The sequence below is a fragment of the Lampetra fluviatilis genome, chromosome 30 (genome assembly GCF_964198595.1).
Source record: "Lampetra fluviatilis chromosome 30, kcLamFluv1.1, whole genome shotgun sequence".
In the NCBI taxonomy this organism is placed as follows: domain Eukaryota; kingdom Metazoa; phylum Chordata; class Hyperoartia; order Petromyzontiformes; family Petromyzontidae; genus Lampetra; species Lampetra fluviatilis.
Genome location: NC_136304.1, coordinates 2,193,929 through 2,338,107, shown reverse-complemented (window position 1 = coordinate 2,338,107; position 144,179 = coordinate 2,193,929). Strand labels below are relative to the sequence as shown.

Genomic DNA, 144,179 nt, shown 5'->3' with positions numbered 1-144,179 from the left:
AATCGAACTCAGGTGGCCGGGTTCACTGTGTAGTGCATAAACCGCTGTGGCAACACTCTACGCACAGGCCTAGACACCCACAAACATTTAATACTTTGTTTGGGAAAGTCCCAAACATATATTCATTTGCCACAAAAAAAGCACGCGCATTTTATTTCCCCTTCAAACATATTCGAATGTTTGCGCAACAGTTGCTGTCAGTCATTTATTTTGCCCACAGCTGCCAGCACAACTGTATCTGTTACACACAGCTACTTATTATATACTTGCATGTAAGCTTCGTCTCTCTTCCTGCAAGCGTGCAGGGGGGGGGGGCAAAACTAGGCTGTACACGTGCCAGAGACTAGTCACTGATGGCGACGATATTTATTTTAATACAAGGCATTATTCATCTCAACGGTAGAATCGTCCGTTTCCAAGCCAAGAGCTCCCCCCCTCCTCCACTTCCATGGCTCTCGGAAGCCCAATTCCTCTCGGGAAGACTGTCTCGAGCAGTCTCTCTCACTCATCGCACACGCTAGGGGTGGCGGAATTGTGGCCCAGCCGTCGCGTCCCCATAACCAACGTCAGCCGCGTCCTTCGTAGCCATGCCAGGTGTAGTTTATCGACTTGTCGCTGTCATTTCTGTTTTGTTTTTCCCACAGTCGTTTCCAAGTTCCCACCGCGTCGTCAGCTCAGCTGTCCGTACACACGCAGCCACGTCTCTCGGCTATTTATCGCGTATGAGCAACTCTTTACTGGATACGTTCAGGTCACTGAACCTCGCCGGCGTTGAGCCTGGCCAGTGCAGTACTTGGATAGAAGACTAACCAAATAGGCCCGAGTTTGAAAGGCCATTTCTTTAAGAGCTGTTTTTTTGTTGTTGAAGATTTGCTGGTTTATCCAGGATGTTTCTGTTGTGCGTCGTCGCTTTAAGATGTTCTCTGTTCATATTTTGTTTGTTGAGGTTGCACCCGACTTAAGAGCCGCATGGCTCACAGGACCATACCAAATAAATTAAACTTGAAAATGAAAACTTGAAACCTTTCTTCCCTGATTGTTTTTTATGCTTATATTTGCACAACTGCTTTTTGTGTTTAGTTTGGTGTCTTTCCCCCGCACCTCCGATTCGCACGGTTAAATACGTACGGTGCGAAAGAATCTCAACATACATACGTACACAGGTGTGAGCTGTGAGGTTGCCTGGAAAATGACAATACAACAATGGGTTATTTCACATTTGTGCAAATGTTTAGTGTTTTCTCTGAGTGCTATAGTTTCCTTCATCACGAAGCCAAACACCCATGAATGGAATTGGCCAACCATACCAATGCCGACATGAAGGAGATGCACTGAGAGGCGTGAAGTTGGCCTGTTGGTGGGTCCTAAAATCCAAACCCAGGTCGTAAAAAAAGTTTTCCGAAAGTTACAATGAAAAGCCATTGCCAATGTGTTCGGTGCATTGATTATTTATTACTATGAAACCTGCATTTTCAACTACTTTGACAGTTAACTTACGGTTGATATTCACCAAAGGTCGTTGCACAGGCAAAAGCCTAATTAAAATAAAATTATAAAATCTGACATTTAAATTGCAACACAGAATACGCTACTTTAGCTATCTACCATAATGTCGCCTCTCTCATTCGAGATGTTAACTTATTCTGCGTGACGGCATCTTCAGGGGCATAATCAGCTGGCTGACAATCTTTCCTTCCTCGTCGCAGCCAAGTATTGTTCCCATTGTGTTATATATATAAACCTCATTATTCATTGTATTGTAATATTCTGGATAATCATCGTCATCATGAGTCACTATCTATCCACAGATGGAGGAAAACCTACCCATGCCGATTGCCATTCCTTGCGGTCCTGCAATGCAAACGATCCATCTCCTTCCTCTGCATTACCTGACCTCATCGCTCCATCTCTGCTTTGGACGTGCTCTTGGGCACGCTCTTGGGCACGTCCCCTTCTTTGGCTGACCACTTCATCATTAGTCGAGGCCATCAGCCATCATGGTTCCTCCTCGGGACATGTCCTGCTCAAGTCCATTTCCTTTATTCGAGTCGATATGATGTCTCCGAATTTTGTTCCCTAAATCCACGTGTCAATCTTCCTGTCTCAGAGTTTAATTATAAGAACGCACTTCTCCACAACTTTTATACTTTTACGCTTTTGTAAAACATTATTGGTTCATAAAAGGAAATAAGTACTGTACGTAATGAAGGATTTTTTTTAAAATATAAAATATATAAATGTATTTCCCAGAACACTCCATGACAGGGTTTGTTGAGTTTCTACGCAATCGTTGTTTTAAATACTGGAATCCAACATGGCTTAGAGGCACGCTCTTACCAAAAATATATATTTACAACCATTTGTCAAGCCACTGCTTGATGAAGAGTCCCCGAAGCTGTGTCAGTCAGAGGCATCGTTTGGCCATACTTCACCACGCTGGTCATTGTGGGTTGGGGAATGAGGTGACGGGAGAGAAAGACAATGATCGGCTCGGATATCACTCGCAACGTATGTTATCCGTAGCACAGAATGAGAGTCGGGTAGCTGGATTCACAGTGTAGTGCCATAACCGCTGCACATCGCTCTACCTCGGGTCTTTTCAACGACATCCGGGATAACCGGCGGTATTTGTGGCAGACACGTAACTCTGTTGGTGATCCCCATGAGGTTGAATCCGGTCCAGATTTGTGCGCTTAAACGAATGCAGCTGGCGAATATAGGCCTGGAATGCGAGTAGGCAGATGAACTGATGCAAAATACGTGGAGATATACAACACATGTCAAAGTATGTACAGTATTCATATTTTAAAAATGACCGTCCAGATTACACGAGGAAGCCCCATCCACGCACTACCTGGGACAACACGGCTACGTGTATATCACATGTGGATTATAAACGCTGTTTACAAACTGGATGGTACGTTTGTCCAGTTTAAGTGACGTTGCACCAGCAAATCGCATTACTATTTCACGCTGGAGTCTGTGCATTTTAAGGAGTTATTTCGGCGCGTCCCACTGTAAGTACGTTCGGCATGTGGTTTAAAAATGTGCAGACACGCGCTGCGTGAGCACAACATGCCCGGCACACATCGCTACGACACGAGCATCACAACAACGGCAACTAATGGTCACGTGTTTTTTTGCTGTTGTTCTATGTTATTTCGTGTATGTTTTGTGTACGAATACAATTATAATACGGTGATAGGAAGCGTCAATCCTTTTTCAAGCCCGTCCTGGATGAAGGCCTCGCCCATACAGTTGAGGTCGTATTTGTTTGACCATACTTCACTATTCTGGTCAATGCAGGTTGGTGAAGCGGAGCCCAGGACCGGTTTAGAAATGACTGGTCACTGCTGTGGTCGAGAAGCGATCTCGGATCACTGTGTCCATAGCACGGTGAGATAACCACTTGCTCCCTGCGTATTCGTCTCATGAAATAAGTACAATAAAAGAGGATTTTAATTAAGCAATGTCAATTCTAATGGTCTTTTGGATTATCTAGAAGGAGAACAAAAAACGTCCATGCGTAAGTAGGAAAATCCAACAGGGTAAATATTACACTTAGGCTCACAAAATTTCAGGGCAAAATTTGAGTGGTATTACTCAAAGGTTAGGGCTATACCAAACGTTACAATGTGTGCACGTCTCTTGCTAAACACTAAAAAAATATATATATATACTTTCCCTATTATGAATGAAGCAAACAATTCACTTTCCGTGGAGGTAATTCTGCAGCCGATAGGGAGCAGGAAAAGTCCTCCAGTGGTCATGAGCATGTGAACAATGTATATGAGATTTTGATATATGTTCCACTTTTACAAGTTGACAATTTTGTAAAGTCTCCGTATCACACTCCAGGTAAAACAACAACATGTGCACCTATTGTTCTCTTTGAGCCCCGCCCACCCCCCCCAACACGTTCCATTCATTGGCTGCCACATTCAGATAACCCCCTCCCCCCTCCTCCCCCCTTAACTTGTATTTAAGGGCTTGTCTCTTGGAATTTTTCCTCACTTGAGACAGTAAATCTGGCTGTGACGGTCCCACCTGGTGACGGAGACTTGTGTTGCCTCCGAAACGTCGTGATTTATAATTTTATTTCTATTATTATTTCTATTATTTTATTTTTAATATTTATTTTTACCTACGTGACTTTACCGAAAAACACCTAAGAGTATGAATCCTTGCAGTCACGAAAGCTTCAAATCTAGAATCTCCGTATCACAAATTCACGATCACAGTTTATATTTTAAAACATTATTTACAGCCCATTGTCGATTCCATTGTAGACTGAAAAGACATTTCACTCAGCGGAAATTGACGCAGTCATCGAAGCTCATAAACAAAGGCATTGAAAAATATATATTTAGAAACAAAAGCTATTCACAAAAATACGGAACAACAGAGAACGCAAGAAGAAAGCAGAAAAATACAAAGTGGGGAGACGAACAAGGAGACATTCATTTAAGCAAATTTATTCACAGCAACATTTCGATTTAAAGCTTTCGTGACTGCAGGGATTCATCTTCTTGGTTTTTTCGGTAAAGTCACGTAGAAAAATAAAACATAATAAAATAATTCTCAGGTGAGGACGGCTGCTCACGTTGTAGCCGACACGTCGTGAGAATTATTTTATTATCTTTATTTTAATTATTTTATTATTTCCCTTCTACGTGACTTTACCGAAAGAACCAAGAAGACACAGCAACATTGCAAGACGTTCTCCGAAAATTGGATTGTGGATGTCGTCGCTGAAATCATTGGCGAATAATATCTGAACCGGTGCCTCCCCCCAGCCCCCTCTGCCCACTCCACCAACTTTTCCCGAACAGGGATGGTGAAGTATGGTTAAACAAACACCATGCCCACCGACATGGTATTGGGAGGTCTTGATCCAGCAGTGGACTGACAAAAGGGTTGTGATATCTTTCAGTGATTAAGCATTCATTGAATTTGACTAGAGAAAGTAGCCCTAACGTGTATTCGATATACAAATTGCCCTGTATTCTACAATATATAGCGTGTCGTAAATAATGCACATTCCCTGTTAAAATACAAATGATGGCATGTAGTGATTTACAACACCATGTATATTAGATGAGCAGCTTCGAAGCATCGCAAGGTGTGCTGCAGGCAGATGAAACCCCAACATAGGACACTTTATTTTGGCTAATGTGACGCGATTTGTAATTTAAGAGCCTGATTTAGTAATCTTACTCAAAATTTGAAATATTTTATGATATGTTATAAACAAAAAAAGCCTTCAAAGTAAGCTTTCTATTAATTTAACAACAATGTGGATTATTATGTTTTGGACGCAATTTAATTATGCACTCTCCGGCACAACTCCAGGATTAAAAATGTATGATGAATAATACCGTGCAGTCCTTTGTCAATCCACTGTTGAATGAACGCCTCCGCACTCCACGTCGGTCATGGGGGCGGAGGGCAGGGCAGGAGGGGTGGAGCATTCTTTCTCATCCTGTGGTCAGTCTCGATGGGGCGCAGGACGGAGGGAGGGGGGCCAGGATAAGCCACTGATGGTTGCCGTGTGCAGGAATCGATCTCGGGTGGCCTCAGTTGCGGTGTGCAAACCAAAAAGCAGTCCTCGTGTCGTTGTCAATCCGCTGCCTGCGTCTCACGATACAAAGGCATCGCCACATTGCCTGCGTTAAAAATCAACATTATTGTGTGTCTGATTCAAGCCAGCGATGTAAACACGCGTATGTTGTTACAGCTAGACTCATGGGGTGGACTAAACAATAATGTATTCGTGTACAAGCATACGGGGGAAACGAAACAAGCACAGAAACAAAAACAAAAGTAGATGTATTTTTTTAATTAATCCTGTCCCTCAGTCACAACAATTTACCGAATCGCCACAGGCTGGACTTGTGACACCCTCTGTGAGACAACTTGTACGTGTTAAAATGTATAAAATTGTTTATCTTACATTTCGTAGTGTAAAGCCACTTTCACCCCCAATACTTGCGGTAGTTTGCACGGGCGCTAAATGCCAAAACATGCTATGGTTAACCCTTTCCTGTCATGCTCCATTCTGCGTACACCACACAGATTATTCACACGGGAAACGGGCCAAGCCACCAGTGGCCGCTTACCCACATGCCAACCAGCGATATGATTCACTCCAGCCGAGGCTGAAAGACCCGGCGTGACCTCTTTGAACACAGTTCGACTCCTGCTACTGACACATGTACGACTTGGTGATAGAACCCGTTTCAAAAGTCGACTGTGCGCGGTGGGTCACCCCCTCTCAAATGTATACGTTTTACGATTCATGCTTCCTTTGGTTAAGTTTAACACGTTGGCTTTTCGACCAATATGTTCCATAATGCAGGTTGGTTTTGTTAGGGATAGATTGCTTAAATATATAAATTTGTCGTTAAACCTGCCACCAATCAACACAGCCAATTCCTTGATGTAACTCTGCCAATGGTGCCCATTTTTGACAAGAATTGGAAGCTCAGCAGGTTGGAGCCTGAGCCGTCCTTGTGTGGAGTTATTGTCTGGGAACTACAGTATAGTACAGTCAAGGATATATATGTATGTTGAACTTCTTTTGCACCGTACGTAATCAAGCGTGCTAATCGAAGGCTGCAAGGTAGCCAGAAAGTTTACAGTTAATTAATCACGTAGGCTTTCGCGACAAACGTTCATCATACAAGTTTTTTTAGTTTTTGCACAATGACATCTTCTTGCTATCTTTAATACCGGAAGCAGGAAGACTTTTTCACAATTCTGACAAATCGCCTGATGTAGCTGGTTGTACTCACCAGCGAAAAGTCATCCTCAACTGTAAATCTTGTGGGTTTACTCGCCATCACACCGATGTGCTGAATAGCTAATTGACACGTTTTGTTCACGTAACAAACCTTACGAATTGGCCGTGTCGGGTGGTGGTGGGTGAATGACACATTAATATTTGCGCGATCTAACCCAAAAACCTTTATTATGAATGAGTTTACAGTAATAGCAGTGGGATTCAATCTGTGTGGAACTTTGAGTGCGATCTCCTCCTTTGCCTGAGTTCTTCCCACATGAAAGCAAACTTATTGGATGAAATTGACCAAACATCCAAAGGCACAACCAGGGCTGTACTACCCTGGGCAATATCCAGGAATGTAAGACGTTTGGCTGCGTGGTGGGTGGCCAGGAGATGTCAGAAATATATTCTCTGTACTGTACAGTAGTTCCCAAAACGTTACCCATTATTTCCAATTTATATTTGTGGCAGTGTTATTGATGAGTTTGTTGACCGTTTTTGTGATTTGGGCTTGAGTACCACTGCCTTTCCAGTATGACCATATAATTTGTTTTATTGCTACAGACATCTGAGTGTTTGTACACAAAACTTTTTTTTATTTTACCACTGAGCTATATAGCTCTTTTTTGCAGAAGCAACCTGGTCACAACTAAAAGCAAAAAAAACTGGCTTTCCATGTGGAAATTTATAGCAGCCAAATACTCTAACCGCATGTTTCTAAATGTGGAAGCAAAAACCGGAGGCGTCAGAGTCGGGATCAAACCCACGAATTATTGCACACTAGGCAAGCGAGTTAACATCTTGCCACCGCGGCTCGTGTTATTGTCTTGGGTAATCTGGTGTCATTTAACATTAAAAGCCAAAAACACAAACATGGAATTGGCCCTGAGCGTGCCTGGGCCAGCCTCATCAAGAGTATTGCGTTCATTGACTAACACATTCCTGCGGAGGGAGCTGGTAGGAACGTTGGGTTGCTCGGTCAATGGGCAGGGTCAACGGCGGCGTGGTGTATTCCGCAAATATGGCCGAATGTGAGGGCGGGCACAAGCCGGCGTGAGTAGGTTAAACGTTGAGTTTTATAAGGGCACCACGGGGTGACCAGACCCTCCCCACCCAGCCCCACCCTCCCCACCCAGCCCCTCCCAGCCCCTCCCCACCCTCCCCACCCAGCCCCTCCCAGCCCCTCCCCACCCTCTCCACCCACCCAGCCCCTCCCTGCACGACGGACGGACACAATAATCCCCTGTGGGCTGGTGTAACCAGGAGGTTCCTACCAGTAATAGGAAGTACTATTATTATCCTAACCGACAGTGTTGCAAATTTTTTGTTCATTTTTGTCCATAGTTTTGTAACACACAGACAAAGCAAATATCTCCCGTGTAGCCTTAACAGGCGTTTGGGGCAAACACTTTTAACGAGCACCCATGAAGGCCGGCACAGCACACGAGAGAGTGAGTGGCCAGCACTACCCCCGGCCGCCTTTATCTCCCTCCGCACCAGGTATTCATGTGAGGCTCAGTCGACCTAGGGGAAGCCCAGGATAGATTCAAATAATCGTCACTTGGTGTTGGCCGTGAGCCGTGAGAGTGAATCAAATTCGGGTCGCTGGGTTTCGCGTTGAAGCGCGCTAACCACTGCGCCACCGCCTCTCCACGCAGACACGGGCACGCGCGCACGCACGCGCCGTGAAGTTACTGCAGACGCGCAAGGCTGAGGGGGGGGCATCCAGTCGCAGCAGTGAGGCAATGGGGAGTTCGCTGTACGTGAATTGGGTCGTAACGCTGGAGGAAGTGGAGTGAGTCATCCATGCGTGTTAAAAAGCCACGAGGGCGTTCACTGTGCAAGGGGGGGGGGTTCAGTGAGGGGGAAGGGTCCTCTGAGGAGTTCTCTTAGCAGAGACCATCAGTCCAGGAAATGCATAACCACGAAAAAAACACACACACACACACAAAACATCCACACACCGACGACGACGAGAATCATGTACGTTTCCCGGAATTTGGAATCGAAAAAACAAGCCCCCCACATGAATATGCACGGCAAATCGTATAGAAAAGAGGCTGCCATAATTTGTTTAAAGGGACAGTGCAGTAATTTCCGTCTGCTCTTACCTATACATTTATAACACGTTTTGTAAATGCACCATATCATATACTGGGTTACCCGCGTGTGTATATATACCCCACTGTAATAAGTGGGAGACGTCACAAAGAAAGCTACATTTTATATCAAAGCCTCTGCGCGTTTTTCCCACAAATCTCAATACAGATTGTCAATCCCTTAACTCTCTCCTCTGTATGAAATGAAGCCAACGATACGCGCGTCGCAACGCCGTGTATTGGGCCAGCACATTGCCTCAATACACAAAAAAAGAGAAATGAAGCCAACGCTTTCACAACATGCAAATCAGCTGTTGACAAGGACATGAAGGTGATGACAGATCAGAGGCGAGTCCATAAAAGGATCACCCTGTACATAAAATTTGTCTATATTTTATCTACGGATATATGTGCGTGTATTTCTATGATGGCCTGCAAGGGGACCTTATCCTTAAACCAAGCTCATAAATGCGTTCATCAAACCACCCTGGGTGGTGCCGGCCTCTGCAGCTAGGCCTCAGCCTGGTTGCTGCTTGGCTAGGCAACTGTCAGTGCATATCAGGTTAATTTAGGAGCTTTCGTGACTGCAGGAATTGTTAATTGTGTGTTAACCGACTCTCTGTGTTGTATTACATCACATTTCGATAATTTGCTAGGTTATTTAATTTTCGTGTGCCTCCTAGTTTTCAATCTTGCGTGCCCGTTCCACAGCAGTACGTTGCCGTACACTACGTTGCCGTACACTCATTGATGTGCTAATTCTCTCTGCCCCCTCCCTCTCTCCGTCCCCGCCCCCCCTCTCTATATTTAAGGACCGTCACAGAAACGACCCCTCTCTTTGTGCCGATTTGTGTCCTCTCTCTGTGTGCCGTCGTGATGTCTGTCTGCTTGTATGTCTGTCTATAGTTTTCCGATTTGTGTCCTCTCTCTGTGTGCCGTCGTGATGTCTGTCTGCTTGTATGTCTGTCTAGAGTTTTCTAGTTAGATTTTTTGTTGCTGTTTCTTTTATGCCTGATGATTGCTTGTGTTGCAATCGAAACGTCGTAATATGTTATTTATTATTTTATTTTACTTTTAGACGTGACTTAACCGAAAAGAACCAAAGAATGCATATCAGGTGTTTGCTTCTATTTACAGTATTTTCTATTTTATTTACCAGGTAAAGCCCACCGAGTTATTGGCTGTTTTTTGTTGTTGTTCAGAGGCGACCTGGCCTCGCGCGACAGCTCATCAAAGTGTCTCGAACATCTTCTGTGGGGGGTTTATAGGATTAACCAAATAATCTCAACGCGTGTTTCTAAATATGGAGGGTACAACCGGAGCAACCTGAACAAAATAAATTCACACGACCACCACGGGGCGAGGGAGAGAGAACAAGCATACTCCAAACATGCAGGCATCGTCAGGGTTGCTATGCAAACCATGACCTCGTGCGTTCCAGGCAAGAGAAATTGAGATAAGATCTCTCCACTGTGGGGTGTGTAGAGGCATGAGGTTGCGTGCTTGAGATGTGGCAAGGATTGGCAAGGGTGTGAGAAGTACAGCAATGGGTTCAGTCCTCGTTGACATTTTGTATACGTTTCTGTACAACACATTCATGAAAGCATTTTATGTTTAAATAGAAATATACCGATAATATTAATTTACAACCCATTGTCAATTCATTGTAAACTATGACATGGCATTTGCCTCGGTGGAAATTGATGCAATCAACCAAGTTCTCGCGAAGGATTTAATGAAAGTCTATTGTAGAAATCTTGGCTAACTCCAGCGGTGAGTGATACCTGAACCGGTGTTGTGCCTTCCACCGCAACCCTTCCTCCCGTTGTGGGTTGAATCTATGTGTTGAGGTTTAAGCACTGTTACCTTATACGAGGAGAGGGGTTTTCTCTGGCTACTCTACTTGTTGACTCATGCAAAACTCACCCATTATTGTAGATGGCCAAACACCCCATTTCAGCAGCATGCTGACAAACAAATCGCATCGCTGTCAACGCCGTATCAGTGCCCTACCCTATTACAGACCAATTCAGACCTTGTTGGTCACCCCGTGCCCTTATAAATCTCAACGTTCATCCTACAAAGTCCCATCACAAGAGAGAAACACAACGAGTCTAAAAAACATTGAAACGGCTGGACGCCCTATTGACCTGAAAACTCAATTTCCCTGCACGAGAATGCGAGTAAACCGTATGGGTTGACAGGTCTGAAATCATGAGATTCGGGAGGGCTTTTGCAGGTAAATATTTGACGTTGTTATTTATAGTAGTAAATCGATGCGTATTTTTATAAAGCTAAAGCACCCAAGTGGATGACTATCCCAGAGATGGAGCGATTACATTGGCTCGTTTGCAGGAGTGGGTTGGACTGCGGAATAATTAGACCACGTTATGATCGCGACGTCGTGGGTGGGTAGGCCGTCATCCAGCAAGGGATAAATAATGGATGATGATATTCCATTTCATGAGGAAAACGTATTTTAATGCCCGCGACGCTGTGGTTATATTTGCAGCCGGCGCTGTATGTTACTCTTGCAACGGTTGTGAACTCGCTGCCTGTACTCTGATGAAGCAGCATCCATCCGCCAGAGGCAGCAACTAAAAACATCCACGTCGTTACATAATGTCTTATGTAACGGTGACAATGCCAGGTGCATCCAGTCGAGTCTTCCTGTTTCCACCAGCCCCGGGATTGTTTCACCAATGTATGGGCACTGCCACAGTGTTAGAAGTGCACAATTTGCCACGTTGATGACCTACATATTGGACATCGGTGACTCCTGAGCATCTGTGAAAAAAGAGCGTCATATCTAATCGGAGTCCTCCAGTCTAATTATTATTAGTATTCTGACATTCTTTAGTGCTAGGGTTGCCACCTCTTAGGTACAAAAAAAACGGGACGTTCCATCACGAGAAAAGTATCTCACAACGCCGGCAAGATGGGAAAGCTATATGCGGCGCTTAATATCAGCCGGAGTAGTCCGTAACGCCGTTCCAAGATTTATTTTGACATGCTACATCCATATAATGCTACAGAATAACATAAGAAAATGTAGTGCCCAATGCCTATAATTAATCCCTACTTCAGGCGAAAATACCGAGTGCATAATTTAGCCCCGACTATCATGCAACTGCGTTGTCATAAGTGGAGCCATATGACATGAAGTGACAAAAAATATAGGGAAATTTTTATGTCCCGGAGGATTTCAGATTTCGCAGGAAAGCCACAGCAGCAGCCTCCACAAACAACACGATCCTGGCAAAATCCTGGGAATCCAAGGCAGGTAGAAATAATATTTAGTGCATAGGTTTGTGGAATTTATGAACGTACAATATGTATGTTGAACTTCTTTCGCACCGTACGTAGCCAACTATGCTAATCGGAGGTGCGTGGGGGAAGGACAGCAGACTAAACACAAAAGCAGTTGTGCAAATATAACCATAAAATAAAATCAGGGAAGAAAGGTTTTAAGTTTTCATTTTCAAGTTTCATTTATTGAACACAGAACATCTTAAAGCGACAACGCACAACAGAAACATCCTGGATAAACCAGCAAATATTCCAGAAAAAAAAAACCGCTGTGTGCAAAAATCCCAGTGTGATGCAAGTCAAACAATAACAACCATAATACAATTTAGATTACCCATATGTTTTCGAAATCACCAAAATAACGCTATAAAATCAATGTAACAACAGTAATCATGAGAACTGTGATTTAAAATAGAGACAGGTTGTTGTTACATATAGCTAATGCGGACATCGGAACAAATGCTTTCGCGCAAAGTTGTCTGTGAACAGAAATGACCGTATATCGAGTTGCTGTATAACGAGGAATTAGTCAAAACTGTCCATCGGAAGTCCAGAAAATATTGTGAGGGTGGGTCACAAGACATCTGGACCACCACCATATCTCAGGATTTCAGGATTGAGCATTGCGTACTGAAGGCTCCCGGGTCTTTCTCTCACAAGCAACAGCATCGCTGGGGATTGGTGCCAGCATTGCATCGGTACTAGGGCTGAACGATTAATCGATTTCAAATTGAAATCGCAATTTGAAACAATGCGATCAACAAATCGCAAAGGCTTCGATTTTTTGCGATTTGAAAAGTCCTATTTCTTTTTTATTAGAATTGTTTATTTTATTATTATAACTTTTTTCATTTTACTTAACAATTGTTCTATGTTTGATTATTCTATTTCAATTGAAACATTTTAATAAATACATGTTGGAAGCAATTAATATATTTTAAGTTCTCATCCTTGCATTAGAATATATAGAGCAGTTAATATTTTGATGGCATCATGTGGTAATGCTCCATCACATGTTTTAAATCTATTACACAGTGAATATTGAACTGTCAGAAAAATCGCAATTAGATATTTTCCCCAAATCGTTCAGCCCAAATCGGTACGTAGGTTAGCAACGACGTTGTATGACAATCAATAAAGGAGAAATGTGGAGTGACGCACCTGGCAGGTAGAGTGATTTCAGAATAGAAAGGAACACTTTGTGTAGTTAAATCCCTCCCCTCTCCACCACCAGACAACACTTTTTGTCAGTGCCCCGAGGTGGTTGTGTCATTTGTAGTAAATACTGCACAGGATACACATTTACCATGCGCTGTCCTCGATGATTATCGGTTACATTTTAAATACTGTACAGCGTGTGTGTGTGTATATACTGGATACAGATCTTGATCCATCCATAGAGAGATACAGTACGTTTTTATTCCATCAACTCTTTGGCCTTCCAGACTTTTGTTATAACCAGAAGCATTTACTTGGGCATATTTTTGCCCGGGTTTAAGCCGTTATCGCCAACATCAGACCTTTCAAAATGGAATGTTGATGTTCTTGGCTCTCGATTGACTGCCGATGAAAATCAGACGACCGCCAGCAGGCCCCTGATAATAGAATCCGCTCATGAGCAAGCCAGCTCGCTCTAGTTTGCCTTGGCCTTCTCACATGTGGAACCTGACACTGCTGATGAGACACAGAAGATCAAAGCCAATCCAGAGTTTGCCTGCTTAGACAAATCTGTCCTGTGGACGCACTTTAAAAAATACTTTCTCGAAGCCCGCATAGTCTGACAGAATAAATATATACATTAAATGTGTTTGGCTGCTATACATTTCCACGCGATGAGCCACTTCGTTGAGCTATCATTTGTGGCTTCTCAATAAAATATCTATATAGCTCGGTGGGTCTTGCCTGATGAAAGAGTGTATATATGCATTTCGATTTAAAGCTTTCGTGACTGCAGGGATTCATCTTCTTGGTTCTTTCGGTAAGGTCAAGGCGCCCTTCCTCCCCTAACCCAGCTTAAATATACGCTGCCAAGCCTGGTGGTGTTCATTCAGACGCTGTCTTTCCGACAGACCTGTTCTTCACCCGAGGACGGCTGCTTGCGTTGTGGCCGAAACGTCGTGAGAATTGTATTTTATTATGTTAAATTTTTATTATTTTATTATTTCCCTTCTACGTGACTTTACCGAAAGAACCAAGAAGAAAAAGTGTATATATATACAGTACTGTATGTATACACGTGTGGTTAGACAGACGGAAGTCTTCAATTATGTATGGAAATTCGATCGTCCTGCATGAGTTGTGAACAAATGCCGTTCTTTTCGTACGTACACAAATGTGAAGAGAAGTGACAGGCAGCTGAAACCGGCAAGCGCCACGTGGACTGGAGCACCCCAGCATGTGACACGGGTCGCCACGGTGGCTATGGGATGTTAATTCCCTCGCCTGGTTTACAGGAGGTTCGTGGGTTCGATCCCGACGCCTGACACCTGCTGTACGTTTGGATTTCGCGTTTATCTCACTCTCTCCTCGTGGCCGCGTGGATTTTGTTTGGCCTCCGGGTTTTTCACCGCACATTTATTGGCACGCGTTTAGAGTACCTTGGCTGCAATCAGTGAATTTTAAAACATTCCACATTGTAGGCCAATCCGTTGAGCTATCATTTTGGGTTTGGTCGCTTTTGGAAGAAAAAAAAAGCTAAGTATCTCAGTGGGCCTTACCTGATGAAATAAAAAAATGGTTATCAGTTTAATAACTGTTAATAATAGTAATAATCTTTGTACGCTCATGGGTTGAGGAAATAAGTTCACATCCCCGTGTACGGAGGTGGGGGGCGGGGGGGATGAAGTAAAACATCGCAAAGTAGCCCCAAAAGCACCGTGGCCGGTTTTGAAATCTCGGTTTACTTGTTCGTGTGCATTCGCCTCCACACGACACGAGGAGCGGTGGCGCAGCGGTTAGCGCCACGCTGCGCTACGAACACGGCGACCCGACTTCGATTTCCGCTCACGGCCAACACCGGTGACGATTATCTGAGGCGCCTCCCCCCCCCCAGGTCGACTCAGCCTCAAACGAGTACCTGCTGCGGTATTGTAAACATCGCCACTGGGGAGACAAAGGCGGTCGGGCGTGGTGTCTGGCCACCCACCCCCTCGCGTCCCGTGCCGGCCTTTATAGGCGCGACTCGCTAACAGCACTTGCCCCAACATTCTGTAAAGGCTATCCGGGTCGGCGGGGGGTCTTTGTCTTTGTTACACAATGACGCGCACTTGCTCCACGCTGTTGGTTTGTGATGCCGGGTCCCCCCGTGGCTTCACGTCGGATGACAGTCCACGTGTTTGTCGTCGTCGTCGTTATCCTTTGCTAGCGAGATGCCCGCCCACACACACACACGTTACCGAACGCGCTATCTATGGGACCCTTTTTACGTGCCAGCCTCGACGCTTTTGTACGAGGTGTCTATTTGGTGTTTGAACATCTTCACACCTCCTGTATTATTGCCGGAAAAGAGTTGAAGCCTACCGAACGGGCTATCCCACCCACACGCTTTGAAAAAATAAGATAATCACCACCCCCACCATTCGGCCGAGCTTATACAGGGCGGCAAATGAACCTTATGGCAGTAACCCCGGGTCGCGATAGCACCCCGGCTCTCGCATCATGTCCGTGATGCAGTCACTTTTAGTCTTTCGATGGTCGGCGATGCGGCAATCGACTCATCTCGACGAGCTGTGCACTAAGATGCACCACTACGGTGCGTACCGCGAGCGTTCAGGGTTTCAGCGCAATCGTCCTCGCTGCGTTTCGACTTCACGGAGTGGCATTGATGTCGGATTGATTGGTACCCCAGTTACGAAGTTGAGTACACCCCTGGAAAAAATTGTGTCCCAGAAATAAACGATTTAATTGCCTCGGCTATTTTGTATTATTTGGTACCCCGTGTGTTATGTGAGAGCCAATGGCTACGTTCACCTGATTTGCATCAGCGATTGGTACACTCAGCAAGGTGGAACCAGCAGGAGATCGTGCACACATTCCATTGTTGTGCTCCCAAGTCTTCCATGCCTCCCGGCCTGAAAGCAACCGGCGATGACCGGCGTGGTGAAGTATGGTCAAATAACCTCCACGACTTGCGCACTGTACAGAGGCCCTCGTCATTCACATGTGGTGGATCGACAAAGAGCAGTGTACAATGTTTGTGTTCATGCTGAAGGGCAACATGACCCACAAGCGGGTGGTGGCGGGAGTGGTGGTGTCACCATGCCCATCAGCCCGCATGCGCAGCCACCGCATGCCTAAACAGCTTTTGTTCGGCCGGATCGAGGGGGCTAAACGGGCGCGGCACGGGCTGGAGAAGAGATGGAGTGATGTGGTACAAGAGGATGTGGAGCTGAGTGGACTTGCCGATGACTGGTACCAGCGGTGTCAAGATCGGCCTCTGTGGAGGAGGCTCGTGAAGGCCGCTACTGGGCAGTTGGAGGCAGTCGCCCACCAACAACAACGGAGGGTGGAGGAGCGACGCTCACAACAATGAGTGGAGCACCGGGTGGCTAAAGCACAGCAAGTTGGCACAGTAGGGGGCACAGGTGGTGCATCAGCCAGTCGTCTCAGTCAGTCGACCCGTGGCACCTGCGTCTGACCCCGTGACCTTTTGCCAGCGGGCGTTCGACACTTCACGTGGTCTCAAGGTGCACCTAGCCTGGCACAACCGTCGTGAGTACGTCACCGCTGATTAGTGGCGAAAAGCGGTTGTTGTTATCAGTCTCAATTTGCTAATGACATGCAGTACTGCATTCGGTGCTACTGAGCCGGGGGAAGGCCAAGAGCATGCACGGTTGCCTCGGGTGCTGTGTATCAAGGCCAATTATAATTGAACAACTCTAAATGAAATTTGAACAAAGTAAGAATCCTAATGTAAGTCCTCCGGACTCAAGACCCCTAAAGAAGCGTTGAGACTCACGCTTTCTTTAAGACGGAATAATAATGTCCTTTACATACCCAGGAAAGTCTCACGGAGTCTCAGGGCTCTTTTTAAGGGGGGTTCTGCTTTGTGATGTTCACCGATTAAAATTCATATTGTTTGGCGAGTGTACGTGAAGAAAACACACCGTACATACGAGGGGGTTACACTCAACGCTGTGTGAAGATGGGTCCAATAATCTATTGCTGTATGTACTACCTTCTCCTGGCCACCTCCCAATCCAACTAAACTGCGTTATTTTGTATTTACCTTTTACGTTGCTTACCACTTCTGTTGCAATTGTAGTATCGGCGCCATGTCACGTGGCGAAGTCCATTCGGATCGCTTGCAGAGCAGAGCAACCCTTCGTGTGTCAGAGCGGCCGAAGAAAGTGGACACCACGGAGTTGATCCCGACAAACGAACCTTGATATTCTTGGTTTTTCCATCCACTCCGCCACTGAGAGTGATTTTCACAGCAAGATGGTAAAAATGAAACAAATGTATTGGGATGTATGTTTTGTTCGTGTGTGCGTGCGTGCGTGTGTGCGCATTCATCGGTGGCTGGGCTGAGATGATGACATCGCCACGCGTTGAGAGTTGAAAACGCGGTTTAAGCCCAAACATCTGCCTCGATGCGTTCCACGGGAATCTTCCCAGCAGCCCACCGACTTGCTCTGACGTCTGTGCCACCTTGGAAATGATTACGAGTGAATCCAGGAAACTGAGTCATGTGTTTAATGCTAAGCCACCTCTGGGCCACTTTACCACCCACTACCAATCACGGCAACCTGTGGGCAAGAGCCCTATAAAGGGGAGAGGGCTACAGGGACATTGAGCACATCAATGTCACCTTCTTGGTAAAACTACGCACGAGAGATTCCCGCCAGCACCGTCAACACCGTATAAGTGCACTGCTGTGGGAAGCGTGGACCCTCGGTGACGTGTCCGCTGTTTACATTCTGGGGTGAAGAAGGCGATGATGTACAGATTCCCTTCGTTTCAAGTAATTGGCCGTGTAAGTTACATCGTTTCCTGACTTAATGATATGATTCATTTCAAACTGTTTAGGTTACGTGTCTTTGAACATGATTTACACGTTTGCGTGTGTCTAGGTATTGCAGTATTTCTTCAGAAAGTAAAACGATTGCTATTTTAGCAAGAAGCCGATGTTCATCTTCGTGAAATGAGAATGATTCAATGGGAGCAGATGAGTCAGAGCCTCAAGACTATTTTGCAAGAGGGTCCTGCTTGTGATATTTGACCACTTCCTCTTGAAGCACTTTCGCTTGTGGAGAAAGAAGAAAACAAATACACACAAAGCGTGCCTGGAGAAGACACGAAAACGAGGGGCTATCAAAGTCGACATCAACATAGGCAATAGGTCCGGAACCTACCTGCTGTACTGCATATCAGAAACGGTATCTCGGCGTGAATCACGAACCCCACCTCCACATTGCTGGATTCAACATTTGTGCGTGTGCCACCACTGCACTGCGAAGCTTATGAACATGTCATGACGCAAGCCACCTTTCGTTGTGACCCGTGAACGGGCGCGAGCATCAATGGAGACGATGTTTTGTGCTCTCTGCATTATTCATCACGATGACCACACACGCACCAACTGGGGGTGATGGATGGAAGGTGCACTCAAGATGAATGCACAAGTTGCCAGGTGGCTCAGAGGTCAGATATACTTAACCAGCACCGCTGATATCTTGGAGTCGAATCTTGGTAGCCACCCGTCATCTCAAAACTGGGCCCTCTTGTGTGGCAAGTTAATGGTCGCGGCCTGGTTACTGACTGCACACAACAAAAACCCATCATATTAAATATGGTTCGTCGTTTTGGTGGGTGGCGGGGATATTCATGTACAAAGAATGAAAAACATTGGTTTTACTCCCGTTCTATGATAATGAATGTATCTTTGCAGGATGCATTTGTACGTTGCAGCGTCTCTAGTGTGGCTAAGAAGATCTTGGAAGTAGGTCATTGCCACATTTATCCCCCCCCCGCCCCCCACAAGACGGACTTGCGTTCCTTACGTTATCGGACAATTAAGCAGGCATTAATTGTCCAACGAACACACAGCTTGGGCGATTGTTGGCGGTGTCTCACCGAGCTGATGTCTTCCCCGTTCGTCTGCGACTCCCCGTCGTTCTCTCCCCACGAGATCGAGCGAACGCTGTGCGCGCGTTATCAGTTGAAACGTGTTATTCTTCAGGGCACATACAGCACGCACGCACACACCCCGTGTAATGTGATATCCCGCAATTTGGTTAAACAATGCAGTGCATCCGAAAACTGTATCCCGTTGCCTAGATCATTTCTTGCAGTATCTTTGTGGGTCCCGTGCGTTGTAAGCTGCCTTACGTAGACTCACGTTTCAGCATTCAGAGACAAATTTAGTAATTATCTCCAGTGGAAAGTAAATAAAGCAATCGTAGGCGTGGATCATGAGAACAAGGACAGCTGCTTTTCAGTTCAGATAACACGCGTGTGATGTCGTAGGTTCACGAGTGCACAGTATTTGCATTTAAGAATGATACCTTTGAACACAACATTTCACGTGCCCTCATGTGAAACATGAAAGCATGCTCTTTTATTGCATTCATTGCAAAACATAGTTCCACAGGTGTCAAGCATGAAGGTACAATATCAGGAAACGTATAAGCGTGAACATGCGTAATAAATAATTGTCTTTCAAGTCATAAATATTTAACATTCATAAAACACACACTGGTTCAAACGTTGACGCACTCATACGCGACACGTGCTGCCGGTGAAACTCGACTAACACTTTTTTTTAGCAGATGGTGAGGTCCTGTTAAAGTTTGTTTTAAACACACACAAGGAAAGCGTTTCGAAACACGTATTTGTTCAGTGGTAGTTTGAAATGGCGAAGTCGTGCTCGTCTGGGATGCGGCAATGTCGCGTAGTCCCAAACTGAAGGCAAGCGTTGGTTGTACTGTCGCCCCTTTTAAAAAAAAAAAACGGGATTATACATTTTGTAATGAGCATTACAAGGGATACGTCACTTTTTGATACGGTGAAATGTGTCAAAGCCGGACTTGAGTCGGCCCAATAATTTTGGGCACGTCGGAAGGCTACCCAAAATAAATAATAATTGTAGAATAACAAAAAAAAAGCTTTGTAGGAGATGGCGTTCGTATGCTGACTCGCAATTCAAACGCTGCGTACTTATCTATTGTAGGGGATGTGGTGAGCCTGTTCCCGTGGATGCCACGTGTTCTTCTCGGCTCTTTCATGAATGTAAGTTTTTATTTTTTTATTTCACCAATAATACAATGTTCAAGCCCATCAGAAAACCTCTTCAACCAAACATATCTAGCGAACCTCAGCCTTCCAGCATACAATCTGGAGTTTTGTTTGTTCTTAAATTGCAAATATTTAATAGCAAATATTTCAGTAAGTTTTAATTAAGATTCATGAAATATTTTAGTTGTCAATTCCACGTAAAGTAATTAAAATGTAGTAAATAAATGCATTCCTTAATTATTCGTAGCACAGTACAACTGTTAATGGAAAGGCTCACCCCCAATTTATCCAGCTTCAGTGGGGAGAATTGTCACGATGTCAGGTGTGGCCCAGAGTCATGAATGTCACAGTAAATTTCACAATGTTTACACACAAGTTTAGCACCCGTGAGCTACTGCTTTTGAAACAAAGAGTAGGCACTCTTTCATATATTGCGTACATCGGGTAGATTCTCGAGTAAGATTGTCACGCACACTGCTCAGTGGATATTCGACCCCAGCGTCTGACTAATATAATAACACGTTGTACAATTGTCACGGCTGATATCATCATCATCACCATGGTCACAGTCACGAAATACTACATTCTCCAGGGACACATTTCAGAAGTGCTGCAGTGTGCTAAAAATTGATGAAGTTCACCGATCTTATACTTGCCCAACCATCGGGAGTAGACGGTTGAGCAAATATAAAACCGGTGAATCAGTTTAGCACTGGTTAGCGCACTGTGCTATGAGTCCAGCAAACTAAGTTCGATTACCGGCCACGGATAACATCAGTGGCGAATTGACATCTGAACCAGTTCTGAGCCACCCCATTCACCTGCTCGCATTGACCAGCATGGTGAAGTATGGTCAAATAACCCCCGTGGCCACCGCGGCGTGTGCAAAATGCTCATCCGGCAGGGAGTTGACAAAGGGCCACAAATTATTATTTCTTATTTCACCTTTCTAGATGTAATTCTTACTACAGCTCTCACTGCAGTAGACATCGCTCGTTTTAAGAGGTGGTGCCATTGCTTACTCATTACCCTGCAACTCACACATCTTATTTCATGGATGGGCAACCCTGGGCTCCGAGGATCACGTGTGGTGAACATTCGCATGTTTTATCCAAGTGGTAGACGCGTGCAATGAATATTATCCCAATTGAAGAATCGCGTGAACGGTTGAGGAAAGTAATCGGGCTTTCGCACGGTGCATCGCCCGAGGGGACAATGTGCCGTGGACGATGCTGGCGATTAAAGTTAAAGCGCACACACACCGAGCGGGCAACCGTCACAGAGTGGATGCAATAAGATACATTTTCGGGAGTGACATTGATTTTGACATCGTAGGATGGACAGAGATGGAGACGGCGTGAGGTCATCATCCAGCAGTGAATAGACAGTGGCTGATGATGTTGATGATGATAAACTAAACTTAATCTCTTTTTTCATTTTACCAGGTGAGGCCCACTGAGCTCTGTAGCTCTTTTTCTAGAAGCGGCCTGGCCACAAATGATAGCTCAACGAAGTGGCTTATCACGGGGCAATTTATAGCAGCCTAAATCTCTAAAACGCACGTTTCTAAATGTGGAGGGGAAAACCGACGGATCCAGAGAAAAATCCACGCGACCACGGGGAGAGAGAGAGACATCCAAATTCCAAATATACAGCAGGCGTCAGGGTCAGGATCGAACCCACGATCCTCCTGCATACCAGGCGAGGTAGTTCCCATCTTGCCACCCTGGCAACCCCTGAGGATGGTGATAATGAAGCTAGTACAGAATATCAATTGATGGGGAGAAATCATATTTCCTTCATTGGTTATGTATGGGGAAACAAATTAGAATATTAATGTGTCACTCCACGGAGAGAGAAATGTTTACCTTATCTGGTGGCATTTGAATGGCATATCAACTCCGTGCAGAAATCTGCGGTGATGGCCACGGCTGCACGCAAGAAGTACTGACAACACTTTTATCAGTTTCTGTAAGTCATCGCATCTGGCACGTTATCTTGACAAACACAATAGAGGGCGCGGTGCAACGACGCCAATCAATTCACTCGCATGCATTTTGCGCTGTCGCCAACGTCCTCAAGGCATTTATTCTGGTGACGTCGCAGAAGGTTGAGCAATTTACGCGGACTGTAGGTAGGCCTCGGAGGAACGAGTTCACTGTGGAAGTTTCGAACTTGTAATTTTACAGGCCACCTCCGCGGATGCGCAATTACATACATTCGAGTTTATCAGGGTCACACAGTGTGTGGGTCTGTCTTTTGAAAATGAGCAAAACAATTTACTTGCCAGGAAATGGATACCGCTGCTGCACGCGGCAGTAAGAATAAATTGGATGCATTTGAACATGCGACAGACCATTTACACACCCGCCTGCAGCCCCATGGGTGACAAACCGTCGCTTTCCTCAAATAACTGTTGCTTTGGAGGCAACCGGCTGCTGCAAGTGAAATGTTTGACCATCCCCGGGTATCTCTTCTTCAATAGACCACCGAGAGAACACAGCCCCCTGGCCCGACCGCCGCACGAAACGTGTAAACATTCTGCAGGCCTCCGCTGCTGCAAGAGGGATGGGGGGGGGTGGCGGCAGGGGCGTTCGGAGTTTCGCTCGAAAAGTGATCGGCCACTCGCTTACCCCGACCGCCCGGCCGTGGCCAGCCAAGTGCGAATCTTCGCGATGTTCCACATCGCCTAACGACAAATCCGGTCCGGCAAGATTACGCAAGCGGCATCCTAGCTCGGGGCACCGTGACTACTGATCTGTGTGTGCAGGTTTAAGGGCGAGGGCGGGAGGGGCATAAGTTGTAATGACACAAAATCCAAACTTTGTTAGTCTTCCTTTTGGAGAAGATAAAATAAAGTAACTCAATAAAAGTGGCTGCACGTTCATCATAACAGGCTCGGGAACACCTTAGGGATTAGTGGTGGCTTCAAAGTGTAAACTACAGGATTGACCACACACGTGGAGCAGTATACCACAGCGTCGGTGACACGACAGCGTCTGGTCTCCTGGAAAGGCACACGCATGCCACAAACGTAACGCCTGTCTCTCGTTGGAGTGTCTGCAGTTGCTTTGGCACCAGACGTGGAAGGATAGCGATGCGCTCTGGAAACCCTTATCGCCACATGTGTACACAAGCCAGCCGAACAGCAGTCACTATGGAGCCAAGAACCCATCAATATTGCAGGCATTGTCTCCGAATCCATATGGGCGACGAGCAATTCATATCGTGTGCGCAATTTAGCGCAGAACACGGGCGCCAATGTGAGCGCAATAACGCGTGTCGATGCACACGCCAAACATCTGCGGGCACTGATGGCATCGTCTGTCACTGCGCGTTCATTGATGTGCACGCAACAAACTCCGCCCGCTAAGTCGCGAGACTAACTGCAGGCTCCATATTCACGTTCATTTTCTACGAGCCAGCTCGAACGATGATTGATGACAACGCCGTCAAGTGGTGACAAAGTCCGTGACAGTGGTAATGGCGGTAATGGTGTGGGGATTGTCCTGACGCAAAGTCCGTGTGGAATAATCACGCTCGCTGCGAAGGACACTCGTAGCGCTGCATGTACGTGCGTGTGTAGGTACGTGCATGCAAGCATTAAAGTGCATTTTTTTTGGTAAATGTTTTCTTAGTTCAAATCAGTTTACATATTTACATATTTCAGTGTTCACCACTCCAAACAGATTAAACACGTCCTGCTCGTGCCGAATACCTTCTCTTGATTGCAAAAGTGTCACACGGTGAAATATATCTATAAATAAGGGCAGTGCACTGTATCAGGTAGCATAACCCAGGGCCTAATTTCAGCTGGATCTGTCCGGGTCAGCGACGCCACACGAGTCACCAGTGTATCTCTCACTGTGGCCGAGGCTGCCAGGGAGAGGCCTACTCCTGTCTTCGGTGAGACTTCAAGCACTGGCATTACTTGGGCCTGTATTTCAGAGGTCACCAGTCGAGTTCGATCTGTGGCTCCACCTCTGTCCGTCTAAACGAGTTCACCACAGTCGACCAGCAATGCCGCGTTTGGTGGAATACAGTGCGAGTGATCTCACGTCTTGCAAAGGCCAAAATACCCTCCAGAGGGGCTCTCTTCAGCTCCCTCCAGTGGAGACACTTCCTCCGGCAGTGGCGGGAGCAAGTGCTTACACTTGTTGTTGCTATACATCTTTTGCCGTCCTTACCCGTCACGTCTCTGCCTCTCGTCGACTCCGAGACAACGACAACAGTTCGCTAAACTTCCCGTCCGGCAACTCCAGGTCCAGGGAACTGCGCACAGAGTCCAGAGCACTGGGCTCGACGCCACGGCCGAGGATCTCGGCCAGCCGTCCCGCCATCATGGGCGACGCGTCGGCGGAGCGGATGAGCTGCGCGAGCTGGAAGGAGGAGAGCGAGGCGGACTCGGAAGATCCACCACCGCCCTTGCCCTTGCCCTTGCCCAGGTGGCGCAGCAAACCGGAGCCGCGCGAGTCGCCGCCGGCACGTTGGGGGAGAAGCGCGGCGCGGAGACGCGCGGGCACCGAGAGGAGTCGCTCGAGCACGGAGCGACGCACAATGATGAAGATCCACGGGTCGAGGATGGGGTTGAAGGAGGCGAAGCGTAGGCCGGCCAGGTCGCGCTTGAATTCAGTGTTCGTGGGCCAGATGGCATTGATTAGAGTAGAGACCTTCGTGCGGAGGAGGCAAGGGAGGGTGGGGGGAAGAGAGAGAACAGCATCTCGATGGGGTTCACGAATCACCTGCTGCTGCTTGCGACATGGTCGCTTCTGGTAACGTTTGAGAACAAGCCTGCCGCAGGGTCTTCTTAGTAAGCCAGACATACCGCATCGCTTGACATTACTCTGCACGTGTGTGTAGCCCTTTGTTGTCCCACTGCTGTGTGATGGCCTCCCCACGCCGCGTGGGTCGTGGTTGTTCTTTGGCCGAACTTCACACGCTGGCTGATGCTGGCTGTTGAAGGCGGGGAGCATAGACGTGGAAGCGTAGAGGTACCACTCAGGTGCTGCCCACCTAAGTAGCTTCATATTTATACGAATGGGGTGTAGCGCTGGCTTCCTGAGTAAGCATCTGAATTTGTTCTGGCCAGTCCCTTTACAAACCTTATTTGACCAACGTAGCAAGTATGACCCAAAACCCTGATGATAAACAGAGTGTAGGAGGGCCTTCATCCATTGACAAAAGGCGCTGTGCATTTATTAGTGTTTTATTCATCCACTGCATTTTGGATTCTCTCACATCTCACTATAATTGTTTTGTATATAGCGTGTAATGGTTTGGTTCTATGAGTTTATGCTACGGTCGTTAAATCCTAGATTATCACGAGAACACGAATAAAATAAAACGAGATCTGCATTTCATTAAATACATCGCTTTGGGAACTGTGAAATCTAAATATGTGTACTTTTTTTAAATAAGCGAAAACACATTTCACACAAACGGCCAGCAAATCCGTAGGACCCATCATACAAATGATGAGATATGCACAATTAAATGGCCTATTAAATCCCATTACACTCATGCCAACGCACGCGAAAATAGGTCCTGTGGCTGGACATAAAAATTGTGTGAATTTACACAATCTGCCAAATTGTTGTAGAAGCAAAACAAACATACAAAGGCACGGTTATAAACACGTGTTAGAGGGGGACTCATGAAACTGCGACCATATGTTAAGCATTATTCATCCTACCTGAGAGTGGGAATCCATGAGAAAAAATATCGTTAGAGCCACGCCAACCACAACAGCCTCATAGTCTCAAAGCTCGTGTTAAGGTCCTAAGTTAAAACATAATAATAGCGTCAATCCCTTGCTGAAACAAAACTTTCCCACGCTCGTTTGGTCATGGAGGTTGTTTAACCATACTTTAAACTAAAACTAAACTAAACTATTTTTCCTATTTTACCAGCTAATGCCCACTGGCCACAAATGATAGCTCAACGAAGTCGGCTCATCGTGTGGAACTCTAGAGCAGCCACGTCATCTAAGTAGCGGAGGGAAACACCGGAGGACCCGGAGAAAAATCCACACCACCGCGGGAAAACATCGTGCCACCACGGCGTCAACGACTGCCAAGTGCAAGTTGGTGAAGGGGAGAGAAGATGGCGACGCCACTAATGTTAGCCACGGTTGGGAATCGAACTCAGGTTTACCGGGCTCATAAGCGCAGGGCGCTACTCCCCCCGAAATTGCAATTGCCTTTAGAGACAAAAGTTACCGGTAGCTCTTAACAAAGTGTCAACAGTAATGGAGCTTGTGTTGGCCAAGGTGGAAATCTATTGAATTCAAAGAACAAACAAATCAATTGAACTCGACGTGAGCCGCGACAAACTCGTATAAAAGTTTGGTTTATTTTGGAGAAAACAAAAAGCTACGCAACACTTTTTGCCTATTATTCTTTAGCCAAAGAGCGCCGGTATCTGAACAAAAGGCTGTCATTATAATTGCTAATACTAATAACAATCTTGATGTTGATCATGCATGGCCCCTAATGGGGTATAATTGCCGGCATCACCCTTCCGGGCGTGATGTAGTCCAAGTCCAAGATCAAGTGATGATTATAGCCAGTGCAATGAATATGATAGCATTATCCAGAGACGTCTGCAATAAATTTCGATTTAAAGCTATCGTGACTGCAGGGATTCATCTTCTTGGTTCATTCGGTAAAGTCACGTAGAAGGGAAATAATAAAATAATACAAATAAAACATAATAAAATAATTCTCACGACGTTTCGGCTGCTTGCGTTGTGGCCGAAACGTCGTGATAATTATTTGATTATGTTTAAATTTTATTATTTTATTATTTTCCTTCTACGTGACTTTACCTAAAGAACCAAGAAGACGTCTGCAATACTCTGCTGGGTAAATAAATGACACGAAAGACACACCAAAAGCATTATCCGTCCCGTATCTTTTTGGAAAAGGCCCAGTTTCATATCTTCTAAGGCAAACTTACACAGAGTTTGTGATGGTCAAAAAGTATTATCTGTAATGATATTTGCACGCACAGCTGGTACGGGGCGGGGGGGGGGGTCTAACGGCCGTCTGCATTGCACAATGGAGGGAGGCCCCGTTTAAAAAGTTTAAATACAAGAGGAAAAGAATAACACAACGGGCAAAATAAGTTAACCGCATCATTAACAAATTCCGATAATAGAAAACCAAACACAACATAAGCAAATAACCTTTATAACAGATATCACATACAGTAGTACACGATTAATTGCACAGAGCAATTATCAAAAACATTCTCAGTTAACATTTCCAAGAAATGAATCTATTTGAACACAAGCTGACTGCACGAAACACCCAACTCTTCCGAATCTGCAAAGTGTTCATTTAATAATTTTCCTCCAACTCCTTATCCCGTTTCTCCATCTTCTAAACATCGTTCCTCCAGTTCCAAAACCTCATTCCTTCGCCGGTCGGTACATAAGACCCGCGGTTAGACTCCAGCAACAGGCGGCAAAAAGCCACAAGGGCGGTCCGGTGGAGTTCGCTGGAATTCGGCCACCGCTGTCGTTGACGTCTCGAAATCTGAAATGTGTCCCAGACACAAGGGCAGAGGAGCGGTAGCCAGGGCTACGCTCGTGTTTGCGGCCAAAACTAAAAGGAGGCACAGCCGCAGGTGCTGATAAACTCAAGTATGCACTTGCCAGAAAGCCGGCGGAAAGTTCAACGCCGCATGCCTGCAGTCTGTACCGTGCAGTGGCATACATGAATGTCGCTGACACATGACAGATGCCGTGCAGACACACGGCGAGTGCGGGAACTGTAAACAGTGTGCAAATGCGTCAACGCGCTTTAAACAGAATTTGCTTTACTGCCACTCGCCACGGAATGATAATTGCTCGGTTAGATTTCCTCGGATCAACCAAATATTTGGATTGTGTGTTAAGACTTCGGATAGTTGAGGACATCGGGCTGCCCCTGGACTATGAGTGAAATCGGTAAAGCTCCACGTGATTATTTTTCGGGCATGCATGTTCAGAAACTCGTGTTTTCCCAGGAAGGAATCACCGTACTGTGAGACCCGCCACCCGAGTTTGAATCCAGGCCACCGTAATTAACACCGTAATTAACACCGTAATTAACACCGTAATTAACACCGTAATTAACACAGACGAAGGAGGAGGATCTCCGAACCATGTGCAGTCACCCACGCCCCCACCCACTGACCAGCGTGGTGAAGTATGGTCAGAAAACGCTGTGCCATGCGGAGGTCTTCATCCAGTAGTGGATGTATAAAAGGATGTAAATTATTCATATTAAATAAGCATGGGCGTCACTGTATGCCACCTTTGAGCTTTCTAGCCCTACTAAAACATTAGAATGTTTTTACATCGGTGGCAATCATCTTTGTATATCATAATGGTTGGTCAACAGGTTATGGAATTATATTATAATTGCCTAAACCCAATTGATATTCACGCGATTGCTTTAATACCCTGACACCTACGTACTCACATGTCAGTCATCCAGCTCGCTATTATAATTAAAAAATAATACTAAGACTTCATTAAGTGAATCGTTTCATCGCATGTATCTATTGGTATCTGTGCGTTGTTATATAATCGACAACTATCGTACTATTATTATGAACTACGCAAAAATGTTGTAGACCGAAAAAATAAAAAAGCGCGTGTTTTTTTTTTTAAAACCTTGCAATCAACAAGTTCAAATAGCGAGGCACGTTTTTTTCTCTTCCGATGTGACCATAATTTTTCTGGACTCTAACCCAGACTGTGCAATGTAATAGCAATAGTATATTTGCAGCCCTTCGTCGATCCACTGCTGTTGTCTCACGGGATTTGGTGAACGAGAATGGAGCGGAGCTCAGGACCAGCTCAGAAATCATCAGCCACTCAGTCGGGCATCGTACTCACTGGGCTAGGCCATTAGGCCAGTCCGATAACCACTGCACCACCACTCCACTGGGATATAAGTTGCAACGGTCAAATTACAGTGATCACGCCACTGGAAGGATGTCCTCTAAGGAGTTGTAGAGAGACCTACGAGATGATACTCTTATCATAATATTTGCGCCTATGCTGCCACGCTGCCTAAATATCTTGTAAGAGGTAGGTGTACCCACATTTTACCCCACTACACGTGATTTGCCGATACATTTACACTACTGGGTGGATGGGGGAGGGGTGTGTGCATTGTTTCATCTTGCCATGCCGGGCAATCGAACCGATTACCTGTGGATTTCAGGTCCAGCGTGCTGACCATTCCAGCATCGTGAAATGCAGAACTGTGCCGTTTGTCGCAAATGCCCACTCTTTGCGTAATTGAACTGATGGCAATATTTGCGAGGTAGGCATGTGCACAATACCACTATTTGAGTTACTGTATATTGGTGGCAGAGATGACTTTACGTGATGGGATTATGCATGGTCCCAAAGAAACGATACGTGTGTCAGTCATCGGGCTTATTTGGCCATACTTTACAACGCTGGTCGGTGTTGCTTGCTGAACGAATGGCTCCAATTGACCCGCGTATTAGCGCCAGTTAGCTAACCACTACGCCCCAAATAGAGGTTTTTTTGGGGGTGAGATGACGTAAATATATAAATGTGTCGTTAAAACCCGCCACCACCCGACACAGCCAACTAGTAAGGGTTCATACTCTTAGTTTTTCGGTAAAGTCACGTAGGTAAAAAATGAAATTTTAATTAATAAAAAAAAACACGACGTTTCGGAGGCAATACAAGTCTCCATCATCAGGTGGGACAGTCACAGCCAATTTCATTTTTTTACCTACGTGACTTTACCGAAAAATCTAAGAGTATGAATCCTTGCAGTCACGAAAGCTTCAAATCTAGTAAGGGTTGTCACGTAAACAGAACGTGCCAATTCGTCACTAGCACAGCGGTGCAGTGGATCTCCAGCACCACCGGTGTGTTGGAGAGCCAAGCCACTGCGCCCCTCACTCCACCTCCGCGTGCCCCGGGTGGCAGCATCGTTTTGTCCTCGGGAGAAAGAAAGGGGAAAAAAACCTCCCCCGACCACGTTCAACGAATGCACGGTGAGTTGCACTTTTCGAGCAACTGGAACTTCGTTAGGTGTACAAGATTGATCGGTTTCCGTTGTGAAAAACGTGGCGAAATTCACACCGCAAAAGGCCCCAAGCGAAATGCGGTCAGAAAGTTGAAACATTAATGGTCCCTACTTTTGGAGAAATAATTTGGTGACGCTGCGTTGGCAGTGGAGATAAAAGCACAATTATTCATTTGAAAAAAACTCCAAAAATGTGTCAATAACATCGGCCTATAAAGATACAAATATGATAAACGATGTTTCGGGTAATGCCCCTTCTTCATGCCATTGCCCAATACGTCGCCAATTGTATATCGTATTTTGAGACGAGCTTTCATGTAGCCCTGTATCGTGCATGTAGTGATGGAGTTGTAAATGCGTTAACCACGATCCGATGCCATTGTCCTAACTTCTCAAATACGCCAAACGTCCCCAATGCAGGACTCCCGTGAAAATGGCGTCTTAAGACTCACGAAGACTTTCACGGGTAAACAAAGTGCGTTGCTTACTCGAAACAAAGATGTTACAAAGTATATTTAACACTCTCCGTGAAATTGTCCCCAACATCCAAAATTGGCCAAAGATTCCTTCCGATATTAGGAAGCCACTGGAGCAATGCACTTTTAAATCTCGATTGAAAACTCATTTATTTAAACAGCTTTTGTGTTTAGTCTGTTGTCCTTCCCCCGCACATCGGATGAGCACAGTTGGCTACGTGCGGTGCGAAATTAGTTCAGCACACAAACATAGGACCCTCCTGAAAATGGGCCTTGAGACTCATTGGATACTCTGAATGGTAAACTGAATTGTTCTTTAAAATAACCAACATCGCTACGCAGTACATATGTGTAAACACTTGTCGTGCAATTAGCCCAACATGCCAAACAAAAACTTCTCAATGCGTTAGGGACCAATCCTGCAAAACAGGAATGCGTTAGGGACCAATAATGTTTTTGTTGTTGTTCCTGGCTGAAACAAAAATCGGTCATCTCCAGTGCCATTCGTATACGTACGGTTAGAGGCAGCGAGCACACGAGAAAGATGATGGTCATGAACACCAGCAGCACCAGGTTGTCCACCTCCACTCCGCGCGGCCTGTGGATGCGCTGCAACCTCTGCACGGAGATCTTCCTGCGGAGCGAGGCGAGGGGACTGTCTCGACCCGGCTGGGACGACGACGACGACGGCAGAGGAGGAGCAAGCGGCGGTGGAAGAGCGGCAAGCGGCGCCGAAACTCGCGCCGAGACGCGCCGGGAGTTTGGCACCGCGTCCCGCAGCGTGAGCCTCCTCCTCATGCGAAAGAGCGCGACCCCCGCGCCCACGTTGCACGCCACCACGGCGCCGATGAGTAGCGACGTGGCCGCGGCGTAGACAAAGCCGTAGGCGCGCTCGAGCCTCGCGTCCACGTAGCACCACGTGCACGGCCGGTACATGCGCGCGCGCACCACCCCGGCGGCCAGCGGCAGCGCGGACAGCGCCGCGCTCGCCACGAGCACGATCGCGAGCGCGACTCGCGCCCACGTCTGGCTCACGCGCCTCTGGTAGACGTACGGGTGCGCGATGGACAGCCAGCGCTCCACGGCCATGGTGCACAGGATGCCCATGGTGGCGAAGCCGAAGAAGAGCATGCAAAAGGTGAAGTAGACGCAGAGCGGGTTGCCGCCCAGCTGCTCGATGGTCTTCTGCGCGCCGTACGCGGCCAACACGAGCGGGCTGGAGAGGCAGGTGCTCAGCAGGTCCGTGACCGTGAGCGCGCACACGAGCGCGAAGAAGACGGTCTGCTTGCTGTCGCGGCGCGAGCACGCCAGGATGGTGACCGCCAGCGCGTTGCCCAGCACGCCGACGGCGAACATGAGGGCGGCGGGGAGGGCGGCTGCCACCTCTGGGACCGCGTCGCACGAGCTCGCGTTCGATGTCGCGGCCGCCGTGGTGGTGGTGGTGCTGCTGCCGGTGGTGGTGGTGGTGGTGCTGGTGGCGGTGATGCCGTTCATCTCCGCGGACAGGGCCATGGAGGAGGCACCGCTGCTGCGTGCGCAGCTCAGCCGTGCCGGGCGTGTGCATTGTTGTTGCGCTGTGCGGGCATTCTTCTTGTGGCTCGCTCTGTCTTGTCGCTCTGTCCGTCTATCACAAGCGCCGCGCCGAGAAAAGGCGCGTGTCTCTGAGCGTGCGTTGTGTGTTTGTTTCAAGTGTCTTCTGAGCGTGCGTTGTGTTTGTGTTTCTCGCGCGTGCAATTTAGAAACCCGTGGAAGAAGTTCCAGCGTCCAGGACTCGATGTGCCTCCCCCCACGGTTCCCGGCGTCGTCAGTGTGAGTAAGAGCGACCAAAAAAAGTTACGTGCCTGTCAAATAAAAGTGTCCGTCGTTGTGCAGCTCACTGCCTATACACCCTAAGGCCCCCCCCCCTCCTAGCCACCTACTCCTCCCATTAACACACCCACACACCCACGCGTTGCTCAATGTGACGCGGATACTCGAGAGCAAGGCAGGACCAAAGGAGGGAGTAGGGCACGGCGAGAGAGGAAGACGGGGGGGGGGAAGAGAAGTTGGAAAGAAGCCGCCGCCCAAAGTAAAGAAGAACAACTGGATTTTGAGATGTTGTTCATTGCCTCCGGGCGTCATAAGTAACCTCCGTCAGTGCTTTCGCGGTGTCTGTCTGTGTGTTGTCCGTGTGAGTCGTGTTTCTAAGACAACTTGGCACTTCTCCGCCGAGTTCACCCACACACGCACGCACGTGTGACTGTCATTAAAATAGCATCGTCACCTGTGTGCCTATGGGGCAACTGCGCAATGAACATCGGCAACGGCGCACGGCGCAGAACACGCAATAATTGAAGTCATTATTACACAGTGACGTATCGTTGCCACGCGGGTTTACGATAAATATAGAAGCGAGCGAATATGCGCTGTTGTGTTTGCTGGTGTGAAGGTGTGTAAGCTGATCGTTGCAAGGATTGTGTTTTTGTTTATTTAGACTTGTTTTAGGATGGAAGTCGAACACTTGTGTCAACATGTCCACAGCTGGATGGATGCTTATTCCCCTACACGCCGGGTCGGTAGTTGGTGGGGTTGTTTCGATCATACTTCACCACTCTGGGCGCTGTGCGTTGTTGGTTGGAGGGGACGCCTCGGACCTGTTTAGGTATCACTGGGCCACTGATGGTAGCCGTGGCCGGCAAACAAAATAATGGACTTTATTTTTCTCTTGATATTTGCTCTATATAATGGGTACATGTGGACCCCTGACAGCCGTTAGAGGCGGCTACATTCGCCACGCATATGTAGAATGGACAACAGCTGGGAATTAAACGCGTGTTGTTCGCAAAAATGGAAGGAACTGGAAAGAGAGGAAGACCTCACAGAGAACGATGTGGCCACTACTTGAGCATATTGGCACTACAAGTTAGAGAGAAACTGTAGATGACGAAATGTGCAGTGGTGATGATGATAGTGATGGTGAAATTCGCCACAATGTTAAACATCAATAGCTGATCGAATCGCGCAACAGTGGAATAACCGCCAGGAGTGGGCACGGGGTTCTTGGGTACACAGCGAGGTCTGGTTGAGTCCTCTCTAGCCCAAACAATAACAGATTCTACCCCACTCAGCCACCATCGCCTGTCTACAAGAGTATTTAAAAATAAACTGTCATCGCATCACATACCTATGTATTATGCATCTTGAACTTCTTTCGCACCGTACGTAGCCAACCGTGCTCATCGGAGGTTGCGGAAAGGACAACGAACTAAACACAAAAAGCAGTTCTAAAGGAATTAGTTCGTCGTGGGTGCTTTAAAAGTGCATGGCGTTCAGTGTCTTCCTAATATCGGAAGGAAGAGCGTTCCAGACGGCCGCAGAAGCGCGTGAAAGAAAAACACGCGATGCAGTGGCCGTCTTTGTTGGATGGTCAGTCAAAATCCGCTGCGAGGATGACCGGAGTTCCCCTGATGCCTTATGCTCCCTGGCGAGATCAGAAAGGCAGTCTGGTTCATTCGTGGCAAGCACTTTGCGTGCAATAAGTGCGAACTCGTAATGTAAAACGCACACAATGTGGGTTTCCTCTATATCGATTGCACAACTGATAATCACTTGCATTTGAAGACTGGCATTGAGCAGACGATGATTTATTTATAGATACATAGATACCTATACATTACTTGGTGATACAAATGTGTATTTCAAAGCCTCAACGTGTCTCTGGCCAATCTCAACAGTACGCTCATTAAATATTTTAACAAATCTCCCGTGTGATATAAGTAGCCACCGCCTTCACAATATTCAATCAGCCGTTGAGAATAAATTAAGAGCACAGGGGCATCTATAAATGGAACAGGGGTATCTATAAATGGATCGTCACGTACAATATACAAACGAGTCGGCTCAGATGGAGGCACACGCAATGTGTGGCTTCACTGAACCTCGATATTCCTGCTTTGCAGGAATGATCCCCCTTGCCTTGAGAAGTTTTTTTTGGCATATTGGGCAATTGCACGATACGCGCTTACACATACGTACTGCGTAGCGATGTTGGTTATTAAATATGACGCAGTTTACCCTCGAGAGGATCCAATGAGTCTCAAGGCCCCTTTTCAGGAGGGTCATATGCTGCGCCGTACGTAGCCAACCGTTGTTCATCGGAGGTGCCTTGGTTCTTGCTGTGCCACATTTGCATACACGGACTGTGCCCGGCTTCACAGACGACGCAGCTTGCATTCGAGTCAAACATATTTGGAGTGGCGAGCCACTGCCAATTCGTCATTTGCGTTGATCCACAGCTCCGCATGGCCCCGCATGCAATTCGGTGGCTTGAACTACTCATTAGTTACACGCATTGTTGAATAATGCTCACAGAAAAAAACCCAATACGAGTTGTATGTATATATAGAGAGAGTTTAGGGAGAGTGTAAATGCAATCTTCCCCACGCTGTACAAGCTCTGCTACACGCCTGTGCATTAGCTCTACCCTTTTCCTTCCGATATTAGGAAGTCAATGGAGCTATGCCACTTTAAAATCTAAATTCAGAACTCAATTCTTGAGAACTGCTTTTTGCGTGTTTCGCGTTGTTGTCCTTCCACCGCAGCCTCCAATTAGCTACGTCCAACGTACACAAAGACAAAAATCCCCCGTAAAGCCTTAACAGACTGTAGGGGCAAGTGCTGTTAGCGAGCACCTATGAAGGCCGGAAGGATACACGACGGGGTGGGTGGCCAGCACCACGCCCGACCGCCTTTGTCTCCCCGGTGGCAATGGTTACACACCGCACCAGGTACTCATTTGAGGCTGAGTCGACCTAGGAGAGGTCCGGGACCGGTTTAGATAATCGTCACTGGTGTTGGCCGTGAGCGGGAATCGAACCCGTGTCGCCGGGTTCATAGCGCATCGCGCTAACCGCTGCACTATCGCTCCCCACACGTACACACACTCAGACACACACACGTACACACACACAGACACACACACGTCCACACACACAGACACACACACGTAGACACACACACGTACACAGACACACGTACACACACAGACACACACGTACACACACAGAGACACACACACACACAGAGACACGTAGACACACGTAGACACACATAGACGGTCATCAGCATCCTCATGACGTTTCCACGCAGCATCGTGCTCTACGTACTTGACCACGTGAGTTGGATTCCTGGCCACGGTTCACATCGGTGGCGAGTGACATCTGAATCGGTGCTTTTAGTTCTTTCGGTAAAGTCACGTCGGTAAAAAATGAAATTAAAATTGAGAGTATGAATCCTTGCAGTCACGAAAGCTTCAAATCTAGAATCTGAATCGGTATTGTCCCCACCCCCGCCTGGCCCTCACCTTCCTTCACCTTGACCATTGATCCGCGTGCTCAATACGGTCACCGCCTCCACCTTCCCCCCCCCCACACACACACTTTGCAGGTCGATAACAACCTAATTTTTCGAAAGTTGACTGATCGCGCGTTATTTTTAGATTGCGTAAATAGCACAAGCGCGTGTTGGAGCTGAGTCACACGTGAAGATCGAGGTAGCTAAGGCAGGGTTGAGCCCGGATAAGGGGCCGTCCATAAGTTACGTCATGCGCCTAGGGGGGGGGGGGGGGTCAGACATTTGTGACGATGTGTGACGAGGGGGGGGGGGTTGGGAATGTGACATCACGTAAAAATGCGCAACTTTTAATAAATATAGACAACACGTTCTACTTAATTAAATAGACTTTTTAATGAAAAAAAAAATATTACATCAGAGTGCAGCGCCACATTAAATACGCACTACAATGACAATAGTTTAAAGCGATTTGAAGCATGTTTTTTTTGGGGGGGGGAAGCAGAGCGTTGTGATGTCATATTTGAGGGGGGGTCTGACTTTTTCTGACGCCGTGTGACGAAGCGGGGGGGGGGGGTCAAAAATCGTCCAAAATCGCGTGACGTCATTTATGGACGGCCCCTAACGCTCTGCTTGGATGGGTGCCCGCCAAGTGCACGGATGGTTGTTATGGGCGACTGTGGGGCTCTGTTTCGTGGTGGCCAGCAGAGGGCAGTCGGGAAGATAAAAAATCTCCGTTGTACCGTACTTCTACGCTCCCGTGCCTCGTTCCTCGCCCTTAACTCAATAGCTTCGCACACACTGGTCAAATAAACACCGCGAGCCTCATCCATCAGTGGATCGCGAGCTCGTATTGTTACATGTTCACTTCACTTGCATCCAACTTATGCAAGAGGTGTCACGGCGTGAGACGAAATAAAGATGTGAAACTCTTGTAGAGCAGGGCAAACCCCCTGTGTTGGCGAATGGCCCACGCAAGCAGATGTGACAGAGCTACCTCTAAGGTCACTCAAAGCGAATTCTGATCCACACACAGTAGAGGGCAGTATCTTCCCACCTGCGCTGCCGATTACAATAATGCCCTTCGCATGACGGTCAAGCCCATATTTAATTCTCAGAGCAATTATTGATACGCGCCTTGAGAACATCACACGAACTCCACTTGGAAACCAAGTTTAATCACAAGCCACTGCCTAGATGTGAACCCAGGTACACAACGCTGCGAGCTCATTGCTCTAGCTTCTGAATCAGCCAGCCACCTCATAACGGTAATTGAAATGGCTCTCGAACAGATGTTCCCGTATGAAATTGAATTTTGTGAAATGCCCTCGGAGCCTCTTGTTTTCCACATGTAGCCGGCAGAGTGGCTACAGCGCCAGACAATATACAGACCCCGAGGCTCGCTCCGTTCAACAACACAATACGTGCTCGTACGTTTACATGCAGCATGTGTACAGGTGTAAGAAACGCTGCTCGGCAGCGGAATACAATAACGAAGTCAATTCGTACAATAAACGCGACTGCATCTCAAGATGCTGTGCAGAACGATGTGTGGCATCTGTGTTTTTTTTTTATCGAGAGAAGCAGTCGATCACGGGCAGAGGAGAGCAGGGAAAGATCACGAGGCCGGGGCTTGAAGAGGGTGGCAGGAAGTCGACAGCACGGGCAGCTGCGGGAAGGTAGCTTCAGAAAAGCTGCAGCAGAATATAGCGAGCAAGCTCCCGCTGAGCAAAGGTCGACTGGAGGCTTCGACAGGTAAGCCGAGCTTGCTGCAGCAAAGAACACGTGGAGGGAAGTGGAGGGTGATGACAGGGGAGATGTAGGCAGCTGGGTGGGGGGGGCGGGGGCGGGGAATTGATGGAGATTCTTGAAGACTGTGAGTGCGATATTGAAATTGATCCGGGATTGTATTGGGAGCCGGTGGAGGGATTGGAGTATTGAATTGATGCGGTCTCGTTTATGGATGCAGGTGAGAATTTTGGCTGCGGTGCTTGAAACCATCTGTTAGTTTGGAGGTGCGGAATGTGGGGAGATGAGGGGTTTTGGGGAGTTGCGCTCGGCGAGTCGGGTTGTGACGATGGCATGGTGGAAGATCTTAGTGGTTAGATGGAGAAGAAACAACGTTGGATGCAGGAGATGTTGTGCAGAGGGACGTAGGAGCTCCTCCAGAGTTGAGATGTGTCTGTTGAATTCCGTTCGCACGGTACGTAGCCAGCCGTGCTAATCGGAGGTGCGAGGGAAGGACAGCAAATTGAACACAAAAAAAACTGTTCTCACGAAATGAGTTTTCAATCCAGATGATTTAAAAGCGCGCAGCCCCAGTGGCTTCCTAATATTAGAAGGAAGAGCGTCCCAGATGGCCGCAGAAGCGCATCTTTCATAATCAACGATTTTTGGGTTTAGATCGCGTTATTTATAAATGTGTCGTAACCCTCCACCACCCGACACGGCCAATCAGTAAAAAAAGTGTCACGTTGACAAAAGACAAATAGTTCACTGCTTTAGCCCACCGGTGTGTTGAAGCGTGAAACCACAACATTTACAATTTGAGTACGACGTTTCGCTGGTAATTGCATCCAGCATCATCGGGCAATTCGCCAGAATGGTGAGGCTCTGCTGTGTCTCCCGTTCTTATATAGAGCAGCAGCAGGGTGACGTCATCATTAACTCATTAACTCATCAGGTGCAAAGATTTGAGGGGGGGGGTTATTGTAATTATATACTTGATTAGTAATAAGGCTATTGTTACGATGCGAGTTGTAGATTAGTAATCATTTGGAATGTGTTCTATTGTGATTATGCTACATTAATAATCAGTTAGTGCTTGTTTCCCTTATAAGGAATTGTAATGCATCTTATTTAATAATACGCTTCCAGGCCGCACTAAGCCTGTAGCTGTCTGAGCGATTAAAGTTATTTCTGTTTCTCTCAATCTCAATGGATTCTCTAATTAGTCTTTGCCAGTAGTAACTAGTTTTACACAACACTTCAACGTTGTCAAAATCAATTGAGTGTCCCTGTTGACAAGCATGTTCTGCCACTGCCGACAGTTGTGTTTGCGATAGTTTAATATTTCTCTGGTGTTCTTTTAGTCTTACACTAACGTTACGCCCTGTCTGTCCAATTAATGAGTTAATGATGACGTCACCCTGCTGCTGCTCTATATAAGAACGGGAGACACAGCAGAGCCTCACCATTCTGGCGAATTGCCCGATGATGCTGGATGCAATTACCAGCGAAACGTCGTACTCAAATTGTAAATGTTGTGGTTTCACGCTTCAACACACCGGTGGGCTAAAGCAGTGAACTATTTGTCTTTTGTCAACGTGACACTTTTTTTTACTGATTGGCCGTGTCGGGTGGTGGAGGGTTACGACACATTTATAAATAACGCGATCTAAACCCAAAAATCGTTGATTATGAACAATATTGGTCGCGAAAGCCTACGTGTTAAAAAGAAGCGCATCTGAAAGCGTGTGACGCTGTGACCCTCTTTGTTCGACTGCCAGCCCAAAAGCCTCTGTGGGGATGGCCGGAGTTCCTGTGATGGTTTATGTTCCTTGACGAGATGAGCGAGATATTGTGGTTCATTTGTGGCAAGCACTTTGCGTGCAATTAGTGCGAACTCATAAGTTGAGACATGATGCCTTGAATAAAGGTGTCAGTTTTGTACCAGTTAAAAGGGTAAAAACCTACCATTATAAGTTGAGACATGTGGGAAGAAATTTAGAGCTCCGGATAAATGACAACTCCCAAGGTTTCACACGCCCTTTGTCAACGTAACACATTTGAGAGGTGCACACGCAAATTGCAGGGTTTGCCAAGGGTGGACGTGTTTTGCTGATACGGAGAACTGGCAACATTTATCTGGTGGAAGTTAGAGAACCAATCCAATGTGAGACCACATCGAGGCAGGACATGGGAATAGCCACTGAGGTTGGTTTCATGAAGCCAATGCAGCGGTGGGTGTTATCAGCATCGAAATCATGGTCGACGTCACAACTGGAGATGGCTTTGCCAAGGCGTAGGGGGTATAATGAGAAGAGCAGGAGGCTGAGGATGGAGTTTTGTCTTCCCTCTGCGCTTACCATCACGGGTCACTGTCCAAATCACTCAACCACTTGATTGCCGCGACATCGAGGTCAATCAACCCTTCAATTCCACGTTATCGCTGCCGTGTAGCGCAGCCCTCGACGGCGTGGACAGATGTTTGTTGTGCCGCTTCGCAATCACACGTGCATGTGACGCGCACACCAAATGGTGCCAAACAGCGTGGCAAATGGACCGGAGCGAGACAAAAGGGTCTTGTGGGACACCATCGTGTGGAGGGGGGGGGGGGTTCTCTCTTGGAGGAATACAGTCTGTGAATCGGAAAGTACGAGAGAAATGAAATGTTACGAGAGGTAAGAGCTGAACCAGGAGAGAAGTGCGCCTGAGATGCCAGCGTAGTTCTGGAGACACTCAAGGATTATGGAGTGGTCTGTGATGTCAAGAGCAGCAGAGGGGTCGAAGTGAACTCGGAGTCACTGCGTTCCATAGTTTGGAGAAGATAGTTTACCCGCGTGTAGCAGAGAGCAGTTTCAAACGAATGGCTTTGACAGAAACCAGACAACTGAGTTGTGGAGACCATGGAGGGAGAAGAATTTGGGAAGATGGTTTAAGATAGGCTGTTGTTTGACTTTTCCAAAGAAAGGGAGATTTGGCATAGGATGGGCATTTGCAGGATGTTGGGGTATAGTGTGGATATTTTCAGGATGGGAGTGACCGCTGTGGTCTTGAGAGATAAGGAAGCAGAGCAGCATGAAACGGAGGCATTGATGAGGCTGGTGAAGTACGGGGCTGGGATGGGTAGGCAGTGAGGGAGAGTTTGGTAGAAGGAGGATGCCAAGAAACTCTGGGCTCAATTCCTGATGATGGACATACAAATTCCCAACAATTCACTTTGCCTCCATAGTGAAGCAATGGGACGTGTTTTGTATGTATGTTGAACTTCTTTTTGCACCGTACGTAGCCAACCACGCTTATCGAAGGTGCGGGGAAAGTAAAACAGCAGTTCTATAAAAATTAGTTTTCAATCTATATTTAAAAGCACATAGCTGCAGCGGCTTCCCAATATCAGAAGGAAGAGCGTTCCAGACGGCCGCATCTGAAAGCGCGCGACACGGTGACCTTCTTTTGTAGAGATGGTTAGCCAAAAGCCGCTGCTGCGAGGATGACCGTATTTCGCGTGGTGATTGTTCATGCTCCCCTTTTTGTCGTGGTTCACACCGCATGAAATTACCAGAGCTGTAGCACGGGTGCCTTTGACCACGCGGAGGCCATCGCGTGTCCCAAGTTAATTAGAGCGTAAACAAGTGAGAGGCACTTGCCCTCTCTCCACGGTGCCCAAGCTAGCACCTCTCCAACCCCACAAAGCCTGCCATTACTTGCATTGTCTGATTGTTCATCGCCACTCCAAACAAAAGAGGAGGCGATCAAATAGTGCCCCGCCGAATTCCAATTTCGAACATCAAACAGTTTAATGCGTCCTCGATTGAGACAAAATCACGTTGTGTGCAATTACCCAGTGTTTGGACAAAATAATGGGACGCGGCTCGTGGAGAGATGACCAAACACACACTTTCGGTTCGAGTCCTGTCTTCAAAATTTTTTTATTTCCTGCGAACCATAAAGATGTTGTCAGCGTCGGTGGAGACAAATTGCACCCAACGGTGGGACCACAGTTGCCGATGCAAAAAGTTGGCCGCGATCTTTCTGTTTACATCAACTACTCGCCACGGCAGTCTCGCGCTGTTGAGACTTAATCCTTTTGACCCTCCCCTCTTCTCTGCAACTCCTTGCGCTCAGACAAATAAAATCAATAAACGTAGCCAGAGAAAGAGAGAGAGAGAGCGAGAGACGGATTCTTGGCCGTTGAAGCCTCCCCGTCCATAAATCCGGAGGAAGAAAAGAACTCCTTAAACCTCGCGGTGAGTACGACGCCACGTGACGAAGTCAATCGAGCCTGCGTTTTTATATTTTGTTGGTGGGGTGAGCACGCTCGTACGGCGTTGCTTGCATAAAGTGGCACAGCTGGCCGAATCTCTGCTGGACATTTGTTGGGGGTGGGGGGCGGAGGGGGGGGGGAAAGCTTCACTGCTCATCGGATTCCTCCAGTATGAATACATATTTTGATTCCGTTGGCAGGGTGACTCTCCGTCTTGGAATGGTGCGGTCACTCTTCTCGTCCCGCGCATCTGCTCCCGTACCACACGCAGTCAAAACATTCTAAATAGTAATAAGTATACATTTTCTGAACACGTGTAAGGCAGGACTAGTAAGTAAAATGTATATGTGTCCTGGAGAACCGTAATGGAGTTTTTATTGCGTAAATATTTCAAGTTATCTCATTGCATAAACAGGCTATAAATCGCAAGCACGGCGTTGCCATTTGATACGTTCGAGTGCAAATTCAGCCGCGGAATGCTGTTGGCAGGTATCGAGCGTGCGTGGCAATGCCAATCAGACAACGAGCCAAGGCTAACGTCCCCAAAGCCAGCGGAGAAGACATCTAATGAGGAGGCTACCCACACCATTACGGACATCGCGTTGAGGGTATGCGCCCTGGGCTCTCGGCCAGGACACGATTGTCCACGTGCATCGCAACCATCCGTGTTGCGTGGTTCAATTAAACCCAGCGATGCTCCCTCCCGTCATGTCGATGAGCTTCAGCGCAGTTAAGACTGCTGCGGCTATTTGTTAATGGAGCCTTGGTGAACGGGGCTGTCTCGAGGGGCTTGATCCCAAGCCATGCCTTGCCGTACATTAAGACGTGGGCAGTCTGTGCGCTGAGCTTGGCACCGCTGGGGTTGAATGCAGGCATGTGATTAAAAGCACATTTCAAGCTTGGTGAGTTGATGGTTTCAGCCCGGTCACCAATGACTGCACACACACACAAAGACACCATTAGATTTGGGGGTCTGTGCTTAATTTGGATACATTCCAGTTCTGAAATTAAAACATCGGATTCACTGCCATGCGACAGTCATGCGAGGATGGGTGGGAAAGCGCCGCTCTCTGCTGTGTGGGCCAGAGGTCACTTGAATGGATCTCAGAGGTTGATCTGTAATATCCGCTTCTGTGAGTCGTTCCCCAACAGGAAGAGTTTCATCGCCTCGTGTCACTACGCCCATATAAACCATTCGCATCGGAGTGGGAGGGGGGAGAAATGACAAAAAAATTCAACAATAAATGTAAATCATTCACGATAGGTACCCGTAGACCAAGCGGCGACCAAATTATGCTCGATCTTGTGTGGCCACGAATATTGCCCCCGGCCCAACCCATCGTCTCCCTTGCAGGGTCTGTCGTTTTATGTAAAATTCCATTCTTTTTTGTGAACAAAAATAAACATTCTCCCAATATCACCATATTTAGGCGCTACTGCGGCTCGGCCTGTTTTGTTTGGCTTCTTGTCTCAATGTTTTCATGAGGCCAGTGTAGTCTTAATTGTTTGTATGTTATGGATATTAGGCGATTATAAAACTCGACTTAATTTCAGCCGGGTGTATTCTGATGGGAAACATATTCCTGCACGCTGGGCACCACATCAAGTACGTCTTATTAGCGCGGTTAGCTACGTACGGTGCAGAAGAAGTTCAACATAGCTATGTTCAAGTATAAGACATCTCGTTATGGATACTATTAGTCAAGTGCCTACTCCAGTCTACCAGCGACTCAGAAAATATTAATTGAGAAATGAATCCCTGATTTAAACTACACGCTATTAGTGATGAGAGTGATGATGATTGTCAGTAACCCTTACACGTACACTACTTTGTTGCGTACATACTTAGAGAATACATTTAGTATGGCGCCAAAATGTCTTTATATGTTAAGGGTACTTTAAAAACTAATACTTTCGTATGAACTGCCAGCCTTAGATTGTATCGTATGATTGGTATGGCTTATTGAAAATATAAAAGCCACCTGATCTACAGCTTAACATTGGAGACGCAAATACATCAATAAAGAACTCGCTGCATGGCATCTCTCTCGTAATAGCAATCACTGGAGCATGACCCACGTGTTTGTTTTCGTTTTTCTTTCTTTCTTTTTTCAAATTAATTAAGCTTCAAACTTGCGTTGTACAGACCTGTAAACACGTCAGAGGAAGGTGCTACAGGATAAGACGCAATCACTACCGTGGAGGCGATTGCGGTTGTACAATTCCTCTCCACGTACTGATGATAACTTCTTCGCGAACGGAACTCAAGGAAGTGCAGAAGCTCCCAGGACGTGGAGAGAGACGACGACAAACACCGTGCCAAGGAACAACAGCAGCACGCAGTACACCCAGAACCACATCGGAAGACCTGCGAGAGCTATTTGGTTTTTTTTTAATTGCGCCTTTAAGCACGCACTTAATCCGATGTAACGGGCTGATGATTGGTGTTCCAACTTCCCTAAGGCTCTCAATTTGGCACCTCCAGCCCAGAGACTTGCTCAATCACACTTAGCTGCCCATCGCAATTTCAGACCCCCCCCTCCCTCCTGCCGCGTGCACCGCCTCTCATCCCCCCCCCCTCCACCACAATCTTATTCAAATTGTACTATCGGCATCGCGCCATTGGGAGATGGAGATATACGTTTCGTAACTTTCGCAACCGGCAGTGCACACAACCCTGTATGAGACAAATGGCCAGGGCCGGGACGAGACAAAAGGTATTTGGGGGCTCACTTTTTGGAGAAGACTTTTATTTTGTTTTGCCCTGCACAGTAAGTGTCCGCCGCATACCAATGTACTCTCCTTCTAAAATCAATTATACAGGATACCTCTGTCCACGCTATGAATATATATATTATATACACTCTGCAAATAATGTTTGTCGGGTACGCTTTGTTGAACAGAGCAGGAATAATCTGAACTAAGTCGTGAGCCGCAATTAAAATAACGTTTTTTGGGGGGGTTTGCAGACATTGGTGACCGGCGTGCAACCATTAACTCGCTACACTTGAGAACCGGGTGTATTCTATGAACTGTAAACAGTTTTTATTTTATTAAGCAGCTAAGGCCCATTGCACTGTGTAGCTCTTTTTCAGAAGCGACCTGGCCACAAATGATCGCTCAACAAAGTGGCTTATCACGTGCACATGTTTTACAGCCAAATACTTTAAACGTACGTTTCTAAATGTTGAGGGATACCCCGGAGGAAGTTCCACGCGACCAGCAAACTCAAAATATACAGCAGCAGGCGTCAGGGTCAGGATTCGAACCCACGACCTCCTGCATACCAGGTGAGGGAGTTAACATCTCACCACAGTCGCCGGCTGAAAGGTTGATCCGAATCCAGGATTTCCGCCGTGCCCGCTTAGTCCTGACCCCTGAGTGAACTCAACTCGATATCACATTTGACGTTGTGCAGAGTGAACACACCTCTGACGTCTTGTTCTGCTCTCGTCAATAAAAAAATTCATTTTGTACAGACAAAAAAACAATGTATGAATAACGTCACGTTCTGGTTAAATTTCGATGGAAAAAAAATGTGTGTGTGTGTATCTATATACATTAATTAACAGTGAAAACGTTTCGGGGAATTGCAAATGTCCGACAAGCGAATGGCTCTGAATGTGCCAGGACTTGTCAGATCTCAATAGCTGAGCACAGTTGAACCTGGTTAGTACTTGGATGGGAGACTGACTGCCTGTGAATGGCAGGTGCTGTAGATTTGAGCTTTGAGGTGGCTGCGACGCGCCGTCATTGTACAACAATGGATTCGTGAATGTGTCCGTGCAGATATACGAGCGTTATCTCTTTGTGCGCATGGTAGGGAGTTCTATCGGCAGGCGAGAGATGGATTGCTTACAATTCAGGACGGTGATGGATCTCGACTGCTTGGTAGAACACCCATCCAACAGCGGATTGATCCTGGCTGATGGTGACAATGTCTATATGCATCTCTTCTCTCCCGCATCGACCACACACGCAGCCACTCTTGAATAGAATTGCCAAAATAGTCCCAAATGCATGGACCCTCCTGAAAATGACCCTCGATACTCACTGAGGCTTTCCTAGGTAAATGTCAATGGAAGGGAATCACCTGGAACAGAAGTGTTATCGTGGAACGGTTACTCACATATTGCATGTAGGTCAGTGCCGGATTAAACTAGTGCGAGGCCTGTAGCATATGTTATAAAGGGGCCCTAAATAAAAACATATTAAAACACGATTTTTTTACTTGCATAGTAAAGTTATTGTATTTTTTCATTTGCTATACAGCCAGATAATACGACAAACCGCTAACCTTTAACACCCAGTCGTTCATAAAAGTTGAAGGCGCTATAGTACTATAGCAATAGAGCAAGTGCAGAATCACTGAACCGGAATTGATAGCTTGAAAGCATTTTAGCGCGGGCCCTTTGAAAGCGCAGGGCACGTAGCGTGTGTAGCTACTTGTGCTACGAGGATAATCCGGCACTGATGTCGGTGCCTTGCGGAGGGAGCGCGTCGTCACCCAGCCACGTGGAGCTGCAGCGTCCCCGCGTGGCCGCGATTAAAACCGCGGCGGTGCCACGCGACTCGCGCAGCAGCGGGGGGGGGGGGGCTCCTTTCCTGGGGGGGGGGCGGTGCGTGGGGGGGGGTACCGGCCAGAGACTCCGCCCAGGACCAATAAAAGCAAAATAAATAAATAACTGTCACCTCCAAAATCCTCCCCGCCACCACCACCACCAACCCCCATCACAAGGCACAAACCTCTCCCAGTCAAAGCAAAGCCCCTCCTATCCCATTAGAGCGCCGCCCTGCAACACCGAATTCACTCGCGCTCGCTACAAGTTCCAAGAGCCGGCGTCGGCACCGTTAAACGCACGCGGAACCTCCACCTCCACGCGTGCGTGCGGGTCAGCTACATTTCGAGGGTTCGTGGGGTGGGGGTTGGTGTTGGTGTTTCCACCAATTTTCCAATGGGAATGTCCAGGGCTGGAGCCAGGGCAAGATCCCCTGTGGGATGTGCAGCCCTGCCCGCTGCCCTCCTGTGCCTGGCCGCTGCCCTCCTCGGCTGCGCGCGCGGGCTGAGCCGGGATGAGCTGCTGCAGCACGGAGAGAGGTCGGGGGACCAGGTGCTCCCGAGCGGAGACGACGCAAGCTTCGGACCGCTGCGGTTCGCTCACCCCCTGTTCCTCTACTCGACGCCCTACAGCGAGCTCTACGTGAGTATCACGCGAGGAGGGCGCGCGACCGCGAACAGCGGCAGCGAGCCCGGAGCCCGCTGCTGCTGATGCGCATTACGCAGTCTTCGTGTGGGGAGCGCGCGGCGCGACGCCACAGCACACGCGGCGCACGGGAATCAATGAACGCGTTCGCGAGAAACACTGCCAGCCCTGCGCCGCAGCAACAGATTGCGCTTATCTGGCACAGGTCGATGTTCACATTCTGACGAGTGTCGTCGTGGTTGCTGGTGGTTGTGTTGACTTTTGTTTCGTTATTGTGCTATCGACCTTCTGAGAATATTTTTTTAGATATATATCTATTTTTTAAAAAATATGGATAAGAACGCAGCGCCGGGCTTGACTCTCTGTCGAGTTGGCAATTATGGCGCAAGCCGGTACCACGGTCGAAGCTCTTCGCCGGCACTTCACACAACCCACGGATACCGACCGCGCTATTAGTGACGAGCGAGCAACTTGTTGACGCTTGTTCGCCAACGCACAATACACAGACCAGCAGCAGCAGCAGCACTGCGAGGTCAGGCGAGACGCCTCCTCCTCCACCACCATCGCTCCACGAGCCGCGCTCGTGCGCACGGATGCAGCGGAGCGCAGCGCTCTTCATTGGGCGGCCAAGACCTGTGTGGCGAACTCACTGGCGTGATGCGTGCCCTTCCGCTTGCTCGTACTGGGCACGTTTACCAATTACCACTCTGTATAGCACCGACCTGCTGCGCTGAGTGTGTGCGTGTGTGTAAACCAACCCACAGAGTAGCCTTCGCCATGCCTATCGCTCACTCACGGTGCAAGGCATGGCATGAATATTGGAGGAAGAAAAAAAACCCAATCAAAATTGCGCGCGCACGCTCGCGCAATTATAAGTTTTGGCTGTTGGATTCTAAGAGGTCACACAGCAACACACAAGAAGAGGGGTTATCGTTCCATGTCAGGCTGCAGCTGCCTAAGGAATCGTTAACAACGATACAGTGCTAACTTACAGACATTGGTGATGAACGACTGCCCCAGCATGCCGTGCGTCGAACCTGGGGGGTTGTTTGACCATATTTTAGCATGCTGGTCTGGGAATCGAACCCAGGATCAGGATTCATGGTACAGCGTGCGATTCACTGCCCTACCGCTCCTCCCCCAACCCATCATACGCACTGCGATAACTGTAGAACATCGTTTCTTTATGTAAATTAAAACCAATGTCATTTTCTTGCTTGGCCTTTTTGATTGGTGATTTCATCGCTATTCTTTACGTAACGCGCACGAACGGTAAGCCCGATCGCTTAAGTTGTAATTCCCGGATATACCAACTGGCACCGACCAGCGTGTGAAGGATGGTCGACGCGATCATCCAACAGTCGATTGGCGGGGGGGGAGGAAGGGAGGGAGGGAGGGATGGCTGCAGATTCACGCGCAGCGAACGCTGCGATGATGAATGTGGAGAAGCCTCGCTGCTCCTCCGTGCGGTTTAGCGCGGGCTTGAGAATCGCTCGCTTTGAATGCGCTGCGCACGCACCAGGTCCCGATTCCAGCGGGCACGGCACGTGCCGTGCTTCAAGTCATAACGTGTGCGGATGCAACCGGCAAACTTACAAACTTGGACAACATCTTGGCCCCAACTACAAACTGCGTGGGACTATATACACACACACACGCACACATATCTTTCTTTTAATTGAACGTAAATGCGGGCGGTTGTTAAGAGCCTCAATAAAACGGTCTGTCGACCTATCGCAAAATGCGTTGGTTTCACCGTTTGAAGTTCCCTTGAGAACGTATTGCGTGCGCATTGCTGATCTTATCCGCCTCCTTATTAGGAGGAACAAGCCTCCGCGCAGATGCGGGGGAGCGCGGGCATCTGGCACTCGTTACGCATGCGAGTGTCCAGCGCACAGTCGGGGCAATAGAGGGTATCTGGGACGTTTCACATACAGTCACTACTCTCGAAGCCGCCACCTCCCTTCTGCTCCTGCCTGCTCGACCTTGCTTGTATATGTTCTTTGGCATGTTTTTTTTTGTTGCATCTCTCTCTCTCTGCCACTTTTATCCCCATTGTGCTATCGGTGTCACAGGACGAAATATACATCGGTCCATATCCTTCGCAGAGTGATGAAGCTCTTTGTGCTACAAAATGGCCCACGGAAGTGGTTATTACAGAGCTAGGACATTTACATCCCACACAGCAGCACTTTCGCACCCATCCTGCACATGTGCGAGACTGACAACTGAGCCCAACGTTTACATTGTCAGTGCTGGAAATTGGCGAGATTAGGTGCAGAACCACACCTCGTGTGATGGGGTTTGTTGTTATTGTAGTTTTTACTCCATAGGAATATTCATGGCAATCATCGCCCACACCCCCCCCCCGCTGCCGTTACTGCGAAACATTGGCAGGAAACCTCCTGAAAAAAATAGTCAAGAGATTCAGTGAGAATTCCCTGGATGAAGAAGCGTCAATAATCATCTGAGAACCCGATTGAATCACAGGCAGCTGCCTGGATTTGAATCGCTATCGTGTTTTTGTATTTTGTTTGGTGTAACGTTCTCACCCGCCCCCTACTGGACATCTGTAAAAAAGAGCTTCATAGCTCATCGGATTCCCCCCAGTATCAATACAATATTCTGAACCCAGGATCTCAGCAGCACCGGCTCAACGCTCTGTGACCTCTGAGTCACCCCTGCACCTCTCGCTCCTGTTAACTCTGAGCTTAATCTAGAATCGTGAGTTTAATTCAATTACGCATGCGGATATATGCATAATTTAAAATGGATAAGAATACACGATGACAATGTGAGCAGAAGATATATTTTGTTATTACATCTGGTGTCAATGTTACTAACTTCAAAACGATTCGTCAATCCATTGTTCTATATCGGTCATAGGGGGTTGTTTGACTGCACTTCATCACTTCGCTCGGGGTGGGTTGAACGATGCGGGTGGGCGTTGGGGGTGTGGTGGGTGCGGGTTCAGATATCACTCACCACCCATGTAAGCCATCAGCGGGACACAAACTCAGCCTGGTTCTTTGCATCGTACATGCATGAATCACCACCCCCACCCCCCAACCCCACCTTGCCTCTTCCCCATAGTAATTATTGTACATATCGAGCCCTTTGTCATGGCGGTTATTTGACCATACTTCACCACGCTGGTCAATGCTGGCTGGTGAAGGCGGGGAGCATCGATGTGAGAGCAGGGGAGCATGGGGCAACTGATGATGTTGCTGCTGCTCCATTTCCTGCTGTGTTGCCACAACATAGACCTGTTCTACATTGTGGTCACCCATCTAGTACTGTCCAGGCTCAAACTTGCTTAGCTTCCGAGATCTGACAACGTCGGTTGCATTCAGGGCGATTTGTTCACATGCACAGTAATTCTATATTGTGTCAAATATCGTTGTGCTAGAAACGAAATCAATCTGTTGGTTTAATATTAACCCATTAAAGATTCGCCATTGCTACATTATTTGTATAAGCTCAATGCATAACACGAGGAGGACACAATCCCCAATATACTGAATAACTGGCCGAGGAGGTAAAGCAGCACCCTCGTGAAAAGGGCCTTGACTTTGACATGAGGCGGCGTCCCTGGGTTTATAAAAGAAGCAATCACACAAACAGGAACAATACAATGATCGAATGTAGCCATTGTTGGCTGTCCTCCAACGAATATAACGCAGGGATACCGAGATTATCCTTACACGCTCTTCTACTGTCCAAACGAGACCTCAATTCATCAATAAGACTTGAAGGAAATCAAACTCCCCAGCGCGGATCTAAAGGAATACAGAGGCATTGCGAATTACAAATCTGAATACCAGACTTGACCTGCCATATGCTCCCTCGTACAATGCAACGGCAAAGCAGAATTACTGCGACGCAACACGCGTCGCAGTATTTATATCGCTTTGTAACAATCAAACAGAAAGTGAGCGGTCGTTTGTATGCATAAATAGTGCATGTTTCTGACAGGCAAAACATTCACTGTTGTGCCTGATTGCTGGCTGGGCTGGGCCATCTGCACTGCACGGTTACTCCGGGGTGGTGGTGAGGATTGTGGGGGGGGGAGGGGGGGAATTGTCAGTCAGTTTTTTTTCATTTTCCAAAGGCCACGTGCTGTACGAGTGACACCCTCACAGGCCAACCCCCGAGAAGGAACACAGGCGGACGGACTGTGGTTGTTTTTTTCTCTCACCCCGGGGCTTCAACACAACTCTCGCTCGCCGCGCCTTTCGCGAGATGCGCGCACGGCAACCCGCTCCGCTCCGCGGTTTTTGTTCCTTCCCCCCCACCCCGCGTAAGCGCACGTCACATAGAAAAGAGGGCCTCATTTGAACATCGACGGCGGTTTGTTTTGTCGCGAGCGCAAACTACCACGAACGCGGCCGCTATCAAATGCAAACGTCGTGTGCCAGAGTAACGCGCCTGCAATCAGCCGCAGGCAGTATCGTCCGGGGGTGTGGGGGTGGTCTTGCCGTGCAGTGTCAGGCACAATGGGTGCTGAGGACGACGTGTACGTGTGTGTGTGCGCGTGTGTGTACGTGCGTGAGTGCACGTGTGTGTGTGTGAGGAAGGGTATGAGATGTGGAGTTTGGTGGAGGCTCGGTGGTGTGTGTGGGGGTGAAGTTAAAGGAATAATGTGTCAACATTTCTACGGTTTTGAAGAAATCCATAACCCCGAGTGCTGCAGCAGAGATAAGGCGTCAGGGCAAATGTGCGCGGTGTGGTAATGTGTATGCTTTGGCATGTGACCCCTACACCATCACAAGGACCTCACTGTAACCGGGATGATACATCTCAGTTGTGCATCCAGGAGAAATATGAAAAAAAGCACAACATCTAAGTGTGTGTGCGTACCGCATGTATATGCATTTTTCTTTGCATAATTTTTACATTTTACGTTTTTCTGTCATTGCCTTCCCATCTTTTTCTTTGAACCCTGTTGCACTCAATGGCTCGCAAATGTTTTTTTGAATGCCTCAGAAAATATGGGCGGAGAGTTTTTTTTTCACCCTTTCTCTTCTTTGTTCAAGAAACACTCGTCGTGTGATTTCATTGCTCAAAGTCCATCCTGCTCAACCACAACACATTTTCCCCTGTTCCAGAAGTCCACGCTATTCATATTTGTTTCTTCACAACCGCTGCGCGCGCTTTCAAACTCGAAGAAATAACCCACGGCCGTAAGTTGCCCCCGCATATTCATTCCGGATAATGTGTCCGTCACACCGTGCCCTTGAGAATAACCTCAAATCTGAGCTCAAATGACTAATGCGGCTGGCATCATCATTACCCCATAATTAACAGTTGCGCGCGCGCGCACACACCCTTGCTGATTGGCAATCCACCGCCCACCAAAGGTCCCGCGTCGCTCGCGACTCCGCGGGGGGTGGCGTGGGACTCGAGCGAGTCGCACGTTACGTGGGCTACCCCGCCACTCTTCCGGCCTCGGAGCCCGCCTCTTGCTGCTGCGGTGGTCACTGCTCCACGTGGACTTGGCCCATCGAGCTTCTCGCTGCTGCTGCTGCTGCGCGTTGAGCAACTCGGTCTCTGCCAGACAGACTCGCTCACCTTGTCCATCCCAACGCCTCCGCTGGTGACCTCGTCAAGGAGCGTAAACGATCGCGCAAACTCCAGTAAATCCTGTGTAACACTCTCACGACCAATATTATCCATAATAGAGGTTTGTGGGTTAGATCGCGTAATTATTATGAAGGGGCCATCCATTAAGTACGTACGCATGGAGGGGGAGGTGGGGGGGGGTTAACCCAAATGTGTACCGCTTGCCTATGGTGGGGGGTCTGCTGACATTGTTCGCATAGGAAACGGGGGGGGGGTCAAGCCTCGATAATAATTTGTCTACATTGGCCTTCAACTGAGTTAGATAGTCCGGCGGTGGACTGTCTGTTTGCTTAAACACGTTAACATTATTCATCCTTGATCGTTTCTGTGTGGATTAAATATCGGCCGTTCGATAGGATTCGGGGGGTAGGGGGGGGCGTCAAGCTGTACGTACGCAGGTGGGGGGGGGGTGTAAAAAGTCCGCGTGCGTACAGGGAGGGGTCAAGTTTTGACCGATGTTTGCGTACCTACTCAATGGATGGCCCCTAACGACAGATTAATAATGTCGTTACACCCGCCATTACCCGACGCAGCCAATTAGTAAGGTTTGTCTAACCCAAAAACCTTTATTCCAGTCATCATCACAGCAGCGACCTTTTGTTAACCATCAAACAAAGACAGTCATCGCATCGCGCGCTTTCAGGCGCCCTTCTGCGGCCGTCTGGAACGCTCTTCCTTCCGATGTTAGGAAGCCACCGGAGCTATGAACTTTTAAATCTAGATTGCATATTTTTTCAACTGCGTTTTGTGTTTCGTTTGTTCAACTTCTTTCGCATCTCCGATTAGCACGATTGGCTACGTACGGTGCGAAAGAAGTTCAACATACAAACATATTTCCCACGCTGTCTTCAACCACCACCATCACAACCAAGCAGGCCACAACACTTCCCTTTTTGCTTCTTCCCAAGCACTGCACGACCCGGGGATTTCCTCCCACCGAGCTCTTCCATATCCTTGCTCGACTCAAGAAATGTACGAACTACTCATCCGTTACAACTTTAAGGGTGCTCTTTATTGCTCGATGCTTGCCGTTTTGGGCCTGTGCTGCGCAACTGTGATTTAAAAAAAATAAAAATAACAACGCTTCTGCTCTCACCCGACAGGTGGGTACGAACGGAGTGCTTTCGCCTCTGCCGCTGCCGAGCCAGGCGCAGTACGTGGACGAGGGCTTCCCAACCAACTTTCCAGCCATCGCCCCTTTCCTGGCCGACCTGGCCACGTCGGCGGAGTCCCGGCGCGGCCGGGTGCTCTTCCGGCACGAGAGCGTGTCGGCCGCGTCCACCCAGGCCCTCTGGAGGGCCGGGGAGATGGTCCGCTCCGCCTTCCCGGCGCTCGTAGGGTTCTCGCCCGGTGAGATTGTCGTGGTCACGTGGGACCAGGTGGGATCCTACCAGGAGCCCGATTCGCACAAGGTCAGCCACGCACGCACGCACGCACACCTTGAACGTCTGAAAACGAACGATAATTGGCTTGCCATGGATGTCCGACGTGTCTTCCTTCTCTGGGTCGTACCGTGTGTCGTTCAGCACGACGTCTGACGTTTTGCTTCGCGCGCTGGGAGATTCTTAACCCTTTCTTGTTCCGAAACGTCTGCAAGTTGCTCCACCTCGGAACACACAAGCGGTTCAGCGTTCATTTTATTCAGAGAAACGTAGCGCCAATGTTTTTAAAGACATTGTCCTTGCCGCAGAGAACTGGAGCGACACGACCACGCTCTATGACAGCTGGTGCCAAACTGTGCCACACGCCCTCCTGCATGGCCTTGTGGGAGCCTCGCTTCGTCTTGCGACCTGAAGACGTGTCGATAAAATGATTTGATTTCATTTTAATTCTGATGCCGCATGTGTACATACGTCATCGGAATGCAATCGGAATAAAGACTGAAGACGTACACGTACGTACTCGTGTACGTCATCGGAATGGGAAAGGGTTAAGCGGTCTTTAGAAAGCTGAATAAGCTCCCAGAATTGTGAATCGAAGCGTCTGACATCGTGCGAAACAACAGAACAACAGGCTGTACAACCCAAAAAATACTTCGGAGGGCTGTACAGCATAACTGCGAAAATCCTACACCGTTGCTTGCAACAGTTTTTTTGTATTCAGTAAAAAAAACAACAAGGCTTTGATGCTCATTGCCAAAATTGAGACGTTTTGCAAAGAGCATCTGGCAAAATTAAGAAGGGAGGGAGTTGGGGGACACATTGTTGTGTATTAACAGCAACCATTAGGAACCTTTTATCAGAGAATTACCTAACTTAAGGGCTAAATGTCTTTCACAGCAAGCGTGACACAAGCCTTTGCTCTCGTATAATTAAACCCCACAGGAAAATGTTACGGCAGGCCACAATAAAACGATATTTTAAATTACTTTCGCAAAAAATATACACGCGCGTACAGTGCACGCACTCTCGCAGCGATGCGCACGTAGTATCCCCGTGGAAAAGAGAGAGGAGTGCGCGGCACATTCGGTACGCTCCACCTGCGTTGCTTCACACGTGCCGATGTGACCGCGCAGGTGTAGGAGATTGAATTTGAAGGGTTCCCTTTTTTGTGTGCGTGTCGAGCGTGGCGGCAAGGAGTTGAACCGCTTATGGCCGTGTCTCCTGCACGAGTCATTAGCTCTGCTCCCCGCGGTCTATCATCAGCAGCATTTGGCGTGCGGCTCCGTGCGTGCGCGCGCGCGAGAGATGGCCATGCAAAGAGGTATTTCTTGCCTCGTCGCCGCATTGCGTGCTGTTTGCTAAGCAGCAGCAGCGGCAGCAGCCCAGTGCCCAAGAGGGGAGCGCGTATCTGTTTACACGTGTCAGGGCCGATACACGTCTGCAACAACGGCAGCAAAAAAAAAATTAAGGAATAGAAACAAATAAATATATAAGGGATCGAGTAACGGGGGGGGGGGGGGCTTGCGCGTGGTTAGATCCGAGAGCGATTTTGAAATATCCATTTATGGCTGAGTTTCAGCGCTCGGGACGTCAACGTTTCGTTGTCCAGGCTCGTGCGAGCATTAAATTGCCTCTGACCATGAACAAATGTGTTTAAAAAACAATAGTGGTTTATATTCGGGGATAGATCAAGAATGTTTCCTTTCATAAAAAGGATTTCCTACGGAGTTGGTTGATAATAAAAGTATATGTAGAAAAAGTTGCTGGGGGGGGGGGGGCGAGTAGGGATAGGGGGGGGGGGCAGGCAAAGTAAACGAAATCCTCTTAAATGAATAAAGGGCCACAAGAAGAATTTTAAAGCGGCAATTCCGCAGGACCGCGATCATCGGCGAGCAATTTTCCCCTCGCCAAGCGCGCCCGCCACTATAATCCCCCCCCCCCCACCACAAATCTGCAATTCAACATGCAAAGCGTGGCAGCTTGTTGCTCTCAACGTATCGCCAGACGGACGAGACAAAGACGCTGGCGAGTACGTCGGCAGCATCTCTGTCCACACTTTCGCACCTTTCCGGGCAAGGAGCGTGCACACCCTCGCGTCTGTGTGCGTCGCTCCGGGGCAGTTTCAAGCGGGAGTCACAGACACCGGCCATCCCTTCTCGCCGGGATCGCCGCGCAGAGAAGAGCCTAAGTGCAGGCGGCCCGGCCGTGCACAGCTTTCCGTCGACTTCGGCGTCATTCGCCACGGGAGGAAAAATTGCTCGGTTCGCCGATGATGGGGGGGATCAGCTTTTTATCACGAGGCGTAAAGCGACGTGGAATTTTAGGCTGAGCCCACCCCCACGAGTGAAACAAACCAAAAAAAAGCCTCAAGGATGTGAATTTTGCCTGTTTAATTTTAAGCATGAGATCGGCTGTAGTTGTGCCAAATTTCAGATTGTATAGCTCTTGTGGAGCATTAGGACTGACATCGGTCAGCCACGATTGTCAATATGTATGGCACATGGTAATATGTTTACATGTATGTTGGCGTGTACATGTGCGTGTGTGTGTGTGCGAGACGTTATGAAACCACATATTGCTTTGTTGCTCATCGTCAACAACAACCGTGACCATGATTAAGGCCTCCCTCCACCCTCACCATCGCTCTTGAACCCATGATGCCACTCCTGCACAATGGCTCATCTCATCGCTCCACCTCAGCGGTGGTCATCCTCTCTCGGCGGTCCGTTCTCTCCCCTTCCCCGCCATTCCGTCACCAATCTTTCTCCGTCGGCCATCACCCCGTCCGTGCCGGTGATGTGTCCTCAACAGTCAATACGATGTCTCTCCCATTCGCATCCGTTCGCCGATCCATGCGTTTGCCTTTCTCTCTCGCTCCGTGCAATTCCCAGCACGCATATCTCCCGTGCACTTTTCGGCTTTTGTTTAACGTTCATTGTCAGAGTCCACGTCTTTTTTTACGATCCGCACGTCGCGGGCAGGTAATACGTGCCCACTGCCGGATTAAGGCACGGGGCTTTCGGGGCTGGAGCCCAGGGGCCTCCGCCAGCTGGATGGCTTTTAGAGATTAAGTGAAAAGTTATTTCATACTATTAGGTTTCTTCGGTAAAGTCACGTAGGTAAAAACATTAAATAAAAATTAATTAAAGTAATAATAGAAATAAAATAAAATAATAAAAACATTTCTATTATTACATTTATTAATTTTAATTTAATTTTTTTACCTACGTGATTCTAGATTTGAAGCTTACTTGATACAGCTGTAGGGCTGTGACGGTTCCACCTGAAGACGGAAGCTTGTGTTGCCTCCGAAACGTCGTGATTTTTATTTTATTTTTATTTCATTTTACTTTTATTAATTTTATTTTTAATTTTTTACCTACGTGACTTTACCGAAAAAACCTAAGAGTATGAATCCTTGCAGTCACGAAAGCTTCAAATCTCGAAAAAAGTTATTTCATTTGTGAATGCTGAATTGTATTTGTTGTTAGCCTGGTAAAACAGTACATTAACATTTTCTTTAACTTTGTTTTTCCTTTTGAAAGTATTACCGGGGGCCTAACAGTACCTCTAGCCCAGGGGCCTACACAATCTTAATCCGGCCCTGTACGTGCCGATTGAAATTTGTGAAAACCGTCTACTGCACATGCACCGGCATGTTGCTTTTCACTTTATATATTTAAATCCGTTGCACAGAATTGCTATTCTGGAACGAATACCGACTGCGGATGTTGTTCCGCATGACTTTGATGTTTATCAAGTGTAGCTTTCGAGGAAAGTGATTTTGTGCGATCGTGCATATTTGTCCTGCTTGAAGTAACGCATATCACGCTTCTCTCAACGATGCTTAAAGACACACCAACACGGCAATGGGCTCACATTATTAGATTTAGGTTATTTTGTATCAAGAGTGATCCAAATTGTGTTCACAGTGCATGTGAACACAATTTACTGCGCCGGTGCAGACGGATGGGTGAGTTTAACACTCGCGCACACAGGCTCGTAATTCACACGTGTGCAAGAGCGTTATGGTTTCAGTGGAAAAAAAAATTCCTCCAGTGCCCTGTTAAGCGCCGAACCTGGATTGGCTGTCATGCTTCACACTATATATGTTCCATCCAGCTATTCATCTTCTGGGACCGAATGGCGATTGGAGTAATGCGTGTGTGTGCAAAACCCCCACACACACACACTGCCACACAAACACACACTGCCACACAACCACACAGACACACACTGCCACACAACCACACGCACACATTGCCACACAACCACACACACACACTGCCACACAACCACACACACACACTGCCACACACACACACACACAACCACACACACACACACACAACCACACACACACACAACCACACACACACACTGCCACACAACCACACACACTGCCACACAACCACACACTGCCACACAACCACACACACACATTGCCACACAACCACACACACACAACCACACACACACACTGCCACACAACCACACACACTGCCACACAACCACACACACACATTGCCACACAACCACACACATTGCCACACAACCACACACACACACTGCCACACAACCACACACACACACTGCCGTCCCAGTACTACGGGGCATCTGTTTAAAATGTTCCGTCAGAAGGGTGGCCTCGTGGCCTCAGGGTTAGAGCGTTGAGTCAGCGCAGCTGAGATCCCGGGCATCGAATCCTGGGATTCAGTCGCCCGTTATTGGACTGTAACACAAACAAACAACAAAAACAATCGTAATCGGGAAAGCCGTTGTGGAGAATATAAGTTACGCGATAAATAAGTGGACAGAAATACTTACATTTTGTACGTGCAGAGACATTATTAAATTGGGTAGTCAAGTGTAGCTAATTCATGGTCTCTACCCAGTCTCAAATGACTGTGCCCAAAAAAAACTCATACTAAATGTAGGTTTTCACTCATTTGAGCAAAAATTACAGCTTTAAGAATGAAAAAAAACCCTATTTAGATTTGTATCCAGCACCCTTTCCAGGGCGTATCAAAGGTCTCCTCGCAGTGTGGATCAAGAGGCCCCGCCAAAGGGATTTCAGGAGGAGCTCTGCAACATCATCACTCGGGGCTGTTCTCTCGCACCAGATGGTGCACTGCTCGCTCTCAGAGTTACGAATGGAAATTTGACTTGACACCGATGGTACAATTTTAATAAACTGCGATTGGGAAAACAATAAAAATGGATAACCTTAATCTTAAAGGCTTAAGTGTTTCTCTGTATAACATTCACCCCCCCCCCCCCCCCATAAATGATCAGGATTTAGGCACTCTGGATATTGCAATACTTTACATGTACGTGTTACGTAAAACTACAGCTGCGAACTTCATACAAAAAAGTATATGGTGGAGAATTGTAATTTTCATTTAATTGGTAGGCAAAGAAAATTAATGGGTGCAGTGAATTTCTCAATATTCAGTCCATTTTCCCAGCTGGTGGGCATTAGCCCCTCGTGTCTCCCAGCGTAGTGAACGGCATCTGCACGGAGTTTTTTTACGGCTTTTTTTCTAGGTTTAATATATTAAGTTCAATTTCTGTCGGTTTCTAAAACGCGGCGGTGAAATCCATTCGTTCTGCACGCTGAGGGTGCTCGTCAGCCGCACTGCTTTATTAAATTGGGTCTCATCGCCCGGGTCCCAAATTCCACCGAGTTTGGACCAAAGAACTCGGACTCGTTCTCTGCTGTTTCCCTGTCCCCTGCTGCCTGTCCTGCCCAGCCCCCTGCTCCACTTCTGAAATGACTTCACGTGGTTTCCTCCCTTTCATAATGGCAACCGCATTTTGTGACAATTAGCGAAAAGCCTGAGTAAATAAAGTGATGCATATTACGATCGATTATGGGCGATGACAGTGATGATGGCAATTGGGATGATGACGTTAATAGTGACAGTAATTGTTTTTGATGACAACACCACTGAGGATCTTCTGAACCGGTCTTGGGCCTCTCCTCGATCGACTCAGCCTCAAATCTGTACCTGGTGCGGTGTGTAAACATCGCCACTGGGGAGACAAAGGCGGCCGGGCGTGGTGCTGGCCACCCACCCCCTCGTGTGCCGTGCTGCTCGCCAACATCACTTGCCCCAACAGTCCGTTATGGCTATACGGGGTGGACAGGGGGGGGTCTTATTCATGATTCAATAACCTGCTGCTGTTGTTTACCCTTGCAGGCCAACACGTTCCAGGCAGTCGTTGCGTGGGACCATGCGGACACGTACGCTCTATTCCTCTACCCGGAAGACGGCGTGCGCTTCTTCGGGACGCGGCCACGCGCCTCCTTCTATGCCAACCTGGAGTTGCCGGCTCGCGTCGGCTTCAGCGGCGGAGCGAGCGACGGAGCAGCGGAAGGGCGCGCCTACTCGCTCACCAGCACGGAGCAGTCGGTGAAGAACCTCTACCAGTGAGTGGCACGTGATCACGTCTCTCGCTCTCTCGCTCTCTCTCTCTCGCTCTATCTGTTTAGTTTTAAAGTCCCGAGTTCCGTTTGTTGAACGGGGCGAGAAGTCCCATTGACGCGAACGCGGCGGGTCTCGTTTGCAAGCGTGAACTTCTGTCACCAAATTGACAAAATAGCAGAGAGAAAAAAAGATGACAACACGTCACAGTCAATTGTCAGTTACCGTCGTGATTGTCAATATCAGCACCGTCATCAGTGAGTCAGTCTTTATCAGAATTGTCAAAAATCACTCGTCCCAGTCTCTGCACCGTTATCATCGCCATCGTCATCGTTGTCAGCAATCGTCATCATCAGCAGCATCATCATTAAAGGTTCGTCGTTCTCAACATCATCATCTCAAATCCAGTCGTCGTTGTTATCATAAGCGGCAAGTTAATCATCATTGTTATCATCGTGCAGTCGTGTGAAATGGTTGCGTTATAAATATAACTGTGTTAATCTTTGATCATGCATGCAGGCACAACACTTGTTTTGTACGCAATTAGCAAGTTTAACGTAAAACAATCGCTATCGTTGTAGGTGTTTAAATATCACACTTTTTTTCTTCCTGCCTAATTTGCTTTTCAAACATTATTATTTGTTTCATGCGATCTTCATCACCACCACCACCATCTTTCCAGTTCAGTGTAATTACACTCTCATATGAATCTGTTCATTACTTAGCTATTTTGGCAACATCTGCTGTGAGGAATGTGTAAATAGCATTGCAGATAAATCTGCTGCTGCATCAAATTGAACAGCCCCGTACAGAATGCACCTCCTTATCATCAACTCATTGTCTCGAGATGTAATTGTCTGTACGCATAATTGTCTCTATATGTAATTGTGCATTCATCTTCATCGGGCGCAAGTAGCTCTATATCTATCATCACACAAATAGAATTAGTTATTTTTTTTCTTCTTCAAACTTCTGTATCCATGGCCACTATCACCCTGGTGTATAAAAAAAACCCAAATAATGTGCTTCCTCCTGTCATTCCACGATTTCAGGAGTTGCCTCCCCATGCTTGCGACAGTTGGCGACGCTTTGGAGAGGCCTTCATCCGGCAGTCGATTTACTATGGGGGCAGTGAAGCTGACTGACGCACGCGTTGTGTGAGGTCACGAATAATGATGCTCTTGTGGCTCTGTCACTCCACTGCCGGATAAAGGCCTCCCTACACGCCGTTCCGTGGTGGTTGTTTTAGCTCCACTTTGCAGCGTTGGCCAGCGAAGGTTGATGAACGGGATTGGGCGAGCCCAGGACGGGGACAAAAATCAGTCACCACCCATGCTAGCCGTGGCCTAGAATCGAATTCAAGCCACAGGATTCGTGGAGAAGTGCGCTTACTACTGCGCCGCCGCTGCGACGCCCTCACATTACGAGACATCCCTTCTCATTCTGCCTTCTTAGACGCGCAGTTCACAAAAACACCGCCTGTGTTCCGAGTGCTGAAGCGGGCTAAGGAGGCATAAGCACGTTTCCGCATGAATCCGCCCGAGTAAAACCAAGAGAAAGCCGCCTTTGCCGTGAATACGGTTGTTGAGTCGGCGCTGGCATTATCCTCCCGATGACGGCAGCGCCCTGCCGAGCTGTTGACAAAGCTGCCTGTGCAGGAGGCGTGCATCCAATCGTCGATTAGAATCAATTCGCGACGTGCTGCATGGTAGGCGTGGTGTAATCATGAAAAATAAACGCAAATGATAAAAGTGAATAGCGCAACCTTTAACTTTTATCATTTAACGGCGCAGCTTGGCACGTCGGTCGTAAATTACCCCGAGAGAAATTTTAATTGCTAAAGGTTGAACGGTGAAGGCGCAGCGCTGCAATTTCTTATTCAGACCACCGCTGGTGGCGGGGCCTCCGCTCGAGTGAGCTCTGGAGAGCCCCTCTGGAGGGTATGAGACGCTAACGTTGGTGCCCGTGTCACACGGAGGCTAATGCAGCGCACAAAGCTGAAATGATACAAAAAAAATTGGGGGATCGATACAAATTTAGACTGTAAAAAAAAAAGACCCCCCCCAAATAAAAAAGTAGTCGATCTTTGTATTGAATCACGACCCCCCAAACCAATCGGGACTGGCATCATTGGTGGGGGGTCAGGTGGGACTTCTCGCCCCGTTCAACAAACGAAACTCGGGACTTAAAAACTAAACACGGAGAGAGAGAGAGAGAGCTGGAGAGAGACTTTGACTTTAAACAATTTTTATTGGCGCCAGCAGCAAAAGCACTGGAAGCGATTTCGATATGAAATGCACAAAGTCACCAGCAAACAAATGAAAATAAACGCTACAAATCCACGCGCTGTAGCGCTGAAAGCACCGCACACAACACGAAAGAAAAGTCACGTGGTGGTGGTGGTGGTCATCGCGCACGCCACGGTGACGAGCGAGCGCTTCAGAAGGTGAACACCACGAGGGTGCCGTCCACGCTGGTGCAGAGAGGGGCTTGTCCGGCTCCCTAGCGTTCGAAGAAGACGCGCTGCACATCACCGACATGTGTGTGGTACGCGTGCTCCAGCCGGAGCCGCGCCTTAATCAGGCCTCTGAACACTGGAAGCACAGAGCAGCCGTCAGTGTCACCTTCCAGCATCTTTTTTGAGAGAGAGGGCGACGTGCTCGCGCGCCACTCACTGGTAGAGGTTCTTCACCGACTGCTCCGTGCTGGTGAGCGTGGGGAGGGTGGTCTGTGTGGGACTGCCGGACAGAGTGCCTGCCAGGGCACGCACCGACTCCCGGGGGAGAGAGAGAGCCCTGAGTCTCGCTCGTCATCTGCGCGAGGTTTGTTGGAGCGCGAGGGACAAAGAAAAAGGATTTGAATGGTGCCTCACTTTGCTAATCCTCGCTGGAAGCAAAACACGTGTTTGCTCGCAGGCGAGGGGGACTTGCACTGGTCTGATTCGACGGATGAAAACTTCCATGAGACAGTTTTTGTTGGGTTAGATCGCGTAAATTGACAAAGATCCACTCTTATTTGGGGGTTTCTTTTTGTCCCAAATTTACGCGACCTAACCCAAAACAACCTGCATTATGGATGATATTGGTAGTGGAAGCCCACGACCTGTTAAACGGACGAAAAGGTGCCGTCTCCCCGCCGTAATTGCAATAAACCCGAGCCACAAATACAAAGGAGACGTCACAGCGACGCACTCCGCTGCTGCCAACGCAGTGATCTGGTTTCACCACCTGGATATGAAGTTCTAGTTGTTGTAGTTGTTGCTCTGAAAAAACAACATTGCAATAAAACGAGAGAGAGAGAGAGAATCGAAAATCTACCCAATGAGTCCCCTCGTGGCAACGCGGCTCTCTGCCTAAGCACGACGTCGGGGCCACAATCACCCCATGCGAGAGAGAGAGAGAAGAGCGGGTCACGTCCAAAATTCCAAAAACGTTGAGAAGAAAATGCTTGTTCTCTTGTTCATCTCTGGGGGCTCCTGGCAGAATGTGGCCCATTCATTGCTGGTGGAAGCGGGGGAGGGGGGGCGGTGTCGGGGAGTGTTTTCAATTAGATGGGAGCCGCGAGTTACGCCCGCGCCACGCCGCTTGTCGTTGTCCAGCAGAGACAGTGAGCCATTGAGGAGCGTAACATGAGGCCCGTTTGTGAGCGATCATCCTCCGGTCGGATACCATGGGGGGCCCCCCGTCATGCTGGCCCCCTCCCCCACCATCCCGTACCCCCACCCCCCACCCCCCACAACCAACCACCACCCCCACCACCGCCACCCCGAAGCAGCTGAAGGTGATGAACACAAATGCGTGGGAATCTAAAATGTTGCCGCTGAGGATGGCAACTCCGTGGAGAAGAAATCATAATAATAATGATGATCCCTCTGCCCCCATCCGAGTGACGAGCGCTCGGCTGACGAGCACAGATTGTGCACGTTCTTGTGCTCCTTAATGTCGTTACTTTTAAAAAGTGCTGAGAATCGGCCTTGCATAGGCAGAACGTGTTTGCCCAATATCTCTAATAATTGTCAGGTCCGTTTAAAAATGCGTTTAATCGTCGGTGCGTCATTTCGCCTCTCCCCAACCTTTAGCAAGCAGGTGAGGAGTGGCTGAAGAATTAGCATCGGATATTTGCACGCGTAATGGCTCGCACACTGGGCTTGCAAATCCAGAAGTTTCCTCTTCGATGGCCCCAGTTTCTTAACCCCCCCCCCCCAAGCAACCGTTCAACCCAGCAGTCCGCACACGTGGATTCACCACGGCGAGCTGATCGGCCTTTCGCACGTGGCAGGGTTCAAAAGAATATGCGGGCGCAGTGCTCTCGCCAAGACGTCTGGCCAGCAGCGTGGAGGAGTAGGCCAAGATACGCTCGAGAACGACTCCCGAGACAGTCCCTCGAGTGGAAGTCCTTACTCCAGCGGTAGCGCAAAGCAAGCAATGGAAGTGCTGAACCTGGATATCGTTGTTTTTTTTATTTTAACCTTTTAAGTCGCACCTGGGGGGATTTCATTTTTTTTTGTTCGCACGAAAGTGCACGGGTGCGTTTAAGCTACATTGATAGAGCCACTGTATATTTTAATGATTCGCGCGGCAAAGCGTATTAATAATTATGCACGTGACGCAAGTTGCTGCAACGCGACGCGTGTGTGTTTGGGAAGCCGCCTTCGTTCGTTTTAAATTCTCCTGCCGTAGGTCACCGAGGTGGTTCCTCCTCCGTTTCACCCCATTTATTGTTTTGAGAATAATGATAGTAATTCAGAGCACTTTGTCAAAAACATGGCTGGATGACGGCCTCCCCCTCGCCGCGTCGTTCGTGGTGGGGAGAGGAGGGGATTGTGTGTGTGTGTGGGGGGGGGGGGTCGCTTTACCATACTTCACCACTCTTGTTTCAAGTGCCCGTTAGGTGGGAGGGCAACTCTCACTCGCTCGGCACTGGAATCAAACGCACAGCGCAGCGGCCCTCCAACCAAAACCACTTTGCGCCACGACCACCGACCATAATTTTTCGATGGCAGATTGTGCGACAGAACGTGCATTTAGATGTCCACGTGTGCCGAGCATGACGAGCGATAATTATTAAAGATCCAGCGTGCTCCCGCCTCGTCACGGCCCTCGCTGCTGGGGTTTGCAACTAATAAGCACACGGGGGGGGGGGGTAGCTTTTGTTAGGCCACGGAGAGGTATAAAGGGCCCCCCACCCAGGCAGGAGGACACCTGCTGGTTTATTGGCCCACAATCTCTCGCCGTGATCTTTTTTTCAGGGCCCATGCTCTTCAAAGGTACCTCACCAAAGTTTGGGGGTCCCGTTGTTGTCACTGCTGCTGCTGTTATTGTTTTATAGAAGAGGTGGGAAAGTAAAGCATCCTGTGGTTTGCTTTTACACATTGATTCTATCGCTCTGGGACCCAGTTCGTTTAAAAACTTTGGCAGAGTGGGGGCGGTGGACACATTGACGGTTTTACCCCTTGAAGTTTAGTTTTTCTGCAACTGTAATGCACTTCGTGCCCTTGCACGGTACGCCTATGCAAGCAGTGATGGGAATTGTTCTGCTTGTATAAGGTACATTTTATTTTAATAAATTGATTGCATAAGAAAAAAAAATCCATAGACCTATTGCTGCAGTCTTATTGTGTTTTAATTATACACAAGAGGCATATTCCGGGCAACACAATCGATAGAACTTCCCTTTATGTGGAGCAGGGAGAATTTGGTTGTGAATGTATGTGTGTGTGTGCTGTATGTATGCATGTAAATGTCTCAGCAATATCGAATAATGTAGGCATATTTGAACGTTTGGAAGGTAAGCGGTGTCGCAGTGGTTCACGAGCTCGATTCCCGACAACGGCTTTCGTCAGTGCCGAGTGTCATGCGAACCAGTTTTGGGTCAGCCCATTCACCAACACACACTGAACCAGCGCGGTGAAGTATGGCCAAACTACTGTCTTAACGCAGCAGCACAGGGCGGGCTTTTATCCGCCCGTGGATTAACAAAGGGCTATAAAATATGTAGTGTTATTTATTTATATTCATTATCCACAATATCTCATTAATCATTACAATGGAACGTAATTTTTATTTTAAAAAAAGTTTGTTATCCCAAATCTTCTATCTTAGTTCTGTACACACGGCTTGGGGAGGCTTTCATCTGACAGTGGATTGTTAAAGGGCTGTATATTTTAGATTGCAATTTCAACGCGTGCGTGTATTTACATTGCTATTTTTCAGGACGGGGAACTCTGGAACTCAGGGCGTTTGGGTTTTCCACATAGGCAGCGCCTCTGGATTAGGGGACATTGAACCGGCGAAGAGGACAGAAGAAGTCTGGCAACTGCAACACCAATACAATCTTGCTCCTTTGCCCAAGTGGGACCTGCAAGATCCTGCCAACGGGAATGACGACTTCTACCCGGTGTACACCGACGAAACCGACCTCGATGACCTGGATGAGCACCCGAGGCCCGCAGCGCCCACCCAGCCCGCACCCGGCGCCCAACCGCCACCTTACCCGGAAACATACCCCTACCCGTACCCGGCACCCGACCACCGCATCACCCAGAGCAACCCCGACCCTCACGGCGGTCACCGAGAACCGTACGGGCAGCCGGAGCGGCATCCCGAGCGGCAGCGGCACGAGCAGCCCGGGGAGCACGGCCGTCGAGAGGGAGATCCGCAGCAGAGCGTCGACGAGCGGCAATATCGCGTCCAGCAGCCTTACCATGACCCCCAACCGCAGCCTTACCATGACCCCCAACCACAGCCTTACCATGACCCCCAACCGCAGCCTTACCATGACCCCCAACCACAGCCTTACCCTGACCAGCAACCACAGCCTTACCCTGAGTCCCAACCACAGCCTTACCATGACCCCCAACTACAGCCTTACCATGACCCCCAACCACAGCCTTACCCTGACCAGCAACCACAGCCTTACCATGACCCCCAACTACAGCCTTACCCTGAGTCCCAACCGCAGCCTTACCATGACCCTCAACCACACCCTTACCCTGACCAGCAACCACAGCCTTACCCTGAGTCCCAACCACAGCCTTACCCTGAGTATCAACCACAACCTTACCCTGAGTCCCAACCACAACCTTACCCTGAGTCCCAACCACAACCTTACCCTGACCCCCAGAGTTACCCTGAGTCCCAACCACAACCTTACCATGATCCCCAACCACAACCTTACCATGATCCCCAGAGTTACCCTGAGTCCCAACCACAACCTTACCCTGAGTCCCAACCACAACCTTACCCTGAGTCCCAACCACAACCTTACCCTGACCCCCAGAGTTACCCTGAGTCCCAACCACAACCTTACCATGATCCCCAACCACAACCTTACCATGATCCCCAGAGTTACCCAGAGGCAGGCAGAGGCGATGTCGCGCAGGTGCCACGCTACAACCACTACGGTGAGCAGGACCTTGCACACACTCAACGAATGAAAATGATATGCAAATTGGTATAAACGTATACGCTACCTTTATTCATGCTCATGAGAGAATGCTAGTAAATACAACCCGCGCAGGCAGCTTTGGCGGCAATGCCCGGAGCTGCCATCCTTTCACCACAATGGATGGAAGACGAATGGCTTGCGATCCCCACTCTCTCTCTCTCCCCTTCGCCTCGTCCATACATGCACGTCTGTGCACTCTCTGGTATTTGCTCCATAACTGTTGCTTTGAGACTTGCAGATGGCTCGCCGTGCCGTTGCTTGCTTAAACGTTGCTGCCCGCTTTTGCAGGTCAAGTCGCTCGCCCTCGAACGATGTGGAAAGTCGATTTATTTTCGTGATTTCAGGTTATTCTCTCATCCGATAGCTTCTCGAGCTATCACCAGAATGGCAGGCAAAACAAACAAACGTTTTTCAATTCATCAATAGTAATGGAATTCAAATGGAATTAGAGTAACATCACTTTTATCGTGGGCATGTAGCAGTTATTCACCAGTGCCATTACGTAAAGTTGTTTAGTTCAGTGAGCGGTAAATTTGAAAGAAATGTATGGAATGTCAACACCTCTACTCACCACCTGAGTTGGCACTTTCTGCAGCAATATTTACATTCTGCAACGTCTCACATCACTCGCCGTCCGCAAAAACGAAATTATATTCCACGTGCTTATGGAAATACATGTGAGAATTATTTTAATAGTAATAGTGTTATGGCGGTGATGAGAGTTGTGGCGGTGGTGGTGGTGGTTAGTAGTGGTGGTGGAGTGGTGTGAAAATTATGGTGGGACTGTGGTGATGATGATGATGGCAGTGGTGGTGATGATGTTGTGATGATAGTGGTATTCGTGAACGTGATGCAGCAAATCTGGCTGTGACGGTCCCACCTGATGACGGAGACTTGTGTTGCCTCCGAAACGTCGTGATTTTTATTATTTTATTTTTTATTAATTTTAATTTCATTTTTTACCTACGTGACTTTACCGAAAGAACTAAGAGTATTCGTGAAAGTGTTGCTGTTCATGGTGGTTGTGATAATGAGGGTGGTGGGTAGTAGTTAGCGGTGGTAGTAGTGGTGGTGGTGATGACGATATCTCTGCGTGTGTGTGTGCAGTCCCCCCTCGTCAGGGCTGCGACACGGGCCGTGCGGAATGCTCCCCCCTGGCCGAATGCACGGAGCACGCGACTGGATTCTGCTGCCACTGCCGGGTGGGACATCTGGGCAACGGCAAAGACTGCTTCCAGGACGGTGAGCCATGCCACACGAAGCCAATGTGATCGTCAGCTTGTTCCTACCGGTCTTAATGTCCCATCCAACGGCAATGCTCTGCCATGGTGTGACGGTCAGCACACTCTCGGACCTGCAGTCGAGAGGTCACCAGTTGGGTTCGATCTCCCGACGCGGCGGTCGCAATAGTAGTGCGCCTTCTCAAATTCGACCCCCACTTCCGCCTAACCCAGATTCACAAGTAGGGGGGGGGGCATATTTAGTCGTTCGTCAGCTCGTGGGGTAAAGTGTGAGTACTTCCACCTCTTCCGAGATGTCTGGCCGATGTGGAAGAGTAGGCCAAATTCGATCTCCAGCGCTCTCCAGAGCTCCTAGTGGAGGGCCTTCTGCCAGTAGTGGAGTGAGCGAGCACTTGCAGGGCTGCGCCTTTACCTTGTGTCCCACCCACGTTTTCTTTCATCTTTAAATAACAAGGGATTCTATTCGATGAGATCGAATTTCTGTATCGATCAAATTTGTTCAATTATTTAACATGTTATTTATTTATTTGGGTAAATAATTCACATGTTGAATCATTCATGACCCTAAAGCATGTTGATATATAGAAATGTAGTGGCAATTGATCTGAAAATTCGTTGTTGTGAAAAAGGCAAAACACGATGAAAATAAATGTGTGTTCTGGCAATGCCCTTTGCTTTGTGCATCATGTGATGTAAGACATTGCAAACTATTCGTAATCAAGAGACTGCATTCTAAAATATTAATATCTGTTCAATGGAGGGGGCGGAGCTGCAACTCGGCGGTCAGCATGCTGCACGGTGAGATGTGAACTCCCTCGCCTGGTATACAGGAGGTCGTGGGTTCCATCCCGACCCTGACGCCTGTTGTGTATTTGGAGTTAGGATGGTCCTCCCATGGTCACGTGCATTATTCTCCAGGTCCTCCGGTTTTTCCCTTCCACATTTACAAACACGCGTTTAGAATATTTGGCTGCTACACTTTCCCACGTGAGAGACGCTTTGTTGAGCTATCATTTGCGATAACCAGGACGCTTCTGAAAAAGAGCTATATAGTTCAGTGGGCCTTACCGGGTAAAATTAAAAAAAATAGTAAACAATTAGTTGATTCACGGCTAACAGCAGTGACATCGGAATCAGTCCTGGACACCCACCCCCCTCTTCACCATCCTGCACTCACCATCTTGCTGATGTACATTCACCAACTTGCTGAAATAAAAACAAACAACATCCATGACCCAAAAGCCCTCGTCCAGCAGTGGACTGACGCAGGGCTGTACATTATTTGCCATGTTATTTTTTACTTTCACTGACCACAATATCTCTATCACGCTTACAACCAAATCTCTATTTCGATCAATAAATTGCCATCCCACGTGTGGACCATTGGCTTTGTGTATGAATTCGTTCGGTTTGCTTGCCTCCTGTGGATACGACATGTGCATTTACCTTCATCAAATGGCTGATAGCTTGACTTAAGGGTAAACTGCACAGACCTATTGCTTGTCTCAAACTCATCCTAAACAAATTCATTCATAATCGGCCGTGTGCCTGCAGCAACTTGAGCACTCTGCAAGCGACGCTTTGCCAGTCTAACCTTGGACGGGGCTCAGCTGACGTGCCCAGCGAGGCCAGCGTGCTTCAGTGGCATCAAAGTTTGGCTGACCAACATTGAGGTGGCTGGAAGCCTCGGGGGGCATCGGAGCGCTGAGCCGCCGTTGTCGAACCCCTGAGTTCACGTCTGGGTAGCCACCAATGCGGCAAACACTTCCGGTGTTATTTTGCTTTGATATTTCTGTTCTGGTTTAAAAAAAATAATTGTAATTTCGGCGGTGATGCTGTGACTTTAATTACCGAATTACCTTCAGGGTTTATCAGAGCGATGCGACCCTGTCGCGTGACCTTGCATACAAAGACTCGGGAGTGGTGGTGGGGGGGGGGAACAGATGCGACAGTCAATGTTAAACAAACTTTAAACGAATGTTAACGGCTACGCGTAATGAGTAACGATACGATCTGCTTTGTCTATCGTGCATTCTGCTCCGGCTCTCACCCCCCCCCCCCCTGTGTATATGAGGAAAGGCTTCAATGTCCATCTCTTAATTATACAAAACAAATTGTGCCAATATTTTTTGACACTTCGCCCATAATAATTTAGCAGGCTGGGATGGGGGGGGGTAGATGCGCAGCCCCCCTTCGTCTCTCATACACCTCAGTGGGCTTTGCCTGGTAGGATGGTTCAATTGAATGGGTATGTTTTTGGGTGATTTGTTTGCATTTCTTGTACGTTGTACCCCTGTCGTGTTTTTCTGTTGTTTGTTGGTCTCAACGTTCTTACCACGCCGTACTGGACATTTTTACTGTTTTTTCCTGGATGTTTCTGTTACGAAACGTCACTTTAAGATGTTCTTTGTTCATGATTTGTTTGTTACGGTTGCAAGAGCCTCATGGCTCACAGGGCTATACCTAATACATGAAACTGAAAACTGAAACTAGAAAAAGAGCTATACAGTTTCATCGGATTCCTCCCAGTATCAATATTCAGATTTAGATTCTGATCTCGCTACGAGTTGCAGGGCAACAGAACTGCATTTCCGTGAAACTTACGGGCAGCCCTGTACCACATCCGCACAAATCGTGGCATCAGATGCAGATACTCGATGATGATCCACAAATGAAAAATTAAAAACTCGACTGTGTTCACCATGGGACTCAATGCCCGATGAACACATACGTAGGAGGAGGCATCGTTGCGCCACTCCGGATGCACGCTGCGTGTACGCACGTTGAACTTCTTTCACGCCGTACGTAGCCAGCGGTGCTCGTCGGAGCTGCGCGGAACGAAGCACAAGTAGAACAACGGTGCACTTCGAACGTCGCGAAGCAGTCCCTAGACGGGCGAAAGGGGTCCATCCCCGTGGCTGCCATAACCGCCCCCCACCCCCCCACCCCCCCACACACTTGAAAGCATCCGCATCAAATTGCCCCCCACTCGCTCCCGCAGGCCACCCCCAGCGGGTCAACGGCAAAGTGCGCGGCCGCGTGAGTCTCCGCGGCGTGGAGTCCGAGCTGGCCGAGGCCGACCTGCACGCCTACGTGGTGTCGGCGGACGGGCGCGTCTACGTGGCCGTGAGCCGCGTGCCGCCGGCTCTGGGCTGGGCTCTGCAGCTGCTGCCCTCGCTCGCCTCGCCCCTCGCCTGGCTCTACTCGCCCGGGCCGGGCGGACAGCGCGGCTTCGGCGTTGCCGGTACGGATATCGTGTGTGCGGTTATCGTGCGGATATCGTGTGTGCGGTTATTGTGCGGTTATCGTGTGTGCGGTTATTGTGCGGTTATTGTGCGGTTATCATGTGGTTATCATGTGGTTATCGTGTGGATATCGTGTGTGCGGTTATCGTGCGGTTATCATGCGGTTATTGTGCGGTTATCATGTGGTTATCATGTGGTTATCGTGTGGATATCGTGTGTGTGGTTATCATGCGGTTATCATACGGTTATCGTGTGGATATCATGTGTGCGGTTATCGTGCGGTTATTGTGCGGATATCGTGTGTGCGGTTATCGTGCGCTCGGTGGTGGTTGGTGGTGGTGCCAGGCCTCAAGCAAAGGAAGCCGAGGCACGGGGGGTGGAGGCAAGTCGGCTCAGGGTGTCCCGAAGTTCGTGTGAGAGAGAGAGGGAAAATAAAATGTCAGCGATGACTGAAATCCTTAATAAACGTAACAAGCTCATTTAAATATACAAATGATTACATCTCTCATCCCTATCTTGTCTGTATCTCTGTTCTCTCGCCTAATTCCATATTGGTCTCTACGTCTCTCATTTGACATCATCTCTACGTGTGTTGAACTTCCTTTTCACCGTACGTAGCCAAGCGTGCCAGCGTTTTGCCCCTATCCCTATTGCTCCCGTTGTTTAGTCGGCATTTCTCCAGCCTCGCCACATCTCCTGTCAACTCACAAGGACTGGAGGCATCGAAAGGGCCAGCAGCACCATCACCGTGTCAGGCGCTGGCGCCGCATCGATTTGTAGTTGCGCTCGTTACGCCTGTGGCATTCTCATCGCGAGTCGTGACATTCGATTATTTACAAAGGGCGCAAGCGTACACGTTCATGCGGTGCTTTTTTGTGCGCTCGTGGAGGAAGGAAAAAAAACGAGATAGGGGAAGAGGAGAAGCAATACGGGTGAGTTGGAGAAAAGTAGATAAAACATGTTTGATTCGTGAAACAAATCATGATTTTACCCTTAGACTGGATAAACGAGTGAGCAAATGAAGCAGATGCAATACAAATAAGTCGGTAAATCGGCACCCAAAATCGAATCGTGAATCGAATCTTGACCACAATTCTTGATTATTCGAGTCACTGGGGCTTAGAGAGGACTGGGTGTGAATGATGTCGCCTGCTCGTCTCCTGTCTAGACGTGTGTCTCGCTGTCTCCTGTCTAGACGTGTGTCTCACTGTCTCCTGTCTAGACGTGTGTCTCGCTGTTTCCTGTCTAGACGTGTGTCTCACTGTCTCCTGTCTAGACGTGTGTCTTGCTGTTTCCTGTCTAGACGTGTGTCTCACTGTCTCCTGTCTAGACGTGTGTCTCGCTGTTTCCTGTCTAGACGTGTGTCTCACTGTCTCCTGTCTAGACGTGTGTCTCGCTGTTTCCTGTCTAGACGTGTGTCTCGCTGTCCCCTGTCTAGACGTGTGTCTCGCTGTTTCCTGTCTAGACGTGTGTCTCGCTGTTTCCTGTCTAGACGTGTATCTCGCTGTTTCCTGTCTAGACGTGTATCTCGCTGTTTCCTGTCTAGACGTGTGTCTCACTGTCTCCTGTCTAGACGTGTATCTCGCTGTTTCCTGTCTAGACGTGTATCTCGCTGTTTCCTGTCTAGACGTGTGTCTCACTGTCTCCTGTCTAGACGTGTCTAGCTGTCTCCTGTCTAGACGTGTATCTCACTGTTTCCTGTCTAGACGTGTGTCTTGCTGTCTCCTGTCTAGACGTGTGTCTCACTGTCTCCTGTCTAGACATGTGTCTTGCTGTTTCCTGTCTAGACGTGTGTCTCACTGTCTCCTGTCTAGACGTGTGTCTTGCTGTCTCCTGTCTAGACGTGTGTCTCACTGTCTCCTGTCTAGACGTGTGTCTTGCTGTTTCCTGTCTAGACGTGTGTCTCACTGTCTCCTGTCTAGACGTGTGTCTTGCTGTTTCCTGTCTAGACGTGTGTCTCACTGTCTCCTGTCTAGACGTGTGTCTTGCTGTTTCCTGTCTAGACGTGTGTCTCACTGTCTCCTGTCTAGACGTGTGTCTCGCTGTTTCCTGTCTAGACGTGTGTCTCACTGTCTCCTGTCTAGACGTGTATCTCGCTGTTTCCTGTCTAGACGTGTATCTCGCTGTTTCCTGTCTAGACGTGTGTCTCACTGTCTCCTGTCTAGACGTGTATCTCGCTGTTTCCTGTCTAGACGTGTATCTCGCTGTTTCCTGTTTAGACGTGTGTCTCACTGTCTCCTGTCTAGACGTGTCTAGGTGTCTCCTGTCTAGACGTGTATCTCACTGTTTCCTGTCTAGACGTGTGTCTCGCTGTTTCCTGTCTAGACGTGTGTCTCACTGTCTCCTGTCTAGACGTGTATCTCGCTGTTTCCTGTCTAGACGTGTATCTCGCTGTTTCCTGTCTAGACGTGTGTCTCACTGTCCCCTGTCTAGACGTGTCTAGCTGTCTCCTGTCTAGACGTGTATCTCGCTGTTTCCTGTCTAGACGTGTGTCTCACTGTCTCCTGTCTAGACGTGTCTAGCTGTCTCCTGTCTAGACGTGTATCTCACTGTTTCCTGTCTAGACGTGTGTCTTGCTGTTTCCTGTCTAGACGTGTGTCTCACTGTCTCCTGTCTAGACGTGTGTCTTGCTGTCTCCTGTCTAGACGTGTGTCTCACTGTCTCCTGTCTAGACGTGTGTCTTGCTGTCTCCTGTCTAGACGTGTGTCTCACTGTCTCCTGTCTAGACGTGTGTCTTGCTGTTTCCTGTCTAGACGTGTGTCTCACTGTCTCCTGTCTAGACGTGTGTCTTGCTGTTTCCTGTCTAGACGTGTGTCTCACTGTCTCCTGTCTAGACGTGTGTCTTGCTGTTTCCTGTCTAGACGTGTGCCTCACTGTCTCCTGTCTAGACGTGTGTCTTGCTGTTTCCTGTCTAGACGTGTGTCTCACTGTCTCCTGTCTAGACGTGTATCTCGCTGTTTCCTGTCTAGACGTGTGTCTCACTGTCTCCTGTCTAGACGTGTATCTCGCTGTTTCCTGTCTAGACGTGTGTCTCACTGTCTCCTGTCTAGACGTGTGTCTTGCTGTTTCCTGTCTAGACGTGTGTCTCACTGTCTCCTGTCTAGACGTGTTTCACGCTGTCTCCTGTCTAGACGTGTATCTCGCTGTTTCCTGTCTAGACGTGTGTCTCACTGTCTCCTGTCTAGACGTGTGTCTTGCTGTTTCCTGTCTAGACGTGTGTCTCACTGTCTCCTGTCTAGACGTGTATCACGCTGTCTCCTGTCTAGACGTGTATCTCGCTGTTTCCTGTCTAGACGTGTGTCTCACTGTCTCCTGTCTAGACGTGTGTCTCACTGTCTCCTGTCTAGACGTGTGTCTTGCTGTCTCCTGTCTAGACGTGTGTCTCACTGTCTCCTGTCTAGACGTGTGTCTTGCTGTCTCCTGTCTAGACGTGTGTCTCACTGTCCCCTGTCTAGACGTGTGTCTCGCTGTCTCCTGTCTAGACGTGTGTCTCGCTGTCCCCTGTCTAGACGTGTGTCTCGCTGTCTCCTGTCTAGACGTGTGTCTCGCTGTCTCCTGTCTAGACGTGTATCTCGCTGTCCCCTGTCTAGATGTGTGTCTCGCTGTCTCCTGTCTAGACGTGTGTCTCGCTGTCTCCTGTCTAGACGTGTGTCTCACTGTCTCCTGTCTAGACGTGTGTCTCGCTGTCTCCTGTCTAGACGTGTATCTCGCTGTCCCCTGTCTAGACGTGTGTCTTGCTGTCTCCTGTCTAGACGTGTGTCTCACTGTCTCCTGTCTAGACGTGTGTCTCGCTGTCTCCTATCTAGACGTGTGTCTCGCTGTCCCCTGTCTAGATTTGTGTCTCGCTGTCTCCTGTCTAGACGTGTGTCTCACTGTCTCCTGTCTAGACGTGTGTCTCGCTGTCTCCTGTCTAGACGTGTGTCTCGCTGTTTCCTGTCTAGACGTGTGTCTCACTGTCTCCTGTCTAGACGTGTGTCTCACTGTCTCCTGTCTAGACGTGTGTCTTGCTGTCTCCTGTCTAGACGTGTGTCTCGCTGTCCCCTGTCTAGACGTGTGTCTCGCTGTCTCCTGTCTAGACGTGTGTCTCACTGTCTCCTGTCTAGACGTGTGTCTTGCTGTCTCCTGTCTAGACGTGTGTCTCGCTGTCTCCTGTCTAGACGTGTGTCTCGCTGTCTCCTGTCTAGACGTGTGTCTCGCTGTCTCCTGTCTAGACGTGTGTCTCGCTGTCTCCTGTCTAGACGTGTGTCTCACTGTCTCCTGTCTAGACGTGTGTCTCACTGTCTCCTGTCTAGACGTGTGTCTCGCTGTCTCCTGTCTAGACGTGTGTCTCACTGTCTCCTGTCTAGACGTGTGTCTCGCTGTCTCCTGTCTAGACGTGTGTCTCGCTGTCTCCTGTCTAGACGTGTGTCTCGCTGTCTCCTGTCTAGATGTGTGTCTCACTGTCCCCTGTCTAGACGTGTCTAGCTGTCTCCTGTCTAGACGTGTGTCTCACTGTCTCCTGTCTAGACGTGTGTCTCACTGTCTCCTGTCTAGACGTGTGTCTCACTGTCTCCTGTCTAGACGTGTGTCTCGCTGTCTCCTGTCTAGACGTGTGTCTCACTGTCTCCTGTCTAGACGTGTGTCTCGCTGTATCCTGTCTAGACGTGTGTCTCACTGTCTCCTGTCTAGACGTGTGTCTCGCTGTCTCCTGTCTAGACGTGTGTCTCGCTGTCTCCTGTCTAGACGTGTGTCTCGCTGTATCCTGTCTAGACGTGTGTCTCACTGTCTCCTGTCTAGACGTGTGTCTTGCTGTATCCTGTCTAGACGTGTGTCTCACTGTCTCCTGTCTAGACGTGTGTCTCGCTGTCTCCTGTCTAGACGTGTGTCTCCTGTCTAGACGTGTGTCTCGCTGTCTCCTGTCTAGACGTGTGTCTCGCTGTCTCCTGTCTAGACGTGTGTCTCGCTGTCTCCTGTCTAGACGTGTGTCTCACTGTCTCCTGTCTAGACGTGTGTCTCGCTGTCACCTGTCTAGACGTGTGTCTCGCTGTCTCCTGTCTAGACGTGTGTCTTACTGTATCCTGTCTAGACGTGTGTCTCGCTGTCCCCTGTCTAGACGTGTGTCTCACTGTCTCCTGTCTAGACGTGTGTCTCACTGTCCCCTGTCTAGACGTGTGTCTCACTGTTTCTTGTCTAGACGTGTGTCTTGCTGTCTCCTGCTTAACCTCCTCAGCCAATCAGCCAAGCCCAGGCTGACATTTATCATTGTAGGACCTTATTGTAAACATTCTAGTTCGTCGATTATGTAACAAGAATAAATGTTAAATGCCTCTCAAAAGAATGAGATCCTCTTATTATTTGTTTCTTTCGGTTAAGTCACGTCTAAAGATAAAATAATAAATTAAATTAAATAATAGAATACGACGTTTCGATTGCAACACAAGCAATCATCATCAGGTATAATGAAATAGCGACATAAAATCTAACCAGAAAACTATAGACAGACATATTAGCAGACAGATATCACCAAGATACATAGCGAGAGCAACACAGGTAACAGAGAGGGGTGATCGTCTCTGTGTGGTGGCCTTAAATAGACAGAGGGGGGGGCGGAGGCAGAGAGAGGGATGATGATTGCTTGTGTTGCAATCGAAACGTCGTATTCTATTATTTAATTTAATTTATTATTTTATCTTTAGACGTGACTTAACCGAAAGAAACAAATAATAATTCCTGCAGTCACGAAAGTTCTAAAATTAAGAATGAGATCCTCTGCCTGGAGTGGAACGTTTGGCATTAGCTTGATGCTTAGTCTGCCTGTCTCCGCACACTGCAGGAGACGTGATACATTTTTCAGAATCGGGAGGGGTATGGTCCACTCACCCATCCAGTAATTTGTCCGCAATGCGAAATGTTCCACGGCGTAATCAATGCGGTGGCTGGGTGGCCTCTGTGGCTCTGCCATTTCACGTGGATTCAGGGTTTACCAATCTCGATCCAGCCTGAGCCCCGTGATAATCCGCCGAGGGCACATTATCAAAGATGCCTGTGACTCGCCGATATTTGCGCGGTGTAATAGATCCATGCCATTATTTGCAAGAGTTAGGTCATTGTGTGCCAGTGGGCTGTGTCCAAATTAATGAGAATTACCATAATTTACCAAAATTACAAACTTGTTCTTTTCTGCTCAGTTGACAGCATGTCACTTTACCAAGTACAGAGTGCAGTTTGCGCGGCCAAATCATCACAAGGCGGAACAAAGCGTTTGTTTTAAAGATGAAGATGGTTTAGAATACGTAGTTTGTCTGTTACATGAATACGTAGTTTGTCTGTTACATGAATACGTAGTTTGTCTGTTACATGAATACGTAGTTTGTCTGTTACATGAATACGTAGTTTGTCTGTTACATGAATACGTAGTTTGTCTGTTACATGAATACGTAGTTTGTCTGTTACATGAATACGTATTGTGTCCGTTTACATGACCGCCTAGGAGAGGAGTGTTGAAACGTGTATCTTGACAAGTGGTGCACGATCCGGTAATCTCGTGCCGGGGTTTTCCATGGGCTGGTCCTGGATTCATGGCAGCCTTACTGGGGCTAACCCAACTCGCTTTCAGAAGCGTGCACAAGTGTCATCCTGGGAAACGATATCATGGCCTCAACGTGGAATAACGACCGTGTTCTGTGGCAAGGTCAACTTCAAGGGCCGTGTTGTTTGTTTAAAGAAAAAAAAACACGGTCGAAAATTAGTGTAAGCTTGCCCAAGCACACGTTAGACCTTGTTCGTATGTAAACATTAATGTTGATCACATCCTGCTGGCTTGGGAGGGAAGGGAGGGGGGAGGAGATGAGGGTACAGAGTCGGGGCGGCAGAGGTCACGGAGCTGCGTGACTCTTGCAGCAGCGTTGGGATGAGACGTGAGCTCGGCATATTGAGATTGCGCCTGGATTTGTACGACGCAACTCCGCATTGCATTTGATTGCATTTTAATCGTCAACTGCATGTGGAATTGTGTTGCAATTATACATTGCATTGCACTGGTGTTGTAGTCGTAACCCGCATTGCAATTGTGCAGCAACTGTAAATCGCATTGTAACTCTACTGTGATCGTAAACCACATTGTACTTGTGTTGTAATTGTAACCTGCATTGTGCTTGCATTGAATTTGTGAATTGTCATTGTACACGCATTGTACTTGTCAGTCACGTTGTGCTTCTTCTTGGTTCTTTCGGTAAAGTCACGTAGAATGGAAATAATAAAATAATACACCTGAGGACGGCTGCTTGCGTTGTGGCCGAAACGTCGTGAGAATTATTTTATTATGTTTTATTTTTATTATTTTATTATTTCCATTCTACGTGACTTTACCGAAAGAACCAAGAAGAAAGAATCCCTGCAGTCACGAACGCTTTAAATCGAAATTTACGTTGTGCTTGTCAATCACGTTGTGCTTGTCAATCACGTTGTACTTGTCAATCACGTTGTGCTTGTCAATCACGTTGTGCTTGTCAATCACGTTGTACTTGTCAATCACGTTGTGCTTGTCAATCACGTTGTGCTTGTCAATCACGTTGTGCTTGTCAGTCACGTTGTGCTTGTCAATCACGTTGTGCTTGTCAGTCACGTTGTGCTTGTCAATCACGTTGTGCTTGTCAATTACGTTGTGCTTGTCAATCACGTTGTGCTTGTCAGTCACGTTGTGCTTGTCAATCACGTTGTGCTTGTCAATTACGTTGTGCTTGTCAATTACGTTGTACTTGTCAATTACGTTGTGCTTGTCAGTCACGTTGTGCTTGTCAATTACGTTGTGCTTGTCAATTACGTTGTGCTTGTCAATCACGTTGTACTTGTCAATCACGTTGTGCTTGTCAATCACGTTGTGCTTGTCAATCACGTTGTGCTTGTCAGTCACGTTGTGCTTGTCAATCACGTTGTGCTTGTCAGTCACGTTGTGCTTGTCAATCACGTTGTGCTTGTCAATCACGTTGTGCTTGTCAGTCACGTTGTACTTGTCAATCACGTTGTGCTTGTCAATCACGTTGTGCTTGTCAGTCACGTTGTGCTTGTCAGTCACGTTGTACTTGTCAATCACGTTGTGCTTGTCAATCACGTTGTGCTTGTCAATCACGTTGTGCTTGTCAGTCACGTTGTACTTGTCAATCACGTTGTGCTTGTCAATCACGTTGTGCTTGTCAGTCACGTTGTGCTTGTCAATCACGTTGTACTTGTCAATCACGTTGTGCTTGTCAATCACGTTGTGCTTGTCAATCACGTTGTGCTTGTCAGTCACGTTGTACTTGTCAATCACGTTGTGCTTGTCAATCACGTTGTGCTTGTCAATCACGTTGTGCTTGTCAGTCACGTTGTGCTTGTCAGTCACGTTGTGCTTGTCAATCACGTTGTGCTTGTCAGTCACGTTGTACTTGTCAATCACGTTGTGCTTGTCAATCACGTTGTACTTGTCAATCACGTTGTGCTTGTCAATCACGTTGTGCTTGTCAGTCACGTTGTACTTGTCAATCACGTTGTGCTTGTCAATCACGTTGTACTTGTCAATCACGTTGTGCTTGTCAATCACGTTGTGCTTGTCAATCACGTTGTGCTTGTCAGTCACGTTGTGCTTGTCAATCACGTTGTGCTTGTCAGTCACGTTGTGCTTGTCAATCACGTTGTGCTTGTCAATTACGTTGTGCTTGTCAATCACGTTGTGCTTGTCAGTCACGTTGTGCTTGTCAGTCACGTTGTGCTTGTCAATCACGTTGTGCTTGTCAGTCACGTTGTGCTTGTCAGTCACGTTGTACTTGTCAATCACGTTGTGCTTGTCAGTCACGTTGTGCTTGTCAATCACGTTGTGCTTGTCAGTCACGTTGTGCTTGTCAATCACGTTGTGCTTGTCAATCACGTTGTACTTGTCAATCACGTTGTACTTGTCAATCACGTTGTGCTTGTCAGTCACGTTGTGCTTGTCAATCACGTTGTGCTTGTCAATCACGTTGTGCTTGTCAATCACGTTGTGCTTGTCAGTCACGTTGTGCTTGTCAATCACGTTGTGCTTGTCAGTCACGTTGTGCTTGTCAATCACGTTGTGCTTGTCAATCACGTTGTACTTGTCAATCACGTTGTACTCGCGTTGTGCACTGCGGCCCGTGCGTGCAGGCGGGCGCCTCGTGCAGCGCGCCACCGTCACCTTCTCGCCGGGCGGCGAGCGTCTGCACGTGACCCAGCGCTTCTCGGGGCTGGACCCGCGCGGGTACCTGGCCGCCAGCGTGGAGCTGTCGGGAAGCCTCCCCCACGTGGAGCCGCTCGCCCGCGTCGACTCCGACCCCTACACCGAGACGTACCACCAGACCCACGCCGGTAAGCCCGCCCGCCCGCCCGCCCTGCCCGCCCGCCCGCCCGCCCGCCCGCCCTGCCCGCCCGCCCGCCTGCCCGCCCGCCCTGCCCGCCCGCCCGCCTGCCCGCCCTGCCCGCCCGCCCGCCTGCCCGCCCGCCCGCCCTGCCTGCCTGCCTCCTGGGTTCTTACCGCCACCACCCGCAGACAACAGATAGCGCTCGATTGTATCTGAGAAAAGATACGATCGGTCGGTCAGTTGGTATATATGCGTAAGCAGCAAGTGGAAAATCAATTACTCTCCCGTGTGCGAATGCCACTAAGAACTCTAAACTATGGACCCTGCGCACATCCTAAAATATAAATGTGGGGGTATTTGTCATTCACCAACTCGCAGACAAAGCAATGCGATGGTTAAATCACAGTACGACTCAATCCTGTATTAGTTACTCTTCATAGGATATACGAAACAAAAAGAAGCAGAACTCCATTCTGTCTCCAAACAAAATGTTGTTCTAGTCCGTCAGCTTATTGGCTTTCCACACGAATAATTTTCAAAGCGGTGTTTGGTTACACAAACAAACTCTGGATCGTTTTTGACCTTCTGCGTCTCATCAGCAGAGGCAGGCTTGTTAAACAAACTATTCCAGAGTTAGCTGAACACGTCGGCTTTCGCGACCAATATTATACATAAGAGGTTTTTTGGGTTAGATGTCGTAAATATAAATGTGTCGTTGCGTACATTCATAGTTGCGTTACGCACGAGGAAGTGGCATCTGAAAGGTGTGACGTTAACAACAACAGCGCTGAGTTATATATAAAACTGCAAGCTCCGTAAGGATGGTCTGTACAAGTGGCAGAGTCAGACGATACACAATCCGAGGCAATCTCTGTCCCCTTCTTTTTTCAAATTGCAACATGAACTGGAGCAGCATGAATATCAGCAACAGATGTTACATCGGTCTCTCAAATGTGTAGTTGGAGTGTTTATTTTTGATGACGAAAATAATAATAGGAGTACAATATTGGAGTATTCATAACAGCTGTGGCAATACCCCCAAAGAATTTCGATTTAAAGCTTTCGTGACTGCAGGGATTCATCTTCTTGGTTCTTTCGGTAAAGTCACGTAGAAGGGAAATGATAAAATAATAAAAATAAAACATAAGAAAAGAATTCTCACGACGTTTCGGCCACAACGCAAGCAGCCATCCTCAGGTGAAGAAATTCTTCTTCACCGAAAGAACCAAGAAGATGTACCCCCAAAGAGTTTGGTTCTGTACATGGGGCCAAGGCAGTGGTTACTGGACCCTGTGTTGGATTCCAACTCGCCCTGGGTCAAGGCGATGGCTCCAGATGCTGTGTTGCCGTGCGGCGTTGTCTGAGCGTATCCGTGGCAAGCAGGGCACGGTCACAAGTCTGCGCTCGTCACCATGGGACGTTGACGCCACCTTCACGTGATAATTAGCGCTTGTCAGCCGAACATTGGATTTTCATATTATGCCCCCTCAACAATTTACGTCATCGGCTTAATTAAATATAAAACAACAATGAAGCCTTCAATTCAAACCGTCACCATGTCAGCCCTAATGCACGCATGCTATAGACGAATTTACGTCTTCGAGTGTATTTATCTAATAACAGCCTTTAGAGCTGAATATTAGCGGAATAAATGTATCAGTTACGTAAAAGAAAAATTCATACGTGGAAAATTGGACTTGAAACCACAACCCTGAGCACGGTTGTGTTTTGTTGTTGTTCATGGAACTATACCGAATTTAATTTCAACCGGGCCTGTCCGTGGTCATTGACCCTGAAATTATTTCTGCACCCCGGCACACCGCATCCAGTATACCTATCGCTACGGCTGTGGACGTTGCCTATTCTAGTCTGCCAGCGAGTTGGAAACTATTTCAGTTATGGTGCTTGCTTGTGGCTCCAGTCTGTTGTGGCAATGCACTCTGTCTTGGGTTTTTCAACTCACGAAATCCATGCGGCTTCCCCAGGGAGCTCGTCTGGCTGCAGCCCAGCACTGGTGCATTAAATATAGCCCCCGAATTCATATTGATCAATGAAACCGCTTACACTCATCACATGGAATTGGAAAACCCCAGGTAGATTTTGTCTCGCCATCAAACTGTGGCAGTAGTGTCCCTGTTGCATTCACGTAATGTATACGCTGCGAAGACTCGGAGGCTCTATAGCAGTAAGCCTGACCGGAGACAAACACGTGTGTGATGTATGTCTTCTAGTATACACGGGGCATGGAGTGTCTAACGTTTATGATATACAGTGTATGCACACACACACACATCCAAACAAACTACACCACAAACAACGCGATTCAGTGCACGTAGGGAGAAACTAACCACAGGTAGTGATAGAGCAGCGTGCGTTTTGTGTTCGGTTACATGACAAGATACCCAGCTCTGGACGGAAATACATAAACATGTAAGAACACGAACAAAAATTAAAGCAATTTTAAATTAAACTCAGCCGCTATCAAGCGAGTGTGCGATAAGTGCTGACTGCCCAGGTAGACATGTCTCCACCTATTATTACTAAAGTTGTTACAATCGGCACACACCTAACGATTTGTTAGAATGTGGGGAGTAAAAACAAACAACGTCTTGCAAATCAAAACAGTAAACATGGTAATGGTAGGGAGGCCTTCTTTCCGCTGCTCAGTGATAACAATCTGAAGTGGCGAGGGGTTTCTAAACAAAATTGTGCAAATCTTCCGCATAAATTGTACCAAACGAAGATATCATGTTGAAGTGCTGCACTTTTTGAATTTAGATAGTGCGTCTGATAGTGAGTGTGCGTGTCTCTGCGTGTGTGCTTCTGATAATAATGTAACTGTGTGTGTGTGTGCGCGCGTCCGATAGTGTTTGTGTGTATGCTGGGAGCAGTACGCTGCGCTACGAACCCAGCGACCCGAGTTCGATTCCCGCTCACGGCCAACACCGGTGATTATCTGAACCGGTCCTGGGCATCCCCTAGGTTGACTCAGCCTCAAATGAATACCTGGTGCGGTTCTAGATTTGAAGCTTTCGTGACTGCAATGATTCATATTCTCAGGTTTTTTCGGTAAAGTCACGTAGGTAAAAACATTAAAATTAATGAAAGTAAAATAAAACAAAACAAAAATAAAATTCACGACGTTTCGGAGGCAACACAAGTCTCCGTCATCAGGTGGGACCGTCACAGCCGAATTAGCTGCATCAAGTGATGCGGTGTGTAAATATCGCCACTGGGGCGACAAAGGCGGCCGGGTGTGTTATTGGCCACCCACCCCCTCGTGTACCATGCCGACCTTCATAGGTGCTCGCTAACAGCACTTGCCCCTACATTTTGTTAAAGCTATAGGGGGGGGAAGGAGTTTCTGTCTTTGTATATTCTGATAACATTCAATTATAATACAATTTGTATTTATATCCAAGGTATGCTTACGTGGATAGCCAAATAATAAAAAACCGACACATTAATGAAGGTCAATGTAGGCAAGTCAGCATAATTGAATTAAATAAACCAAATAAATTTCAATCATCATGGGCATCACCGCACCAGGGAAGGGATGATGAGTGAGCAGCCCATGAGATGCAGATGAATAAGATCTCACTTAATGGTTTTCTCTCCTCTATAGTTTCAAACTAACTGCTCTTCGTTAACGGTACTTAAGTTAACATCATATGCGCGTGCGGGGTGCAGTTGGGAAGTGTTTAGCGCACTGCGCTCTGAGGCAGCAACCGGCGCGTTAAATCCCCGGCCACAGCTAACGACAGTGGGAAGTGGTGTCTGAGCCTTTGATGGACTTCTCCCAGATTGGCTCGCCTTAAAGAGAGTAGCCGCTGCGTTGTGTAGACGTCAGTGCTAGGAAGTGTGGTGCTGGCCTGCACCGCGCCCTTAATAGGCGATTGCGAACAAAACGGGACTCAACAGTCTACAAGGACCACATGGGAGATCTCTGCCTTTGCTGTGTTGGCATGTGTACTCTGCTACGAAACCAGCCACTCAGGTTCAATCCCTGGCCGTGTCCAACACTACGGATATGGCCTTTCACCATCTAAATTCTAAATGAATATCCTTACGTGGGGAAATGTGTAGCCCACTAGATGCTTCAAATATTAAGTTTCACATTTATTTTCTTCAACCAGGTGCCAACTCCAGAGACCAGGATGAGTCTCATTTGCAAGATTGACCTGGGTGGCTTTAGACTGCGAGTAAGGGGTGATTATTCCCGTGTATAATCCCAATTGAGTAAAATTGCGGTGTAATTTTGGGATAATTTGGACGCTGACACCGGCACACGCAATGTCCTCCTCTTGCAAATGACGTCACGAGATCTTGAAAGTCCATTGTGAAGCAGAAGGCACGTATAATTGCGGCCATTACACCCACGGTAATAATCAACAGAAGTTGACGTGCTTGTGTAATTTATGGATGTGTGCATGCGATCGGTGTTTGAAATGGAAATGTGGAAGGAACTGAAGCAGCTGCCAGCAAGAGTAGCGAACTGTCGCGAAATCGTGCCGAGCAGCACGCCGCACAAACAGGGAACAAACACAGAGACGGGCTGTACGGCGCAACCGGTGAAACCCACGCAGTAGAGAGGTACACTGAGCACGAGCGAGCGAACATGACAGAAGAGACTCATGCGTGTGTGCGTGTGTGCGCGTGTGGGGAGCGGAAGCGCGCCGCGCTATGAACCCAGCGACCCGAGTTCGATTCCCACGGCCAACACCGGTGACGATGATCTGAAACGGTCCGGGGCCTCCCCTAGGTCGACTCAGCCTCAAATGAGTGCCCAGTGCCACTAGAGAGACAAAGGCGGTCGGGCGTGGTGCTGGCCACCCACCCCCTCGTGTACCGTTCCGGTCTTCATAGGTGCTCGCTAACAGCACTTGCCCCTACAGTCTGTTAAGGCTATACGGGTGATCTTTGTCTTTGTCTTTGGGGAGCGGTAGCGCGCCGCGCTATGAACCCAGCAACCCGAGTTTGGTTCCCGCTCATGGCCCACACCAGTGACGATTATTTGAACGAGCCCTGGTCCTTTCCCAGGGCTGGACGTGGTGTTGGCCACCCACCCCCCTCGTGTGCCCTCACAGTATATTAAAGGCTACGCGGGGAATCTTTGTCTTTGCAGGCTCGATGTCCGTGCGGTCGCAGCAGCAGCTGACGGTGACCGCCAACGGCGAGCAGACCTCGCTGGTGCTGGAGCTGACCCAGAACCTGACGTACGACGCCGTGGCGCCGGCGTGCGCTCGCTCGGGCGACGCGGCCCCCCCGGCCTTCGTCATGGAGCGCGTGTTTGCGCTGTACAACCCCAGCGAGAGCGTGCTGCGCTACTCCATCACGGGCAGGAGGAGCGCCCAACCAGGCGAGTGGCGCCACGGAGGAGAGCAGTGGCAGCGGCTCGGTGTGGCACTGGCGCAGTGAATGAAATGGGGCTTAACTAACGATCTAAGTTGTTTTTTTTTATTCTACCAGGTAAGGCGCACTGAGCTATGTAGCTTCTTTTTCAGGAGTAACCTGGCCACAAGTGATAGCTCAGCGAAGTGGCTTATCATGTGGAAATGTATAGCAACCATTTTACACGAAATGCTGGTTGATTCTGAACGTGGAGGTAAAAACCGGAGATCCCAGCGAAAAATCCTCGTGACCACGGGGGGAGAGAGAACATGCAAACTCCAAATATATACAGGCGTCAGGGTCGAGATCGAACTCACGACCTCCTGTACACCGGGCGAGGGAGTTAACATCCCGCAACGTTGTCCCAATTCCAGCGCTCGATCGCACTTCCCTCCCTCGTTGTAGCCCAGAGCCTTGGCCCGTTCGGCCCATGGAATCCCGGTGCAGTTGCACTGCCTGCACACTCAAATACAATTGACCGTGGACAATACTTTCATTTTGCCAAATACATGTCAAATACCCTAACTTTATAACGACAGAAGTGGAGGTGTGTACACGAGTTGACCCCCACCTTGTCCTACCCCCCTTCCACCTCCAACCCCTCCCCCTGCAGACCATCGCGGAGATGTTTTCATGCTTGCAGACAATTCGAGTTGGCTACCAATTCAAATGTCCTTTTTTGGGGGGGTGGGGGAGGGGGAAGGTTGGCCTGGATTCCCTACATGAGAATATTAATTTCTGGGAAGACCTGCCGAACTCAATTGATAAACTCAGAAAAATCATACAAGCACCAGTTTATTTTAACTGGCGTGGGTTGTTCATAAGCTTGTGTTCGGGGAGGAAATAGCAGCTTGAAATCACACCTGATACGTATACAGAAGCTAATTAAAGTTAACAAAGCTAATTAATCTCTTTCATTCCTATCCTGTTGGTGTCTCTCCTCTCGTGTAACACCATCTCTCTTTTATCCATCTCTCTTCTGTCACTGGGAGTTGATAAATCGAAAGGGGGAGGAGGCCTGAAAAAAGAATGCATTCTCAGGGCCCCCAATTGGCCAGCACCACCACTAGTTAGGATAATCATGCGAGTAAGTACGTACATCTATATGCATATAGGGGGAGCGTTCGTGTCGCGGTTAGCGCGCTGTGCTACGAACCTGGCGACCCAAGTTCGATTCCCGCTCACGGCCAACACCAGTGACGATTATTTGAACCGCTCTTGGGTCTCCCCTAAGTCGACTGAGCCTCAAATGAGTACATGGTACGGTGTGTAAACATCGCCACTTGGGAGACAAAGGCGGCTGGGAGTGGTGCTGTCCACCCACTCACTCGTGTGCAGTGCTGGGGTTCATAGGTGCTTGCTAACAGCACTTGGCCCAACACTTTCTTTAAAGGTTATACGGGAGATTTTTGTATTTTTTGTATATACTGTATATATATGTAATGCGGGCGTAAGCGACCTTCCGGAGGTGACGTCACGGGGGGTGGAGTCATGTGACGTGGGGGGAAGGTTCGGGGCTTTAAGCGGGTAAACCGGAAGAGGAAGGCAGTCCGGTTGTGAATGGAAAAGGGTGAGGCCACGAGGGCGAACGAGAGGAGGGAGGCACCGCCGGGGAGCGGGGGCCGACCCCAGAGTACAGCCAGGAAGGCTGTGTGTTAGAGGCAGCGGTGTGGCTGCAGAGAGTCGCAGGAGCGACGAAGAGAGAGGAGAGTACAGCCAGGAAGGCTGTGTGTTAGAGGCAGCGGTGTGGCTGCCAGGAGGAGCTGCGGAGAGAGAGAGAGAGAGCAAGAAGCTGTGAGAGCTGCGGAGGGAGAAGAGCAGCAGAGAGTACAGCCAAGGGGGGCTGTGTGAGAGAAACAGCAGCGGAGCTGCTGTTGTGGATCGGGCTGACATTGGAGTCAGCACCGTGGAGAAGCTACCGAGTCAAGACAGCCGTGTGGGTGTACAGCACGAACCGAATAATAAAGGACACTGAGCCAGACATCGTGGTCCAGAGTCGTTTATTACACTGGTGTCAGAAGTGAAACGGCTTGTCAAGACGGCTCGGAAGAAAGAATATTCCTGTGCCATCATCTGCTACATCATCCGGCTTACGATTGAGACAGATGGCGCAGCTGGAGACCTGGAAAATCGTGCTGGCGAAACCGTGTGAGCTCACCACGCCGACGACGGCAGTGGGGAAAGCCGATGGTGGTCTGCAGGCCGACGCCTTGCCTGCGCTGCCAGCGCCATCTGCCACGTGGCACGAAGACGCCATCTTGGGCGTGGCAGGGGAGAAACGGCGGGAAGCCGCCATCTTGTCTTCACCGCGGCGGGGAGACGCCGCCATCTTCAACATCGCGGCGGAGAGGCAGCCTTGCGCTGCCATCTGGAGGTGCCGCGGGGAGAGCAGCCTGCTGTGAGCTGCTGTTTTGCGAGGGGGAGCTGCGAGGAGAGGACGACGACGCTACAGCTGCTGGGGCGGGAGCTCTCCCGTCCTGGCTCGGGTGCGTGACAACGGAGCAGTCAAGTCGCCGAACGAGTTCTGCGAGACGACTCAAGTTGCCGCCCTGCCATCCTCTTCTTGCTGCAGCCCCGGGCGGGTCGTAACGATACGCAACCGGCCTTTACACACACCTCACCCATCTTTCGAGGGCCGGGTGGGGGCGATTTTGTTCTCTCATGACTCGATTGTGCGGAGCGCGGTTCGGAAAGTGTGTATGTGTGTGTAATAACGATGAACGCGCTATCTGCTTGTTGCTCGGTGTCAATTAAAGTGTGTACGTGTGTTGAGAATGGACGGAGAGTATGCTGTGCTTGCTGAGTGTTAAGTTGTGTGTGTGCGCTGCGGTGTGGAGTTGTTATATTGATGTCGAAGTTAATTATTAACTCGGGAGCGTCGGGTATCTTGCGCTGTATCATCTCGTGGGTTACCTTGTGCGATGGGCTTAATTGGAAAATATATATATTTTTTTTTGGTGTATTGTGCTGCGAGGTGCTAGGTGCGATGTGGTTGTTGCAAGAGAGAGAATATTGGTGTTGTTGCTGCAATGTTACGACTGGATTAATGGTGTGTTGGTTACCTGCAGATCGGGTTGCTATTGTGCTTAAATGTGCGCGTGTGATCGCGATATGTTGACTGTATGTGCTGTTACACCGTTCTGTACGGTTATGGGGTGCGATGCATTGATTGACTATTGGGATTGGGATGTTATTAATTGTGCGTACCTGTTTGGAAATTGGTAACAAATTCGAGGGGGACCCTATTATTTGGTCGTATGGATGTTATGTACACGCGATTTTGTGTATATTATGGGTAACGGCGCTTTGTGAGAGAGAGAGCGCGCTTTGAGGGTGCGTGATGACGCCGTTGTGGGTGTCTCAAAGGTTAATGCTAATGGGACCGTAATTGGCGCCAAGTTGCGTCGCGTATTCGGTTGGTCGCATGCAGCCACGAGTTGCTTTGCGAGTTGGGTTGTGTAACCAATGTGGTTGGTAAAATATTGGTTAAAAATTCCCCGATATGACTGCTGCGCGCAGCAAGCTGGGGCTGTGCGTCTATCGTTGTTGGGATTGTTACAATAAGAAGGGGGAAGCAATTTGTGACCCCCAGCAAAGGGAAGCTGGGGTGCACGAATGGAGAAAACTGGCCACGTGTTCGCACGTTGGGCCGCCATTTTGCGCACACGCGGGGTATGGCGACGATGCGCTTTGCGGAAAGGGCCGCCATTTTGAGTGCGCGCGAGATATTGCGCGAACGCGCTGGGCGAAGGGGGCCGCCATTTTGAGCGCGCGGGAAAAACCTCGGTGGGGCAAATATTCCATCTGTTATGCCTGCCATTGTTGATTGGGTGATGCACGAGTGGTGGTCACGTCGGCCTATGGCTGATGGCTGACCTGACAGCCGGGAGGCGAAACCTCCGTGGTATGTCTTAAACTAATGGGCCGTGTGCTCATATGGCTCGGGGAGTCATGGTTCAGTTGTGCGGTGGCAGACTGAACCTGGTGTGCCGGGGGCTCACGGGATTTGGGTTAGGGCGTTATTGTCTCTATAAGAGAACATTACCCCATGGGGGGGGTCGTTGATATCTGGCCTTGCCGAGGGATTGATCTTCCCTTGGCTATAAAGCGTCAGACTATAAGAGGCTGGTGTGTGTCCATCGCTGATGGGATAGTAAGGGAGGAGCATGGCCGAGTGCTGCTCATCCCCGAAATGGCACTAGCCGAGAGTATGGTAAATGGATGTTGCTGTGGGTTGACGACCACGGTGAGGGTTACGGCGAGTTAAACGTTACCGCTGGGGAGCGTGGCTCTCCACGCGAGGGTGTGCGATTAGGGGTTGTTGGTTTGTTGAGAGTGACTGTGGGTACATGCTGTGTACGTCTGAGGTCTTTGCTGGTCCTCAAGGGAGGACTGCTGGTGGGTAAGAGCAGAATTTTTTTTTGTTGTTGTTGTTTTCACGTGTAAATAATATTGCTGTTCAAATGTAAATACTGGGGCGTCCATCGCGGTTATTTGGGTAATTATTGGGGGGTTCTTAAGCGGCCCGGAATTACATCATCTCTATCCTGGGGCCGGGGGGCTGTCGTGTACGACATGCGGATGTGCGTTGTTGTGCTTTGCGTTGTTGTTGTTCTTGTTGTTACATTAAATGCTTAGTGTCCTTTAGGGGGGGAAGCTCGGTTCGCCGCATTACGATTTGCTATTGGTCAGCCGAGGTCGGCTGGGATTTTTCTACGGGGGAGGGTGGTGTAATGCGGGCGTAAGCGACCTTCCGGAGGTGACGTCACGGGGGGTGGAGTCATGTGACGTGGGGGGAAGGTTCGGGGCTTTAAGCGGGTAAACCGGAAGAGGAAGGCAGTCCGGTTGTGAATGGAAAAGGGTGAGGCCACGAGGGCGAACGAGAGGAGGGAGGCACCGCCGGGGAGCGGGGGCCGACCCCAGAGTACAGCCAGGAAGGCTGTGTGTTAGAGGCAGCGGTGTGGCTGCAGAGAGTCGCAGGAGCGACGAAGAGAGAGGAGAGTACAGCCAGGAAGGCTGTGTGTTAGAGGCAGCGGTGTGGCTGCCAGGAGGAGCTGCGGAGAGAGAGAGAGAGCAAGAAGCTGTGAGAGCTGCGGAGGGAGAAGAGCAGCAGAGAGTACAGCCAAGGGGGGCTGTGTGAGAGAAACAGCAGCGGAGCTGCTGTTGTGGATCGGGCTGACATTGGAGTCAGCACCGTGGAGAAGCTACCGAGTCAAGACAGCCGTGTGGGTGTACAGCACGAACCGAATAATAAAGGACACTGAGCCAGACATCGTGGTCCAGAGTCGTTTATTACATATATATACTCATTAGCATGACGTACTTCTGTGGTGAATCAAATAAATTGCATAAGAAAAATAACTGCCAACAGCGCTTCACGGTCAACATTTTTCATTGGCCATAGTGCAACCTCGCAAATGTATCTGCTTTTTTTTCTCCCACAAAGCATTTCTTTTTGTTATCGCTGTGGTTCTATGCTCCTGCGTATAACCCGGCTGACGATAGGGCAACGATAGGGGTTTACGTTTTGAGAAATTGCAATTATGTAAGAATTGTCGACTTTTCAAGTCGCTTGCAATTAATGGTACAATGGACTCGTTTTCCCGGCATGCCGAACTACAAAGAAAATCAAATTATCACGGACCAATGTTGGACTTGCCCTGTGTACGTCGACTGATGATTTCCAACCTACCTATTCGTCTTCTAGTCTATTTATCAGTTAATTATATTTTTGTCATGTAACTCTTCTAAGCCGCTGATTACCTTGGATTTAATAGGAATTTGTATTTTACTGGAACATATATCTGAGGCACGAAATATTATTCATGCGAGATCATAGAGGCAGTATATTTTGGAGCCGCTTAAAGCAAGCGGCAGTTTATAAATAATAATATCTTATTAAAAGGTTAACGTGTGTTATGTAGAATAGTACAACCTCATTCATTCTTACCGTGCATGAACAATATTTCATTTATACGCAAACCCCATACAGTGAGAAACAGGACAGTATGAACCTCTGGAAAACAAAACTATACATTTAAAATGGAGATTAAACGAACATTTTCATCAATGAGGATAAATTGATATGACCATTAAGTGCTACTGTTTGTAGTAGTATATATTTTTTATCAACCCCATCATCATTATATTCCCTATTCATCTGTCGTGAATGATGTAGAAAATTATAAGTAGACATCTACTGCTTAATAACCTCATCTTTATTATACGTGTCCTATTTTTATGTCCCATTGCTTCCGCTCCCACCGCAAGGCAAGCCGCTCATGACTGCGACAACTCTGCACAATCCAGGCAACGGCGGCAGAAGAAATTAATTGACCAAGCGAAATTGCACGGCCATTATTTCAGACATTTTGCGGCTGTAATGCAAAAATAATAATAATAATTACAAGGATGACCGCTTTGATGCTGCGCTCAGCGGTCCAGGCTGGCCACGTGGTTGAACGTGGTTGGGTTGCGATCGCCCGCTCTCTGATGTCTGCATTAGCACGAATCTGCCAACACCTACCCGCCCGTCTGCACGTGGCCGAGCGCTCGTAAAAATACGCGGTTAGCACCGACCTTGTAATGACCCCACCGCCTCCCAGGGACAGATGGGTGCGAAGCCGGGTTTTTTTTTGTTGAATCACCGTGACAGCAGGAACCTTGCCCACCGCTGGATGTGCACGAGTTAAACACGCGAAGGCATGAAAGCACATGCTTGATTTTTTTTTTACTCAAGGCAGCGTAGCAAAAAATAATGCTGTTAAAGAACAAATGCTCGTCGCGTACACACGTAATTTATCAGCGAGTCTGTGATGAATGAAAAAGGCAGAAGAGCGTTCAGTTAGAGCGTGTTCATTAAAACACTTCATAAATAGAGCATTAAGTTTATTTATTTTTTAATCTACAGTTTTGGAAGCTGCATCCACATTAGCCAGGGTTTTGTTTGACTCAGTGTCATTTATTTTTTCACTTAAAGAAAACTCCATTCGCTCACACTTCAGACCGAGCTGTTTTTTTTTCAACTTGTGTTTGGTTTCTCTTCTTTGATTTTGTTTTTGCAAACATCGGGCGGCCGGCGTGTAATATTCAACAGAGCACAATTAAGTGAGCGGCTGACAAGCACTCTCGCAACAAAAGTGGCTTTAATCTTGGAGACTGCACCTCGTGGAATATTTATGCTTCTCAGCTGATGAGTAAACAGACAACAGATGCATTTTTGGGAGGACTCCTCCCAAGTTTCTCCCCAGAACAGGAAGCGGTTTGTTTGTGCGAGCTAACTTTGTGGCTTTGCAACGGAGGCGACGGCTGGCTGTTAGGAGGGCGTCAGCAGCTTTCTGACTTTGCAAGCGTCCTCTGTGCTCAGATCTCTGAGCCACGCCATGGGGAACACCCATCTCCGGGTTTGTTTGGACTGCGCTGTGGCACCGATTACCCCCCCCCCCCAATGAAGCGTTCTTAAAGGTGGCCCTTGAGTGAAGTTACGTACCCCACCCCCACGTGCCCACAATTAAATTCCCTTGGCTCGCTCTCCCGCCACTCACAAGGCACGCGCGCCGGAAACACACACAAGACGTCCCCGCTGCAGGCGTTCGGTCGTTTTATGTTGGCAATGGGGAGCTGTGGCTCAGCTGACATTGGAACAGTCAAAGACGCGTTTCTTAAAGGTCTCTCACAGTGCTTATTCAAGGCGTGATGATCTTAAAGTGAGCCATTGCTTGCTCAGTGAGAGCCCGACTGTGCCTGTAGTGCATTCTTTTCTCTATGCCTCTGCAAAAAGAGACTCATCGGTGATGACAACAGTAGTCTAAATCATAAAAGTGGAATATATCAGTTGGTTTAAACGACCTTTGCGTGACGTCTGCTGGAGAGTGTGCCTCAAAGTTCACTAAGTGGGTGCCGCTATTTGTACTCGTGAAAATCTGGCCGGGCAATTCGCTCTCTGCTGGAGGCTACCGTGTGGCGCTTTTCAGAAGCCAGCATGGGTCTTTTTGTATGCTGTGTAGCATAATTATGATGGGCATATCACCAGTAGTGCCTGCAAGTGAAATGGTTTTAACATTCTTTTTTTTTTAAATGAGAGTTGAGAGTGGGATATTGAATGCAGGCCTTCCTCCTTGCAAAATAATGCACCCGTTGATAGTGTCAGCATACTTGTGGGATTTAAAAATGCCACATTTGACTGTTTATCTGTACTTATTACAGGGTTGGGTTGATGCAGTTCTCAGAGTAATGGAGTCAAAAAGGCAATATAATAAAAAATAAAATAGTCCGTTGAGCAGCAAAGAGGCAGCGCTGTGGGTAGGTGATGTGCATTAAAGTCACTCTCTCTCTCCGTGGAATTTATATAACTCATTGAGACACTGGACAGACCCGTTCAAGCTTTCATACCATAATTCCCATGAGGCTAATTTCAACATGAACACATTTTCCTAATAAGGGAACGGATACAGCCCCCCCCCCCCTATTGCGGCGGGAAGTGTTTCACGGGTATTTGTAAATTAATTTCAAGGGTTCAAGAGATCACGTGGAGCTGTGGCACATCAGCTCATGCGCTGCGCAACGAAGCTGACAACCCGAGTTCAATTCCCAGCCATGGCTAATGTTAGAGTCGAGTGCTATCTGAAGCAACCCTGGGCTTTCCCCCTCACAAACCCACCTTGACCATCGTGATGAAATATGGTCAAATAACCTCCCCAAGACGGACTTGGTATGGTGAGGCTCTCATCCAGCAGTTGATTAGGAAGGGCTGTTTATTATTACCACCGTTGGGATTGTGAAAACGCGTATTGCAGTAACAGCGTTCACATTGTTGTTTTATAATCCATGTAAACAATTTTCAGTGGTGCACCAACAAAAGTAACCAAAGCTTCACAAGATTTGGGAGAAAACGAGCAAAAAAAAAAGATGAACTGAAATACTTTTAACACATTTTCAATTTAAACGAAGGTTGACTCGTATAATTTAGCAAATCAATTCATGCGACACAGCTCTGGATTTTTCTTTACAATTGCAACAATATTATCTCTAAAATACATTGCTCGTGCTTTCCCTCACGAGCCCCCACATCAGCTATTTTGAGTTGGTGTGGATCCAAGTGTCTACGATGCACTTTCTAATTAATAGCCGGGAAAATGTCAAAAACACAAATATTACGAGGACGAGAATATTAATGAATTTCAATTCCGATTGCCTTTGGGCATTTCTGCCGAGTCTCCGTCAGCAAGCCGAGGGTAGCGCCACACCACAAGCTGGTCGGGCAGAACATTCGAGGCTGGCTCGGCGGATCAAGCAGCGATTATTGGCATACTTGAGAGCAGGGCTGCAGGTGGGTCGTTAGCCCAACTTTTTTTTCGGACGTTTGAGCATTGCTCTCACGTGCGATTTCCCGACGCACTTATCGACACTGGGAAGTGCAAGACGCAAATCCCGACTGCCGCTTAAGACGCGCAACTGACGCGGGTTCGTGCACGACAATTTCAAAGTTCTGTATATGTATCTGTTGTGTGGAATCCGGTGAACCCGTGGCCTTGGAAGGAGGCCTTGGTCATTCGCATGTATGTACGTTGAACTTCTTTTGCACAGTACGTAGCCAACGGAGGTGCAATATTTTGCTGTCTTTTCTTGGATTTTCTGTTTGCACATAGTCACTTTAAGATGTTTTCTTGTTCATGTTTTTTTTTTGTTGCGGTTGCACCCGATTCAAGAGCCGAATGGCTCACAGGGCTATACCTAATAATTGAAACTTGAAACTTGAAGGAAACACAAAAATCTGTCCTAAAGAAATTAGTTTTCAATCTCGATTTAAAAGTGCATAGCTTCCCTGCATTACTCTGGTTTCGAGAGGTTCCATCGCATCTTCTATTCGTGAAATTGCTACAACTGTTGTTGTTGTTGTTATTGACAGAGCGGCCCCCTGCCCCGCCGAGGGATCCCTGCGCGGAGCGGACGCACGGCTGCGGGGAGAACGCTCGCTGCCTCCCCGGCGCCGGCCCCGCCGAGTACCGATGCGAGTGCCTGCCAGGCTTCGATGGCGACGGCCGGTACTGTTACGGTGAGTGAGGCAGCTTGACGATTAGCACCGTTGGCCCCGTACGGTGCGAAAGAAGTTCAACGTACGTACAGCAAAGCGGGCTGTTGACCTAACCCTGTTGACCTCTGTGAATGTTTTTGCCCCTCTGTACGCTTTGGGTTTTTTTGTGGCATCGTAGTTTCTTCCCATGCGGAAATTAACTCACCTTTGTTCTGGTGGCACCTTTGGCACCGTCTCTCGCTACGACATGGCCGTGTTCGAAGTTGCCGTCCGATTTGTCGCTGTGTAAGGGCGATGAATTGATTGCAATCCCCACTCTTTCTCTCTTTGTCTTGACAAAAGAAAACATGCCCCGTGTTGCGCTCTCTGACATTTGATCAACAGCAATCGCTTTGCAGCTTGTAGAAGGCAGTGAGCGGAGTGGTTTTGCCAAGCTGTTAATTTTCTCCCTTAAATGTTTCTGCTCGCTCTTCAGACCAGGTCGTGTCTTCTGAAGATAAAAAAATTAAACAACAAAAATCTTGCAGTTGAAAAGTCGATTTTTTTTTCAGATATTGTGCCGCATTGCCCCTACCTGCACTAGTTTTGATTTTCGAGTTACAACTGGAAGACATTTTTTTTTCAATAAATCAAAAACAGTTTCATGACAACAATAACAAAAATACATTGAGCGAATCGACCAAGCTGACTCTGCTGGTAAACAGGTCCCTGTGCCTCAGCGAAGCTTTCCAAGGTAATCAAAGCCTAAACTTTGTGACTGCTGTGATTGTAATTGTTGTGAATACAATCACGTGGTGTGGTGACACGGCCGAGCTTATCGCGCATTTGCCGCTCGTTGCAGAGGTTTGTGGTTCGGAGCCCAGCGGCCGCCCTGTTAATACCGCAGGTCTATGAAACCACGAGCACCTGCTGTCTGCTTCACGGCGGACATAAAAATAGCAAATTACCCGTAAATTACGTCATTGGGAAACAAAACCGCACAACAACATCGCCCCCATCATTGCAGACTAATGCCGACGTGCCGTCCGGCGCTACATCACGCCTGGCGCTGCGCAGAGAAATCTGCCACTTTGGGTTCCCCCCCCCCCCCCCCTACGGCTAAGGCTGCATCGGAGTGGTTGAGACGCGAGGCGTTTTGAGTTGCTCAGGCAATTCAAGTGACCCGTCAATGCGAACCCTAACCATTGTCACGTGACCTGACAGAGCGGCCCCCTGCCCCGCCGAGGGATCCCTGCGCGGAGCGGACGCACGGCTGCGGGGAGAACGCTCGCTGCCTCCCCGGCGCCGGCCCCGCCGAGTACCGATGCGAGTGCCTGCCAGGCTTCGATGGCGACGGCCGGTACTGTTACGGTGAGTGGCCTGCTCCCATCTCGCTCGTTCGCTCGCTCGCTTCACTTTTTTGTTCCAATTTTATTTTTTGTACGGAATTGATTTTTCTTTTTTTTTTAACGGATGTTGCCGTGGAGTTAGCGATCCTGGGATCGTCACTTTGTTCTCCAGGCACGATCTCCCCCCCCCAACCCCCCACCGACCCCCTCCCCCCCCCCCCACCTCTCTCCACCCCGCAGTGTAAATGGGGACACTCATAGTCGATGGGTAGGCAGGTCGGTTATGGTGGGTAAAGTGTGGGTACTCCCATCGCTTCCAAGCCGTCTGGCCAGCATAGACGAGTCGGCCAAATAACTTCCCTAGAGCTGCCTCTGTGCAGGAGGCCCCCGCCACCAGCAGTGGTGTGAGCAATACATTGCAGGGCTGCACCTTTACCTTTTAACCTTTACCGCTGACAATTTCTTTTGCCGTAATTTACGACCGGCGTGCACAGCTAAGCCATTAACCCGTTGCCTCCTCCAAGGCCAACGCGGTTAAACTCGGAGACGGCATTTCAACGGCGAACCGCAGGCAACACGAAGAGATGGATCGCGGGCGAGCGAAAGCAACGGTCGAGCAGCTCCGAGATGCGCCAAGTGCGAGTCAATAGTTCACGAGTCCTCCTCAGTGACATTTAAAGCGAGAACATTAATCTAAAAATACATTCGACGCTTCTCAGTTCTCGGGATGCAGTCGGTGTTTTGGTGGAAAGGCAACAACAACAGAAAGCGGTACGATTAAAAAAAAGGTGTAAACAAAAAACGCATTTAGCGACGCGGTGATTTGATTCACTGTGCTCCTTTTTTGGCGGAGTTCAAGCGTAAAATTGGTATCATCGAAAAATCACGATTTTGTTTTTTTCAGATTTTAATGGGGACGCCATCACTGCTGTGATGAGAGTGTGACCATCCCCTTGCACACTCCGCTGTCAGTACGGCTTCTCGGCAAAGCAAAGGAACCGCTCTAACCAGTCCATGCCTTTTTTCCTCTCTCCCACCAACTCGCGCCCACTCATCTGTCTGCATGTACACCGATCCATCTGTTCTCCTTGTCCATCAATCGTCCATTCGCCTGCCTATTTGCCTGCCCGTCCATCAATCAGCCTTCAGCAGGCATTTGATCATTAAAAAAAAACTGTATATGTAAATTGTGGCCGTTTTGCAGTAAAGTGACGCTTGCGATTAGCGAGGTCTGCAGGTCTGCTTGGCGCACAGCACGAGGTGATTGTAACGGCATGAGATGTCTTGCCCGGCTCGCTTGTGGCGCATGATTCAGGCTTTGGTGCTTATCCCCGTCTGGGTCAACATGCCTCCTCTCCACCTAAGACAGCGGTCTCAGGATACCCTTCGCTAAACACGGCAGACGCCTCCACCCATGACTAATGGTCAAATGGCACCAAATGAAAAGCATTCATTAAATCACGTCGCTAGAACACTCATATGGGATCACAAACGGATTGTCTTTTGAAGTTCAGCTCTCTTATGCTATTTAATTATTATTATTATTATTACTATGTTATCACATTCAATCTGGTCCAGAGAAGACCGAGTTTTAATTAAAACTATAATCTTCGTCCCAATAGCCCGTGTATTAGCAATGCTTTTGAAGTCGCTCATAAACGCACACAGCAGCACTGAATAGAAATCCTTGTTTACAGCCGTATGGAAAACTACTGCTGCACGAAGGCCCTCCCCATGCTGTGTCTTGGGGTTTGTTTTTACCATACTTCAACACACTGGTCAGCGAGGGTTCGTGAAAGGGGGCCGTGCCCTGGACCGGTGCAGATGTTTTCAAGGGACTGATGGTAGCTGTGGCCAGGAATAAAACTCCGGACGCCGGGTCCACATGCCATAACCGCTCGACACGATGGATACAAACTGTTTGATGAATATTGCCACAAAGGGCTCGGGGATCTCTTAAAGCCCGGTCTGCAGATCAGAGGATAGAGTGTTTCTACTTCACTATCGGCACTCTCCGGCAATCATATGCCTGTTCCTTGATGGCCACCCCTCTATGTGCCATGCAGAGTCAAACCTACTTAGATGCAAAGCAAGGTACATTGGCTCCTGTTAAAGTGTTCTTGTTAAAATGACCCACACACACTACATCTTCGTGAGTTGCACTTAAGAAGATGTGTGTGGGTGTGTACATACGATGCAACTGAATATACATGGGGAGGGGTAGTGTAGCGTGCTGCGCCACGAACCCAGTGACCCGAGTTCGATTCCCGCTCAAGGCCAACACCATTGACGATTATCTGAACTGGTCCTCGTCCTCCCCTAGGTCGACTCAACCTCAAATGAGCACTGTACCTGTTGCCGTGTGCTAAGGGGGATGTTTGCCTAGTTAAGCGTGTCCCCCCCCCTCAGCAGTACACACGGGGACAACCACAGCGAGTCTGTCGTCAGCTCGTGCATGGTGGGGAAAAACGTGGGATACTCACAAATGTTCCAAGACATCTGGCCAGCTTGGTAGAGGAGGCCAAATGTCTCTCTAGATGAACCCTCGATTGACGGCCTCTTCCAACGGCGGTGGTGCCAGCAACTCATTGCATGGGTTGCTCACTTGATACAGCTATCGTGCTGTGACGGTTCCACCTGAAGACGGAAGCTTGTGTTGCCTCCGAAACGTCGTGATTTTAATTGTATTTTTATTTAACTTTTCGTTATTTTTATTTTACTTTTATTAATTTTAATTTTTTACCTACGTGACTTTACCGAAAAAACCTAAGAATATCATTGTATGGGCTCCACATGTATCCCTCTTACCCTGCAGGGGAAACCAAAAGCCTTGCCTCGTCAGCAACGGGCGATGGGGGTTGGTGGGGGTGGGGTCGGGCAGAGCAAACTTGACGAATGCGACCGCTAAAAAATTAACCCGTAAAAACAAAGTTTTTCACTATAAATCCTTTATATGCGTGGCATCGGTTTTATTTTATTATTCATTTCTGTTTTTCTTGAGTAAGAGTTTCATTTTTATCACATTGGTATTTTAAATGAAATATTATTTTTTTTTTTTCCTAAAAAGTGGAAAACTTTGGAAATGTTTTTTCACGAAAATAAATTGTCACGCACAACGAGTCTGTGTGGAAAATGTCAGCTCGATTCGATCACGGGAAGTGGGTTAAAAAACGACCGAAAGATTTGCACGGTCGTAAGCGCGCAAGCAAGCAAGCAAGTGAACTTAATATAAAGGATTAAAAAATTAACCCGTAAAAACAAAGTTTTTCACTCTAAATCCTTTATATGCGTGGCGGCTAGAGTCCTCTTGTCCTCTGGCTTGAGATGGCTGCCACCTATGGGTCAGATGATTGTCTGCCAGCATTAAGCAATTGGTAATTAAATATTTAAAAAAAAATTCCTAAACAGTGTAAAATTTTGGAAAAAATTTTCACGAAAATTAATTGTCACGCACAACGAGTCTGTGTGCAAAATGCCAGCTCGATTGGATCACGGGAAGTGTGTTAAAAAACGACCGAAAGATTTGCACGGTCGTAAGCAAGCAAGCAAGCACGCAAGCACGCAAGCAAGCAAGCAAGCGAACTTAACATAAAGGATTTAAAAAGGCGTTCGAACGGTCGATCTGTGCGGCGCCTCTCCCAGATGTGGACGAGTGCCGGGCGAACCCGTGCGGGACGTCGAGCCGCTGCGAGAACTTCGCCGGCTCCTACCGGTGCGGCCCTCCCGAGTGTCCCCATGGCTACCAGCCGACTCCCGAGGGGCACGGTTGCGCAGGTGAGCCCAGCTGTCCTCACTGTCCTCCACCTCCGCGGCACGTGATCGCCCCTCTCCGCCGCGTGGAGCCCGCGCTACCGGTAATTGAATGAGTAGCGCGGGGCGGCGTTCCGCCTTTGATTTTAATTTTATTTCGCAGATGTTGATTCCACCGCACGCTTTTTATCGCGCTGGCTTTTGTAATAATTCACGAGCCACCACCTGCGGATTCTATGAATTTGTCTCACTTTGGGGGTCGCGGGTTCCATTTAGATAATCGATCCACTTTTTTGTTTCGTGTTCACGGTCTCATTTGTACCGTTTTGTTCATCCCCGCCCCTCCCCCCCGTTACCCTCAATGCAAAATTTGCCTATCATCTTGCATAGCTTTTACATACATCTATTCTCACACATGCACAGCTGGATCCATATATATACTGTATGTGTAAGATACAAATTGATTTTAATTGATGAATCTCTGCATCGTTGCAAAGCCTAATGCTCTACATTTATCTCATGTCACTTTCGAAAGGAGATACATTTTTATCCCATTGAGCTTCTACTTACCTGGCCATGAATAATTGAGGAAGCATCTGTGCCAGTAATTATTACAATTAAGGGCTGATTGATTGCGAATGTGGTTCTCGATCAGCACAATGAGGTCCTTATTCATGCATCTTGGCGCTGTGGGCTCGGCGAGATTGTCAACCTTGATGAATGACTTGTCATTGATTCTGTGTCACCCATCATTGCGAGTCGGTCTCCGGCGACACAGCCAATACAATAATTGCTGAATTTGAAATTATTAAACTTTCAAGCCAAACAGTGATCGCAGGGTGAAATGTAAAAACGATGACTGCTTCGGCTCTTGACGGCGCGCACACTCAGTCACTTGTGAGCGTGGGTGGACCCGTGTGAGTTCTAAAGTGTAAGAGAGGATCAAGTGTTGCTACTGACGAATGTGATACGCAAACCGCTGTTACCTAGTGCTCTCTCGCGTGTAGCGGGCATCGTTATTCACGACGCCAGCCTGCCGCGTTTGGGTTTCGATTTGCGCGGCAGAGCCCGGTGAAACGCCGGTGGCGGCGGCGAGGAACGCGTTCTTTGGCTTCGCCTGCAATCGTGCCGCGAGATTTCACAGCGGGCGGCAAGAAGCAATGGGAACGGTTGCGCGCGACCGGCGGCCATGCCACGTGGAAGTTGTCGCCTTGTCCCCCCCGGCGCACAAGCCGACGTGGCCTTCCCCCCTCGCGCCCGATGGACAACGAAGCGTAGCTTGCAGTGCCGCCACGGTCTCCGACTCCAATCCGTCGAGGGCACTGTGAATCCGTCGTTGGGCTCAATCGTTCGCCGGGAGATTTTCGGTTATTCATCGGGTGTCCGAGTCTCTGGTCATCGTTGTGAGCCTATCCGTGTTCATGTACGTCTGCTAGCCTCCGTGTTAGTCTGGATCTCATGCCATTGAACACAGAGTAAAACCACTGTTGGCTTCGATCCGAATCAGAATCTTGATGTAGACTGGAGGAATCCGATTAGCTATGAAGCTGTTTTTCACAGACGTCCATCCTGCCGATCATTCTCCATGCCAGATATTCACGGAAAGCCGTCCACCGTCTCACGCATAAACATGAACATAGAAAGGTTGATGGTCAACTCACCGCCATCCAACAAAAAAGACGACTGTATTTTTATGTCACAAGGTGCTGGGTCTAGTTATAAACGTCCACGTGATTTAATATTCAGTGTTACAGCATTATAGCAGTCTCTGTCTGCATTCATGTAAAAATGACTGGGCACTTAAAGGGAAGGGTGGCACTGTGGTTCGTGCACTGAACTATCGACCTGAACACCTCAGTTCGATACCTGGCCTTTCTCGACTCCCTTTTACCAACCCACATTGATCAGTGACGGTGAAGTAGAGTCAATGAATCCCCACGCGTTTATATTATTTAGATTATTTGGCTGCGTTAAATTTCCACGTGATAAGCCACTTCATTGAGCTGCCATTTGTGGCCAGGTCGCTTCTGAAAAAAAGTTACATAGCTCAGTGGGCTTTACCTGGTAAAATAAAAAAAAATGTGATTGGCTTACCTCTCCTATACTTTGCACTCCCATCGTGTTTGTATTGTTTGTTGTTTTAACTTTCTGACCCGCCCCAACTGGACACCTGTGAAGAAGAGCTTCATAGCTCATCGGATTCCCCCAGTATAAATTAAGATTCTGATTCTGATCTCCCCAGTGTAATCACGAAAAAAAAGAATTATGTACGTTAAATAAATATTCACGATAAATAGATAAATACACTTTGCGCGCGTGTGTACAAAGAGCGACACGCCACTTTGTCAAGTTCTGCTAGTTGAGTCGAATTGCGTGTCCCTTTGCCGTGTGCTGCACATAAATAATTGATTTGCCACTTGTTCAAAATAGCACCGTGGGAGACCAAGCCTTGGGTACAAGCGCACGCATTGCAAGCGAGCAGCAGTAGAACCAGCCAGAGGGAGAGGAAGTTTAATCGCTGCTCTCGTCACCGCCGCGCTCGCGGGAGCTGACTGCTTTGAGACAAGACAAACCAGGCTCGGGTTGCAGAGGCGGGGGAATGGGGGAGACTTTGGCAGTTGCCATCGCTTGCGCTCGCTCAAGAGGGCCTGCCGCCGTATTATTTCTCACGCGATACGACATTACATTTCTCCGCGCGACGATCGCCCCGATGTCCGTTTTTTCCCGTAAACGTTCTGACCATTTGGACGTTGTCACTGTTGCATCGGTCGTTGTGCTTTGCTGTACTGTCAGTACGATTGGGAAAAAAAAAATCTTTAAAAAAAATACTGAAAATTTCATTTATTTATTGTTTTAGTTCTCTGACTGCAGTGAACTCAACTTAGCCTGCCACAGGTCTACAAATTGTTACCATTAGTCCAACGTAGCCGAACTGTGGTCGTACTGGCTTTATTCGTACTGGCTTATTTGATAATTACAAATAATTTCTCTCGTTTTAAATGGTTATCAAATCATTCACTCTTTGCTTGGTAACATGTCTTCTCACGTTGCTGCCCCGCGTTTCTGGAATACCCTCACAGCTCCGTTCCTTCCATTCACTCCCATTCTTCATCTCCCGATTAACCCAAACACGCAGGGCTTACTGGAACATGTGCATCACTTTTTTGCTGGCACCCCTTTGCTCCCTCATGTTTGCATTGTCCTTTTCGACTTGCGTGTGGCTATGTCACAATTAGATTAGAATATAGGGTTACTTATACCACCTGCACGTCACTTGTTTTGATGCATCTTCCTCTGCTACTATATTTGCACTAATAATTTCTATTCGCATGCGTTTCGCTTGTGACCGTCAAGCACCACGTTTGTTAGTCGTGCCTGTACTCGCTCGCCGCGATATTGGTGTTTTTGTCTTTTGTTCATTGTTGTTGCTGCACTCACGCACCACAGACCCCCCCCCTCGTAAAATAGCAGGGCAACTGGCTTATGGGACCATCCGTGTAGTAAAAATCAAATAAACTTGTTCACCACGTAAACACCTTTCCATAACCATTAAAGTTAAGCCACCTCGGGTGACACCGACAAGCGAATTGTGAGGCCTGGGCTCAATCCGTAACTATTTAAACGCACATGCTGTCAGCTACACTGTGGATAGTTAAAACAATTAAATTAATTGTGAACATTATTACATCACATAAATTGCTATATTGTTACTATTCTTTTTATTTAAGGTACGAAGCAGGAGTATGTCTCCACAAATCTGGCTGTCCGCCTGATGAAGCGAGTTGCGATTACTAGCGACACATTCTACTCAGATTGTAAATGTTGTGGATGCCCTCTCCAACACACCGGTGTGCTGTACTTGTACGTGACAAACCTTACTAATCAGCTGTGTCGGGTGGTGGCGGGTTTATCGACACATTTATATTTACGCGATCTAACCCAAAAAAAAAAACTTATATTATGGCTATTTAAGATGAACGATAATCACATGGCAGCGATGTTTTTTTCTTTAAAACGGACGACACGTGTATTGTGGATCTCACATTGTGCAACCCATCGTGGCCACGCCGTTTCACGTCCATAACCCCTCGCCCTTCTTCTTTACCGCACAGATACCGACGAATGCCAGGTGAACCGTTGCGGTCCTTACGGCCAATGTGAAAACCTGCCGGGGTCGTACAGATGCCACTGTTCGGCCGGCTACCAGCCAAGTCCTGATGGTTACACATGCATAGGTACGCACAAACCGAGACACAGACACGAAACGTACTGCAAGCACGGGTAGAAAACGTTGCTAAAGATGCAGCCCTGCGATTACTTTCCTTCCCCTGCACCTGCAATTAGCACGGTTTGCTACATGCGGTGTGCAAGACGCTCAACATACACACATGCGTACATGCATACTTGCTCACGTCATTTTTGGCAGAAGAGCCTCCACTCGGGTGAGCTCCAGAGAAACCCCTTTTGGCCAACTGATGGTCTACAGGATTTTTGCAGAGTCAGTTAAAGGTGAGGTTTCCAGAGGGGGACAGAGAGAGAGAGAGATAGAGGGGGAGAAGCTCAAATTGTCTTCAAGGCGAAGTTGGATATTCAGTGGAGGGGTTCATTGCGCATTCATTCCCCGCGGTGCAGCGCTCCTCGTTGAGTCCCCATCATTTCCGCCCAGTGACGGTATAAATAAAACTTGTGACTATGTTTAATTAATGTGCTAATTTTGTATCTGTTCTTAGTCGCCGCCAAGTAATGACACGCACGTACGAGCGGGGGGGGGGGGCACGCAATGATGCATCGATTCATTAACTCTTATCGAGTCTTGCGCATCGGTCAAGTGTGGCAGGATCGATTATTTGTGATTTAGGCAAACGATGTGCGGATGTTAATGTTGGGAAAATTCAGTTCAATTAATCCAGTCCAGTTTATTTTCAAGTACCCTGTGAGCTAAGAAGATCTTTGAGTCGGGTTTCATCAACAACAGCATCGGATTTCCTGGCAAACAAAACCGCAAAGCAGGGACGAAACAAACGGGAGATAATGCGAATGAGAAGGCTAAAAGGAGACGAAAAAGAAACGACTTCTTGAATGGATCTCGTGACCCTGAATGATGACAATCGATTGGCGGAGAGGATGCGGGGTCAATTATTTCATGCCGATAAAATATGGTTCCACATAAATTGTGGTGGTAGTTAACGGACTGCACTATGAACCTGGTGTCCTCAGTGCGATTCCCAGCCATGGCTGCCGTCAGTGGCAAGTGACATTTGAATCGGAGCTGGGCTTTTAACTTGACGAATTCGCACTGACCAGCGTGGTGAAATATGGTCAAACAACCCTCATTGGCCCACATAGCATGCATTGACGCCATCCTCTGAGGTGTGTTTTACTCATCGCTTATCTCAGTTTATAGAGAGTTGCAGTCAATCGTAGGTAGTGGGGGAATGTAACATCTTGAGAAGCTGGTTTTAATTACGGTGCACTCACACATGGATTCTAACTGAGGGTTCCAGCAGCGTTGGCTCATTGGTTTGGCGTGCGTATAATTTTCCCAAGGCGCCAGCCACCTCCCATCTAGGAATATGGTATAAACCTCTATGGCATTGTTAATGGGCCACATTAGTGATTGCATTTCCAATACGGAAATCCTTTGAGATCCACGTAAGAAATGTAGAGTGATAGAGTGGTGGCGTGGATCTCACTAAAAGCGCATTTTCTCCGATGATCACGAAAGATTACTTTCCCGGCGCTATAATGATTGTCTTGGATGCCGATCGGAAAAGCGGATTAATTTCCGCGCCGTCAAACTCACGGTGACGAGTCGCGCATTACTGTACCGTGCGTTTTGACGCAGCGCTGCGGTTCGTTGTCAACAAAGCCGGGCTCAGATTCGCCACGTGCCTTGAGAGCATGATGCCACCACTGCGTCGTTCGCTGTTTATTTTGTTACTTTATTGGAAAGGATTTTCTTGCCGATTACATGTCCCAGTCGGCCGGGTGCACATAACGAGGAACAACATGCAAATGAAAACAACTGCAATCAACATATCCAATTATCACATGCTATGAACAAGAATGCCAGACTCAAACGATGCAGCGATAAATGTAACTATTGCTTAAAATTATTTTTATTATACCAGGTAAGGCCCACTGAGCAATATTGATCTTTTTTAGAAAAGACCTGACCACAAATGGTAGCTCAACAAAGTGGCTTATCATGTGGAAATGTGTAGCAGGCAAATAGTCTAAACGACCGTTTATAAATGTTAGAGAGAAAAACCGGAGGACCCAGAGAAAAATACGCACTGCCACAAGGAGAGAGCCATGCAAACTCCACATTCTCAGGCGTCAGGGTTGGGATCGAACCCACTGCGGCGCCCCGTATAGAGATGAAGGAATGCCAAAGCACAACACGGGTACACACAGACACGCACACACAATCTGCAGCAGAGTAACTTGCGGATGGAAGTCGGAGCGATTGCCAAAATCATGAACACAGCATGTCCTTGCCAGTACGTCGGATTAAGACAATGAACATCACACCAGTTAGCCAATACACATGTTAACGTTGGCCCAATATTCCATGTTTACTGGGCAATGATACTGCTAGTCAGTTACGTAAGCAACTGCACATGCTTGCAAGCCGTATACAGTGTTTATACAATATGTATGTGGTAACTTCTCCGCCTGTCTCTTAGGTTCACCTTCACTGTGTGTCAGGCTGATATCAAGGCAGAGGCATTTATGCAAAGATAGAAGCAATGGGCTACTGATGCCTTCGCAGGCTTAAGGTTTTCCACTTCTGAGGTACAAAATCAACTGGGACATGTCAAGGGAAGTAGAAGAATCTCGCAATGCCGGAGAACCACACGTTAAGAGCGTCGTCTTGTATCAGTTTGCAACTGATTCAAAAGAGAGACTTTTAACGTCCCAGGAAGACCTAGAGACCTGAAAGAGAGGACATTCCTTGGGAAACCAGGACAAGTGACAACCCCCTATTTCCCCAATCCAAATGACGACCAGGTTCGACTTTACTCGGCTTCCGAGGTCTGAAAAGACAGACCGGAGCTTTCAGTCGGCAAGCTTCCTGTGAAAATAATCACCACGGAAAGTCCATCGCCAAATTGTTGTGTCTTCTCCCCTTTTTGGCAAGAGATTAAAAAAAGTTTTTTGTTCTTAACAATTTTCTTTTGGCTTGCCTTCATGTGCCGAGGCAGCAAGGGTACATTTATACCGTATTAATAAGGTAATTTCCATTTCCAAACGATCACAAGGAACTTTTAATTGCATACCAAGCTCAAGAGCTAGTGCAATGAGCCGGATGTTGGCTCGTTTCACAGGACACGGCCCACCTGCACAGGTGCGCTTGCTAAACATCACACACACGCGCCCCCTCGCCGCACGAAGGCTCGCTGAACAAGGTCGTGAGCATTCTGATTGCTTTTTTTTTGCCCTTTGCCTTGCCCCCCTTTGGAACGTTCCCAGATTCCCACCGGCTGGCGTCTGACGCTCAGGTGGAGTTTAATGGCAGGCTTGTGCTGTTGCCCCGCACCTTTGCTGTTTTTTTTCTTTATTTGCACCAACACACCTGCGCTTTGACGTTTCCCCATTCATAAGCGAGCGAGGGGTTGGGGGAGGGGGTTGGGGTTGGGGCGCACTGTTTAGTGCTGAGCGCTGTGGACACAGAATTCGATTCCCAGCCATGGCTAAGATCAGCGACGAGTGATATCTAAACTCACAACAACAACAGCAGCCTGCCATTCGCCATGAAGTGAAGGGTGACGCCACCACGGTGCCTATGCCAGGCTAGGTGCACCTTGAGGCCACGTGAAATATCCAAGGTTCACTGGCAGGAGTACCCAGGTCATTTGGGTTAACTGAGATGACTGGCAGATGCACCACCTTTGCTCCCTACTGCACCAACGTTTTAGTTGCTCCGCTCGTTGTTGTGAGCGTCGCTTCTCCGCTGTTGTTGGGGGTATCTGCTTTCAACTACCCAGTAGCAGCGTCACGCAATACCCGCACTGCACGGCATGGTGAAATATGGCCGCTTGACCATCGTGAATGAAACGACGTGGGGAGGGCATTGTCCATAGGTGGATTGACAGACGCCTGTGAATTGTTACTGCGGTAGAAATCCTTTCAAGCGCGGTGATCCTGTTGACGAGCATCACAGTTCCTATTGCCTGCAACATTTTCCGCGATTTTATGTGGTGAAAAAAACATGTGGATATTGTGGTGACATTTCCCCACGATTCCTGTTATCCACGGCATTGTGGATACTAAGAATAAAAATACTACATTTTGTAACAGATTTTACGGGGAAAACTAGGAAGACGTAGGGCCGCATAGAATAGGAGTTTTCGTGGAGCCTATAACTCACATGGGTAATAGAAGTCACAGGTTGATGGAGTCAAGCATAAAAGGAGTGCTGCTCTCTCATTATTATATTATTAACCAAGCAGAGGGCTCTTAGAGTGGAGATGTGAGAGTGGGTTATGTAAGGAGTAGCAGGGATTGGTAGGGAAACTCGCGATGGCAATAGAGAGAGAGAAAGAGACACTGTGAATAAATAATTGTCCCTAAATGGCATGTTTAATCAAGCGTTTCGAGTTGTTATGGAAGAGAAGGCTGACACCAAGACGCTCAAATATAAAGTTGCACAAACTTGACGGAAAGTATCACGTTGAAGACCCTTATATTTACAATCAACGTTTTTGGGTTTAGATCGCGTTATTTATAAATGTGTCGTAACCCTCCACCACCCGACACGGCCAATCAGTAAAAAAGTGTCACGTTGACAAAAGACAAATAGTGCACTGCTTTAGCCCACCGGTGTGTTGAAGCGTGAAACCAAAACAATTACAATTTGAGTACAATAACGCGATCTAAACCCAAAAACGTTGATTATGAATAATATTGGTCGCGAAAACCTACGTATTAAACCTCATATTTACGTGGCAATATGACGTAACAATTCACCCACTGATGATGTTTAACAAACTCTGATGAGTAATTGTAAGGCACTGTTTCGGGCAATGTTTAAGGCGATTGCCCTTCAGAGACGGAGAGGGAGGCACGGCAAAGGCATTCTGACATACTGGAGTCAGAAACAGCTTTTTCACTCTGCGATTGCTTGAAAAGACTTTTAAATAAAAGTAGCCTGTTATTCTATGCTACTGACAGAATAGCGCCTGAAAATATATATCTGCGGTATAATAACCCATGCTAATATATGACCTTCAAGTAGAGAGTAGTAAATATGAGTGCATGCTCTTTCAAAGTGAAATTCCCCAAACTTTTTGGGGCGGCAATATACCCCCGGTCTTCTTGTCTTTTTCGTGAAATATGTATGCATCCAATCTGCAAGTTAAACAAAATACCGGCTAAATGATCGAGCAGCGTCGTTACAGCAGATGCCGGGAGTGAAAAAGGGACATTAAAATGGGACTCGGTGACAGCCGCCTTGAAGGGAAATTGGATAAAATATGGGAAAGTAGAGCAATGTAACTGACATCAAAGAAGAAACGTGATGTGTTCAATCGCAATGCATGTGTGTGAAACCCGGGCTCTTAATGAAGAAGAGACGAGAATGGTTGCCTTGGTCATGAAAGCGTTCCGTAGAGTTCTTAACATTTCTTATGAAGTGCATCGCATCAAGCAAGCAAATCCTGGAAAGAGCAGACGTCGACAAAGAGATAAAGACTCAAGGCTTAGCGAGTCAGGTCAAGCGCAGGAAGCTGTACGCATTGCGGTGCTTATTGCGTTCGTGCGTTTCGTCTACTAACTCAACCGCCACCCTCTCTGCCCCCCCCCCCCCGACCACTTCAGAGCAAGCCCCCCCGAGCGATCCGTGCCGGGATGGCAGAAACAACTGCGCACCTTCGGACCGGGCCCGTTGCCTACACGTGGGTGGAGAGGAGTTCACGTGCATCTGTCTACCCGGCTACTGGGGCAACGGCCACCGCTGCGACGGTACGAGCCGCGCGGTTTTACGGCGGCGTCTCGCGGTCACTGCCTCGAGACAGCTTCACTTTGAGGGGTTTGCCAAACCCGTCCTGGTTTTTTGTCTTCCCGAAGACGTCCCCCCTCTACATGGGAAATCTGTGAATATTCCCCAGTGGGCCTTCAAAAGTCCGGGTCTTTTTTTTTTGGGTCAGTTACGTAATAAAGTGCGGCCACTCAAGTCGACGTACGTTTAGCTCTCTCCGCTCCCGGGTTTTGTGAGACACTGCTCTTATTTGGGTCGTGTCGTGTGTCGCTCGGCACGACGTCCGACGTTTCGCTTTCCGCACTCGGAGCTTCCGAAGCCGATTTCGGACGTTGCGCCAAACAATCTGCGGCACAGCGAGCGAGCGAGCAGTAAGCAAGTAGAATCGCGAGACGTTATACCTTCGCCGGGGTCGTCTCCCGACCTCCGTTGTACTACCTCGGAGGTGGCGACCCAAGTGCTGAACGCGCAAGAGTTTTGAAGCAGCCGGGAAAATCCCACCCTCGGGTGAAATGGAAATCCCGGTCTCCATCCAGGGTGAGCATTGCAACAGACTTCAAGGGGAGACAAGCTTCCAGCGTGGTCCGCTGAATAGTTTATGTTGGGAAATAAACCGATTGACTACACTTCACGTGGGGTCCTCCGCGGAGAAACACGCGGCTGGGTTGAGCGCCGGACCCTGACGCCACTCAGAAATCAAAGCTTTTATGTCATGGACGATTGGCCTAAAAAACGTGTCATATATTTTATTCACCAAAGGTAGGAGGCTGAAGCCAATAAAAAAAGAGTTTCATACGTGCAGCGTGTTGACTGATTATAAATAACGAATGCAGGAATTATGTTCGCTTCTGAGATGGTACGTAATAAAATATTTTACTCACACAGCCTTCTTTGGAATATACCCGAGATGAAAGTACAGTAACCCCTGCTTATATTGCTTTTCCCAACCAGCGTACAATCGCCCAAGCATCAGCAGCAGCGACTGCATTCACTCTGCACACACCTAATGTCACAGCGCTCTCTCTCTCTCTCTGTCTACGCGTGTGTCTGATTGTCCTAATTGACTTATTCACAGAGCATAACGCAGCGCGTGCCAGCTTGCATCCCATTTCACTCGTCATCAAGAGGCTCTTTAGAATGGAATTGCATTACGGCACTCTCGCGTGAGGTTCCTTGTTTACCATCGTAGCAGGCAGAGATTGAATTAGCGCCACGTGCGACGATGTCTCCTGGCACCGGTTGTGGCTGATGAGCGTAGTTTCTTACCCCCCCCCTTACCCGCTTCCCTTCACCCCCCACCCCTTGCGCTCGTCTCAGACGTGGACGAGTGCGTGACACGCGTGTGCCACAACGACGCGGCGTGTCACAATACCCCCGGCTCCTTTGCCTGCCACTGCAGCCAGGGCTATGACGGTGACGGGTTCAACTGCGCGCCCGTGGCCACAGGTGAGGGGTCTACAGCATTCATATTCAGCAAAAACAACGGCCGTCGTTCGTGGAGTTGAACAAACGCGCCGTTATAGGGCCGCAGAGCTTGGGCGATTGTTTGCGCCGGTTCGGGCCTGCCTTTTCCCCCGGTTGTCTGTCGTTTTTCCCCGCGTCTCCATGAGATAAGGGCGCACGTTACTAATTCTGCACCGTTTTGAGATACAATTTTCCTGTCAGTTGTGCTATATATAATCGAAGAGTGGCGCAGCGCACAGAGCACTGAGCTGGCACTGCTGAGATCCTGGATTTGAATGAGGGCAACTGCTTGTGATTAAACCGAGTGCTCAAGTGCATGAAATTAGGTTCATCCTGGAAACCTTCCGGACTATTCTGGCTGAAATTAAGCACTTGTTCAGGTGGCTCAGTAATTGAGCGAGCGGCTGAGGGTTGACTCAACCCATCAGCCCTACGGGGTCGATAAAATAATTACTGATTTGTCTCGAGGTCAACACTGGTTGTCCTGTGGATACGCCCTCCCCCACCATAGGAATGAGGAATTTCCATCACTGGCTCAGGGCTGAAAATAAAAGATGAGCACCAATGTCTCATAGCCTCAATGCTCATTTGAGCAAGAAATCATTATGACTCTTGGCACGTACATTCGTACGTATGTATATAGTCATGCGGGTAACAGCGTGTGCACACGCGCGCGCGTGTGTGTGTATGGGTGTGTGTTGCCTAAGCCTCAAATGAGTACCTGGTGCGGTGTGTAAACACCGCCACTCGGCAGACAAATGTGGCCGGGCGTATTGCCGGTCACCCGACCGCCACATGTACCGTCCCAGCCTACTCGCTGACCGCACTTTCCCCAACAGTCTCCTAAAAGCTATACGGGGGAACCTTTGTCTTTGTGTCGCCCGCACGCGTCTCCACGCAGAGGCCCCGTCCCGTCAGCGCACGCCGTGCGAGCAGTGGAGGGACAGCGTCCTTGGCGCCGCGAGCCCCCGCGGCCCGCGCCCGCCCATCGTGGGCCGCTACGTGCCGCAGTGCGACGAGCACGGGGCCTTCCGTCCCGTGCAGTGTCACGGCAGCACGGGCAACTGCTGGTGCGTGACGCGCGACGGGCAGGAGGTGGCCGGCACGCGCAGCCCGCCCGGATCCGAGCCCCCGTGTGAGTGCCCGCCGCTTGGTCGTCTTCAGCTTCGTTTGGCGCGCGCAGAGGAGCTGGGCTTTGCACAAATGTGTGTCGTAAACCCTCCTCCACCCGACGTAGCCGATAGATGAAGTTGTCGCGCGATTGAACGAACGTGCCGATTTATTACTGCTTCGACGCAACGGCGTGTCGCAGAGTAATGTCACAATATTCAAGTGGGTACGGCGTTTCGCTGGAAGTTACACCCAGCGTCGTTCGCCAGTTGTTAGAAATGCAATGTTTTTTTTTAATTGGCACGTCTGTAATGTTATTGGAGAGTGATCCGCACGCGTTTAACAATTGGGTAGTCCGCAGTTTTGCCGGTAATTACAACCAGCGCAATCAAGCAGTTCATCTTCTTGGTTCTTTCGGTAAAGTCACGTAGAAGGGAGATAATAAAATAATAAAAATAAAACTTAATAAAATAATACAATTCTCACGACGTTTCGGCCACAACGCAAGCAGCCATCCTCAGGTGAAGAACAGGTCTGTCGGAAATGCAGCATCTGAATGAACACCACCAAGCTTGGCAGCGTATATTTAAGCTGGATTAGGGGAGGAAGAGCGCCTTGACAAAAAAAATCAAGCAGTTGCCAGAAACATCACGTGACAACTTTATTGATTGGCTTTGTCGGGTGGAGGAGGGTTTACGTCACACGTTTGACTTACACGACGATCTGACCCTAAACTCAATTATGAATAACTTCTTATTTATGTATGTATGCTGACATACATATAGCCAACCATATCAATCGGAGGTGCGAAAATAATATGTCGTTAATTTAGTCGTAAATTGATTAATGGTGGTTTCCAGTGGTGGTTTGTTATTAGGGGCCTGTGGGAGTGGGCTCTACTTGGTGAAAAAGATATTGGGAAATAAACTCTAACAATACCTTACCTGCTCATTATAAAGATTGTAAACTGCGTGCTCCCCACTTCCACCCTCCCCTCCCCCATCATCCCCAACCCCACCTCCGTGAGTTTTCACACCGCACCAATATATTTTCCCTAACGGCCACGACTGGCTGGTGGTGCGATGACGGAACATCTCCACCAACAGGAGCTTTAGTGCTACGAACAGACTGGCCACTTCGTGCACCGACGGGCAACTAAGAATAGCCCACAGTATTCTTAGGTTTTTTTCGGTAAAGTCACGTAGGTAAAAAAATTAAATTAATAAAAGTAAAATAAAAATAAAATAAAAAATCACGACGTTTCGGAGGCAACACAAGCTGATACAGCTATCGTGCTGTGACTGTTCCACCTGAAGACGGAAGCTTGTGTTGCCTCCGAAACGTCGTGATTTTTTATTTTATTTTTATTTTACTTTTATTAATTTAAATGTATAATTTTTACCTACGTGACTTTACCGAAAAAACCTAAGAATATGAATCCTTGCAGTCACGAAAGCTTCAAATCTAAAATTAATAGCCCACAGTGTCCCGGCTGTCGCCAATCACAAACCACGGACCGCACAGTAACGCCGCCGCCAGCTTCGATCATTTGCGACGGGAAGGCGTTTCAGACGTTCACTGCGAAGCTGCTCCTGAAGCCGCCCACTGGCTCGCTCGCCAACCTCGACGTGGACATAGAAACCTTGCTGATCAATGCTGCCCCCCAACCCCACCTTACGAAAGAAAGATGAAGTGTCGTACTATCGTCATGGAACGTGAACCACGGCGGGGTTTTTTTTATCGCCGAACGTAATGAATGATAATGCCCCCTTTGTTTAGTCGGGAAGGCATCAGTGGCTGCCTAAATCTCGGATGAAACGTTTTCGATTAACAAAGATCGTCACTGTAATTTACAATGCCCTTTATTTGCCCAGGAAAGCCTGAATCTCAAGATTTTTTATTTTTTAAAGCCGGTGCTGCTTTGGCACGTCTGACCATTTCCATGAATAAGTGGCATGCGCAGGGAAACCGGAGCACCTGCAGAACACTCACATCTCCGCACAGATAGAGTCTAGAATCATTTGCTCTAAGGCCACCTTGCAATGGTGGTGCTGCTTGTCAATGGCATTTTCCTCTTGGAATGTTTCGTCAGTTTCCTGTTGAGAATGTTTATGTTTGGAATGAAACCAGAGAAGTCGGAGAAAATGTGGTCCGTTGAGAGGATGACATCAGCAATAGCGAGATAAAAGTGTTGCCAAATTGTGGTGCTGGCTAGACGAACTCATCATGCAGCTTACCATGGTTACTTTAATATGATTAATAGCCGCCTGCTAAAAACATTGGCTCCAAAAATCTTTACGGAGATTTGTTTTTCTTCTTACAATGCATATATATAAAACATCAGCAATGCAGTTTCAGAAGACTGAGCTCATCATCATTCCAGGGATTATAAAATTGGTACCATTTTGTGAGCTGCACTGCTCGGTGGAACGTTAAAAAGAGGTTATCCCCCTGGATATGTTGGCACGTGCCATAGGAACGTGGAGTGTATGCTTCTCAGTCAGCACCAGCAATCGAGATGGATATCATTCATTACGTAAAATAAATTGGGTCATTAACATTGAACACAGTTGCTGCGCGCTCAGCATAAGAAAAGGTTGCCCGGTATTAACATTCCCAAACGGAGGTTGTTTTGTAAAAAAAACACAACAACGTGTTAAGGTTGTATTATTCACGCAGAAGAATAATTATTTGAGCGAGATAAATACTAACACTAAATTGCCCAAGAATAATTCAAATAATTACATAGGTAAAAATACATATATCACGCAAGCAGTAATTTAAGCTTTCATATTTTCCGAAGCACAGGGCCATATTATTACGATGTTTTTTTTGGCTGCTCACAGCATAATTCCCTACTCTCGACGAAACAATCGGTACCATCTGGCAGTTTCACACACACACAAGTACGCCGCGCTGCGTGCTTTGCGGCCCGGGAGACATGATAAATGCAACGTGGTCAGGGAAAATTGAGAGTAGGGGGGGGTGGTGGTGAGGAGAGGCAGGGTGGGAACGAGGAGAGGAAATGTGCATTAAATCACGCACTGCCCAGAAACACTTTTCTGCGTGCTATCGGCGAGGACAGTTGTGTTGTTTAATTTGGCTGGTGTCTGATTTACACGTCACGGAGGTGGCTGCTTGTGCAGCTGGCTTGGACTTCCCGTCAGACTGCACATTTCGCGTGAGAAATTTTTCGTCCGATGGTGGACAGCAAATTCTTTTCTCATTAGGCCTTCGCTCTCAAAAGAAATTGGGCAAGGGCCACTTTTAATTGTGATTTCGGCACTATAAACGTTGCGAGATGGTTTAATCTGCGCGCGCGCCACGTTTATGGAGTGAAAATGTCCCTCGTACACATCGATCTACACACGTGTATCTGCACAAAGACTACACAAAGATCCCCCCGTGTAGCCTTCACAGACTCTTTGGGCGATTGCGGTTAGCGAGCAGCACCTATGAAGGCCGGCACGGCACACGAGGGGGTGGGTGGCCAGCACCACGCCCGACCGCCTTTGTCTCCCCAGTGGCGATGTTTACACACCGCACCACGTACTCATTTGAGGCTGAGTCGACCAAGGGGAGGCCCAAAACCGGTTCAGATAATCGGCATTGGTGGCCATGAGCGAGATTGGAACTCGGGTCACCGGGTTTGTAACGCAGCGTGCTAACCACTACTCTACCGCTCTCCAAAAAAAACACACACACACACTCAAACACACATTGTCACGCCCGCTCACATTCAAATACACACACACACGCACACACACACCGACGCAGGCCTCCCGACGAGCGCTCCGCCGGTGCTCGACCCGACGACTCGCCCCGTGGTCCACCCGGGCCCTCCCGGCACGCAGCTGCTCTACGCCCAGGGGCAGCAGATCGGCACGGTGCCGCTGCACGGCACCAGCATGAACGCGGGCGACGCCAGGATCCTGGTGTCCGTCCACGTGAGTAGCTGGACGCTCCACGCCGCTTGGGAACTCCTCGCCGCCCGTCCGCCCCATCGTCCGTGACGCGTGGGGGAGTACGCAGCAGGGAACACGGGATAAGAGGTCGTGGCAATGGGGATGAGATCGCAGCAGCAGCAGCAGCAATTGGAAGTGGGTTACGGCACAAGGAGACGGATGCAATTGGTTTTCGTGGTCGTCGTTATCACAGTTGCTCAGCACCGGTGTCCAAGCGCCAAGGGGCCAGCAACAAGCAGCACGGTGGCGCGTGGCTACTGGTACCACAGTGACACTCGTCCATCCACTGCCCGTCCTTTGGCCAGCTTCTCAAGACCGATCCGATTTTGGTCTCTACAAGTTATAGCGTCTACAAACGATGAGAGCGCCCATCGTAGAGGAACGAACCGCGCGTACGTTGTGCACGCTACACAGTGATGCTTTACGAAGAGCACTCGGCCTCGTGCATTATGTAAAAAATACATCGGCAAGTTCTGGAATCGTGAGAAGTCTGAGCAGTCGGTTGCATTCTGCCACCATGTTCTTTGATGCTGACCTCAGACGAGAGGACCACAATGCAGTTCTTCAGGAATTGCTGGTGCTTTTTGCGAATTTCACGAGGCCGAGTGTCTCCCACGTGCCGCGTATCCGGCCATGCGCAAAATCAATCGTTCCCCGTGAAATGTCTCCAGCGCATCATCGGTCGTCGGCCGTGGTGGTCTTTATGCCCAAGGCATTGCACTTGAATGTGAAGGGTTGTAATAGATCACTAGAAAATACGTTCGTTGATTTGAGCAAGGTCATACACAGCTGGCCAACGAGACGAAGGGGGAGCGAAGTCCAAAGTTGAGCAGTGCGAGCGAAGAAGCGGAATGTGAAGGGTTTTGAGCCGCGACGAGTGAGTGTGTTGTCGCGACCTGCAGTATGGTGGCGAGACGCAGTGTTGATGAGAAGAAAACTTGTCAGTCTGGCAGACCGAATTCTCAACATGGGTGGAGGAATCCACGGGCAAAGTTCCACGGGAAGAGGAACAATAGTCGCGATAGCAGAGTGACAAGGGGGTGGCTGTCTGCTGGTGATAATTCATGGTGCGTAAATCATCGAGTGCTGGGTCATCAATCACGCGCACTGCTAAACGTTGCAATCTAATCAGTTGCAGTGGGGCAGGAACTCGGTGCGCTACCCCAGACACGACAGCAGGATTCCAACTTCAGACACATTCGTGCTGTGTGTCGCTGTACTAATTGTTTCAGAATTGTGAAGAAGGCTTTTTGCAGGCAAAATATAAGCAAGCTTCTCCGATGTCGCCTTAGGCACCGACGACAGATGATATCAAAGCGGATTAAATATAGATAAACAAGAGAGCAGTGCAGATTATTTTTAGAAAAAACGAGTTTTTATTTTATTTTACATCCACGAGCAAAACTGTCGTGACCGGAGGATCTTTAAAAATGGGTGCTCGCCGCCAGTTCGTGTGACACGTGGTCACTTGCAAACAAAACTGGTGCAAGTTCAGCATCCGCGTGGACAATTTTGCACAGCTTGAATAACCTTGAGAGAGAGGAGAACGGGGGGGGGGGGTTTGGGGCACCTCTGAAATGGTGAACGAATAGGACTCGCGTTGTTCAAAGGGAAGTAAGCGAGCCCCGGCAAGGATGCAACACTGTAGGGAATGGGAGCTGATGACAATCGAGTGACAGAATTTGCACACAAAAGACTAAGATCCCCCGATATAGCCTTCACAGGCTGCCAGGGCAAGTGTTGATTGTGAGCACGCCAAATAAAGACAAACATCTCCCATATAGCCTTGAACACACTGTTGGGGCAAGTGCTGTTGGTGAGCGCCTATGAAGGCTGACACGGCACACAAGGCGGTGGGTGACCAGTACCATGCCTAGCCGCATTTGTCTCCCTCGTGCTGATGTTTACTTATTTAAAGCTGAGTCGACCTCGGGGAGGCTTAGGACCGGCTCAAACATTCCGCACCGTTATTGGTCGCGAGCGGGAATGGAACTCGGGTCGACGGGCACATAGCGCAACGCGGCTCCCCTCACAAACACACACAGACATCCAAAGTGGAGATACAATGAGGCCGCACGAGGGACTTCCTTGTAGGGTTGTGCAAACGATTTTGAAGTTGGGTCGTCAATTATCCATGGGGACCCCCCCCCTACCCCCCATCTCGAGCAGCCAACGAGGCCTGGGAAGAGTCATCATTGTTAGTGAGGGGGCGGAGGATAGTGCTCCGCTGCTCGCTTCCAAGAGTTGAAGGAGCAGCTGCCGTCCTGCAATTTGCGTGCCAGCGCTAGTGTTGAGACGAACTGCAGCTGTGTAGGAGCAGAGGCGGTCACATCATCGTCGTCGTCATCATCGTCGTCGTCATCATTATACTGCACTGAGCAGCGGCCGAAGATGCGACGATACTGTTTTTAATGGAATGTGATCATGAAGGGCCACATTGAAAAAAAGTGGTGAGAATCCTTCACGGGCAAGTTGTGTTGACGGTTCGTTACAAGGCGTAATTTTCCTGATTCTCTCGGATTCTGTTAGCGGAGGGGATAATTGAACCGACGAACTCATCTCTACCGAGCTCGTACGCAGCCAGCTCCAGCATTTCCAACGAGACGTTAAATCCGCCGTAGCATCCATCTCACCGTGGTCTCATGCGGGATGGATGGAACGGTGAAGGAATGCCGCTGCTCACTCTGTGAGTGTCGCGCGTTTATTGTTTGCACATCGCGGCGGGCCGCTTGGCTGGCACGGTGCTTATCGGAGCTGCGGGGAAGGACGACACACTAGAGAAGCAGTTCTAAAAAAATGAATTCTCAATATAGATTTAAAAGTGCATAGCTCCAGCGGCTTCCTAATATCGGAAGGAAGAGCGTTCCAGGAGCGCATCTTTGTTCGATGGCCGGCCAAAACCCGCTGCCGCGAGGATGACCGCCGGAGTTGGCGTGACGATGGTTTACTCTCCTCGACGAGATCGGCAAGGACCTTGACGGCGCGCCGTGGATCTGTGTGCCGCACGCGCCCAGGGATCGGTGAACGTGGGCATCGACTTCGACTGCGTGGAGGGCATGGTCTACTGGACCGACGTGGTGGGACGCACCATCAACCGCGTCGGCCTGCGCGGCGGAGAGCCCCAGAGCATCATCGCCACCGGTTTGTGCGCCGCTCCCACGCGCGAACGACGAGCGTCGTTGCACGAGTGTCTCCTTCCACGATTCGATGCATTGTCGCGATTCACGGTCACAGTTGGATTCAAAGATTGATTTATTTATTTATACTGGTTTACGCCATCTAGTTCGTTTTCACCATTTCATCAAGACTGTCTCATTCATTCGTTACGGTACAGCTGACAATTGCATGTAACTTTCATTCGTTGTAAATGAACGGGGGCGGAATATGTGGGCAGTATACAACGGCACGCCGTGCCTCAGAACACCAGACACTCGTGTGCCGGCACTTTCGGGAATTGTTACTTTTCTGCCGGAGGGGAAACGGCAGTGTACCTGGACTGCAGGACGTATAGTTGTCACAGCTGTCCAACTACATTTCCATTTTGACCACGCAGGGCTACGAGAGTGAAATCAACTCACGGATAGAAGGTTGCTTGTTCCCATTCTCAGTTAGCCAGACTCATCATCAACATCAACGTCGTCATCCTTCCAGAATCAAGACAAATGTAGGACCACTTTTGGCAGGACTGGCTTCAGCTCCTCTCGGATGTGGGGACCAGTAGGGCTGTCATGTTGGGGGGGTAGGGGGGGTGCCATCATCATCATCATCGGTGATACGCGGGGCGAACATGAACTGAACATGGGTGGCCCACAGTGAGATGTGCTGGTGCAGAGCCAACCCCAGCACATGGTCGTACGACAGTGCTCGTACAATGGCCATGCTGGACCCCATCGTACAAATGTGGAACTTGCACCACTCGCTGAGGGCTGCCAATGGGGATGAGTGCTGCCCTGACCATGCTCTTGCGGGGGTGATACTTTGACTCTGATGTGATGTCTACATGACTTGATACCGAGTCATCGGAGAAGCTGAGCTTGCGAAATTCGTCAGCCAAAATGTTAATCTTATTTCTCATTCAGCAAAAAAACTCATTGTGAAGCCAATATCTTTACAATGCATGTTTTATGAGGTGGTCAAATTTTTTTTATAATGTAATAAAGCGTGTATACATATGCACGCTTAAACCCGGAATTCAATATTACTGTATATCTGTATATGATGTAATACGGTAATAATATACGGCCGTGTGTAGGCCTTCCCACACCACGTCGGTCAGGGGAAGTCGTTTAATCATACTTCACCATGCTGGTCATTATGGCTTGGTGAAAGAGTCGCCCAGAACTGCTTCACATATCACTCGCAACCGATGTCACCCGTCGCTGGGATTTGAACTCAGTCTCTGCTTGCTTCGTACGGAGCGCTAACCACCGCTGAACCACAATATGTTTATTATGTAAAATAATAATACTTTTTCAGTTCACTGCGAGTTATTTTAGCGCTTTCGAAATGAACGCTAAATTATATGGGGGAAAAAAACGATTTCTTTCCCAATGTAATTTTATCCTGTGATAGACATTTATGATTACAGAGATTTCAGTAATATACTTTTTAAAAACGTTGTACAATTGAAGTCAAAGTCACAGTGGTTGAACGCTTCAACGTGCATTGTGCTCGCACTCGAATCACTCGTATGCATTGTTGCCCATGAGCCAGCAGTGGAAATTTCACACTCCCAGCGCAGAAGCCACAGTCTCATATAGGACGACCACTACATTGAAAACTCATTTGTTTAGAACTGTTTTGTGTTTAGTTTGTTGTCCTCCCCCCGCACCTCCAATTAGCACGGTTGGCTACGTACTGTGCGAAAGATTTGAACATACGTACATACACTGATGGCTTCACCACAAAGTGGTCTGCACTCATTTTGTCGGTCCCTTCGGGATAATTGGCTGCGGCACCCCTTGACCAGGATTTGATCTGGATGACATTCAGATTGCAATTGGCGCACCCTAACAGCGCCACCTGACACACAGCACACTACAATCAGGAATGCAACGATGCATCGATTCATCATTGAAAGAGATTCTGAACGCGGACGTGTCCGTCGTACGTGTCAAAACAAATAATTTTACAATGTATGAAAATTATATGAAAATCATCAGGGTGGCACATTGGTGAGCGAACTGCACTGTGGAACCTGGTGATATTATTTTAGTTTGTGGCCACGGATAACATCAGTGGCGAGTAACATCTGGGTATGGTCATTGAACACACCATCACCAGCCAGCACTGATCATTCTGGTGAAGTACGGGCTGTTGATACAACCCCCATGACTTACACGGCTTTGGGAGGCCTCCAACTGTAAATGAGCTGACAAAGGGCTCTAAGGTATTATAAATATCACACGCTATTGAGAGTTCCATCAGTGATCAACATCATCGTCATCGTACGCTGTGATTGCTGGCCGTATTGCACCAGTCCATGGCCATTCTTAGGGTGGAATTGATTTCCGAGTTGTCCTTCTCAAATATCCTGGGACTTATTAATCACATCGCTTAATCCAGATTTCATCCATCACGCCCTCAGGATGATTTTTTTGGCTTCTGAGTTTTCCCAAGCCTTCAGGTTTACTAAATGCAAACGATATGCTTTTGTTACATCGAAATTACCGACACAACCATATATGCACAAACGGGAGAAGATTACAAAAACAATGTATTTAATCAATTCATGGCCTCAAATTATGCCAATTACGACGAAGTAAAGCAGCGCGCTCCGTGCTGCAATGGCGACGCGACGCCGACCGTGCTCCCCGTGTTCAGACCTCATGAGTCCGGAGGGGCTGGCGATCGACCACCTAAGCCGCAACATCTTCTGGGTGGACTCGGGGACGGACCGCGTGGAGGTGGCACGCCTGGACGGCTCGTCGCGCCGCACGCTCGTCACCTCCGACCTCGTGAACCCGCGCGCCATCGTCGCTGACCCCGTGCAGGGGTGAGTCGCGCACCAATGACGATGGCACGGTGGCGAGATGTTAACTACCTCGCCTGGTATACAGGTGGTCGTGGGTTCGATCCCGACCCTGGCGCCTGCTGCTGTATATTTGGAGTTTTGCATGTCCTCCCCGTGGTCGAGTGGGTTTTTCTCCAGCTCCTCCGGTTTTTCCCTCCACATTTTTAAATGTGCGTTTTTATAGCATTTGTCCGCTACAAATGTCCACGTGTTAAGCCACTTCGCTGAGCTATCATTTGTGGCCAGGGTCGCTTCTGAAGAAGTGCCAAATAGCTCAGTGGGCTTTACCTGGTAAAATAAAAAAAATAGTTGAAGTCACGCTGAACTGCGTTGCGCCCCAACTGCGCAGTGCAGCCCGTGATCTGTCGGCATCGAGCACTGCCCGGTACCAACCGCCTCCTCGTGTGCCGGGTAGTGCCATGGTGTTCAGAGCACAGCCGTATAGTGTGATCATAATCGTGCGCGACACGGATGGCATTTTGTATCTGTACCGGTTTCTAAGCCTCCCTCCCCCGAGGTGAACTCAAAATAAAATGAGGTCCCCACATGCCACGTGTTAACGTGTACACTGCGAAGACAGAGGCAGCTGAGTATGTCAGGTGATGGCTACATGTGTGTGTGTGTTGAACTTCTTTCGCACCGTACGTAGCCAACCGTGCTAATCGGAGGTGCGGGGGAAGGACAACAAATATGACACAAAAAGCAGTTCTATCGAAATGAGTTTTCAATCCAAATTTTAAAAAGTGCATAGCTCCGGTGACTTCCTAATGTTGAACGGAAGAGCGTTCCAGACGGCCACAGAAGTGGATCTGAAAGCACGCGATGCAGTGACCGTCTTTGTTCATTGGGTGCCGTCATGTGCTATGCCAGCCTCACGAGATGCTCCGATAATGGCACTTGCCACAAGGGTAGTCTACAGAGGATAAATCGTAACCCTTGTCTTGTTATTTGTAGTCTTGTATGTGTGCCGTGCTCTATAGATCTATAAATAAAATATTTACAAGATTTTTATACGAGCTATATTTTTCAGTTACCCTGCTTATGCCGGCCCTATAACATGGTGTCGCTACAAGCAGTGTATGCGACCAAATTAACAGAATCTTTGCCTGCACATTTGACAATGGTTGTATTCATGTGGGTATAGACATGGCCCTCTAAAGCTGTGTACATTTGTGTGCGTATATCGAATTAATGTTTTGTGCGAGCGTGTATGGGTATACGTTTTTGGGCATGCATGCGTGTGTCCGTATGTGATTTTACATGCATGTGTGTGCGTGTGAGTTTATGTATGTCTTTATGTGTATTCATGTCTTTGTGCATGTACCGTATGTGTGTGTATGCAACTGTGCTTACACGATAGTGCATCTGCTTGTGTGTTGCTATAATCTGCAGCCCTTTATCAATCCAATGCTTGGTGAAGACCTCCTCCATTCCGTGTCGGTCATGGGGGTTGATTGACTATACTTCACCACGCTGATGTTATCTGTGGCCTGGAATTGAACTGAGGTCACCGAGTTCATAGTGCGGTGCGCTATACCAGTGTGTACGCGTTTATGTGTGGCTGCATACGCGTTTGTGTGTGTGCGTCCATGCCAGTGTTCCTGCTCGTCTGCACACGTAAAAACACGTGCCCATGCATCGGTGTGTCCCGTGTGCAAACGCCCGTGTGGCGCCAGGATGCTCTACTGGACTGATTGGAACCGCGAGGGCCCCAAAATCGAGAGCGCACACATGGACGGCACGGGCCGCCACGTGCTGGTCGGACACGACATTGGGCTGCCCAACGGCCTGACCTTCGACCCGGCCACCCGCACGCTCTGCTGGGTGGATGCAGGTGACCGCACTTAATGTCATTAGGACTCCCGTCGATAATCGTACCGCGACCTTCACAGTGACGCGGCTCAGATATGAGAGCGCCGCACTCGTGTCGAAACGAGGTCCTCCAGTGTGGTGAGCCGAGCGACAGTGACTGCGTTGAAAGCCATCACATTGACGATGGGATGCCACTTTAGTTTGATCACATCCAACTCTGAGACTTCAGACATATGTTTTTGTGTTTGATTCAGCTACCGTGAGACAAACACCTCTGTGGCAGGGCGATTGGGAAAGTGCAGCACTCGTCGTGTGGACATGAGGTCAGTCTTGAAGGTATCTCGGAAGTAGTTCTACGGTAAAGTCACGTAGAAGGGAAGTAATAAAATAATAAAAATAAAACATAATAAAATACAATTCTCACGACGTTTCGGCCACAACGCAAGCAGCCGTCCTCAGGTGAAGAACAGGTCTGTCGGAAAGACAGCGTCTGACAGACCTGTTCTTCACCTGAGGACGGCTGCTTGCGTTGTGGCCGAAACGTCGTGAGAATTATTTTATTATGTTTTATTTTTATTATTTTATTATTTCCCTTCTACGTGACTTTACCGAAAGAACCAAGAAGATGAATCCCTGCAGTCACGAAAGCTTTAAATCGAAATTTAGTTCTACGATATCAACTTCCGCTGGCCATTCTCTTACGAAGAACGACGCACAGCTCCGTTAGAGTTATGAACAAGCAATACTTCAGTTCGTGGGACAATGACAACAGCATGATTGGAATCAAATAAATATTAGAAAAAACGAACAAATGTAATAAAGAAAACAATATGTTGCCACTAATTAAATTGTCTAAGACTACACGGCACTGTGTAAAAATTGTCTCATTGGCTGCAATTAACATTGCAGGCATGGTATACACTCAACACCTACAGTACAAGTATAAATACAAGCATTGATAAATTAGCGTGCAATAATATTTTTAAATGTATTTTTAAGTCCCTTTTGTATTACCTCATTGTCTTTTCTGTCTCAATTGTTCTGTCTTGTTCAGTTTCTTAGACTAATTTAGCCCTACCATATGATTTGTCTATAATTTGCATGTATTGTGTAAAAAAATGATTTCTCAGATGTGCAATTTGATGCGTACAGCATAACCGTGAGAATCAATTTTTACGTCAATTCTGCTGCATCCAAAACCGTTTGGAATGGCGCTGTTGTTACTTTTCTGTACGCACTTGAGAAACAACATCGACCATTTCCAGCCACGATTCCTGCAGCCTCGATCTGCCTTGGGTGTCTCATCAGATACTGAGCGGTGCTCCGTGTGTCAGAGCCACCCTCTTGCTACGTAAACCAGCGCCCCAAACACCCTCTGCTGACCCTGCCTCAATAGTTTACAAAATGCGTTGTTGTTTATCAATATATACGTAGAAGCAGCACATAATTCTCTGTCTCCACGTGTCAACGTTCTTTAAGTCTATCAGTCTGTCGCCTATCAGAACCCAATATAATCCAGCAGCATTTGTTTAAGCTAATAAACATTCTGGGTCTCATCAGCAGAGTCAGGCTTCATAAACAAATGCTGCTGTTCTTGGCAAGAACAATGAATAAAAAATGTGTATACACGAACACAAAGAGGGTTTTTTTTTTTAAACAAATCTGTTATTCATTGGAGCATGACAATTTGCCCCTGTTGTGTTTCAACGAATTGTCTCCATTCAGGGTCCCCGTTGACCTCAATAATCTTCTTCTTGGTTCTTTCGGTAAAGTCACGTAGAAGGGAAATAATAAAATAATACAAATAAAACATAATAAAAATCATTCTCACGACGTTTCGGCTACAACGCAAGCAGCCGTCCTCAGGTGAAGAGGATATCTGCTTGCGTTGTAGCCGAAACGTCGTGAGAATTATTTTTATTTTTATTATTTTATTATTTCCCTTCTACGTGACTTTACCGAAAGAACCAAGAAGATGAATCCCTGCAGTCACGAAAGCTTTAAATCGAAACTCAATAATCTGTTTTATATTGTGGTGATTCCAGTGGCCTCTATTGGCTGGAGGGGGTCCAATGTTCCCAGTGCACGCAACGTTTTTATTTGTACAGTCCTTTGTGTCAATCCACTGCTGGATGAAGGCCTCCCAGTGCCACTTTGGTCATGGGTGATATTTAACCAGACTTCGTCGATGTTGGTGCATAGTTTCACAACATCGGTGGATTTCGTCACAAAATCCTCCACTGCCCACATCATAGCAGCCAAGCACGGATCAAGCCCAACTACGCTTTTTCTTCTGAGATCTGATGAGATCGGACACATTCTGGGTGTTTTGGACAAAGGTTATGCAACGTACTCGCACATCATATGTCAGTAAAAAAATACTGATTCCCGCACGCATGATTCAATGCTTATATCATGGACTTATAAATTGCCTTTCACCTACAAATGCATCTTCGTACCTCTCGCTATGTACACGTAACAAGGCACCGATTTGCACTTCCCTGCAAGTTTTTTTTTTATGAAACACCAAGAGACAATTCCTGCATTCAGATGTGACGATGTCCTAAATTTGGACGTTCATTCCCAGTGATTTTGCCATTGTCAAATACTGTACGGACAATCACTGAACGCTCGCTGAAAATCGGATAATGGGCATAAGAGTAGCTACAATTATGATTCAACTTGTCCAGAAATTCTGTGCATTGTCACAATTCCATTCCATTCAAGATTCACCCACTCTAGTTTTTTTACATCATTTTTACGACTTTCTTCAGTCGATTAGCCTCAATGGAAGTTTAGCATATGGTTTGCATATATTTTTTGTAAATCATAAATATTGGCTTCCCAGTATTGCAAGCTTAAAATAAATTTTAATAGCTCGATCGATGCATCATTACATGCTAAAGTACTAAAATGTCATCGGTATTTGTGAAAGCGCACACATGGATTTATTTGATGCCGTTATCATGCAGCTTCTGACCAAATCACCCGGAATGCACCCACGATCAGTTCCAATTCCAGAAGATGAGTGGCATTGAACCTGGACAGTGCTTGCATGGGTGACCACCTTGCACACCGGGTTATTTATTGGCAGTTGCAAGACCTGTGCTACGTCACGGGCAGCAGACGACGGTGTAGCCGTTGTCCTGCGCTTCTATGATCCCACATTTAAATTTTGTCGCTTTCATAAACCCACACTGACCTGGCATGGCAAAGTATGGTCAAATAGCCCGAACGGCATTGGAGGGCCTTCATCTTGTCGTGGATTGATCAAAGGGCTGTGCATGTACTAACCTAAACTATTGAAACTAAACTATTTTAGGCATACCGAGCTATACAACTCGTTTTCAGAAGCGACCTGGCCACTGGTGATGGCTCAACGAAAGGGCTTATCACGTGGAAATTGATAGCAGCCAAATACTCTCAACGGATGTTTATAAATGTGGAGGGAAAAACCGGAGGAACCCGGATAAAACTCCACAGGACCAAGAGGAGAGAGACACGCAAACTCCAAATATACAGGAGGCGTCAGGGTCGGGATCGAACCCACGACTTCCTGGCATACCAGGCGAGGGAGTTAACATCTCGCCACCGCGGCGTCGCGATATCGCGTGCCGTGTGCTCGGGCTCACACTGCCAGACGTTGACCCTGAAGAGTCACATTTCGCTTACGTTAGCAGCATTCATCCCACGGAAGGATAAAATCTGTTATTTATTAAGCGCGGGTGATTTTACAAATTCTGCTGTAACACCGACACGCAGTGGCCTGCGTTGGTGAACCAATGTCATGCGATCATTATTTTTTCGTCCTCGCAAATTACCAGACTGCTTGCGTTTGATAATAGCATCCCAGTGGAGTGCTATCGTGCCGGGGCTGAGCTTGTGTTGTGCGTCGTAAAAAAGAAAAGAAAAACCACATCGTCTCTGCAAGCTCTCACTTGGTTTAAAGAAAAGGATTGACTGGCTGATCGATAGTATTCGAACATAACAACCATGGATCTCCTTAGGTAAACACAGCGATTGCAGCTCCGAGACTTGCCATTAATAAGCATGCACTCCCACGCACATAAAATAACATGTCACTTACTGTTAATGAATAAATCCCACTACTCTTGCGAAATAAAAACGAGGGTTGAATGCCTTTAACCTAAGGTGAAATCTTTTTGCAACATTTTGCTCCAAATTAGCTTCTTTCCACGGTGAGCTACGCGAGAATAATTAAGTACACGCGCATATGCGCTCCGCCTTGCCTGCTATTGATGCCCTCACTATCCCTTAACCCGTTTGGCAATTTTTGATGACATTTTCAGTAATGGTCCGTGGCTACAGTGGCTCACCCAGCATTGATTTTCCCGGAGGGGGGAGGTGGGGGCGGTCGTGGGGGATCAGAGGCCAAGTTCATATTGCGCACGGGAACACTCGAGAAAGACGTATGGTTCTGTGGGAGTTGTGTTATTCCGAACGTGATTTTAGCAAAATTTTCTCAACTCTCCGAAAGCACTTTGGTGTAGGCATGAAACTAAAGGGAGAAAATATCACCCTTTTTGTAATGGAGATTGACATCATATGCAGATACTCAGAATCCATTTGGTCTGAGTGAATCGGAGCTTTGAGGCATAGAATTCACGCTGTATTAAAAAGGCTGAAATGATAAATCAATACAAGTCGGCGAAATGCATGGACATGTAAAGGTAATTATAGACGGTTTGGTGCATTAACTAATAAATCAAGAGCTTAAAAAGGGTTATGTAAAACAGTTAATTGAAATCGGTCGTAAAATAATTTAAACACTTACAACAAAATTCAATAATCCTTTCATATAATTCTCCCATATCAAAATTTTAATTAAAATGGCAGATGAGGCAAATTATAGTTTTACATTTGAAATAATTATTATGTAAATTCTTAATTGTGAACTTAAGTTCCGTTACCAATATTATTTTTAATATATAAATAAATATATACTCCTATGCATGTGTTACATACAAATTTGCGTACGCACATTATTTTTTCTTCTCATACACAGTGCTGTCGCTAAACGGACTGCTTTGGAACCCACTGACGGCAATAGACTAATAGAGAGCCATTTGCGAAATACAGTTTATGATTTGTTTTTATTCAAAGGGTACCAAATTTCTGGGAGGTGGCCCAACTGGAACACGTGGGGAGCCGGCTGCCCCTTCCTCCGTCAGCCTCGCCCACTTTTACGTGCCCACGCCCACTCCAGCACTAGCGCCGCTCACAGGGCCTTGCAACCCTCCCCGCTCTCATGTTGGCCTCCCACCTACTGCTCATAGACTCCACCCTACTCGGATAACTTTGCCCTTTGATTCAACAAAGTGAGAAGATGTTTTTTTTTACTTGATAAAAAGTCTCAAATTTCACGCTCAGGAAGGATACCCCGTACCGGGACAGCCTTTCTGAACTCGGGGCAAACCAGGACATTTATCAACATAAAATATTTACACTATGAGATCTCTTTTACCAGTGGCAAAATATAGTCGTAGGTTTTTACCCTTTAAACTGGTACAAAACTGACATCAGGTACAAAACTGATGTCAGTTTAAAAGGGTAAAAACCTACGACTATACAATATTTAATTTTAATATAGCATCAATCATGTAAAGTGCATCTCACAACAATTCACAATTTGCAATGCATGCGCGGAGGTGCGAGAAATCACAGATAAGCAGGAAGGGCAGCCCGGTGTTGATCCAGTGCCAAGAATTGTCCAAGCTCTGCGTTCTTCGATATATCGCAACGTTTCAGCCAACTGAGTGTTTTTAAATCCTTTATATTAAGTTCACTTGCTTGCTTGCGCGCTTACGACCGTGCAAATCTTTCGGTCGTTTTTTAACCCACTTCCCGTGATCCAATCGAGCTGACATTTTGCACACAGACTCGTTGTGCGTGACAATTTATTTTCGTGAACATTTTTTTCCAAAATGTTCCACTTTATAGGAAAAAAAATTCATATTTAATTTAAAATACCAATGTGAAAATATGAAACTCTTACTCAAGAAAAACAGAAATGAATAATAAAATAAAACCGATGCCACGCATATAAAGGATTTATAGTGAAAAACTTTGTTTTTACGGGTTAATTTTTATACATTTACCCCTAACTCCCACCCCCGCTCAATGCTGTCTGGCAAGACACCACAGTGTGAATTCACAAGCAGCAGCAGCAGCAGAGGCAGCAGCATTTGCCGGTGTTTTTTGCCCTGCGCCCTGACGGACCCCAGGTACCAAGCGTCTGGAGTGCGTGCAGTCGGACGGCACGGCGAGGCGCGTGCTCACGTCTGGGATGCTCTACCCGTTCAGCCTCACCAGGCTGGCAAACTACTTCTACTACACCGACTGGAAGAGGTACGGCCACTCACCATCACCCCCCTCGCCCCCTTCAACTCGAACCGTAAAACCGCGACGGCACGCGAGGGCGATGGTTGCCGGCAACCGTCATCGGCAATATTTGTAGCAGCAGATTTTGGTTTATTGTACGTGTTGAAGTTTGGCTGGCCCACACCCGGACAAATATGATCACTTCCCCCCCTGCCACCGGGAGGGAAGAAACTTGGATAGCAAACTTCCAATTAGATCACAGACAGAGGTCACCTGCGGTGGTGTGTTTTGTAGACCGATCGTTGTTCATAAGAACACACAAACTCTGTTTTAGTTGACTCAACGAAAGTCCTCACTCTAAGCCACTACCATTGCAAGTCGCCAACGTTGCTTGTGGCAATTTAATTGCCAGTAGTGGTGATTGTCGAGAAGTCGCCCTTGCTTTGTCACGGTCTGAACGCGGTGCCATAACACGAGGCCCCTCACCTCGCGATTGGAAATATGATCGGTTCTCACATGCGTGACTTGATGCTTCGTGTATTGTGAACGTAGGGATTCATTTTAATTGATGAATCGATTCATTTTAATTGATGAATCGATGATGCACAGTTACATACCTAAAGGGCTAATTGTGCAACACCCCTCGGGGGTCAATACACAGAGTGACAACATTGTGGACTATCAACAGCGGTTGGCTTTGGAGATGCTGGCCCCTGACATATGAATGTGGAATTTCGCCCACAGGCTTAAGGCCACAAGTGAGACAATCTAAAACTTATTTTAAGAACAGGGGAACTTTGGACTTTTTCAAGAATGTTAAATTTACCCTTCACAATGATATTGATGTTTTTCATTCATTGCGAACATCCATACAGTCCTGTGTCTAATAACCACACAGCAGATTAAAACATGTATCTTTCGGCTTCTTCCTCCCACCCCTCGGCTTTGGAATTCCCTCTCATCGTCAAACTCTTATAATAACCTTGCTCAACTCAAGGAACTTATCGGTTCTCATCGATTACAGCTTCAATCCGTGCCCTTTGTTCTTGGCCGCTTGGTCTTATGCTCCTTTGGGCTTGTGCTCAGCTACTGCAATAACAATTTACAAATAAAATGATGGCCTCCATCTGCTTGTGATGTACCCATTACCACCACAATGCCACTAAAATAAAAAAAAATATTTTACCAGATAAAGCCCAGAAGTGACCTGGCCACAAATGATAGCACCAAAAAAGTTACCAACACAAGCAATCTCTGTACCTGTGTTACTCTCTATATGTATCTTGGTGATATCTGTCTGCTTATATGTCTGTCTATAGTTTTATGGTTAGATTTTTGTTGCTATTTCATTTATACCTGATGATTGCTTGTGTCGCAATCGAAACGTCGTATGCTATTATTTAATTTATTATTTTATCTTTAGACGTGACTTTACCGAAAGAACCAAATAATAAGTTAACATCTCCTAGCCACCGCGGCGCCCACGACCTCTCTCACCCTGTGCTCGCGTGCCGCGTGTGCTGCACCACCAGGGACGGCGTGCGGGCCCTGAGGAACGACGGGGCAGACGAGGTGGACGAGTTCCTGCCGGGGCTCCGCACGCACCCCTACGGCATCACCATCGCACAGCCGCACTGCCCACCCGGTCAGCAGCTGTGGCAGCAGTATCTCGGTAGCAGCAGCAGCAAGCAGCAGCAGTAGTAGCAGCAGTGGTAGCAGCAGTATCTCGGTAGCAGCAGCAGCAAGCAGCAGCAGTAGTAGCAGCTGTGGTAGCAGCAGTATCACGGTAGCAGCAGCAGCAGCGGCAAGCAGCAGCAGTAGTAGCAGCTGTGGTAGCAGCAGTATCACGGTAGCAGCAGCAGCAGAAGCAGCGGCAAGCAGTAGTAGCAGCTGTGGCAGCAGCAGTATCACGGTAGCAGCAGCAGCGGCAAGCAGCATCAGTAGTAGCAGCAGTGGTAGCAGCAGTATCTCGGTAGCGGCAGCAGCAGCGGCTAGCAGCAGCAGTAGTAGTAGCAGCTGTGGCAGCAGTATCTCGGTAGCAGCAGCAGCAGCGGCTAGCAGCAGCAGTAGTAGTAGCAGCTGTGGCAGCAGTATCTCGGTAGCGGCAGCAGCAGCGGCTAGCAGTAGTAGCAGCTGTGGTAGCAGCAGTATCACGGTAGCAGCAGCAGCAGCTAGCAGCAGCAGTAGTAGCAGCAGTGGTAGCAGCAGTATCACGGTAGCAGCAGCAGCAGCTAGCAGCAGCAGTAGTAGCAGCAGTGGTAGCAGCAGTATCACGGTAGCAGCAGCAGAAGCAGCGGCAAGCAGTAGTAGCAGCTGTGGCAGCAGTATCACGGTAGCAGCAGCAGCGGCTAGCAGCAGCAGCGGTTAGCAACAGCAGTAGTAGCAGCAGTGGTAGCAGCAGTATCACGGTAGCAGCAGCAGAAGCAGCGGCAAGCAGCAGCAGGAGAAGCAGCAGTGGTAGCAGCAGTATTGTAGCAGCAGTAGCAGCGGTATAGTAGCAACAGTGGCAGGAGAAGCAGCAGTAGCAGCAGCGTTACCGATATAAATTATGTTTAGAATGAAAAACAAATCTGCGACTGCTTTGGCAGCGGTCAGGCGACATGCAAGGCGTGATGGGGAGGAGTGATCTCGTGGTCACGATCGCACCTTTTGTGTGCGCTGTATGATTGCTCTTTGATTCCAGCCTGCACGCACGGTCTGAGTCTCTCCGTCGCTTTCCACAAAGTGGTTAGAGTTGGTTTATTGCTCTCGTTAAGCGGAACCAAATTCTCCGCGCGGTGATCAGGGAGAGGGGCTGGTACACAACATGACGCCGGAGCACAAGGCAGTAGTCGTACGGAATTGATGGCTGTGCCGGACAGAAGTATCCTCATAAGGATACAACTGGCATACAGTGGTCTCATTGACCTGGTGCTGTGTAACACAATACGACCACCATTTAGATTTTTTTTTTAAGTATATGTCTTATAAAGCAAAGCTGTTGTGCATTTTGCATGCAGCGTGGTGATGTCACGTGACATGCGAGGAATGATGGGGGGGGGACCAATCCTCTTGTCTTTTACCATCTAGGAATGACATTTTCCTCATATCATCACTCGTGCTTGTCTCCATCCTACATGCACTTCTCTGTCCAAGAGGAGTTGCTCGTCAAATACGCAAAGTGTTAGAACCGGCCGATACAATTGCCCGAGTTCACACCAGAGCTATTCATTATGCAGATAGAGTCGGCAGTTGTCCAGGGGACAGGCGTTGGCAGGACAGCTCCAATGGGTTCCCCGCTGCTCGCCCTGATGCTGATGAATTCAGATGCAGACAGAAAGCCCCGGCGTAGCCCCAACCCATCAAGGCCGGTCGGTCGGAGCAGATTGTTGTCTGCCTGTGTGCTCATGGGATTAAGGCGGGGCAGGGCAGGGTGGGGGGTGATTGCCAGACTCAAAGGGGCATGTGGGGGGGGGGACGCCGAGGCTTTGTTTCGGCTTCAGGTGTAAGCTGCAGCTAATCTCGGCCACTTGAAAGAATGATTCAACGGTGAGCATTTGCCCAGGGATAGTGTGGGCGACGCCTGCAGTACAGGGACTACAAGGATGGGTCGAGTCGAGATGGAATTACAGTACTCATCTTCTTGGTTCTTTCGGTAAAGTCACGTAGAATGGAAATAATGAAATAATAAAAATAAAACATAATACAATAATTCTCACGACGTTTCGGCCACAACGCAAGCAGCCGTCCTCAGGTGAAGACGCTGTCTCCCCGACAGACCTGGTCTTCACCTGAGGACGGCTGCTTGCGTTGTGGCCGAAACGTCGTGAGAATTATTGTATTATGTTTTATTTGTATTATTTTATTATTTCCATTCTACGTGACTTTACCGAAAGAACCGAGAAGATGAATCCCTGCAGTTACGAAAGCTTTAAATCGAAATTTAATTACAGTACTGTTATACTGGTAGGAACCTCCTGGTTACACCAGCCCACAGGGGATTATTGTGTCCGTCCGTCGTGCATCAAAAAATGGGAGGGGTGGGGCTGGGTGGAGAGGAGAGGGTGGGGAGGGAGGGGCTTGGTGGGGAGGGTGGGGAGGGAGGGGCTGGGTGGGGAGGGGAGGGTGGGGAGGGGCTGGGTGGGGAGGGTGTGGCTGGGTGGGGAGGGTGGGGAGGGGCTGGGTGGGGAGGGTGGGGAGGGGCTGGGTGGGGAGGGTGGGGAGAGGCTTGGTGGGGCTGGGTGGGGGGTGGGAGGGGTGGGGCTGGGTGGGGAGGGGAGGGGAGGGGCTGGTTACCCCGTGGTGCCCTTATAAAACTCAACGTTTAACCTACTCACGCCGGCTTGTGCCCACCCTCACAGTCGGGCATATTTGCGGAATACACCACGCCGCCGTTGACCCTGGCCATTGACCGAGCAACCCAACGTTCCTACCAACTCCCTCCGCAGGAATGTGTTTTAGGAGACACCGAAAGTCCATAGGGTACAGTGAAGAAAGGATATTATTTTTTAACCTTTCTGAATAGTTTTAAGTCATAGGCAGAGTTAGACTTCAATATTGGGGGGGGCAGGTGTTCGCTTTGTCCCTCACATTCGGAATCGCGGGTGCATACAATTAATTTATTTTCAAACTTAATTGTAAACTAGAGAAATAAATTAATGAAGGTGACCAGTTTGGCTGGGGCGTTGCTCCCCCCCCCCCTCGTGCCCACCCCCCAAACTCCGCCCATGGTTTTACGGGGTATTGATGGCACACTCGTGAGGTCACGGTGCTATGACCTTGAGTTGAATTCCTGGTCATGGCTAACATCGGCGGAGGTCGATAATTTAATCGGTTCTGAGCCCGCTTGCCTCCTCCTCCTTCCCCCGCCACCAACGAATGGTTCACCGACCCTCACTGACCAGCACGGCGAAGTATGGTCAAGAAACTGTCGCTGACTGACATGGCGTGGGGAGGCCACCTGAGAGTAGTGTGTTTAATAAGGGACAATACTTTCTAAATTACCCGTGCGTGGGATTTCTCTTGTCACGGTTGTTTCCTCGCGCACGAAATTAACATGAATAAATACACCACTAAATTAGCATTGGGTAAATATGCCAATGCTTACGCCAAAAACGATCATCCTGCAAAATATTGAGACTCACTTCAAGCTTTGCTCAATATCCATACGGAGTATTGCTGCTGTGGTGTAAAGTTAGAACACTGGAATTGCAATACAGAGGTTACCGATTTTATCTCGAAACAATGGCACAACTTTACTTAACCCCCCACGCACCGCTGTCCAACCAGCTGTAGAAGTGGACACGTGCATCACAATTAGTCGATCGGTAGGTTGCGTGTGGTGGGGTGAATTGTGGGTAGCACCACCTCTTCTAAGCCATCTCGCCAGCGTGGAGAAGTAGGCCAAAATTACCTTCAGAGGGGCTCTCTGGAGCTCCCTCTAGTAGAGGCCCTTCTGCCAGCAGTGGTGTGAGCAACCAATTGCAGGACTGCACCTTTACCTATATACAAAGACAAATATCCCCCATGTAGCCTTTAACAGACTATTGGGGCAAGTGCTGTTAGCTGTTGGCGAACATCTGTGAAGGCAAGCAAGGCACACGAGGGTGTGGGTGGCCAGCACCACGCCAGTCTGCATTTTTCTCCTTAGTGGCAATTTACACACCGCACCAGGTACTCATTTTAGGCTGAGTCGACCGAGGGGAGGCCCAGGACCGGTTCAGATAATTGTCACTGGTGTTAACCGTGAGCGCTAACCGCTAAGCTACCGCTCCCCACTATATATACCACGATTAATATACACACACACAGACACGCATATATGCACACAATGTCATTGTTAACAAGAGCATTTAATAAAGCGCAACAACCAAATGTCCCCGCGTCTCCCCGTGCAGGTCAGAACCACTGCGGCGTGAACAACGGCGGCTGCTCGCACCTGTGCGTGCCCAAGTCTGGGGGGCGCTCCTGCCTCTGTCCCGACACTCCATCTGCCACCGAGCGCTGCTCCGAGGTGCGCCAGTAACCCAGAGGTTGGACGCGGCCTCGCCAGACCCACGGACGTTGGATGGAAAAAAAGAAAGCTTCCAATTCCCGCCGCGGCCGCCGTGAAAGACAAAAACGGAGAAACCCCGCAAGCGTCGAACACGTTAAACGGCGGGGGCGGGAGGGCCCCCCTCCTACACACCCCCCCCCACCCTACCCATGCAGTCGTTCCTGGCTGACTTCGCCAGGGCCTTGTATCCGGTCGTGAAAACAAAATGAACCCAGAGAAAGTTAGCAGCCACGCCGGTGAATATTGGGCAGCCGCTAGAATAAAAGACTAAACGTGGTGCCGAATGCAATGAAAAAAAAAGCCGCAACGGGTACACTTACACTCCGGAAGGGATATAGGTGGCCAATTTGTTTGGACACAAAAAAAATGCACGCCGACGTTTAATTAAATGCAGCTTCAGTGCTCGAGTAGCGCTCTTGTTGGCTTGGCCCGGACGAGCGGAGGCACAGCGCGCTGCCCGGTCCGTTAGGGACGCGGTTCTTTTCCAAAGGCGACGTCACCACGTGCAGAGGGCCTCCTCTTCATTAAAAGTACACTTCCGTGCTCCCGCGGGAATCGTGAAACTCATTTGCAAATGCGGGGAGTGTGTGTGGTTGCTCATCTTGTCGTGGGTATAATTGCGACTTTTGATAACGGCTTGTCAGCTGTATATGGCAAATCCAGACTTTTTATATATCTTATTTGTCTTAAAGGGGGCATTGACCCCAGAAGTGAGATGAGAGAATTCTATTGAGAGTTATATGCGGATAGTTATTTTTTAGGGGGATACACAACAAATGTCATTAGAATCCAACTTAAATTCGTATGTTAATTGCGTAAACAAGCACACAATGGAAAACCCTCGGCGTGATAAGAGGAAAGCTGTACTTACGAAGCATTATTAAATCAATGAGAAGCACTGTGCAGGGACGTACGTTTAAGTGGCAAGAGTGGCATATTGTGAAAATGGGCACATTACACAAGGGCACTAGTGTTATCTTCTGAGCATTGTGTTCCGAATGAAAGAGCGCCTCCGTGTCCTTTTGTTGGCTCACGTTTGTGCTGTCGCAACAAAGGAACAGCATTGTTCCGAGGCTAATTGTGGGAATTGACGCAAGCTGCCTGGGTTGGGTGTTACACCAGAGCATGGCTCAAATCCATCAGCACTGTTGGACAACTGCTTTAGAAAAGTTGACAACGTTTCTAAAAATCTATATATATACACGTACAAACACGACAAACATTTTGTCTATTCCCACTGGTAAATACGTATAGCGTCTATTCAGCCTGCCGTGTCATGTAGCCACGCACCGCCGCACACAAACACGAACCACCTCGCGAGGAAGATATGAACATCCTCGGCTCCACACGCTGGTGAAATGTATTCAGTGGGGTAATGGAAATAAATACATTTTAACGGGAATGTATATATGCACGGTTGTGGGATCGCACGCGTATGTACAAAGCACACACACGCACACACACACACACGTGCTCTCATATACCCGTTTCCATGGTAACACTCGAGCGTCGTCACTTATACAAAATATATATTTTTTGGTGCTTTTTTTTAAATCAAACTTGTGTTTCAATAGTTTCAAGTTAAATTCTAACGCAGCCCACCCAGTTCCCCGTTATTCTGTTGCCGTTTCTTTTGAGCACTGCTAGTGTAATTTCTTTCAAAATAAGGCCACCTTTTTATTTTGTACGACAAAGGATCTTTGTCAAATATCTTATTAAAACACGTCATGCAATTTAATGTGAGGCATTACAGCACTAATTGCAACTGTTGGAGACGAATTTTATAACAGAGCTATTTTAAATGGTTTGGCACAGTATGAATCGAGCTCTCAAAAAAAAGAAAAGAGGCTGTACTTTTATTAACAATATGATACCTCATTTTGTATTCTGTGTAATTTTCTATAATTATATCAAAGTATCTTCTTTTTTTTGTGGAAGCAATTGAAATCTCAGCTGTCAAAAGATGAACGCATTTTATTTTCTTGTTTTTCTAGGTCAAGGTGCTATTGTGTTTGTATTTTCGCGTATACCGCAGACAATTTGCTTACGTGGAAATTATGTTTAATCCCCGTGACTGTCATATTTTACGTTACACTCATTGTGAATGCACAACACATCAATTATGAATGCAGCAGAAGTAAAATCGTGTTATCTCGTTTAGCGGAACACATTTTGTAGCCAGATTTGTGTCTGGGTCTCCAGCAGACTCGCAAACGAGATGGGAGCGCCAGTAACTTAAACAACCGCTCACTTTGTGCTGTTGATGTCAGAACGCTGAAAATAGGGAAAATGACACTCGACAAAACTCTTGCGTATTTCAGATTATTTAGTTCTTTTACAAGCGTAAACTCTCGGCAGATGCGAATTATATTTTGTCATTTATGCAGTCGTAACGAGTAAAGATGCATATTGTCACACGCCCTACATGCAACGGTTTTACCTGCAAATCAAAACCAATACTGTATTTCCAAGCAGTGCAGCTCCTGTTCACTTGGTAAATGTGACATTCTGAAAATTAAAACCACTGCAGCTTATGCCACGCGTTGTGGAGTAAATGTGCATAATAACAACACAGTGCTGTAGGAATAATAATTATAATACATGCAATGTGACCACATTCAAGAGTGTACTGTTTTTGTATGCGTCTGTGCAAGGACATGCAGAATCAAACTTGTCTCTCTCACCGCGTCAACAATAACAGTTTACAGCCTTCTTCCAAACCCTTGGCGTATGAGGGCCTCCCAACGCCGCATTGATTGTGTGGGTTGTTTGACCATACTTCACCACCCTGGGTTGTTGAATGGGGAAGGTATAGGAGCAGTTTCGATATGCCCTGGGCCGGGAATTGAACTCGGGTCCGCCGGGTTCATGTCGCGGTGGGTTACCGACTGTGCCCACCACTCCACTCATGTATACGAGATGTACTTATTCAAGGGCGATCCGGATGTCTTGTGACCCCCATTTAATCCTCTAAACCGTCATGATTTTTTTTTTAAATCAGGTTTATTCAAAGCATAAATGAATATGCAAAGTACAACATTGTAAGGGGGTTAACTAATTGGGTGTCACAAAACATCTGGACAGCCCTGTACTGTACACAGGTGGAGTACTGACCGAGCTATCTCCGTGCAAAATGAAACCGTTTGCGATGACATTTGAAAAAAGCCCTCTGCTTGAATCACTCAAAGTAGTGATGATGATAATAATAATGCCATTTGTTTACCCGGGAAATCCGGAGTCCCTGCCAGTTATTAAAATTGTATGGCCTGGATTTTAAAATGATGCCGGCGCGAGGTGGCTGGGTGGCTTAGAGGTCACCGCTGATATCCTGGGTTTGAATCCACTCTACCGCCTCTGATTGAACCAAGCGTGGTGTGTTCATGGTCTCAGTCCCGACGCCATTGACTGCACAAAAACAATAGCATTGCGTAAAAATGTGTTTTTGTCTAAAGTAAAGTGTCGCACTGCTCTGCAAGATATCCGAATGGATTCTTCGACTCAACATTCTGCTGAGAGGATAGACATTTTTGGGAGGAACAAAAACACACAAACATTTACATTCAAAATATACTGGGCCTGGCCTGGTCCATCGCCTGCTGAGGGAGCAGACATTGCAACTTTGAGGATGTTCTGTCTCTGAACCAATTCGTCCACGTACTGACTTGCTGGAGACATGACCACTCGCACCATTGTCCCTGAACCAGTATCCGCTGGGGTCAGCCCTTGAGCTTACGAGGTTTGGGTGTTGATCCACGACCTCCAAGGGCCCCTTGCTACCCCCCCCGACCCCCGTAGGTGCAGATCAGATACAGAAGTCGTCACCCGTAGCTTGTTGGAATAATTCACCGCCGGCTAATTTTAGGCGTCGAGCGACTGTCAGTGTCCTCGACTCGTAACGGTAGCAGCCATTATCGCACGTGGCCACTCACCTTGTTAATAGGCAATGTACGTACGCGTGTACGGTGAACTCCTTTCCGCGCCATATGCAGCCAACCGCACTAATCGGAGGTGCGGGAATCACTTGGTAAGCCCCCTGCAGCATGAAGCCGGCGACCCGAGTTCACTTCACAACGTGAAACACAGAGGTGAGGACTGGAGAGTGGTGACGGAGGAAGAGGACATATGGAAGGACAAAGAACGTGGAGAAGTTTGGTACGTCAGCTGACCTGGCAATACGCTGGACCAGAGGGTGGATCAAGACGACGGCGATGATCATATAGTCCTGAGTCTTAAGACCTTTTTTCACGAGTGTCCTACACACTGGGATATCTGGCCAATCCACTCAAGAGTGAGTGGCTTTACATGAGAGGAAACTGGAGATGCCTGGAGAAAGCCCATCATGCATATGAGAGGCAGACACTCAACACCGCAATACGTTTGGCATCTTGCAATCCCACCCATAGAACACCTGGCAAGCCTTTGAGGTCACCCGTCCAAATTACTAACCGGCCGTGACTCTTCGTAACTCGTACAATCCAATGCGATTGGGCACATTTGTGGCTATTTGGTCCGAGGCAGTGGAAACACACGTGCTACTCTCAAGCAAAGCGTACGAAATGTTCAAACTGCCACCAGTGTAGAGCGCGGTTTACAGAGCCTAATGGCAATGCTGGTTGCCCTTCAAAATGGTTTCTTTTTTTAGTGCAATTGTTACTAATTGAATAACAATTCCGTGAAAGGTTTCGGGAGCAAGTGGGGGTGATCCCAACCCTCCCCAACCCCGCGACCTCCCATTTCCTCCAGCCACTGACCGCTCGTTACTTGCGTGATCTTGCAC

At 48.1% G+C, this 144,179-nt stretch overlaps 2 protein-coding genes across 2 annotated transcripts; one reads left to right on the top strand and one right to left on the bottom strand.

Annotated features, from left to right (window-relative positions):
* Positions 1-24,236: 24,236 nt before the first annotated feature.
* LOC144943293 (prostaglandin E2 receptor EP2 subtype-like) lies at positions 24,237-32,746 on the bottom strand. Its single transcript, XM_078870664.1, has 2 exons — positions 31,484-32,746; positions 24,237-25,097 (listed from the first exon to the last, which is right to left on the bottom strand). The coding sequence occupies exons 1-2, from the start codon at positions 32,477-32,479 to the stop codon at positions 24,618-24,620; spliced, it is 1,476 nt and encodes a 491-aa protein (XP_078726790.1). The 5' UTR covers positions 32,480-32,746; the 3' UTR covers positions 24,237-24,617.
* A 14,267-nt stretch (positions 32,747-47,013) lies between these two features.
* On the top strand, positions 47,014-141,936 carry LOC144943125 (nidogen-2-like). The gene is made up of 22 exons (XM_078870325.1): positions 47,014-47,482; positions 54,211-54,519; positions 60,693-60,922; positions 67,130-68,319; positions 69,471-69,605; positions 72,606-72,848; positions 81,985-82,185; positions 87,304-87,537; positions 97,477-97,623; positions 98,806-98,952; positions 102,573-102,704; positions 106,793-106,915; positions 112,503-112,646; positions 113,980-114,108; positions 115,028-115,261; positions 119,014-119,183; positions 122,216-122,342; positions 125,025-125,196; positions 126,891-127,048; positions 133,272-133,395; positions 134,901-135,013; positions 139,245-141,936. Exons 1-22 carry the CDS (start codon positions 47,237-47,239, stop codon positions 139,370-139,372), a joined length of 4,836 nt encoding a protein of 1,611 aa, XP_078726451.1. The 5' UTR covers positions 47,014-47,236; the 3' UTR covers positions 139,373-141,936.
* The last annotated feature ends 2,243 nt before the right edge of the window (positions 141,937-144,179 follow it).

Excerpts from the sequence above, each read along its gene's own strand:
- LOC144943293 (XM_078870664.1), bottom strand. The coding sequence starts at position 32,479 with ATGGCCCTGTCCGCGGAGATGAACGGCATCACCGCCACCAGCACCACC. Across the intron at positions 25,098-31,483 it reads TGTGCTCGCTGCCTCTAACC|GTCTCTACTCTAATCAATGC; the intron begins GTACGTATACGA and ends CTCCGCACGAAG.
- LOC144943125 (XM_078870325.1), top strand. The coding sequence starts at position 47,237 with ATGGGAATGTCCAGGGCTGGAGCCAGGGCAAGATCCCCTGTGGGATGT. Across the intron at positions 98,953-102,572 it reads CGACGGCCGGTACTGTTACG|ATGTGGACGAGTGCCGGGCG; the intron begins GTGAGTGGCCTG and ends CGCCTCTCCCAG. Across the intron at positions 119,184-122,215 it reads GGATCCTGGTGTCCGTCCAC|GGATCGGTGAACGTGGGCAT; the intron begins GTGAGTAGCTGG and ends GCACGCGCCCAG.